Source organism: Salmo salar, chromosome ssa07, assembly GCF_905237065.1.
Source record: "Salmo salar chromosome ssa07, Ssal_v3.1, whole genome shotgun sequence".
NCBI classification, from domain to species: Eukaryota; Metazoa; Chordata; class Actinopteri; order Salmoniformes; family Salmonidae; genus Salmo; species Salmo salar.
In genome coordinates this window covers 25418049-25549164 of record NC_059448.1, presented here as the reverse complement: position 1 = coordinate 25549164, position 131116 = coordinate 25418049, and the positions used below count along the sequence as shown (strand labels likewise).

The 131116-nt window shown below is 43.0% G+C and overlaps 2 protein-coding genes, 14 non-coding genes and 1 pseudogene across 23 annotated transcripts; 14 read left to right on the top strand and 3 right to left on the bottom strand.

Annotated features, from left to right (window-relative positions):
• The first annotated feature begins 42217 nt into the window (after positions 1 to 42217).
• On the top strand, positions 42218 to 42293 carry trnan-guu (transfer RNA asparagine (anticodon GUU)). The gene has a single exon. It is a non-coding gene; the product is annotated as a tRNA-Asn (tRNA).
• A 5763-nt stretch (positions 42294 to 48056) lies between these two features.
• trnan-guu (transfer RNA asparagine (anticodon GUU)) lies at positions 48057 to 48130 on the top strand. Its single transcript has one exon. It is a non-coding gene; the product is annotated as a tRNA-Asn (tRNA).
• An 8103-nt stretch (positions 48131 to 56233) lies between these two features.
• Positions 56234 to 56309, top strand: trnan-guu (transfer RNA asparagine (anticodon GUU)). Its single transcript has one exon. It is a non-coding gene; the product is annotated as a tRNA-Asn (tRNA).
• Positions 56310 to 57422: 1113 nt separating this feature from the next.
• trnan-guu (transfer RNA asparagine (anticodon GUU)) lies at positions 57423 to 57501 on the top strand. Its single transcript has one exon. It is a non-coding gene; the product is annotated as a tRNA-Asn (tRNA).
• Positions 57502 to 58608: 1107 nt separating this feature from the next.
• Positions 58609 to 58682, top strand: trnan-guu (transfer RNA asparagine (anticodon GUU)). Its single transcript has one exon. It is a non-coding gene; the product is annotated as a tRNA-Asn (tRNA).
• Positions 58683 to 59795: 1113 nt separating this feature from the next.
• On the top strand, positions 59796 to 59869 carry trnan-guu (transfer RNA asparagine (anticodon GUU)). The gene has a single exon. It is a non-coding gene; the product is annotated as a tRNA-Asn (tRNA).
• A 1113-nt stretch (positions 59870 to 60982) lies between these two features.
• Positions 60983 to 61056, top strand: trnan-guu (transfer RNA asparagine (anticodon GUU)). Its single transcript has one exon. It is a non-coding gene; the product is annotated as a tRNA-Asn (tRNA).
• A 1113-nt stretch (positions 61057 to 62169) lies between these two features.
• On the top strand, positions 62170 to 62243 carry trnan-guu (transfer RNA asparagine (anticodon GUU)). Its single transcript has one exon. It is a non-coding gene; the product is annotated as a tRNA-Asn (tRNA).
• Positions 62244 to 63356: 1113 nt separating this feature from the next.
• trnan-guu (transfer RNA asparagine (anticodon GUU)) lies at positions 63357 to 63430 on the top strand. The gene has a single exon. It is a non-coding gene; the product is annotated as a tRNA-Asn (tRNA).
• A 1113-nt stretch (positions 63431 to 64543) lies between these two features.
• trnan-guu (transfer RNA asparagine (anticodon GUU)) lies at positions 64544 to 64617 on the top strand. The gene has a single exon. It is a non-coding gene; the product is annotated as a tRNA-Asn (tRNA).
• Positions 64618 to 65730: 1113 nt separating this feature from the next.
• On the top strand, positions 65731 to 65804 carry trnan-guu (transfer RNA asparagine (anticodon GUU)). Its single transcript has one exon. It is a non-coding gene; the product is annotated as a tRNA-Asn (tRNA).
• A 1112-nt stretch (positions 65805 to 66916) lies between these two features.
• On the top strand, positions 66917 to 66990 carry trnan-guu (transfer RNA asparagine (anticodon GUU)). The gene has a single exon. It is a non-coding gene; the product is annotated as a tRNA-Asn (tRNA).
• Positions 66991 to 68096: 1106 nt separating this feature from the next.
• On the top strand, positions 68097 to 68170 carry trnan-guu (transfer RNA asparagine (anticodon GUU)). The gene has a single exon. It is a non-coding gene; the product is annotated as a tRNA-Asn (tRNA).
• A 1104-nt stretch (positions 68171 to 69274) lies between these two features.
• Positions 69275 to 69348, top strand: trnan-guu (transfer RNA asparagine (anticodon GUU)). Its single transcript has one exon. It is a non-coding gene; the product is annotated as a tRNA-Asn (tRNA).
• A 1012-nt stretch (positions 69349 to 70360) lies between these two features.
• On the bottom strand, positions 70361 to 107995 carry LOC106608893 (alpha-actinin-3). Of its 2 annotated transcripts, XM_014207088.2 has the most exons (22): positions 107617 to 107995; positions 84131 to 84245; positions 83731 to 83850; positions 83152 to 83238; positions 82405 to 82492; positions 81824 to 81902; positions 81406 to 81487; positions 81179 to 81264; positions 80859 to 80951; positions 80332 to 80562; positions 79931 to 80078; positions 79499 to 79649; positions 79213 to 79321; positions 78781 to 78921; positions 78345 to 78527; positions 77222 to 77356; positions 75544 to 75723; positions 74456 to 74602; positions 74057 to 74122; positions 73341 to 73499; positions 73136 to 73212; positions 70361 to 72477 (listed from the first exon to the last, which is right to left on the bottom strand). In XM_014207088.2, exons 1-22 carry the CDS (start codon positions 107749 to 107751, stop codon positions 72396 to 72398), a joined length of 2694 nt encoding a protein of 897 aa, XP_014062563.1. In that variant the 5' UTR covers positions 107752 to 107995; the 3' UTR covers positions 70361 to 72395. The 2 variants fall into 2 exon arrangements, with proteins under 2 accessions (XP_014062563.1, XP_045577731.1); XM_045721775.1 differs by lacking the exons at positions 70361 to 72477; positions 73136 to 73212 and having other exon boundaries at positions 73460 to 73779.
• A 5322-nt stretch (positions 107996 to 113317) lies between these two features.
• LOC106608894 (RNA-binding protein 14) lies at positions 113318 to 122415 on the bottom strand. 7 transcript variants are annotated; one of them, XM_014207090.2, is made up of 8 exons: positions 122366 to 122415; positions 120710 to 120860; positions 120146 to 120350; positions 119572 to 119699; positions 118264 to 119237; positions 116218 to 116289; positions 115746 to 115817; positions 113318 to 115462 (listed from the first exon to the last, which is right to left on the bottom strand). In XM_014207090.2, exons 2-8 carry the CDS (start codon positions 120851 to 120853, stop codon positions 115135 to 115137), a joined length of 1923 nt encoding a protein of 640 aa, XP_014062565.1. In that variant the 5' UTR covers positions 120854 to 120860; positions 122366 to 122415; the 3' UTR covers positions 113318 to 115134. The 7 variants fall into 7 exon arrangements, with proteins under 7 accessions (XP_014062565.1, XP_014062566.1, XP_014062568.1 ...); XM_014207091.2 differs by having other exon boundaries at positions 119572 to 119678; XM_014207093.2 differs by lacking the exon at positions 115746 to 115817.
• Positions 122416 to 122964: 549 nt separating this feature from the next.
• LOC106608892 (copper chaperone for superoxide dismutase) lies at positions 122965 to 127061 on the bottom strand (annotated as a pseudogene).
• Positions 127062 to 131116: the final 4055 nt, after the last annotated feature.

Here is a 131116-nt window from a genome sequence, read left to right as displayed (position 1 = left end):
TGTCCTGCTGAGGTCAATGTACAAGCGCCTCTCTAGTGCAATCAGTTAGATGTGTTTGACAATCTATCCTAAAGATTGGTGCCAAGCCACCTGGATGACATTTTCAGATTATGTGATGTAGAAACTTCCTGACTGTAGAAAACTGTGAGACTTTTGGCCTGCTGAGGGTGAATATAATCACAAGTCTCTGTGGGCGCAATTGGTTAGTGTCTTAAACAAATCTAGTTTGAGTTGGTGATTTCGAGAGCCACAGAGATGCTATCATTCATTTATGCAGTCTTAGAAAGACTTCCTGGATTTACAGTAAGCACAAACTTTTGACCTACTTTGTTCCTATTGTCACATGTGATTGGTGTGTTGTTGAACATGAAAGATGACAAAAGTTCCTATATATGCTGCTTATACTATACCTAGAAAATGGCTGTCGGTCTCTGATCTTCTGTTACTCAATAGCTTGATCATTCTGTGGTCTCCATGGAACGCCATATCATTTATGCCATATTAATCAAACATGTATGACAATGTAAATGATGTCAATCAGCATGAAGGCCCTTAGCATTTAAATGTATTTATTGAGGACAATGTTGGTCGAGTAATATTGTGTTATTGTAGATAATGTGCCTATCGACATGAAAGTGACTGGCCGTACATCGTTCTTGGGGTGAAGTCCTAATTATTTTGAATAGACTGGCGATCATATATTACATTCGTGAAAGCGCGGTTGTTTAGATATATGGCTATCAAATTATCAGTATTTGTGGTTGTGGCCCAAATTCTGCTCTGCCAGATGCCTTTTTATATAGTGTTGTGCTGACGAACATTGTGCTACATATACAAGGCCATTCAAAAAGTAACAAAGCGTTGAAAACCTTCAGGGACTAACACCATGAAAATATTGCGGCACTTGGGATTGTACGTTGACCACAACCATTGGAACAAAGTGTTGTTGTTTGTAAACTCATGTACAGTTGGATGAGATCACGGATGGCCAGCGATCAGAGTGTCAGGGTCAGACACACAACTAAGTCTCTGTCGGCATGATTGGTTGTAATGGTAGTTAGACTGTTAATCTAAAGGTTGGTGGATTCGAGCCACCTTAGGACGAGAGTTTTCCTTTGTTGTGCTCCATGATGCGGATGTGACATCACTGGACCTGTAATAAATTCCTGTTGCTTTGTCCTGCTGAGGTCAATACCTTTAACAGCCTCTCTAGTACATCAGTTAGTGTGTTTGACTATCTATTTAAGATTGGTGGCAACTTTACCGCCGCAGATGACATTTTTCGAATTGGCGATATGAAACTTCACAACTTAGAAGCTTCCATGAGACTTTAATTATGCTGAAATTGAATATAATCACAGAATGCTCTGACAGGTAGCATGATTGATTGCTGGCTTATGAAATAGGTGGTTAAGGTTGTTGATTGGGCACCAGAATGTGCTCATTCCACATTTATGCTGATATTGGAAGAGCCTTCCTGTAGTTTACATTAAGCTACTTTTGACCTGCTGTTTCCTATTGTCACATGTGATTGGTGTGTTGGTGAACATGAAAGATGACGGTTCTATACCTGCTGCTATACTATACCTAAATGGCTGTCAATGGTCTCTGATCTTCTGTTGCTCAATAGCTTTATCATTCCTGTGGTCTCCTGGAACATATGATTTATTCATGATAATCGAAGCTTAAATATGATAATGTAAATGATGTCAATCTGGCATGAAAACCATGGCATTTAAATGTATTTCGCTTGAAGGACAATGTTAGGTCCAGTATGTGTGTTGTGTGAAGGAATATGTGTGCCTATACGACATGAAGAAGTGACTAACCGTTACGTCATTCTTCAGGGTTGATCCCCTAATTATTTTAGATAGGCTTGGCGATCATATATTAATTACACATTCGTGAAGCACTTTTAGTTGTTTAAGATATATATTTATCAAATTATATTTGTGATTGTGGCAAATTCACTCCCTGCCAGATGCGCTTTATATAATGTTGTGCTGACGAACATTGTGCTGCATTTTTGCGCCAAGGCCATTCCAGCAACAAACGTTGAAAACTGAGACGCTACTTTAGCCCGGAAAATGTTCTGCGGCACTGGAGTGCACGTTGACACAGCCATTGGAACAAAGTGTTGTTGTTTACGTATCCATATGTGATTGGATATGAGATCCGCGGATGGCCAGCGATCAAGTGTAGGTCAGACACACAACCGTCTCTATGGCGCAATTGGTTGGCGTTGGACTGATAATCAAGGTTCAGTGGTTGAGCCCGCGGGCGAAGTTTTCAGTTTGTTGACCAACTCCATGATCTGGTGCGACATCCTGGACCTGTAATAAATTCCCTGTTGCTTTGTCCTGCTGGTCATGCCTTTAAGCCTCTCTAGTGCAATCAGTTGAGTGTGTTTGACTGTCTATCCTAAGATTGGTGCTTTAAACACCACCCATAGATGTTTCAGAATTTAGCAACGATGTGAAACTTCCCTTTATTTGTATTAAACTATGAAGGACATTTTAATACCTGTACGAAGGTGAATAGAATCACAAGTCTCTGTGGCGCGGTGAATTCCAGCATGTGACAGTTAGTTTAAAAGTTTAATTGATTTGAGCCCCGCAGAATGCTATCATTCCATTTATACTGATATTGAAAGACTGATTCCCTCTGGATTTTACAGTAGCTAGCTTTTGTTCTTGTTCCTATTGTCACATGTGATTACAATTATTTGTTGGTATTGAAAGATGACTTAAGTTCTATACCTGCTGCTATACTATGCCTAAATTGGCTGTCAATGGTCTCTGATCTTCTGTTACTCAATAACTTTATCATTCTGGCGGTGCTCCATGAACATATAATTTATTCATATTAATCAAGCAAAGATGTAATAATGTAAATGATGTCAATCTGGCATGAAAACCCTTAGCATTTAAATGTATTTCGCTTGAAGGACAATGTTGGTCCAGTATGTGTGTATTTGTGAAATATATGTGGCCCACCACTCACGACATGAAAGTGACTATTGCAATGCATCGTTCTTCAAGGGTCAGTCCCCTAATTATTTTGAATGGAAGCAGCGTCATATATTACATTAAGGTAAGCGCAGTTGTTGAATATATGTTATCAAGTATATTTGTGGGGTTGGCGTAGAATTCACTCCTGCCGAATGCACTTTTTTTATATAATGTTGTGCTGGCGAACATGCTTACATTTTGCATACAAGAGCCATTCAAAAAGCTAACAACGTTATAAAAAACACAGGGCTACTTCATCGAAAATATTGCGACGCTTTCAATGCACATTGACACAACCATTGGAACAAAGTGTTGTTGTTCGTAAACTCCATGTACAGTTGGATGAGATCACGGATGGCCGGAAGTCAAGTGTCGGGGTCGGGCTTTAACAAAGTCTCTGTGCGCCAATTGGTTAGCGCGTTAGACTGTTAATCTCTAAGGTTAGTGATTCAAAACCACCCAGGGGCGAAGTTTTCAGTTTGTTATTGCTCCACCGTGCGGAGCGACATCCTGGACCTGTAATAGGAGTCCCTGTTACTTTGTCGCACGAAATTGACCATAGCAACCTCTCTAGTGCAATCAGTTAGTATGTTTGACTGTCTATCTAAGGTGGTGCTTGACTGCCATGGATGTATTTTCAGATTGTAGCGTGTATGGCTTGCTTACTTGTATTGAGCTTCACATGGAGACTTTTTTTGGCCTGCTGAGGGTGAATATAATCACAAGTCTCTGTGGGCGCAATTGGTTAGCGCCTTAGGCGTTAGTTTCAAGGTTGGTGATTTGAGGCCTCCAGGATGCTATCTGTTCCATTTATGCTGATCGTGGAAGACAGCTACAGATTACATTAGCTAAACTTTTGACTGCTTTGACCTGTTGTCACATGGAATTTGGTGTGTTCCAGTAGTTATGAAAGATAAGCAAGTTCCTATACCTGCTGCTATACGCCACAAATAGCTGTCAATGATGTCTGATGCTACTGTTACTCAATAGCTTTATCATTCTAACCAATTCTCCATAGGACATATCATTTATTCATATTAATCGGCAAAATGCCTTAATAATGTAAATGATGTCAATCTGGCATGAAAACCATAACATTTAAATGTATTTTGGCTTGAAGGACAATGTTGGTCCAGTATGTGTATTGTGTGAATATATGTTATTGCTATCACGACAAGTATTTCGCCATTACATCATTCTTCAGAAGTCAGTCCCTAATTATTTTGAATGGGCTTGGCGATCATATATTACGTTAAGTGACATGATTGTTTAGAATATATATTTATCAAATAATATTTGTGATTGTGGCTCAAATTTACTCGCAGATGCCTTTTATATAGTATTTGTGCTGACGAACATTGTACCACGTTTTGCAACACTAAGGCCATTCAAAAGCTAACAAGCGTTAAAACTACAGGACCCTACTCGCCGAAAATGTTACTGCTTTTCGATATACGTTGACACAACTTTCATTGGAACAAAGTGTTGTTCGTAAACTCCATGTACAGTTGGATAGAGATCACGGATGGCCAGCGATCAAGTGTCAGGGTCAGATACACAACAAAGTCTCTAATAGGCGCAATTGGTTAGCGCGTTAGACTGTAATCTAAAGAGTTTGGTGGTTACGAGCCCACGAGACGAAGTTTCAATTTGATGTGCTCATGATGCGGATGCTTCGACATCACTGGGCCTGTAATGAATTCCTGTTACTTTGTCCTGCTGAGGTCCAATACCCTTTACAGCCTCTCTGTTACAATCAGTTAGTGTGTTTGACTATCTATCTAAAGATTGGTGCTAAACCTTACCCATGAATCGACATTTTTTCAGATTGTGGCGATGTGAGGCTTCCTGACTTGTGGTGAGCTTCCACAGAACTTTGTACTGCTGAGGGTAGATATAATCACACACACAAGTCTCTGTGGCGCGAACAGTTAAGCCTTGAGCCGTTAGTTTAAGGTTGGTGATTTGAGCCCGCAGAGATACTATCATTCCATTTATACTGATGTGGAAAGACCTTCCTGGATTTAGTAGCTCGTTTTGACCTGCTTTGTTTCCTATTGTCACATGTGATTGGGGTGTTGTTGAGAACATGAAGGTATTAAGTTATATACTATACCTAATGGCTATCAATAGTCTCTGATCTTCTGTTATAATAGCTATCATTCTGTGGTCTCCATGGAACATATCATTTATTCATATTAATCCGGCAAGTATGACAATGTAAATGATGTCAATCTGGCATGAAAACCATAGCATTTAAATGTATTTACGGCAGGACAATGTTGGTCCCACAGTATGTAATAATATTTGTGTGAATATGTGTGCCTATCGACTGTAGAGAAATGTTCGCCATTACATCCCATTCTTCGGGTCAGTCCTAAAATTATTTTGAATGAGCTTGGCACGATCATATGTTACATTCATTAAGCATGATTGTTTAAAGATATATTATCAAATAATAATATTTGTGATTGTAGCCGTTACTCTGCCAGATATAGCACATATAATGTTGTGCTGACGAACATTGTGCTACATTTTTTGCCAGCACTAAGGGCCATTCAGCTAAGCGTTAAGCTACAGGCCATGTGGACTTGGTTTAACAATGGACGATTAAAGGATGAACATGGGTTGGTTGTGGCTGGTTGGTGGTGGGAGCTGTTAATCTAAGGTTGGTGGTTCCCAAGCCTTTTAAGATAAGAGATTTTCAGTTTGTTGTACTCCATGTCTGGATGGCTTGTCCTGGACCTGTAATAAAATTCCCTGTTAGCTTCAATCATGCTGAGGTCATCACTTCATCCTCTCTAGTGCAATCAGTTGGTGTGTTTGACAATCTATCTAAGATTGGGATGCTTCGACACCCATGGATGACATTTTCAGATTGTAGCGATGGCAAACTTCTACCTGACATAGAAGCTTCCATGAGACTTTGGCCTGGTGAATATAATCACAAAGTCTCTGTAGGCGCAGTTGGTTGTATACAGGCGTCGTTTGGGATTGGTGGTTTGAGCCCACTCTGGTCACTATCATTCCATTTATACTGATGTGGAAGAACCTTCCTGGATTTTCAGCGCTCGCTTTTGACCTGCTTTTGTTCCTGTGTCATGTGATTGGTTGTGTTGTTGAACATGAAGATGACAAGTTCCTACTTTGCTATATACTATACCAAATGGCTTATCAATGGTCTCTGATCTTCTGTTACTCAATAGCTTTATCATTCATGGTCTCCATGGAACATATCATTTTATTCATAATTAATCCGGCAAGTATGACAGTAAATGATGTCAGTCTGTATGAAAACCCTTAGCATTTAAATGTGTTTAAGCGAAGGACAATGTTGGTCAGTATGTGTATTTGTGTGAATATATTGTGCCTATCATTTAAGTATTTCATCTACATCATTCTTCCAGGGTCAGTCCCCTAATTATTTTGAATGAGCTTGGCGATCATATATTACACATTAGGTAAACTTGATTGTTTAAGATATATATTTATCAAATAATATTGTGATTGTGTTAATTGCGCTCTGCCAGATGCTATTTTTATATAATGTTGTGCTGTGAACATTGTGCTACATTTTGCCTTTTAAGGCCATTCAAAAAGCCTAACAAGGGTAGAAAACTACAGGACTACTTTCGCCCGAAAATATTGCGGCACTTTCGATGCCTTTGTTGACATGGACCCCACGGAACAAGTGTTGTTGTTTCATACTCCATGTACAGTTGGATGTAGAATCCGCGGATGACCCAGCGATCAAGTGTCGGGGTCAGACACACAACAAGTCTCTGGCGCCGGTGGTTAGCGCGTTGGAGCTGTTAATCTGGTTTGGTGGTTCCCGAGCCCACCCAGGGGCGAGTTTTCAGTTTGTTTATTATCCATGATCGCGGATGTGACATCCTGGACCTGTAATGAATTCCTGTTACTTTGTCCTGCTGAGGTCAAATATATACAAACCTCTCTAGTACAATCAGTTAGTGTTTGACTATCTATCTAAGATTGGTGTGACACCACCCATGGATGACATTTTCAGATTGCTAGCGTGTTAGAAACTTCCTGACATGTAGTGACTTCCATGAGACTTTAACCTGCTGAGGTAGGAGAAATATAATCTGCGTCTCTGGCGCGAACTGATTAGCGCCTTAGGCAGTTAGTTTAAAGGTTGGTGATTTGAGCCCACAGAGATGCTATCATTCCATTTATACTGATGTGGAAAGACCTTCCTGGATTTACAGTAAGCTCGTTTTGACCTGCTTTTGTTTCCTATTGTCACATGTGATTTAAAGTGGTTGAACATGAAGATGACAAGTTGCTATACCCCATACCTAAATGGCTGTCCAATGGTCTCTGATCTTCACCAAATTGCTCAGTGCTTTATCATTCTGTGGTCTCATGGAACATATCATTATTCATTAATCCGGCAAGTATGACAATGTAAGCGATGTCAATCCCACAGCATGAAAACCTTAGCATTTAAATGTATTTCGCTTGAAGGGACGAATATTGTCGGTAACTTCTTCTGTATTTGTGTTGAATATGTGTACCTATCGACATAGAAAGTATTCGCCATTCATCTTGATCTTCAGGTCAGTCCCCTAGTATTTTGAGATAGGCTTGGCGATCATATATTACAATTAAATGTAACATGATTGTTTAAGATATATATTTATCAAATAATATTTTGTGATTATTATGCAAATTTACTCCTGCCAAGATGCCTTTTTATTATTAATGTTGTATGTGAACATTGCTACATTTTGCCCTTTTAAGAATAAACAAAAGCTAACAAACGTTAAGCTTCTGGAACTATTCGCCTTGAAAATGTTGCGGCGATACTGGAACATTGACTGCAACCATTGGAACAAAGTGTTGTTGTTTTTCGTAAACTCCATGCTTGATTGGATGAGATCACGGATGTGTGATCAAGTGTCAGGGTCAGACACACAACAAGTCTGTGGCTGTGAGTGGTTGGCGTTAGACTATTAATCTAAGGTTAGTGGTTGAGCCACTAGGGCGGAAGTTTCAGTTTGTTATTACTCATGATGCGGATGTGACATCCTGGACCTATAATAAATTCCCTGTTACTTTGTCCTGCTGTGAAGGTCAATGTCTATACAAGCCTCTCTAGTGCAATCAGTTAGTTGTGTTTGATATGATCTATCTAAGATTGATTGTGGGAACACCCACATGGATGATGGCACCAGATTGTAGCGATGTGAAACTTCCTGACTTGTAGAGAGCTTCCATGAGGTTTTTGGCCTGCTGAGGTGATAATCACTGGGAGTCTCTGCAATGGCGCGGTGGTTGGCGCCTTGGGCACGTTGGTTTTAAAGGTTGATGATTTGGGCCACCCAGAGATGCTATCATTCCATTTATACTAGTGTGGAAAGACCTTCCTGGATTTACCGATAAGCTCCTTTTGACCTGCTTTGTTTCTATTGTCACATGTGATTGGTGTGTTGTTGAACATGAAAGATGACAAGTTCCTATGCCTGCTGCTATACTATACACTAAATAGCTGTCAATGGTCTCTGATCTTCTGTTGCTCAACAACGGTCGTTCTGGTCTCCATGGAACATATCATTTATACCGCCAATAATCCGGCATGTATGAGCAATGTAAATGATGTCAATCTGGCATGAAAACCATAGCAATTTTAAATGTATTACGGCAGAAGGACAATGTTGGTCAGTATGTGTATTGTGTGAATTATGTTTATTGCCTCTCGACTGTGAAAGTGGCTTCCGTATTATCATTTCTTCCAGGGTCAGTCCCTAATTATTTTGAATGGAAACGCGATCATATATTACGACCATTATTAACGCAGTTGACTTTAAGATATATATTATCAAAATTATATTTGTGATTGTGGCCAAATTTACTCTGCCGATCCCTTTTCGCATAATGTTGTACGACGAACGTGTGCTACATTTTGCCCTTTTAAGGCCATTCAAAAGCTAACAAGCGTTAGAAAACTACGGGACTACTGCCCGAAAAATGTTATGGCACTTTGGATGCGTTGACACAACCATTGGAACAAAGAGTGTTGTTGTTTCATGACTCCATGTACAGTTGGATGAGATCACGGATGGCCATGATCAAGTGTCAGGGTCAGACACACCCAACAAGTCTCTGTGGGCGCTGTTAGATTCCTTCGCGTTAGACTGTTAATCTAAAGGTTAGTGGTTCGAGCCCGCCCAGGGACGAGTTTTCAGTTTGTTATTGCTCCATGATGAGATGTGTTTGTCCTGGGCCTGTAATGAGATTCCTGTTACTTTGTCTGCTGAGGGTCGAAAAACCACTACAACACAAACACTCTCTAGTGCAATCAGTTAGTGTGTTTGACTATCTGTCAAGATTTGGTGTGACAACACCACCCATGGATGACATTTTCGGGTGTGGCGATTGTGAAACTTCCTTACTTGTAGTGAGCTTCCGCCAGAGACTTTACATGCACTGAGATGAATATAATCACAAGTCTCTGTGGCGCAATTGGTTGGCATATGAGGCATTGCCGTTAGTTAAGGTTGGTGATTTGAGCCCACCCAGGAATCGCTATTCTGTTCCATTTATACTGATGTGGAAAGGCTACGGTTTGATAGCTTTCGCTTTGACCTGCTTTAACCTATTGTACATGTGATTGGTGTGTTGTTGAACATGAAAGGAGGGAATGACAAAAGTTCCTATACCTGCTATACTATACCTAAATAGCAATCGGCCAATTCTCTGATCTTCTGTTTACTCAATAGCTTTATCATTCTGGTCTCCATAGGACATATCATTTATTCGCATATTAGTCGACAGTATGACAATGTAAATGATGTCAATCTGGCGTGAAAACCATAGCATTTTAAATGTATTTGTGAAGGACAATGTTGGTCCAGTATGTGTGTATTTGTGTTGAATATGTTGCCCCTATCGACATGAGTGTTCGCCATTATCATTCTTCGGTCAGTCCTAATTATTTGAATGAACTATGATCATAACTTTATTAAATGAAAAGCATAGTTGTTTTAAGTTATATTTTATCCAAATAATATTTGTGATTGTAATGCGGTACTCCTGCCAGATACCTTTTTTATAATGTTGTGCTGACGAACATTGTGCTGCATTTTTGCCTTTGGAAAGCCATTCAAAAGCTAACAAACGTTACTAGAAAACTGGGGCTACTTCATGAAAGTGTTCTTTTGGCACTTTCGATGCATGACTTCAAGCATTGGAACAAAGTATTTGTTTTCGTAAACTCCATATTACAGTTGGATGAGATCGCGGATAGTGTGATCAAGTGTCAGGTCAGACACACCCAATAAGTCTCTGTGGCGCAATTGCTTAGCGCGTTAGACTGTTAATCCTAAGGTTGGTGGTTAAAGGCCACTGCCCAGGGGCGAAGGATTTTCGGTTTGTTTGTGCTCCATGATGCGGATGTTGACATCCTGGACCGCAGCAATGAGATTCCTGTTACTTTGTCCTGCTGAGGTCAATACCAACTAAGCCTCTCTGTGCAATCGATTGGGCATGTTTGACTATCTATCTAAAGATTCGAGTGTGACACCACCCATGGATGACATTTTTCAGGTGTGGCGATGTCAAACTTCCTGACTTGTAGTGAGCTTCCCATGAGACTTTGGCCTGCTGAGGTGAATATAATACTGGAGTCTCTGACGGCGCAATTGGTTAGCGGCCTTGAAGCCGTTAGTTTTAAGAGTTGGTGATTTGAGCCCACCCAGAAGATGCTATCTTCCAGTACCCATACTGATGTGGAAGGAACCTTCCTGGATTACAATGGCGCTCGTTTTGACCTGCTGTTTCCTATTGTCACATGTGATTAGAAGGTGTTGTTTAATTTGTGAAAGATGACAAGTGCTATAGCTATACCTAAATGGCTGTCAATGGTACTCTGATCTTCTGTTCTCAATAGCTTTATCATTCTATGTGGTCTCCTGGAACATATCATTTATTCATATTAATCCAGCAAGTATGACAATAAATGATGTCAATCTGGCATGAAAACATAGCATTTAAGTATTATTTAAACACGAAGGACAATGTTGGTAGTATGTATGTATTTGTGTGAATATGTGCTATCTTGACCAACAAGTGACTGCCATTGCATCATTCTTCGAGGTCAGTCTAATTATTTTGAATGGAAGCAGGTATATATTACACGATAGGTAACGCAATTGTTTAGAATATATGTTATCGAATAATATTTGGCGATTGTGACAATTATACAGATGCCTTTTATATAATGTTGTGCAGCGAACATTGTGCATTTTTGCCTTTTAAGGCCATTCAAAACTAACAAACGTTAGAACTTGGGCTACTTCGGCAAAATATTGCGGCCTTTAGGTGCGCATTGACACAACCACGTTGAACAAAGTGTTGTTGTTCGTAACTCCATGTACAGTTGGATGAGATCACGCGGATATTGTGATCAAGTGTCAGGGTCGAACTACAACAAGGTCTCTGTGGCAATTGGTTAGCGTTGAACTATTAGTAATCCTGAGGTTGGTGGTCGAAGAGCCCACCTTGGGGCCGGATTTTCGATTTGTTGTGCTCCGTGATGCGGATGGCGACATCCTGGACCTGTAATGAGATTCCCTGTTACTTTGCAGGGTCAATGTAACAGTGCAATCTGATTAGTGTGTTTGACAATCTATCTGAATTGGTGCTTGACACCGCCTGGATGACATTTTCAGTTGTAGCGATGTAACTTCCTGAAACTTGTAGAGAAAGCTTCCATGAAACTTTGTATATGAGGTGAAATATAATCACAGGTCTCTGTGGCGCAATTGGTTGGCGCCTTGGGCCGGTCTAGTTTAAGGTTGATTTGAGCCCACTCAGAATCTATCATTCATTTATACTGAGCGGAAAGACCTTCCCCTGGATTTGTGAAAACAAGCTTTTATTCTGCTTTGTTTCCTATTGTCACATGTGATTGGTGTGTTGTTAGACATGTGGTGACAAGTTCCTATACCTGCTGCTATGCTATACCTAATGGCTGTCAATGGTCTCTGATCTTCTGTTACTCCAATAGCTTTATCATTCTGGTCTCATAGACATATCATTTATTCATATTAATCCGGCAAAATATGACAATGTAAATGTTCAAATAACCAAAACCATAGCATTTAAATGTATTTCGCTTGAAGAGGACAATGTTGGTCAATATGTGTGTATTTGTGTGAATATATGTGTGCCTATCGACATAGAAAATTATTTCATCATTCATCACATTCTTTAAGTCAGTCTAATTATTTGAATAGACTTGGCGATCATATATTACATTCGTAAGCAACGCAGTTGTTTAAGATATATATTTATCAAATAATATTTTGTGATTGTGGCCTAAATTTACTCCTGCCAGATATGGCACATATAATGTTGTGCTGACGAACATTATTACATTTGTTTTAGGCATTGAAAAGCATAAAGCGTTAAAACTACGGGCTACTTCCTTGAAATGTTTATGACACTTTGATCTTTGTGACACAACCATTGGAACAAAGTGTTGTTGTTTATTAGCTCCATGTACAGTTGGATGAGATCACTGGATGACCCAACGATCAGAAGTGTCCAGGGTCAGGCACACAACAAAGTCTCTGTGGCTGTAATTGTATGGTTAGCGCGTTGAGCCTGATGAAAATCTAAAGGTTGGTGGTTCCCGCCCACACCCAGGACGGAGTTTTCAGTTTGTTCAATGCTCCATAGTGCAATTCATGACATCCTGGACCTGTATTAAATTCCCTGTTACTTTTTGTCCTGCTGAGGGTCAATGTCTTCAAGCCTCTCTAGTGCAATCAGTTAGTGTGTTTGACAATCTATCTAAAGGGTGGTGTGATACACATGGATGACATTTTTTCAGATTGTAGCGATGTGAAACTTCCTGACAGAGGCTTCCATGAGACTTTGGCCATATTTGAAGGTGGAATATAATCCTCAAGTCTCTGGTGGCGCAGTGGTTTAAGCCTTGAGTAGATTAGTTTAAGGTTTGGTGATGATTTTGAGCCTGCAGAGATACTATCATTCATTTAACCACCAGTGTGGAAAGACCTTCCTGGATTTACAGTAGCTACTTTTGACCTGCTTTGTTTCCTATTGTCACATAGTGATTGGTGTGTTGTTGAACATGAAAGATGACAAATTTCACTATACCTGTAACATACCATACTATACCTAAATATTGTCAATGGTCTCTGAAGTCTTCTGTTATATGCTATCATTCTGTGTCTCCATGGAACATATCATTTATTCATATTAATCGGCAAATGTAAGCAATATAATGATGTCAATCAGCATAACCATAGCATTAAATATGTTTCGCAGAGACAATGTTGGTCAGTATGTGTGTATTTTGTGAATATGTGTACCTGTCGACATGAAATTATTTCGCCGTGCACATCATTCTTTAGAGTCAATCCCCTAATAATTATTTTGAATGAAGCTTGGCGATCATCATATTGCATTAAGTGAAAACGCAGTTGTTTGAATATATATTTATCAAATATTATTTTGTGGTGTGGCCAAAATTTACTCTGCCAGATGCCTTTTATATAATGTTGTGCTGACAGGCATTGTGCCTACATTTTTGCCTGTACAAGGCCATTCAAAAAAGCTAACAAAGCGTTAGAAAACTACAGGACTACTTCATGCTGAGAAATGTTGCGGCGCACACAGTGCGCGTTGACACAACCATTGGAACAAAGTGTTGTTGTTTTTATTAAACTCCATGTACGGTTGGATGAGATGCGGATGGCCAGCGATCAAGTGTCAGGGTCGAACACACAACAAGTCTCGTGGCGCGGTGGTTGGCGGTCAGACTGTTAATCCTAAAGGTTTGGTGGTTCCGAAAAGGCCACTGCCCAGGGCGAGGATTTTCAGTTTGTTGTGCTCCATGATGCGGATGTGTGACATCTGGACCTGTAATGAATTCACTGTTACTTTGTCCCTGCTGAGGTCGAAAATGCCAACACAAGCACTCTCTAGTGCAATCAGTTAGTGTGTTTGACTATCTATCTAAGGGTGGTGCTTGACACCACCCATGGATATTTATTTTCAGATTGTGGCGATGTGAAACTGTGACTTGTAGTGAGCTTCCATGAGACTTTGGCCTGTGAGGTGAATATGTCCACAAGTCTCTGTGGCGCAATTGGTTGGCGCCTTAGGCGTTGAATTTAAAGGTTGGTGATTTGAGCCCACCCGAAGATGCTATCATTTAAAACATACTGACAGAAAGGTGTCTTCTGGATTTGCAATGGCTCGTTTTTGACCTGCTTTGTTTCTATTGTCACATGTGATTGGGGTGTTGTTGAACATGAAAGATGACAGGTTGCTTTCTTATACCTAAAATGGCGCGATAAATGGTCTCTGATCTTCATTGCTCAATAGCTTTATCTCGTTCTGTGGTCTCCATGGAACATATCATTTATTCATGATAATCCAGCAAGTATGACAATGTAAATGATGTCAATCTGGCATAAACCCTTAACTTGATTTAAATGTATTTGCAACGAAGGACAATGTTGGTCAGTATGTGTGTATTTGTGTGAATATGTGCCTCGACGCAAAGAAGTGACTGCAGCATTGCACATCATTCTTCCAGGGTCAGTCCCCTATTCTTTTGAATGGGCAGCAGTCATATATTACATTCGTGAAAACGCAGTTGTTTAAGATATATAATACATCAAATAATATTGTGATTGTATTAAATTACTCTGCCAGATACCTTTTATATATGTTGTGCTGGCGAACATTGTGCTACATTTTAACACTAAGGCCGATACAAAAAAGCTAACGGCGTTAGAAAACACGGGCTACTTCCTTGAAATATTGCGGCACTTCGTGCAGCGCAACCATTGGAACAAAAGAGTGTTGTTGTTTAAATAAACTCATGTACCGGTTGGATAGAGATCACGGATGTGGCGATCAGTGGTCAGACACAACAAGTCTCTGTGGCGCAATTGGTTGGCATTGAGCATTAATCACAAGGATTGGTGGTTGAGCTTACCCAGGGACGAGGTTTCAGTTGTTGTGCCTGATGCGAGATGTGACATCTGGTTACCTGTAATGATTCCTGTTGCTGTTACGGCTCCCTGCTGGTCAATATCAACTAGCCTCTCTGAGCTGAAGTCAGTTAGTGTGACGACATTCTGTATCCTTTAAAGATTGGTGCCGACACCACCCATGGATGACGTGCTGGTTAATATGATTGTGAAACTTCCTGACTTGTGAAGAGCTTCCGCCCGGGGCATGGCCTGCTGGTGAATATCAATCACAGAATACTCTGTGGCGCCAATTGGTGGCGCCTTGGGCGTTAGTTTAAGGTTGGTATTTGAGCCGCAGAGATGCTGTCATTCATTTGTACTGATGACGGAAAGACAACTCCTGGATTTACAGAAAATAAATAAACTTTTGACCTGCTTTGTTTCTATTCACGTAGTTGGTGTGTTGACATTGCAAGGTAATAAGTTCCTGCTCATATACTATACCTAAGCTTGTCAATGGTCTCAATCTTTATTACTCAATAACTTGACCATTCTGTGGTCTACTGAACTATATATCATTTATACATATAATCCGCTATGTGACAATAATGATACTCAATCTGGCATGAAAGCCACTTAGCATTTAATGTATTTCTGCTTGAAGGACAATGTTGGTTAGTATGTGTGTATTGTGTGAATATGTGTGCCTATCGTTTGAAAATGACTATCATTGCATCATTCTTCCGGGGTCAATTTAATTATTTTTGAATGGGCTTGGTGATCATATATTACATTCGTGAAAACGCAGTTGTTTAAGATATATATTTATCAAATTATATTTGTGATTGTGTTAAATTTGCTGCTCACCAACAGATGCCTTTTTATATAATGTTAGCGACGAACGTTGTGCTACATTTTTGCCCGCTAAGGCCATTCAAAAAGCTAACAAACGTTAAGCAGGGCTACTTCAATGTTGCGGCACTTTAGTGCACATTGGCCTGGCTCATTAGACAAAGTGTTGTTGTTCGTAAACTCCATGCTGATTGGATGAGATCACGGATGGCAGCGATCAAGTGTCGAGGTCAGACACAACAAGTCTCTGTCAGCATTGGATTAAGTAGCGTTCGTTTATTCCATCTAAGACTGGTGATTGAAGAATACGCCCAGGGACGGGTTTTCCAGTTTGTTGTGCTCCATGATGCGGATGTGACATCCTGGACCCTTGTAATATGAAGATTCCTGATACTTTCTAATCATACTTTGAGGGTCAATGTCCTTTAAACCTCTCTAGTGCAATCCGGTTAGTGTTTGACAATCTATCTAAAGATTGAATTGCTTCGACTGCCACCATAGTTGACATTTGCTGAATTGGCGATAGTGGCTTCCTGACTTGTAGAAACTTCCATGAGACTTTGGCTGTTTTGGTGAATATAATCACAAATCTGCTGTGGCGCAATTGGTTGCCAGGCGGATCTAGTTTAAGGTTGGTGATTTGAGCCCACCTCCCGGGAATGCTATCATTCCATTTATACTGATGAAGACTATTATGGATTTTATTCAGCTCCTTTGACCTGCTTTGTTTCCTATTGTCACATGTGATTGGTGTGTTGTTGTTGCCAGAAAGATGACAAGTTCCCTGCCTGCTGCTATACTATACCTAAATAACGGTAATGGTCTCTGATCTTCTGTTACTCAATAGCTTTATCATTTCTGGTCTCCATGGAACATATCATTTATTCCACATATTAATCCGGCAAGTATGACAATGTAAGTAAAGTCCAATCTGGCATGAAAACCATAACATTTAAATGTATTTAACTTGGAAAAGGACAATGTTGGTCGATATGCGTGTATTTGTGTGAATATGTGTGCTTACCTCTGACTGAAAGTGACTGCCATTACATCATTCTTGGGGTCGTCACTAATTATTTTGAATGAACTTGGCGATGCTCTTCATTCGTGAAAACGCAGTTATTTAAGATATATGTTATCAAATAATATTTGTGATTGTGGCAAATTTACTCTGCCAGATGCTTTTATATAATGTTATTGCTGACATTGACTGCCATTTTACCCTTTGCAGGCCATTCAAGCTAACAAGCGTTAAACTACCAGGAAGGCTATCATTGAAAATGTTGACGCTGATGCACATTGACGCCATTGGAACAAAGTGTTGTTGTTTCGTAAACTCCATGTACAATTGGATGAGATCATTTTTGGATAAGCCCGGCGATCAAAGTGTCAGGGTCAGACACAACAGTCTCTGTCAAGCATTGGATTTAGCGCGTTAGACTGTTAATCTAAGGTTGGTGGTTCGACCACCCAGATGAGAGTTTTCAGTTTGTTGTGCTCCGTGATGCGGATGAGCATCCTGGATACCTTCATTGAAGATTCCTGTTACTTCCTTTGTCCTGCTGGTCAATGTCAACACAAGCCTCTCTAGTGCCAATCAGTTAGTGTGTTTGACCAATCTATCTAAGGGTGGTGCTGACACCCATGGATGACATTTTCAGATTACAGGCGATGTGAAACTTCCTGACTTGTAAGAAACTGCATGAGACTTTGGCCTGCTGAGGGTGAATATAATCACAAAAATTGTGGCGCAATTGGTTGGCATGTCAGGCGAATTAGTTTAAAGGTTGGTGATTGAAGCCCACAGAATGCCTCATTCCCATTTGCGATGTGAAAGACCTTCCTGGATTTGCATTAAGCCAAACATGACCTGCTTTGTTTCCTGTGTCACATGTAATTGGTGTGTTGTTGAACATGAAGATGACAAGTTCTACTCTGCTCTTGCTGCACTATACCTAAACTGGCTTTCAATAGTACTCTGATCTTTACATTACTCAATAGCTTTCATTCGCATTCTCCATGGAACATATGTCATTTATTCATATTAATCCGGCGTCATGACAATATAGCAGTACAATCTGGCATATGAAAACCCTTAACATTTAAATCTGTTTAAGCGAAGGACAATGTTGGTCAGTAGCCATGTATTGTGTGATATGTGTGCCTATACGACATGAAAGTGACTCGCATTACATCATTCTTCAGGGTCAGTCCCTAATTATTTTGAATGGGCTTGGCGATCATATATTACGATACGTGAAAACGCAGTTGTTTAAGATATATATTTATCAAATAATATTTGTGATTACAGTAAATTTACTCCTGCCAGATGCCTTTTATGTAATGTTGTGCTGGCCGAACATTGTGCTGTTTGCCCTTTAAGGCCATTCAAAAGCTAGCAACGTTATTATAGGACTTCTTCCTTGAAAATGTTGCGGCACTTTCGTGCGTTGACACAACCATTGGAACAGAGTGTTGTTGTTTACGTGAAACTCCATGTACAGTTGGATGTAGAGATCACGGACTAGCGAGTCAAGTGTCCAGGGTCAAACACACAACAAGTCTCTGTGTAAGCGCTGATTGGTTTAGCCTGATCAGACTGTTAATCCTAAAGGTTTGGTGATTCCCAGGCCCACCCAGGACAAGGGGATTTTCAGTTGTTGTGCTCCATGGTGCGGATCTTGGTATCCTGGACCTGTAATGAGATTCCCTGTTACTTTGTCTGCTGAGGTCAATGCCAACACAAGCACTCTCTAGATACCAATCCCAATTAGTGTGTTTGACTATCTATCAAGGTGGTGCTTCGACTTTACCCATGGATGACTGTTTTCAGGTGTAGCGATAAGAAACTTCCTGTTGTAGTGAGCTTCCATGAGACTTTGGCCTCTTGAGAAGGTGAATATAATCACAAGTCTCTGTGGCGCAGTCTGGTTTTAGCATGTAGGCCGTTAGTTTAAAGGTTGATGATTTGGCCCACCCAGAGATGCTATCATTCCATTTATGCTGATGGAAAGACCTTATAGTTTACAGTAGCTCGTTTTGGCCTGCTTTGTTTCCTATTGTCACATGTGATTGGGGTGTTGTTGAACATGAAAGATGACAGGATTGCTATACTATACCTAAGTAAGCTTATCAATGGTCTCTGGTCTTCTGTTACTCAGCGTGAACTATCATTTCTATTGAGTCTCGCCAGAACATATCATTTATTCTTTACATATTAATCGTAGAAGTGACAATGTAAATGATGTCCAATCTGGCACTTGAAAACCCTTAGCATTTAAATGTATTTCCGCGAAGGACAATGTTGGTCCGAGCATGTGTGTATTTGGCAGCAGATGTGCCTATACGACATATAGAAGTGACCTAACACATTACATCATTCTTCCAGAATTCAGATCCCCCTAATTATTTTGAATGAGCTTGGCGATCATATAGCCCACATTAAATGGCAGTTATTTAAAGATATATATTTATCAAATAATATTTGTGATTGTATCAAATTACTCTACCAGATGCCTTTTTATATAATGTTGTGCTGGCAGAACATTGTTTATACATTTGCCCTTTAAGGCCATTCAAAAGCAACAAGCGTTAAAACACAGGAACTTCCCGCTGCCGAAGTATTTATAACGACGCAACCGATGCATTGACGACCATTGAACAAAGTGTTTGTTGTTTCGTAAACTCCATGTACGGTTGGTCGCTGAGATCACGGATAGCCGGCGATCAAGTGTCGGGTCGAACACACAACAAGTCTCTGTGGCAATTAGTTGGCGCGTTGGGCGCGGCTAGTATCTAAGGTTGAGTGGTTTCGAGCCACCCAGGAGACAAAGTTTTCAGTTGTTGTGCTCCGTGTCGGATGTGACATCCTGGACCTGTAATAAAGTTCCTGTTGCTTTGTCTGCTGAGGGTCAGTAATAACAGCCTCTAGTGCAATCAGTTGATGTGTTTGACAGTCCTATCTGAATTGTTCTTGGCCTACCATGGATGACATTTTCAGATTGTATATTGTAAACTTCTGGCTTTATAGGAAACTTCCATGAGACTTTCTGGCCTGCTGAGGTGAATATATCCCTATAGAATCTCTGTAGCACTTAATTGATTATTGCCTTAGGCGATTAGTTTAAAGGTTGGATCTGATTTGAGCTACCCAGAGATGCTATCATTCAGTGTTTTATACTGATGTGGAAAAAGACCTTCCTGGGTTACAGTAAGCTGCAACTTGTGACCTGCTTTGTTTCCTGTTGTGCATGTGATTGGTGTGTTGTATTGAACATGAAAGATGACAGTTCCTATACCTGCTGCTATGCTATACCTAAATGACTGCTCAATGGTCTCTGATCTTCTGTTACTCCAATAACTTGATCATTCTGCGAGCTCCATGGATCATATCATTTATGCCGTAATCCGGCATGTATGACAATGTAAATGATGTCAATCTGGCATGAAAAACCGCAAGCATTTAAATGTATTTTAAACTTGAAGGACAATGTTGGTCCAGTATGTGTGTATTTGTGAATATATTGTTTTCTTGACATGAAAGTGACTCGCCATTACATGTCATTTCTTTGGGGTCAGTCCCTAATTGTTTTGAATGGGCTTGGCGATCGCCATAATATTACATTCGTTAAGCGCAGTTATTTCCAAATATATTTAACTCATTCCACATATTTGTGATTGTGTGCATTACTCCACTGCCGAATGCCTTTTATATAATGTTGTGCTGGCAGACATTGTGCTACATTTTGCCCACATACAAGAGCCATTCAAAAGCTAACAAAGCATTTAGAAAAAACTTCAGGACTACTTCAGAAAAGTATTCATGAAACCGCATTTGATGCGAATTGACTTCTTCATTAGAACAAAGTGTTGTTGTTATCAGACTCATGTACGTTGGATGAGATCGCGGTTGGCCCCAGCGATCAGGTGTCGGTCAGAGCTGCTCGTCTCTGTTGAAACAATTGGTTGGCGCGTTGAACTGTTAATCTAAAGGTTGGTGGATTGGCGAGAGCCCGCGAGGACGAGTTTTCAGTTTGTTGTGCTCCATGATCTTGGATATGACATCCTGGACCTGTAATGAGATTCCCTGTTACTTTGTCTTTGGGGTGCAAGAAGTGCTGCCAGCACAAGCCTCTCTAGTGCACAATCGATTCGGTATGTTTGACCTTCATCCTAACCCTAAAAGATTGGTGTGACACCACCCATGGATGACATTTTCGGTGTGGCGATGTAGAGAAACTACGCCGCGTAGTGACTTCCATGAGACTTTGGCCTGCTGGTGAAAATATGTCCCACCGTCTCTGTAAGTAGCGGTGGTTATGGCATATAGGCCGTTAAGTTTAAGGTTGGTGTTTGGAAGCCCCACCAGTGCTATCATTCATTTATACTGATGGCAGGAAAGACCTTCCTGGATTTAGTAGCTCGCTTTTACGACCTGCTTTGTTCCTATTGTCACATGTAGTTGGTGTGTTGTTGAACATGAAAGATGACAAGTTCCTATACTGCTATACACTATACCTAAATGGCTGTCAATGGTCTCTGATCTTCTGTTACTCAGCCAGCTTTATCATTCTGTGGTCTCCATGGAACATATCATTTATTCATATTAATCCATAGAAATGACAAGCTACAAACAGTGTCAATCTGTAAAAGCCATAGCATTTAAAATGCCTTACGGCGAAGGATAATGTTTGGTCGTATGTGTGTATTTGTGTGAATATTGCCTATACGACATGAAAGTGACTGTGACCACATCATTCTTTGAGGTCAAATTACTGTTATTTTTGAATGGGCTTGGCGATCACTTATATTACATTAGTAAGCATGATTGTTTAAGGATTATATTTATCAAATATGTTGTAGCCAGAAATTGCTCTGCAGATACCTTTTTATATAATGTTGTGCTGAGCGAACATTGTGCAAAGCATTTTTGCCCTTTAAGGCCACATTCAAAAAGCCCCATGGCGTTAGAAAACTGCAAGGGCTACTTCGCCAGAAAATGTTGCGGCACTTTGGTGCATTGGCGACACAACCATTGGAACAAGATATTTATTTGTTTACGTGTCCATGTACAGTTGGATGAGATCCGGATGTGGCGATCAAGTGTCAGGGTCGGAACACACAATAAGTCTCACTTGGTATGGTGTAGCCGTTAGACTGTTAATCTAAAGGTTGGTTCGAGCCCACCTTACCAGGGACAAGAATTTTCCAGTTTGTTGTGTTGTCCATGATGCGAAGATGTGACATCCTGGACCTGTAATGAGATTCCTGTTACTTTGGCTCTGCTGAGGTCAATGCCAACACAAGCCTCTAGTGCAATCAGTTAGTGTGTGTTTGAAGCTATCTATCTAGTTGGTGTGACACCACCCATGGATGACATTTTTTGGTGTGGCGATGTTGAAACTTCCTTACTTGTAGTGAGCTTCCACATGAGACTTTGGCTGCTGAGGGTGAATATAATCTAAGTCTCTGTGGTAGCAATTGGTTGGCATATCAAACACGTTAGTTTAAGGTTGGTGATTGGGCCCACACCCGAAGATGCTATTTTTCATTTACTTGATGTGAAAGACATTTTCTGGTTTACAGTAGCTCGCTTTTGACCTGCTTTGTTTCCTATTGTCATGTGATTGGTGTGTTGTTGAACGAAAAGTGACAAGTTCCTACTCCTATATGCTATCTACTATACCCGTGGCTGTCAATGGTCTCTGATCTTCTGTTACTCAATAACCCGATCATTCTGTGTTCTCATGGAACCATATCATTTGGCATGCATATTAATCCGACATGTGTGACAATGTAAATGATGTCAATCTGGCATGGCTATTAGCATTCAATGTATTTCGCTTGGGGAACAATGTTGGTCCGGTAACAATGTTTGTTGTGTGAGATATGTGTGCCTATCGACATAAAAGTGACTCGCCATTACATCATTCTTCAGGGTCAGTCCCTAATTATTTTTCCCCAGATAAAACTGGCGATCATATATTACATTAGATAGCATGATTCTTCGTTGCGCCTTTATCAAATAATATTTTGTGATTGTGGCCAAATTTACTCACATAGATGCCTTTTTAACCATAATGTTGTGCTGACGAACATTGTGCTACATTTTTGCCACTTTGGGCCATTCGAAAAGCTAATAAACGTTGAAAACTGGGAATACTTCCTTGAAAATGTTGCGGCACTTTAGTGCACGTGACACAACCATTGGAACAAAGTGTTGTTTTATTAAACTCCATGTACGGATAGACAGAATCCACGGATGGCCCAGGCGATCAGCATAAGGGTCAGGCCACAATGCGTCTCGCGACATGGTGAAAACCGCGGCGGTGGAATCTAAGGTTGGTGGTTGGCGAGAGCCTGCCAGGACAATTTCAGTTTGTTGTACTCCATGATGCCGGATGTGACATCCTGGACTATAGTAATGATTCCTGTTGCTTTGTCCTGCTGAGGTCAATGCCAACACAAGCACGTCTCTAGTGCAATCCCAGTTGGTGTGTTTGACTATCTATCAAAGATTGGTAACCCGACACCACCCATGGATGACATTTTTCAGATTGTAGCGATGGTAGGCTTCCTTTACTTGTATTGACTTCCAAACGAGACTTTGGCCTGCTGAGGTGGAATATAATCACAAGTCTGTGGCGCAGACGGTTGGCATGGGCACGTTAGTTTAAAGGTTGCAGGCCCCACCCAGAATGCTATCATTCATTTATCTTTGATAGCGGAAAGACCAGCTATAGTTTACGAAGAAAGTAGCTCGCTTTTGACCTGCTTCAGCTTTCTGTTGTCACGTAGTGGTTGGTGTGTTGCTGAACATGAAAGATGTGCAAGTTCCTATGCCTGCTGCTATGCTTATACCTAAATGGCGCGGCGGTCTAGATCTTCACGTGTTACTCAATAGCTTCGTCATTCTGTGGTCTCCATGGGTCATATCGTTCATTCCCATATTAATCCGGCAATGTGACATTAAATGATGTCAATCTGTCATGAAAACCCTTAGCATTTAAATGTATTTCGCTTGAAGGACAATGTTGGTCTGTACAGTATGTGTATTTGTGTGGAATATGTAGTGCCTATACGACATGAAAGTGACTCGCCATTACATCATTCTTCCAGGGACAGTCCCTAATTATTTTGAATGAGGCAAGCGATCATATATTACATTAGGTAAGCATGATTTATTTAAGATATATAGTTGTCAAATAATATTTGTGATTTGTGGCCAAATTTACTCTGCCACTGCCAGATGCCTTTTTATTTTAATGTTTGTGCTGACGTTGAAATTTGTGCTACATTTTTGCCCTAGTAAGATGCCTTCAAAAAAAAGCTCAACAAACGTTAGAAAAACTACAGGAAGCTACTTCATTGAAAATATTTAACGGCACTTCGATGCACATTAACACATCATTAGGAACAAAGATGTTGTTGCTGTCGTAGCCTCCATAACACAGTTGGATGAGATCTCGGATGGCCAGCGATGCGTGTCTGGGGTCCAGACACTCACAATAAGTCTCTGTGGCGCAATTGAGTTAGCGCGTTGGACTGTTTAATCTAAAGGTTGGTGGTTCGAAGCCCACCCAGGGGACGAAGGATTTTCGGTTTGTTGTGCTCCATGATCGGATGTGACATCCTGGGCCACTGTAATAAATTCCCATATTGCCTTTGCCCTGCTGGGGGTCAGTGTCGTTAAGCCCTCTCTAGTGCAATCAGTTGGTGTGTTTGACAAATCTATCTAAAGGTGGTGTGTTCGACACCTGTGGATGACATTTTCAGATTGTAGCGATGTGAAACTTCTGACTTGTAGAGGGCTTCCATGAGACTTTGGCCTGCTGGGGTGAACATAATCACAAGTCTCTGTGGCGCAATTGGTTTAGCGCCTTGGGACGATCGTTTAAGGTTGGTGATTTAAGCCCACCTAAATGCTATTTTCATTTATACAGTTGTGAAGAACCTTCCTGGATTTTGTTAAGCTCGCTTTTGGCCTGCTTTGTTTCCTATTGTCACATGCTTGATTGGTTTTTGTTGAACATGAAAGATGACAAGGTCCTATACCTGCTTTTTATACTATACCCAATTGGCTGTCAATGGTCTCCCTGATCTTCCTGTTACTCATAGCCCTAATCATCTCACCCTGTGGTCTCCATGGAACATATCATTCATTCAATTAATCCGCTGCTATGACAATATAAATGATGTCAATCTGGCATGTGAAAACCCTTAACATTTTAAATGTATTTCGCTTGAGGACAATGGTGGTCCAGTATGTGTTGTGTGTTTGTGGCCAATATATGTGTGCCTATCGACGTGAAAGTGACTCAGCCGTTACATCATTCTTCCGGGTCGATCCCCTAGTATTTGAATGGGCTTGGCGATATATTACCATTCAGTAAAAAACACCAGTTGTTTAAAATATATGTATTATCAAATAATATTGGCGATTAGTGGCAAAATTTACTCACTCCAGATGCCTTTTATTTAATGTTAGTGCTGTGACGAACATTGTGTACAATTTTGCCCTTTTACAGGCCATTCAAAAAAAAAAGAAACTAACAAGCGTTAGAAAAACTACCAGGGCTACTTCTTAAAGTATTGCGGCGCTAATCGATGACACAACCACATTGGAACAAAGAGTGTTTGCATTCGTAAACTCCATGTACAGTTGGATGAGATCACTGCGGATCGGCGATCAGAGTGTCAGGGTCAGACACACAACAGTCCTGTGGCGCAATTGGTTGGCGCGTTGGACTGTTAATCTAAGGTTTGGTGGTTCCGGCCGCACCCGGGTTCGAGTTTTCGGTTGGTTGTGCTCCGCGATGTACGGATGCTGACATGTCCTGGACCTGTAATGAGATTCCTGTTACTTTGCAATCACTAGCTTAGGGGTCAATATGCCTTTCAACAAAGCACTCTCTAGTGCAATCAGTTAGTGTGTTTGACAATCTATCCCTAAAGGTTCCAATGGTGCTTCGACACCACCCATAGATGACATTTTTCAGATCGTGGCGATGTCTTGAAACTTCTGCACTTGTAGGAAGCTTCCATGAGACTTTGTAAGCGGGTGAATATAATCACAAGTCTCTTTGTGGTGCATTGGTTGGTTTGGCATGGGCCGTTAGTTTAAAGGTTGGTGATTTGAGCCCACCCAGAGATGCCTATATTTGCATTTGTACTGATGTTGAAAGATATTCCTGGATTTACGAGTAAGCTCGCTTTTTGACCTGCTTTGTTTCCTATTGTCCGCATGTGATTGGTGTTGTTGAACATGAAGGTACAAGATTCCTATACCCTGCTATACTATACCTAAATAGCTGTCAATGGTCCTCTCGATCTTCTGTTTATCAATAGCTTGATCATTCTGTGGTCTCCATGGAAGACTATCATTGTTCATATTAATCAAAGCAAAGCCTTATGACAATATAAATGATGTCCAATCTGACAACATAAGCCTTAGCATTTAAATGTATTTCAGCGAAGGACAATGTTGGTCTAGTATGTGTGTATTTGTGTGAATATAGTGTGCCTGCTCCGACACTTAGAAAGTGACTCGCTTCATTACATCATTCTTCCAGGGTCAGTCCTAATTGTTGCGAATGGGCTAACGATCATATATTACACCGTTGACGTGAAAACAGCAGTTGTTTAAGATATATAGTTTATCAGAAATAATATTTGTGATTGTTGGTGGCAAAATTTATCTCCAGAATGCCTTTTTGTATAACGTTGTCGCTGGCGAACATTGTGCTACATTTTTAGCGCTTTTAAGGCCATTCAAAAGCTAACAAGCGTTCAAAGAAAACTACAGGGCTACTTCGCCTTAAAATGTTGCGGCACTTTCAGCATTGCCGCAACGTTATTGAACAAAGTAGTTGTTGTTTACGTCGACTCCGTGTACAGTTGGATTGGTCGCGGATTGGCCAGCGATCAAAGTGTCAGGTCGAACGCACAACAAGTCTGTATGAGCGCCAGGAGTGGATTTAGCGCGTTAGACTGGTAATCTAAACGTTGGTGGTTGAGCCCCTACCCCGGCGAGAGTTTTCGGTTTGTTGTGCTCCCATGATGGATGTGACATCCTGGACCTGTAATAGAGATTCACTGTTACTTTGTCTGCTGGGGTCAATATCAACTTTCACGCCTCTCCTAGTTCTGCAATCCCAGTTGGTGTGTTTGACAATCTATCCCTAAAGATTGGTGGCAGACACCACCACATGGATGATTTATGCAAGACTTGGCGGTGTGAAACTTCCTGACTTGTGAAGAAGCTTCCACTAGACTTTGGTCCTGCTGAGGGTGAAAATGTAATCCTACAAGTCTCTGGGCTTGCAATTGGTTGGCGTAAGGCGGTTCTAATTTTTAAGGTTGTTGATTTTGAGCTCACAAGAGATGCTATTTTCCATTTATAAAGGATGTGGAAAAGACCTTCTGGATTTACATGCAGCTACGCTTTTGTGCACCTACTTTTTTCGCCTCTCGTGCACATGGTTGGGGTGTGTTGTTCGGAACGCGAAAGGTGATAGGTTCCTATACCTGCTTTATCTTTACTATACCTAATGGTCTCACAGTCTTCTCTTACTCAGCAGCTTGGTCATTCTACGTGTCCATGAGCATATCATTCATTCATATTAATCGGCATGTGCTGTAACAATGTAAATGATGTCAATCAGCGCGAAAACCCTTAGCATTTAAATGTATTTGGCGCATTGAAGGACAGTGTTGGATCCCAGTATGTGTGTATTTGTGTGAATATGTGTAGCTGTACAACAGCATGAAAGTGATTCCGCCATTACATCATTCTTCAAGTCTCCTAATTATTTTTCGAATATGACTTTGGCGATCCCTTATATTACATTCGAAAACGCGGTTGTTTAAGATATATATTTATCAAAGTATATTTGTGATTATTAGTGGCCAGAATTTACTCCTGCCAGATGCCTTTGTCTTTAATGTTGTGCTGAAACGAAACATTGTGCTGTACATTTTGCCCTTTTAAGGCCATTCAAAAGAAACTAAGCGATTGGAAAGCTACAGAGCTACTTCGCTTTGAAAATGTTGGCGACCTGGTACGTGCGTCGGCACCTCGCGTTGGAACAAGAGTAGTTGTTGTTTCCGTAAACTCCGTGACACAGTTGGATGAGATCACGGATAGCCAGCGATCAAGTGTCAGGTCAGAGACACAACAAGTCTCTGTGCAAGCACGCAATTGGTTGAGCGCGTTAGACTGTTAATCTAAAGGTTGGTGAGTTCAAGGCCTTGCAGGGTGTCGAAGTTTTTCAAGTTTGTTGGCTGCTCCATGGTCTGGATGCGGCATCCTGCTGGACCTGTAATGGGATTCCCTGTTGCACTTTGTCCTGCTGAGGGTCAGTGTCAGCTCTAAGCCTCTCTGAGTGCAATCAGTTACAGTGTGTTTGACAATCTGTCCTAAAGTTGGTGCTTACGACACCACCCATGGATGACTTTTTCAGTTGTGGCGATGTGAAACTTCCACAGAAGCTTGTGAAGAAGCTTCCATGAGACTTCAAGGCATAACAGGGTGAACATAATCACAGAATCTCTTGGCATGTTGGTTAGCTTGCCTGCCGTTAGGATTAAGGTTGGTGATTTGAAACCCACACCCAGAGATGCTATTTTTTCATTTATACTGACGTGGAAAGACCTTCCTGGATTTACAGTAAGCTCGCTTTTGACCCTGCTTTGTTTCCTATTGTCATCATGTGATTGGTGTGTTGTTGAACATGAAAGGGCGACAAGTTCCTATACCTGCTGCTATGCTATACACTAAATGGCTGTCCAATGGTCTCTGATCTTTCTTTTACTCAATAGCGCTGATCATTCTGTACGGTCTCCATAGAACCTATATTCATTCCCGATATTAATCCGGCATGTATAACAACTGGTTAAAATAATGTGCTCAATCTGGCATGAAAACCCTTAGCATTTTAAATGTATTTACATTGAAGGACAATGGTGGTCCGGTATGGATGTGTATTTGTGTGAATATCCCGTGTTGCCTGCTCGACATGAAAAGTACTTCGCCATTAATCTGCCATTCTTCCGGGGTCAGTCCCCTAATTATTTTGGATGGGCTTGGCTGATCATATATTACATTAAGTAAAAAACGCAGTTGTTTAAGATATATATTTATCAAATTTTATTTGTGGTTTGTGGCAGAATTTACTCACCTCCAGATGGTCTATATAACGTTGTGCTGTGTTGTTATGCTACATTTTTGCCCTTTAAAGGCATTAAAACGTTAAAACTACAGGGCTGCTTTCATGTGAAAATATTCGCGGCACTTTTATGCATACGTTGACACACCATTGGAACAAAGTGTTGTTGTTTCGTAAACTCCATGTACAGTTGGATTAGGATCACGGATATCGGCGAGCATAGTCAAGTCAGATTCTCTGTGCGCAATTGTTTAGACTGTTATCGAAGGTTGGTGGTTCGAACCGCCCAGGGACGAGAGTTTTCAAGTTTGTTTGTGCTCACACATGATCGCGGATGTGACATCCCGGACCTGCTAAGTGATTCCCTGTTACTTTGTCTGCTCAAGGGTCAATGCCATCTTTAAGCCTCTCTAGTGCAATCAGTTAGTGTGTTTGACTATCTATCTAGGGTGGTGCTTCGACAGCTTCCCTTGGATGGTTCTTTTCAGATTGTAGCGATGTAAGAAACTTGCCTGACTTGTAAAGCTTCCGCTGAGACTTTACTGGCTGCTGCTGAGGTGAATAATCACAAGTCTCTGTGGCGCAATTGGTTGGCGCTTGTAGATGCCGTTTGTTTAAAGTTTGGTGATTTGGTCGTACCCTTTAGAGATGCTATCATTCTCATTTATACTGATGTGGAAAGACAGCTTCCTGGATTTACAGTAGCTAAAGCTTTTGACCTGCTTTGTTTCCCCTATTGTCACATGTGATTTGGTGTGTTGTTGAACATGAAGATAACAAGTTTCCTATACCTGCTGCTTATACTATACCTAAATGGCTGTCAATGGTCTCTGATCTTCTGGTATCAATAAGCTTGATATCATTCTGTGGTCTCCATGGAACATATCATGCATTCACATATTAATCCGGCTGTATGACAATGTAAGTATGTCAACTCTGGCACCAAAGCCTTAGATTTTGTATTTCGCTTCGGGACAATGTTTCGGTTATTGTGCGTGTATTTGTGTGAATATGTTTGTGCCTGTCGACATGAAAGTGACTTTCGCCATTACATCATTCTTAGGGGTCAGTCCTAATTATTTTGAATGGGCTTGGCGATCATATATTCACATTGCGATGAACGCAAGTTGTTTAAGTTATACTTATCCAAATATTATATTTGTGATTGTGGTCGGTTGCTCCTGCCAGATGCCTTTTTATATAATGTTGTGCTGGCCCGAACATTGTACATGTTTGCCTTTAAGGCCATTCAAAAGCTAACAAGCGTTGAAAGTGGGCTCTTCCTTGCCAAAATGTTTGCGCACTTTAATGCACATTGACACCATTTGCAACAGAGGTTGTTGTTTTGAGTAAACTCCATGTACCCAGTTGGATGGGATCCGGTGCGGGCGATAATGTGGTCCAGACACACAATCTAGTCTCTTGCGCACCATTGGTTGGCGCGTCTGAACATTAATCTAGTTGGTGGTTTATAGTCACCCAGGGGCGAGTTTTCAGTTGTTGTTGTGCTCCATGTCATGCGGATGTGACATCCTGGACCTGTAACGAATTCCCTGTTACTTTGTCCCGCTGAGGTCAGTGTCAACACAACCTGTCTCGCCCATTGCAATCAGTTGGTGTGTTTGACAATCTATCTAAAGATTGGTGGCCAGGCACCACCCATGGATGACATTTTCAGATATGTGTGTGGGCTTCCTGACTTGCACTTCGCATAGTTTTGGCTGCTGAGGGTGAATATAATCACAGAATCTCTGTTGGCGCTATTGGTTTGCGTATGACGCGTTAGTTTAAAGGTTGGTAATTTGAGCCCATGCTATCATTTATACTGAGTGGAAAGACCTTCCTGGATTTACAGTAAGCTACGCTTTTGACCTGCTTTGTTTCCTATTGTCACACTGTGATTGGGTTTGTTGTTTGAACATGAAGGTAACAAGTTCTATACCTGCTGCTATACTACACCTAAATGGCTTAATGGTCTCTGATCTTCTTTTTACTCAATAGCTCGATCATTCTGTGGTCTCCATGACATATCATTTCATTCATATTAATCCGGCATGTATGACAATGTAAATGATGTCAATCTGGCATGAAAACCTCAGCATTTAAATGTATTTCGCTTGAAGGACAATGTTGGTCCCGATATGTGTGTATTTGTGCGAACCTTATTGCCTATACACATGAAAGTATATCCATTGACATCATTCTTCCAGGGTCAGTCCCCTAATTCTTTTGAAAATGGGCTTGGCGATCATATGTACATTACATAAAGACGCAGTTGTTTAAGATATATATTTATCAAATTATATTTGAGATTGTTTGGATTCACTCTGCCAGATGCTTCTATATAATGTTGTGCTACGTGCGAACATTGTGCTTTACATTTTTGCCCTTTTAAGACCATTCAAAAAGCTAACAAGCGTTAGAAAACTACAGGGCTACTTCTTCGAAAATATTTGCGGCACTTTCGGTGCACGTTGACACAACCATTGGAACAAAGGTGTTGTTGTTTCGTAAACTCCATGTACAGTTGGATGAGATCACCCGGATGGCCGATCATGTCGGGTTCAACACACAGTCTAATTCTCTGTGGCGCAATTGGTTAGCGCGTTGGACTTTTAATCTAGGTTGGTGGTTGAGGCTCCAGGGGCGAGGATTTTTCGGTTTGTTAGTGCTCCTTGATGCGGATGTGACATCTCCTGGACCTGTAATGGGATTCCCTGTTACTTTGTCCTGCTGGGTCGAAGTGTCATCGCTTTAAGCCTCTCTAGTGCAATCAGTTGGTGTGTTAGACTATCTATCCTAAGATTGGTGCTTAACACCACCCATGGATGACATTTTTCCGATTGTAAGCGATGTGAAACTTCCTGACTTGTGGAGAGCTTCCATGAGCTTTACGGCCTGCTGAGGTGAATATAATCACAAAGTCTCTGTGGCGCAATTAACGTTAGCCCCGCCGTGATTGCCGTTCGGTTACAAAGGGTGGTGATTTGGAAGCCCGTATCATTCCATTTACTTGACGGAAAGACCTTCCTGGATTTTCGAGTAAGCTCGCTTTTGACCTGCTTTGTTTCCTATTGTCACATGTGATTGGTGTGTTGTTGAACGCTGGAAGATGAGAGAAGTTCCTATACCTGCTGCTATACTATACCTAAATGGCTGTCCAATGGTCTCTGATCTTCTGTTACTCCAATAGCTTGATCATTCTGGGATGTCTCCATGGAACCATATCATTCATTCATATTAATCCGGCATGTGACAGTGTAAATGATGTCAATCTAGCACTTGAAAACCCTTAGCATTTAAAATGTATTTAAACGCTTAAAGGACAATGTTGGTCATGTGTGTGTGTTTGTGTGAATATGTGGTTGCCTATACGACATGAGTGTCGCCGTAGTACATCATTCTTCCGGGGTCAGTCCCCTATTTCTTTGAATGGGCTTGGCGATCATATATTACATTCGTAAGCGCAGGTGTTTAAGATATATATTTATCAAAATTATATTTGTGATTGTGGCCAAATTCTACTCATACTGCCGTTGCCTTTTTATATAATGTTGTGCTGGCGAACAGTTTCTACATTTTGCCCTTTTTAGGCCATTCAAAAAAGCTAACAAGCGTTAAAAGCTTACAGGAGCTACTTCCTTGAAAATGTTCTGCCGCTCTTTGATCGTTGACACAACCATTGGAACAAAAAGTAGTTGTTGTTTAAGTAAACTCCATGCGCAGTTGGACTGAGATCACGGATGGCCCAGCGATCAAGTGTCGGGGTCGGACACACAACAAGTCTCTGTGTTCGTGGTGGTTGCGCGTTAGACTCGGTTTAATCTTAGGTTGGTGGTTTCGAGCTTCCCACCGGGCGGCGAAGTTTTCAGTTTGTTGTGCTCCATGATGCTCGGATGTAACATCTGGACCATATAATGAGATTCCCTGTTACTTTGTCCTGCTGAGGTCAATGTCTGCTCAAGCCTCTCTGGTGCAATCAGTTAGTGTGTTTGACCCTATCTATCTAAATTGGTGGTTACGACACCACCCATGGATGACATTTTTCGGTTGTGGCGTGTAGAAACTTCTGACCTTGTAGAGAGCTTCCGCTGAGACTTTGGCCTGCTGAGGGGTGAATATAATCTCAAGTCTCTGTGGCGCAATTGGTTAGCGCCTTGGGCCGTTGGATTTAAAGGTTGGTTTGATTTTAGGCCACCCAGAATGCTATCATTCATTTATGCTGATGTGGAAAGACCTTCCTGGATTTACGATAGCTCTCGACCTGCTTTGTTTCCTGTTGTCACACATGAGTTGGTGTGTTGTTAATAATAATGACAATTCCTCGTGCTATACTATGCCTAATGTGTCAGTCTCTGATCTTCTTTACTCAGCGCTTGATCGTGGGCAGTGCTCCATGGAACATATCATATTCATATTAATCCGGCAGACAATGTAAATGATGTCAATCGCGTGAAAACTTACAGTTAAAAATGTATTTCGCTTGAAGGACAATGTTGGTGTATTCTGAGTCATTACACATGTCAAATTATTTTGTGGCGATCTGAAACGCAGCTATTGTTTTAAGTTATACTCTTATCAAGACTAATATTTGTGTGTGGCCTTCTGCCAGATGCTTTTTCTACTATTTGTGGTGTGTACATTTAGCCCCTTGGCCATCAAAAAGCTTTCTGCGTTAAAAATACAGGACTTCACTTCCTTGAATCACTTTGTGCGTGACACAATTCCCATTCCAGAACAAAGTTTGTTGTTTCTAATGACTCCATGTACGGTTTGGATGGGATCACGGATGGCCGGCGTTCAAGTGTCAGGGTAAGACCACTATCAATCTCTTGTGGCCGCAATTGGTTGTGACGCGTTGAATATTAATCTACGGTTGGTGGTTGAGCCCACGCAGGGGCGACGAGTTTTCAGTTTGTGTGTGCTATGGTGCGGGATGCCGACATCCTGGACCCCTGTAATGGATTCCCTGTTGCCTTTGTCCTGCTGGTCAATGCCTTAACATCTCTCTAGTGCAATCCAGTTAGGTGTTTGACATCTATCTAGGGTGGTGCTCGACACCACCTGCATGTGACATTTTTTCAGTTGTGTGGTGTGAAACTTCCTGAAAACTTGTAGAGAGCTTCCATGGGAGCTTTGGCCTGCTGAGGTGAATATAATCACAAGTCTCTGTGGCGCAGTTGGTTCTAGCGCCTTAGGCCGTTCAGTTTAAAGGTGGTGATTTGAGGGCCAGCAGAGATGCTATCTTTCCATTTATACTGATGTGGAAAGACCTTCACCTGGATTTACAGTAAGCTCTGCTTTTGACCTGCTTTGTTTCCCTATTGTCCACATGTGATTGGGGTGTTTGTTGAACATAGAAAGATATGACAACTGCTATACTATACCTAAATGGCTGATCAGTAAGTCTCTGATCTTCTGTTACTCAATAGCTTGTCATTCTGTGGTGCTCCATGGAACATATCATTCATTCATATTAATCCGGCATGTATGACATTGTAAGCCAGTGTCAATCTGGCATGAAAACCCTTAGCATTTTAATGTATTTGCTTCGGAAGGACAATGTTGGTCCAGTGTGTGTGTATTTGTGTGAATATATATGTAGTGCCTATACACATAAGTGACTCGCCATTACACATCATTCTTTCCGGGTCAGTCCCTAATTATTTTTGAATGGAGCTTTGGCGATCATATATTACGTTCGTGAAAGAGCGGTTGTTTAAGATATATATTTATCAAAAGTATGACTTTATGATTGTTGGCCAAATTCACTCTCCCAGATGCCTTTTTATATAATGTTGTGCTGACGAACAGTTGTGCTACATTTTTGCCCTTTAGCCATTTAAAAAACGGTCGCCGTTAGAAAACTACAGGACTACTTCGCTGAAAATGTTGCGGCACTTTTCGATGCACATTGACACAACCATTGGTGAACAAAGTGTTGTTGTTTACGGTAAACTCCATGTACAGTTGGATGAGATCATCGGATGGCCAGCGAAAGTGTCAGCAGGTCGACACACGACAAGTCTCTGTAGGCGCGGTGGTTTCGGCGTTGAGCTTTGTTAATCTAAAGGTTGGTGGTTCCAGAGTCCCACCAGGGGCCAGAGTTTTCGGTTTAGTTGTGCTCACGCCTGATGCACGGATGCGGCATCCTGGGCCTGTAATGAGATTCCCTGTTACTTGTTGTCCTGCTGAGGTTCAGTGTCAGCACTGAAGCCTCTCTATGTGCAATCAGTTAGTGTGTTTGACTATCTATCTAAAGATTGGTGCTTGTGACACACCCATGGATGACATTTTTTCGGTTGTGGCGATGTGAAAGCTTCCGGACTTGTAGTGAGCTTCCATGAGACTTTGGCCTGCTGAGGGTGAATATAATCACAAGTCTCTGTGGCGAATTGGTTTAGCGCATTAGGCGCGTTAGTTTTAAGGTTGGTGATTTGGGCCCTTAAAAGGATGCTATCTTTCCATTTATACTGATGTGGAAGACTTCTTCCTGGATTTACGTGATAGCTAGCTTTTGACCTGCTTTGTTTTCCCTGTTGTCACTTTGTGATTGGTGTGTTGTTGAACATGAAAGATGACAGGTTCCTATACCTGCTGCTATACTCTATAACAAATGGCTGTCAATGGTCTCTGATCTTCTGTTGCTCAATAGCTCGAAAGTCATTCTGTTGGTCTCCATGGAACATATCATTTATTCATATTAATCCAGCGAGTGCATGACAATGGTGTGTCAATCTGGCATAGCAAAACCCTTAGCATTTTAAATGTATTTCGCGTAGACAATGTTGGTCCAGTATGTTTGTGTATTTGTGTGTGAAATATGTGTGCCCCTGATACGACATGAAAGTGACTCGCCATTACATCTCCTTCCAGGCGAATTTCGGTATGGCGGCGATCTTTACATTCGGTGCGTTAAGCGCGGTTGTTTAATATATATTTATCATATAATATTTGTGATTGTGGCCAAATTTACTCCTGCCGGTGCCTTTTTTGTATATTTGTTGTTGACTGGCGAACATTGTGCTACATTTTAGGCCTCTTTAAGGCCATTCAAAGCTAACAAACGTTAGAAAACTACGGGGCTACTTCCTTGAAAATGTTGCGGACTCTGGGTGCACGTTGAGCACAGCCATTGGAACAAAGTGTTTGTTGTTTCGTAAACTCCATGTACAGTTGGATGAGATCACGGATGTTGGCGATCAAGTGTGTCAGGGTCAGACACACAACAGGTCTCTGTGGGCGCAATTGGTTGGCGCGTTAGACTGTTAATTCCTAGGGTTGGTGGTTGGTAAGTCGGCGAAGTTTTCAGTTTGTTGTGCTCCATGATGCGGATGTGACATCCTGGACCTGTAATAGAATTCCCTGAATTACTTTGTCCTGTGGGGTCGGTGTAAACACAAGTCTCTCTAGTGCAATCCCAGTTGAGTGTGTTTGACAATCTATCTAAGATTGGTGGTTCGACACCACCCATGGATAACATTTTCCAGATTGTGGCGATGTGAAAGCTCCTGACTTGTAGAGCTTCCATGAGACTTTGGCCTGCTGAGGTGAATATAATCACAAAACTCTGTGGCAATTGGTTTGCGCCTTGCGTTAGTTTAAGGTTGGTGAAGAGATTTGAGCCCACGCAGAGATGCTATTTTTCATTTATACTTTGGGGAAACCTTCCTGGATTTACATTTTTTCGACCTGCTTTGTTTCCTATTGTCACATGTGATTGGTGTGTTGTTGAACATGAAAGATGACAAGTTCCCCCTATACCTGCTTGCTATTATACCTAAATGGCTGTCTAATGGTCTCCAATCTTCTGTTACTCAATAGCTTGATCATTCCTGTGGATCTCCATGGAACATATCATTCACCATATTAATCCGGCATATGACAATGTAAATAATGTCCAATCTGGCATGAAAACCCTTAGCATTTAAATGTATTTAAAGCTTGGGACAATGTTGAGTCCAGTATGAGTGTATTTGTGTGAATATGTGTGACACCTCTATACAACATGAAAGTGACTGCATTATCCATTCTTTCGGGTCAGTCCCTAGGTATTTTGGATGGGCTTGGCGATCATATAGTATTTCCATTAAGCCTTTGTTGTTTAAGATATATCGTTTATCGAATTATATTTGTGATTGTGGCCTAATTCACTCCCTGCAGATGCCTTTTTATTTAATGTTGTGCTGGCACGAACATTGTGCTACACATTTTGCCCTTTTAAGGCCAGATTCAAAAAAGCTAACAAGCGTTAGAAAACTACAGGGCTATGCTTCCTTGAAAATGTTTAGCGGCGCTTTCGATGCACGTTGGCACACAACCATTGGAGCTCAAAGTGTTGTTTGTTTACATTAAACTCCGTGTACCAGTTGAATTGCGAGATCCCACGGATGGCCCAGCGATCAAGTGTTCGGGTCAGACACACAACAAGTCCTCTGTGGCGCCGTTAACAATTGGTTAGTAGCGTTTGGCTGGTAATCCTAAGGTTGGTGGTTCGGGAGCCCACCAGGCCGAGAGTTTTTCGGTTTGTTGTGCTCCCATAATCACGGATGCTGACATCTCTGGACCTGTAGTAAATTCCCTGTTACTTTGTCCTGCTGTGGGTCAATGTCAACTTAACCTCTCTAGTGCAATCAGTTAGTGTGTTTGACCTATCCTATCCCTAAGATTGGTGTCTTGAAGCACCACCCATGGATGACATTTTTTCAGATTGTAGCGTGTGAAACTTCCTGACTTGTGAGAAGCTTCAAGACGACCTTGCGGTTGAATATAGTCAACCAAGTCTCTGTTGGCGCAATTAGTTAAGCGCCTTGGGTTAGTTTTAAGGTTGGTGATTTGGGCCACCAATGCCCTATTTTTCATTTATACCGTGTTGGAAAGAACCTTCCTGGATTTGATCAGTAGCTACGCTTCTGACCTGCTTTGTTTCCTATTGTCACATGTGATTGGTGTGTTGTTGAACATGAAAGATGACAGAAGTTCCCTATACCTTTTGCTATATCTATACCTAAATGGCTTATCAATGGTCTCGGATCTTCTGTTACTCAATAGCTTGATCATTCTGGTGGTCTCCATGGAACATATCATTCATTCACATTAATCCGGCTTATGTATGACAATGTAAATGATGTCAATCTCTGGCATGAAAACCCTATAGCATTTAAATATGTATTTAAGCGTTGGAGGACAATGTTGGTCCAGTATGTGTGTATTTGTGTGAATATAGTGTTGCCTATACGACGCGAAAGTGACTACCATTACATCATTCTTTCGGGTCAGTCCCCTAATTATTTTGAATGGGCTTGGCGATCACCATATTACATTACGTGAGAAGCCTTGGTTGTTTAAGATATATATTTATCAAATTATATTTTGTGATTTGTGATTGGCCAAATTTACTCCTGCTGCCAGATGCACTTGGACTATATAACGTTGTGCGTGAAGCGAACATTGTGCTACAGTTTGCCTTCAAGGCCATTCAAAAAAGCTAACAAACGTTAAAAACTACAGGGCTACTTCCTGCAAAATGTTGCGGCGCTTTTATGAGTTCACAACCTTATTAGAACAAAGTGTTGTTGTTTCGTAAACTCCGTCACAGGATTGGATGAGATCACGGCTGGTGGCGCGATCAAGTGTCAGGGTCAGACACACAACAAGTCTCTGTGGCGCCAAAACAATTGGTTAGTCGCGTTGGACTCAATCTAAAGGTTGGTGGTTCGAGATCCCCCCGGCGGCGAAGTTTTCAGTTTGTTGTGCTCCTGATACGGATGTGACATCCTGGACCTGTAGAGATCCCTGTTGCACTTTGTCCTGCTGAGGTCAGTGTCAACACAAGCCTCTCTCGACACAATCCCAGTTAGTGTGTTTGACAATCTATCTACAAAGATTGGTGCTTCACGACTCCACCCATGGATGACATTTTTCCAGATTGTGGCGATGGTGAAAACTTCTACCTGGCTTGTAGAAGAGCTTCCATGAGACTTTGGCCTGCTGAGGGTGTGAATATAATCTCACAAGTCTTTCTGTTGGCGCAGTTGGTTTAGCGCTGGCCGTTAGTTTAAGGGTTTGGTGATTTGAGCCCACCCAGAGATCGCTATTTTTTCATTTATACTGATGTGGAAAGACCTTCCTGGATTTACAGTAAGCTCGCTTTTGACCTGCTTTGTTTCCTATTGTCACCTGTGATTGGTGTGTTGTTGAACATGAAAGATGACAAAGTTCCTATACTCTGCTGCTATACTATACCTAAATGGCTGTCACCATGGTGCTCTGATCTTCTGTTACTCAATAGCCTGATCAGTCTGCGATGGATATCCATGGAACATATCTTCATTCATATTAATCCGGCATGTACTGACAATGTAAATGATGTCAATCTGGCATGAAAGCCCTTAGCATTTAAATGTATTTAAGCGAAGGACAATGTTGGTCCAGTTGTGTGTGTATTTGTGTGAATATGTTGTGCCTATCACGACTTAAAAGTGACTTCGCCATTACATCATTCTTCCAGGGTCAGTCCCTAATTATTTTTGAATGGGCTTGCGATCACATATTCCACATTGGCTTGAAACGCAGTTGTTTTAAGATATATATTTATCAAATATATATTTGTGATTGTGGACCTAATTCACTCACTGCCAGATGGCTTTTTTATTTCGCGTTGTGCTTGGCGAACATTGTGCTACATTTTTGCCCCGAGGCCATTCTAAAACAAAAACGTTGAAAACCACAGGGCTACTTCGCCTTGAAAATTTCGGCGCTTTCGAGTGCCATTGACCACAACCATTGGAACAGAGTGTTGTTGTTTCTAGACTCCATGCTTACAGTTGGATTGAGATCACGGATGGCCGCGATCAAGTGTAGGGTCAGACACTCAACAAGTCTCTGTGGCGTGGTGGTTGTCGCGTTAGGACTGATATGTAAGGTTGGTGGTTGAAGGCCACCCAGGGCGCGGGTTTTCGGTTTGTTGTGGTCCATGATGCGGATGTGACATCCTGGACCCTGTAATGAGATTCCCTGTTTACTTTGTCCTGCTGAGGTCAGTGCCAGCCCGACAAGCCTCTCTAGTGCAATCCAGTTGGTGTGTTTGTCTATTATCTAAAGATTGGTGCTTGACACCCCCCGTGGATGTTTTTGTTGTAGCGATGTGAAACTTCCTGACGCTGAGTAAGCTTCCATGAGACTTTGGCCTGCTGAGGGGAGAATCTCGAATCCACAAGTCTCTGGAGCGCAATTGGATTTGGCGCCTTGGGCGATTATTTGTTTGGCGTTGAGGCCACCCAGAGATGCTATTTCATTCCATTTATGCTGATGTGGAAAGACCTTCCTGGATCTTACAGAAAGCTGGCTTTTGACCTGCTTTGTTTCCTATTGTCACATGTGATTGGTGTGTTGTTGAACATGAAAGATGACAAGTTCTATACCTGCTATACATATACCCTAAGTGGCTGTCAATGGTCTCTGATCTTCTGTTACTCAATAGCTTGAATATTCTGTGGTCTCCTTGCGTCTATCATTCATTCATATTAATCCGGCAGGTATGACAGTGTAAATGATGTCAATCTGGCATGAAAACCCTTAGCAATTTAAATGTATTTAGCTGCCTGAAGGACAATGTTGGTCCTAGTATGTGTGTATTTGTGTGAAAATATGTGTGCCTATACGACATAAAGAAATGACTACGCTCGTTCTATCATTCTTCCAGGGTCAGTCCCCTAATTATTTTGAATGGGCTTGGCGGATATATTACATTAAGTGGTGAGCCAGTTATTTAAGATATATATTTATCAAATTATATTTGTGATTGTGGCCAAATTTACTCCTGCCAGATGCGCTTTTTATATAATGTTGTGCTGACGAACATTTGTGCTAACATTTTGCCCTTTTAAGGACCATTCAAAAAGCTAACAAAGCGTTGAAAACTACAGGGGCTAACTTCCTGCGAAAATGTTGCGGCGCTTTCGTACACGTTGACGTTCATTGGAACAAAGTGTTTGTAATGTTTAACTTAAGCTCCATGTACAGTTGGATGAGATCACGGATGGGCTTAGCGATCAAGTGTCAGGGTCCAGACACACAACAAGTCTCTGTCGCGCAATTGGTTAGCGCGTTGGAGCTGTTAATCTAAAGGTTGGTGGTTCGACGAGGCCACCCAGGGGCGAGTTTTCGGTTTTGTTGTGCTCCATGATGCGGATGTGGCATCCTGGACCTTAACAAGCCCTGTTGCTTTGTCCTGCTGAGGGTCAATGCCAACACAAGCCTCTCTAGTGCAATCAGTTAGTGTGTTTGACAATCTATCTAAGGTTGGTGCTTGACACCACCATGGATGACATTTTTCAGATTGTGGCGATGTGAACCTGACTTGTAGGAGCTTCCCATGAGATTTGCCGGTATACAATCTCTGTGGCGCGGTGGTTAGGCGCGGTTGTTTAGTTGGTGATTTGAGCCCACCCAGAGATGCTATCATTCCCATTTATAGTGATGTTGGAAAGACCTTCCTGGATTTACAGTAAGCTCGCTTTTGACCTGCTTTGTTTCCTATTGTCACATGTGATTGGTGTGTTGTTGAACGCGCATAAAGATGACAAGTTCCTATACCTGCTGCTATACTATACCTAAATGGCTGTCAATGGTCTCTGATCTTCTGTTACTCAATAGCTTGATCATTCTGTGGTCTCCATTGGAACATATCATGCATTCATATTAATCCGGCATGTATGGCAATTAAATGATGTCAATCTGGCATGAAAACCCTTAGCATTTAAATGTATTTAACGAAGGACAATGTTGGTCGTATGTGTGTATTTTGTGAATATGTGTTGCCTATACGACATGAAAGTGACTGTGCCATTACATCATTCTTCCGGTCAGTCCCTAATTACTTTGAATGGGCTTGGTCATATATTTACATTGTTAAAACGCAGTTGTTTAAGATATATATTTATCAAATTATATTTGTGATTGTGGCCAAATTCACTCCCTGCCAGATGCCTTTTTATATAATGTTGTGCTGGCGAGACATTGTGCTACATTTTTGCCCTTTTAGCCATTTAAAAGCTAACAAGCGTTAGAAAACTACAGGGCTACTTCCTTGAAAATATTGCGGGCGCATTGACACAACCATTGGAACAAAGTGTTGTTGTTTCGTAAACTCCACGTACAGTTGGATGGATCACGGGGCCAGGATCAAGTGTCGGGGTCAGACACACAAGTCTCTGTGGCGCAATTGGTTGTGCGCGTTGGGCTGTTAATCTAAAAGGTTGGTGGTTCGAGCCCACCCAGGGACGAGTTTTCAGTTTGTTGTGCTCCACTGATGCGGATGTGACATCCTGGACCTGTAATGGATTCCCTGTTACTTTGTCCTGCTGAGGGTCAATGTCGCACAACCTCTCTAGTGCAATCAGTTAGTGTGTTTGACAACCTATCTAAAGATTGGTGCTTGACGCCACCATGGATGATTTTTTCAGATTGTGGCGATGTGAAACTTCCTGACTTGTAGAGAGAGCTTCCATGACTTTGGCCTGCTGGGGTGAGTATAATCACAAGTCTCTGTGGCGCAATTGGTTAGCGCTTGCAGTTAGTTTAAAGGTTGGTGATTTGAGCCCACCCAGAGATGCTATTTTTCGTTTATACTGATGTGGAAAGACCTTCCTGGATTTACAATAAGCTCGCTTTTGACCTGCTTTGTTTCCTATTGTCACATGTGATTGGTGTGTTGTTGAACATGAAAGATGAACAAGTTCCTATACCTGCTGCTATACTCATACCTAAACGGCTGATCAATGGTCTCTGATCTTCTGTTACTCAATAATCATTCTGTGGTCTCCATGGAACATATCATTTATACATATTAATCCGGCATGTATGACAATGTAAATGATGTCAATCTGGCATGAAAACCCTTAGATTTAAATGTATTTCGCTGAGACAATGTTGGTAGTATTGTGTATTTGTGTGAATATGTGTGCCTATACGACGTGAAAGTGATTGCATCATTCTTCCAGGGTCAGCCCCTAATTATTTTGAATAGGGCTTGGCGATCATATATTATTACATTAGTGATAACGCAGTTGTTTGATATATATTTATCAAATTATATTTGTGATTGTGAGCCAAATTCACTCTGCCAGATGCCTTTTTATATAGCGTTGTGCTGGCGAACATTTTGCTACGTTTTTGCCCTTTTAAGGCCATTCAAAAAAGCTAACAAGCGTTGACCTACAGGGCTACTTCCTTGAAAATGTTGCGAGCGCTTCGATTGCCGCGTTGACACAACCATTGGAACAAAGTGTTGTTGTTTAAGTAAACTCCATGTACAGTTGGATGAGGTCACGGATGGCCAGCGATCAAGTGTCGGGGTCAGACACACAACAAGTCTCTGTGGCGCAATTGGTTAGCTTCAGCGTTAACTGTTAATCTAAAGGTTGGTGGTCGAGCCCCCCCAGGGACGAAGTTTTCCGTTTTGTTGTGCTCCCTGATGCGGATGTGACATCCTGGACCTGTAATGAGATTCCCTGTTACTTTGTCCTGCTGAGGTCGATGTCCTCACAAGCCTCTCTAGTGCCAATCAGTTAGTGTGTTTGACAATCTATCTAAGGTTTGGTGCTTCGACACCACCCTGGATGACTTTTTCAGATTGTGGCGATGTGAAACTTCCTGACTTGTGAAGAAGCTTCCGCGGGACTTTGGCCTGCTGGGTGAATATAATCACAAGTCTCTGTGGCGCAATTGGTTAGCGTTAGGGCGTTGGTTTAAAGGTTGGTGATTTGAGCCCACCCAGAGAGCTATTTTTCAATTTATACTGATGTGGAAAGACCTTCCTGGATTTACGGTAAGCTCGCTTTGTGACCTGCTTTGTTTCCTATTGTCACATGTGATTGGTGTGTTGTTGACTAAAGATGACAAGTTCTATCTGCTATACTATACCCTAAATGGCTGTCAATGGTCTCTGATCTTCTGTTGCTCAATAAGCTTGTCATTCTGTGGTCTCCATGGAACATATCATTCATTCATATTAATCGGAAGTATGACAGTGTAAATGATGTCAATCTGGCATGAAAACCCTTAGCATTTAAATGTATTTATTAGAAGGACAATGTTGGTCCAGTATGTGTGTATTTGTGCGAATATGTGTGCCTCCGACATGAAAGTGACTACGCCATTACATCATTCTTCCAGGGTCGTCCCTAATTATTTTGAATGGGCTTGTCATATATTTTCGTGAAAACGGTTATTTAGAATATATTTATCAAATTATATTTGTGATTGTGGCCAAATTTACTCCCTGCCAGATGCCTTTTTATATAATGTTGTGCTGACGAACATTGTAGCTACATTTTTGCCCTTGTAAGCCATTCAAAAGCCAACAAGCGAAACTACATACTTCCTTGAAAATGTTGCGGCACTTTCGGTGCACGTTGGCACAACCATTGGGAACAAAGTGTTGTTGTTTAGTAAACTCCATGTACAGTTGGATGAGATCACGGATGGCCGGCGATCAAGTGTCCAGGGTCAGACACACAACAAGTCTCTGTGGGCGCAATTGGTTTGCGTTAGACTGTTAATCTAAGGTTGGTGGTTCGAGGCACGCAGGGACGAGGGTTTTCAGTTTTGTTGTGCTCCATGATGCGGATGTGACATCCTGGACCTGTAACGAGATTCCCTGTTTACTTTGTCCTGCTGAGGTCAATGCCAGCACAGAGCACTCTCTAGAGCAATCAGTTAGTGTGTTTGACAATCTATCTAAAGGTTGGTGCTCGACACCACCCATGGATGACATTTTTTCAGATTGTAGCGATGTGAAACTTCCCGACTTGTAGTGAGCTTCACATGAGACTTTGGCCTGCTGAGGGTGAATATAATCACAAGTCTCTGTGGCGCAAGTGGTTAGCGCCTTAGTTAGTTTTAAGGTTGGTGTTTTGAGCCCCCCCCAGAGATGCACTATCATTCCATTTATACTGATGTGGAAAGACCTTCCTGGATTTACATAAGCTCGCGACCTGCTTTTTTCCTATTGTCACATGTGATTGGTGTTTGTTCTAAATGACGATTCTATACCTGTGATACTATACCTAAATGCTGCATCAATGGTCTCTGATCTTCTCTTACTCAATAGCTTGATCATTCTGTGGTCTCCATACATATCGTTCATTCATATTAATCCGGCATGTATGACGAATGTAAATGATGTCAATCTAGCATGAAAACCCTTAACATTTAACTGTATTTCGCTTGAAGGACAATGTTGGTCCAGTATGTGTGTATTTGTGTGAATATGTGTGCCTATCCGACATGAAAGTGACTCGCCATTACATCATTCTTCCCGGGTCAGTCCCTAATTATTTTTGAATGGGCTTGGCGATCAATATTACATTCGTGAAAGCATGTTGTTTAAGATATATATTTTATCAAATTATATTTGTGATTGTGGCCAAATTCACTCCTGCCAGATGCCTTTTTATATAATGTTTGTGCCGCGAGCATTGTGCTACATTTTTGCCCTTTTAAGGCCATTCAAAAAGCTAACAAACGTTAGAAAGCTACAGGAGCTACTTCCTTGAAAATGTTGCTTGGCGCTTTTGGTGCGCTTTGACACAACCATTAGAACAAAGTGTTGTTGTTTCGTAAACTCCATGTACAGTTGGATGAGATCGCGGATGTGCCAGCGATCAAAGTGTCCCAGGGTCCGACGCACAACAAGTCTCTGTGGCGCAAGTGGTTGGCGCGCGTTGGACTGTTAATCTAAAGGTTGGTGGTTCGAAAGAGCTTTCAGTTTGTTGTGCTCCATGATGCGGATGTGACATCCTGGACCTGTACTGAGATTCCCTGTTACTTTGTTTCTGCTGGGGTTCAATGCCAACACAAGCCTCTCTAGTGCAATCAGTTAGTGTGTTTGACAATCTATCTTAAGATTGGTGCTTGACACCACCCATGGATGACATTTTTTCAGATTGTGGCGATGTGAAACTTCCCCCTGACTTGTAGAGAGCTTCCATGAGACTTTGGCCTGCTGAGGGTGAATATAATCACAAGTCTCTGTGGGCGCAATTGGTTAGCGCCTTAGGCCGTTGGTTTGAAAGTTGTGATTTGCCCACCCACAGAATGCTATCATTCCATTTATAGTGATGTGGAAGCCTTCCTGGATTTACAGCTAAGCTACGCTTTTGACCTGCTTTGTTTCCTATTGTCACATGTGATTGGTGTGTTGTTGAACATGAAGATGACAAAAGTTCTATACCCTGCTATACTATACCTAAATGGCTGTCAATGGTCTCCGATCTTCTGTTTACTCAATAGCTTGATCATTCTGTGGTCTCCATGGAACATATCGTTTATTCATATTAATCACGGCATGTATGACAATGTAAATGATGTCAATCTGGTTGAAAACCCTTAGCATTTAAATGTATTTCGCTTGGGACAATGTTGGTCCAGTATGTGTGTGTTTGTGTGAATATGTTGTGCCTATCACGACATGAAAGTGACTCGCCATTACATCATTCTTCCGGGTCGGTCCCCTAATTATTTTTGAATGGGCTTGGCGATCATATATTACATTCGGTGAAGCATCGATTGTTTAAGATATATATTTATCAAATTATATTTGTGATTGTGGCCAAATTTACTCCTGCCAGATGCCTTTTTATATAATGTTGTGCTGGCGAACATTGTGCTACATTTTTGCCCTTTTTAAGGCCATTCAAAAAGCTAACAAGCGTTAGAAAACTACAGCGACTACTTCCGCTCGAAAATGTTGCGGCACTTTCGATGCCACGTTACACAACCATTGGAACAAAGTGTTGTTGTTTCGTAAACTCCATGTACAGTTGGATGAGATCACGTGGCCGCGGTCAAGTGTCCAGGGTCAGGCGCACAACAAGTCTCTGTGGCGCAATTGGTTGGCGCGTTACTGTTTCTAAAGGTTGGTGGTTTCGAGCCCACCAAACGTTTTCAGTTTGTTGTGGTCCATGATGCGGATGTGACATCCTGGACCTGTAATGAATTCCCTGTTACTTTGTCCTGCTGAGGTCAATGCCAACACAAGCCTCTCTAGTGCAATCAGTTAGTGTGTTTGACTATCTATCTATTGGTGCTTCGACACACCCATGGACGACATTTTTCAATTGAGCGATGTGAAACTTCCTGATTGTAGTGGCTTCCACGAGACTTTGGCTCTGCTTGAGGTGAATATAATCACAAGTCTCTGTGGCGCATATTGGTTAGGTGGTGCGTTAGTTTAAAGGTTGGTGATTTGAGGCCCACCCAGAGATGCTATCTTTCCATTTATACTGATGTGGAAAGACCTTCCTGGATTTACAATGAAAGCTCGCTTTTGACCTGCTTTGTTTCCTATTGTCACATGTGATTGGTGTGTTGTTGAACATGATAGATGACAAGTTCCTATACCTGCTGCTATACTATACCTACGTGGCTGTCAATGGTCTCTGATCTTCTGTTACTCAATAGCTTTATCATTCTGTGGTCTCCATGGAACATATCATTCATTCATATTAATCCGGCCATGTATGACAATGTAAATGATGTCAATCTGGCATCGAAAACCCTTAGCATTTAAATGTATTTCGCTTGAAGGACAATGTTGGTCCAGTATGTGTGTATTTGTGCGAATATGTGTGCCTATACGGCATGAAAGCGACTCGCCATTACATCATTCTTCCAGGTCAGTCCCCTAATTATTTTGAACGGGCTTGGCGATCATATATTACATTGATGTAAGCGCGGTTGTTTAAGATATTATTTATCAAATTATATTTGTGATTGTGGCCAAATTCACTCCCTGCCAGATGCCTTTTTTTATATAATGTTGTGCTGGGAACGAACATTTGTGCTACATTTTGCCCTTTTAAGGCCATTCAAAAAGCTAACAAGCGTTGAAAACGGCTACTTCGCCCGAAAATGTTGCGGCACTTTCGATTGCGTTGTTTATTTAACCATTGGAACAAAGTGTTGTTGTTTCGTAAACTCCATGTACAGTTGGATGAGATCACGGATGGCCCAGCGATCAAGTGTCGGGGTCAGACACACAACAAGTCTCTGTGGGCGCAATTGGTTAGCGCGTTAGACTGTTAATCTAAGGTTGGTGGTTAGAGCCCACCCAGGGACGAGGGTTTTCAGTTTGTTGTGCTGGCCATGATGCGGATGTGACATCCTGGACCTGTAATGAGATTCCCTGTTACTTTGTCCTGCTGAGGTAATGCCAACACAAGCCTCTCTAGTGCAATCAGTTAGTGTGTTTGATATCTATCTAAAGATTGGTGCTTGACACCACCTATGGATGACATTTTTCAGATTGTAGCGATGCGAAACTTCCTGACTTGTAGTGAGCTTCCATGAGGCTTTGGTCCTGCTGAGGGTGAATATAATCACAAGTCTCTGTGGCGCAAGTGTTGGCGCCTTAGGCCGTTAGTTTTTGGTTGGTGATTTGAGCCCACCCAGAGATGCTATCATTCCATTTATACTGATGTGGAAAGACCTCTGGATTTACAGTAAGCTCGCTTTTGACCTGCTTTGTTTCCTATTGTCACATGTGATTGGTGTGTTGTTGAACATGAAAGATGACAAGTTCCTATACCTGCTGCTATACTATACCTAAATGGCTGTCAATGGTCTCTGATCTTCTCTTACTCAATAGCTTTATCATTCTGTGGTCTCCATGGACATATCATTTATTCATATTAATCCGGCAAGTATGACAATGTAAATGATGTCAATCTGCATGAAAACCCTTAGCATTTAAATGTATTTTCGCTTGGAGGACAATGTGTGGTCCAGTATGTGTGTATTTGTGTGAATATGTGTGCCTATACGACATGTAAGTGACTCGCCATTACATCATTCTTCCAGGGTCAGTCCCCTAATTATTTTGAATGGGCTTGGCGATCATATATTACATTCGTGAAAGCGCGGTTGTTTCCAAGATATATATTTATCAAATAATATTTGTGATTGTGGCCAAATTCACTCCCTGCCAGATGCCTTTTTATATAATGTTGTGCTGGCGAACATTGTGCTACATTTTTGCCCTTTTAAGGCCATTCAAAAAAGCTAACGTTGAAAACCACGGGCTACTTCCTTCGAAAATGTTGCGGCGCTTTCAATGCGCATTGACACAACCATTGGAACAAAGGTTGTTGTTTCGTAAACTCCATGTAAAGTTGGATGAGATCCGGATGGCCGGCGATCAAGTGTCGGGGTCAGACACACAACAAGTCTCTGTGGGCAATTGGTTGGCGCGTTGAACTGTTAATCTAAGGTTGGTGGGCCCACCCAGGGACGCGAGCTTTCAGTTTGTTGTGCTCCATGATGCGATGTGACATCCTGGACCTGTAATGAGATTCCCTGTTACTTTGTCCTGCTGGGGTCAGTCTTCAACTACAAGCCTCTCTAGTGCAATCAGTTAGTGTGTTTGACAATCTATCTAAGATTGGTGCTTCTTGACACCACCCATGGATGACATTCTTCAGATTGTAGCGATGTGAAACTTCCTGACTTGTACTTCCATGAGACTTTGGCCTGCTGAGGTGAGTGTAATCACAAGTCTCTGTGGCGGTTGGTTGGCGCCTTGGGCCGATTAGTTTAAGGTTGGTGATTTGAGTCCCACCCAGAGATGCTATCATTCCCATTTTATAGTGATGTGGAAAGACCTTCCTGGATTTACAGTAAGCTAGCTTTTGACCTGCTTTGTTTCCTATTGTCACATGTGATTGGTGTGTTGTTGAACATGAAAGATGACAGGTTCCTATACCTGCTGCTATACTATACCTAAATGGCTGTCAATCGGTCTCTGATCTTCTGTTACTCAATAGCTTGATCATTCTGTGGTCTCCACTTGGAACATATCATTTATGCATATTAATCCGGCATGTACGGCAATGTAAATGATGTCAATCTGGCATGAAAACCCTTAGCATTTAAATGTATTTACGCTTGAAGGACAATGTTGGTCCAGTATGTGTGTATTTGTGTGAATATGTGTGCCTATCACGACATGAAAGTGACCTGCCTTACATCATTCTTCCAGGGTCAGTCCCTAATTATTTTGGATGGGCTTGGCGATCATATATTACATTCGATGAGCGCAGTTGTTTAAGATATATATTTATCAAATTATATTTGTGATTGTGGCCAAATTCACTCCTGCCAGATGCCTTTTTTATATAATGTTGTGCTGGCGAACATTGTGCTACATTTTTGCCCTTTTTAGGCCATTCAAAAAGCTAACAAGCGTTGAAAACTACAGGACTACTTCCTTGAAATGTTGCGGCACTTTCCGGTGCGTTGACACAACCATTGGAACAAAGTGTTGTTGTTTCGTAAACTCCATGTACAGTTGGATGAGATCGCGGATGGCCCGCGATCAAGTGTCAGGGTCAGACGCACAACAAGTCTCTGTGGGCGCAGTGGTTAACGCGTTAGACTGTTATTCTAAAGGTTGGTGGTTAGCCACCCAGGGAGAGTTTTCAGTTTGTTGTGGTCCATGATGCGTGTGACATCCTGGACCTGTAATGAATTCCCTGTTTACTTTGTCCTGCTGGGTCAATGCCCAACTCAAGCCTCTCTAGTGCAATCAGTTAGTGTGTTTGACTATCATCTAAAGTTGGTGCTTGACACCACCACCATGGATGACATTTTCAGATTGTAGCGATGTGAAACTTCCGACTTGTAGGGGCTTCCATGAGACTTTGGCCTGCTGAGGGAATATAATCACAAGTCTCTGTGGCGCAATTGGTTGCGCCTTAGGCCGTTAGTTTGTTGGTGTTTGAGGCCCACCCAGAGATGCTTTATCTTTCCATTTATACTGATGTGGAAAGACCTTCCTGGATTTACAGTAAGCTAAGCTTTTGACCTGCTTTGTTTCCTATTGTCACATGTGATTGGGGTGTTGTTGAACATGATGACCAAGTTGCTATACTATCCTAAATGGCTGTCAATGGTCTCTGATCTTCTGTTACTCAATAGCTTGTCATTCTGTGGTCTCCATGGAACATATCATTTATGCATATTAATCCGGCATGTATGACAATGTAAATGATGTCAATCTGGCATGAAAACCCTTAGCATTTAAATGTATTTCGCTTGAGGACAATGTTGGTCCAGTATGTGTGTATTTTGTGGATATGTGTGCCTATACGACATGAAAAGTGACTCGCCATTACATCATTCTTCCAGGGTCAGTCCCCTAATTATTTTGAATGGGCTTGGCGATCATATATTACATTCGTGAAAAGCGCGGTTGTTTAAATATATATTTATCAAATTATATTTGTGATTGTGGCCAAATTCACTCCTGCCAGATACCTTTTCATATAATGTTGTGCTGGCGAACATTGTGCTACATTTTGCCCTTTTAAGGCCATTCAAAAAGCTAACAAACGTTAGAAAACTACCGGACTACTTCCTTGAAAATGTTGCGGCATTTCGATGCGTGACACAACCATTGGAAAAAGTGTTGTTGTTTCGTAAACTCCATTACAGTTGGATGAGATCGCGGATGCCAGCGATCAAGTGTCGGGTCAGACACACAACAAGTCTCTGCGGCGCAGTTGGTTAGGGCGTTAGACTGTTATCTAAAGGTTGGTGGTTTTGAGCCCGCCCAGGGGCGAGAGTTTTCAGTTTGTTGTGCTCTGTGCGGATGTGACATCCTGGACCTGTATGAGATTCCTGTTACTTTGTCACTGCTGAGGGTCAATGCCAACACAAAGCCTCTCTAGTGCAATCGGTTAGTGTGTTTGACTATCTATCTAAGATTGGTGCTTCGACACCACCTATGGATGACATTTTTCCGATTGTGGCGATGTGAAACTTCCTGACTTGTGTGAGCTTCCATGAGACTTTGGCCTGCTGAGGTGAATATAATCACAAGTCTCTGTGGCGCAGTGGGTTAGCCTAGGCCGTTAGTTTAAAGTTGGTGATTTGAGCCCACCCAGAGATGCTATCTTTCCATTTATACTGATGTGGAAAGACCTTCCTGGATTTACGTAAGCTCGCTTTTGACCTGCTTTGTTTCCTATTGTCACATGTGATTGGTGTGTTGTTGAACATGAAAGATGACAAGTTCCTATACCTGCTGCTATACTATACCTAAATGGCTGTCAATGGTCTCTGATCTTCTGTTACTCAATAGCTTTATCATTTCTGTGGTCTCCCTGGAACATATCATTTATTCATATTAATCCGGCAAGTATGACAATGTAAACGATGTCAATCTGGCATGAAAACCTTAGCATTTAAATGTATTTAACTAGGACAATGTTGGTGCAGTATGTGTGTATTTGGGAATATTGTGCCTGTACGACATGAAAGTGACTTCGCCATTACATCATTCTTCCGGGTCAGTCCCCTATTTTTTTGAATGGGCTTGGCGATCATATATTGCGTTGGGAGCATGTTGTTTAAGATATATATTTATCAAATAATATTTGTGATTGTGGCCAGAATTTACTCTGCCAGATGCCTTTTGCTATAATGTTGTGCCTTGGCGACATTGTGCTACATTTTTGCCCTTTTAAGGCCATTCAAAAAGCTAACAAACGTTAGAAAACTACAGGGCTACTTCCTTGAAAATGTTGCGGCGCTTTACGATGCACGTTGACACAACCATTGGAACAAAGTGTTGTTGTTTCGTAAACTCCATGTACAGTTGGATGAGATCACCGGATGGGCGGCGATCAAGTGTCAGGGTCAGACACACAACAAGTCTCTGTGGCGCAATTGGTTGGCGCGTTGGACTGTTAATCTAAAGGTTGGTGGTTGGAACCACCCGGGGACGAGAGTTTTCAGTTTGTTGTGCTCCATGATGCGGATGTGACATCCTGCTGTAATGAATTCCCTGTTACTTTGTCCTGTGGGCTTTAAACCTCTCTAGTGCAATCAGTTAGTGTGTTTGACAATCTATCTAAAGGTTGGTGCTTGACACCACCATGGATGACATTTTTCAGATTGTAGCGATGTGAAACTTCCTGACTTGTAGAGAGCTTCCATGAGGCTTTGGCCTGCTGAGGGTGAATATAATCACAAGTCTCTGTGGCGCAGTTGGTTAGCGCCTTGGGGCGTTAGTTTAAAGGTTGGTGATTTGAGCCCACCCAGAGATGCTATATTCCATTTATACTGATGTGGAAAGACCTTCCTGGATTTACAGTAAGCTCGCTTTTGACCTGCTTTGTTTCCTATTGTAACATGTGATTGGTGTGTTGTTGAACATGAAAGATGACAAGTTCCTATACCTGCTGCTATACTATACCTAAATGGCTGTCAATGGTCTCTATCTTCTGTTACTCAATAGCTATCATTCTGTGGTCTCCATGGAACATATCATTTATGCATATTAATCCGGCATGTATGACAATGTAAATGATGTCAATCTGGCATGAAAACCTTAACATTTAAATGTATTTCGCTTGAAGGACAATGTTGGTCCAGTATGTGTGTATTTGTGTGAATATGTTTGCCTATACGACATGAAAGTGACTCGCCATTACATCATTCTTCCAGGGTCAGTCCCCTAAGTATTTTGAATGGGCTTGGCGATCATATATTACATTCGTGAAACGCAGGTTGTTTTAAGATATATATTTATCAAATTATATTTGTGATTGTGGCCAAATTCACTCCTGCCAGATGCCTTTTTATATAATGTTGTGCTGGCGAACATTGTGCTACATTTTTGCCCTTAAGGCCATTCAAAAAGCTAACAAGCGTTAGAAAACTACAGGGCTGCTTCCTTGAAAATGTTGCGGCGCTTTCGGTGCGCGTTGAAACCATTGGAACAAAGTGTTGTTGTTTACGTAAACTCCATGTACAGTTGGATGAGATCACGGATGGCCAGCGATCAAGTGTCAGGGTCAGACACACAACAAGTCTCTGTGGCGCAATTGGTTGGCGTTAGACTGTTAATCTAAGGTTGGTGGTTCGAGCCCGCCCAGGCGACGAGAGTTTTCAGTTTGTTGTGGTCATGATCGCGGATGTGACATCCTGGACCTGTAATGAGATTCCCTGTTACTTTGTCCTGCTGAGGGTCAATGCCAACACAAGCCTCTCTAGTGCAATCAGTTGGTGTGTTTGACAATCTATCTAAAGATTGGTGCTTCGAACCACCCGGATGACATTTTTCAGATTGTGGCGATGTGAAAACTTCCTGACTTGTAGTGGCTTCATGAGATTTGGCCTGCTGGGTGAATATAATCACAAGTCTCTGTGGCGCAATTGGGGGGCGGCGTAGGGCCGTTGGTTTAAAGGTTGGTGATTTGAGCCCACCCAGATGCTATCTTTCCATTTATACTGATGTGGAAAACCTTCCTGGATTTCGGTAAGCTCGCTTTTGACCTGCTTTGTTTCCTATTGTCACATGTGATTGGTGTGTTTGTTGAACATGAAAGATGACAAGTTCCTATCCTGCTGCTATACTATACCTAAATGGCTGTCAATGGTCTCTGATCTTCTGTTACTCAATAAGCTTGATCATTCTGTGGTCTCCATGGACATATCATTTATTCATATTAATCCGGAGTATGACAATGTAAATGATGTCAATCTGGCATGAAAACCCTAGCATTTAAATGTATTTCGCTTGAAGGACAATGTTGGTCAGTATGTGTGTGTTTGTGTGAATATGTGTGCCTATACGACATGAAAGTGACCGCCATTACATCATTCTTCCAGGGTCAGTCCCCTAATTATTTTGAATGGGCTTGGCGATCATATATTACATTACGTGAAAGCGCAGTTGTTTAAGATATATATTTATCAAATTATATTTGTGATTGTGGCCAAATTTACTCCTGCCAGATGCCTTTTTATATAATGTTGTGCTGGCGAACATTGTGCTACATTTTTGCCCTTTTAAGGCCATTCAAAAAGCTAACAAGCGTTAGAAAACTACAGCGATACTTCTTGAAAATGTTGCGGCACTTTCGATGCACGTTGACACAACCATTGGAACAAAGTGTTGTTGTTTCGTAAACTCCATGTACAGTTGGATGAGATCACGGATGGCCAGCGATCAAGTGTCAGGGTCAGGCGCACAACAAGTCTCTGTGGCGCAATTGGTTGCGCAGTTTGACTGTTAATCTAACGGTTGGTGCCTGAGCCCACCCAGGAGAAGTTTTCAGCTTGTTGTGCTCCATGATGCGGATGTGACATCCTGGACCTGTAATGAGATTCCCTGTTACTTTGTCCTGCCGAGGGTCAATGCCAACACAAGCCTCTCTAGTGCAATCAGTTAGTGTGTTTGACAATCTATCTAAGATTGGTGCTTCGACACCACCCATGGATGACATTTTCAGATTGTAGCGATGTGAAACTTCCTGACTTGTGGTGAGCTTCCATGAGACTTTGGCCCTGCTGAGGGTGAATATAATCACAAGTCTCTGTGGCGCAATTGGTTAGCGCCTTGGGCCGTTGGTTTAGGTTGGTTATTTGAGCCCACCCAGAGATGCTATCTTTCCATTTATAGTGATGTGGAAAGACTTCCTGGACTTTACAGTAAGCTGCTTTTGACCTGCTTTGTTTCCTATTGTCACATGTGATTGGTGTGTTTGTTGAACATGAAAGATGACAAGTTCCTATACCTGCTGCTATACTATACCTAAATGGCTGTCAGTGGTCTCTGATCTTCTCTTACTCAATAGCTTGATCATTCTGTGGTCTCCATGGAACATATCATTCATTCATATTAATCCGGCATGTATGACAATGTAAATGATGTCAATCTGGCATGAAAACCCTTAGCATTTAAATGTATTTCGCTTGAAGGACAATGTTGGTCCAGTATGTGTGTGTTTGTGTGAATATGTGTGCCTATCCGACATGAAAGTGACTCGCCATTACATCATTCTTCCAGGGTCAGTCCCCTAATTATTTTGAATGGGCTTGGCGTCTTATATTACATTCGTGAAAACGCAGTTGTTTAAGATATATATTTATCAAATTATATTTGTGATTGTGGCCAAATTCACTCCTGCCAGATGCCTTTTTATATAATGTTGTGCTGACGAACATTGTGCTACATTTTTGCCCTTTTAAGGCCATTCAAAAAAGCTAACAAACGTTAGAAAACTACAGGACTACTTCCTTGAAAATGTTGCGGCACTTTCGATGCCGCGTTGACACAACCATTGAAACAAAGTGTTGTTGTTTCGTAAACTCCATGTACAGTTGGATGAGATCACGGATGGCCGGCGATCAAGTGTCAGGGTCAGACACACAACAAGTCTCTGTGGCGCAATTGGTTTAGCGCGTTAGACTGTTAATCTAAAGGTTGGTGGTTCGAGCCCACCCAGGGAACGACAGTTTTCAGTTTGTTGTGCTCCATGATGCGGATGTGACATCCTGGACCTGTAATGAGATTCCCTGTTACTTTGTCCAGCTGAGGGTCAATGCCAACACAAGCCTCTCTAGTGCAATCAGTTATTGTGTTTGACAATCTATCTAAAGATTGGTGCTTCGACACCACCCATGGATGACATTTTTCAGATTGTAGCGATGTGAAACTTCCTGACTTGTAGTGAGCTTCCATGAGACTTTGGCCTGCTGAGGGTGAATATAATCACAAGTCTCTGTGGCGCAATTGGTTAGCGCCTTAGGCCGTTAGTTTAAAGGTTGGTTGTTTGAGCCCACCCAGAGATGCTATTTTTCCATTTATAGTGATGTGGAAAGACCTTCCTGGATTTACAGTAAGCTCGCTTTTGACCTGCTTTGTTTCCTATTGTAACATGTGATTGGTGTGTTGTTGAACATGAAAGATGACAAGTTCCTATACCTGCTGCTATACTATACCTAAATTGCTGTCAATGGTCTCTGATATTATGTTACTCAATAGCTTGATCATTCTGTGGTCTCCATGGAACATATCATTTATTCATATTAATCCGGCAAGTATGACAATGTAAATGATGTCAATCTGGCATGAAAACCCTTAGCATTTAAATGTATTTCGCTTGAAGGACAATGTTGGTCCAGTATGTGTGTATTTGTGTGAATATGTGTGCCTATACGACATGAAAGTGACTCGCCATTACATCATTCTTCCAGGGTCAGTCCCATAATTATTTTGAATGGGCTTGGCGATCATATATTACATTCGTGAAAACGCAGTTGTTTAAGATATATATTTATCAAATTATATTTGTGATTGTGGCCAAATTCACTCCTGCCAGATGCCTTTTTATATAATGTTGTGCTGACGAACATTGTGCTACATTTTTGCCCTTTTAAGGCCATTCAAAAAGCTAACAAACGTTAGAAAACTACAGGACTACTTCCTTGAAAATGTTCGCGGCACTTTCGATGACGTTGACACAACCATTGGAACAAAGTGTTGTTGTTTCGTAAACTCCATGTACAGTTGGATGAGATCACGGATGGCCAGCGATCAAGTGTCAGGGTCAGACACACAACAAGTCTCTGTGGCGCAATTGGTTAGCGCGTTAGACTGTTAATCTAAAGGTTGGTGGTTCGAGCCCACCCAGGGCTGAGACTTTTCAGTTTGTTGTGCTCCATGATGCGGATGTGACATCCTGGACCTGTAATGAGATTCCCTGTTACTTTGTCCTGCTGAGGGTCAATGCCAACACAAGCCTCTCAAGTGCAATCAGTTAGTGTGTTTGACAATCTATCTAAAGATTGGTGCTTGACACCACCCATGGATGACATTCTTCAGATTGAAGCGATGTGAAACTTCCTGACTTGTAGTGAGCTTCCATGAGACTTTGGCCTGCTGAGGGTGAATATAATCACAAGTCTCTGTGGCGCAATTGGTTAGCGCCTTAGGCCGTTAGTTTAAAGGTTGGTTATTTGAGCCCACCCAGAGATGCTATCTTTCCATTTATAGTGATGTGGAAAGACCTTCCTGGATTTACAGTAAGCTCGCTTTTGACCTGCTTTGTTTCCTATTGTCACATGTGATTGGTGTGTTGTTGAACATGAAAGATGACAAGTTCCTATACCTGCTGCTATACTATACCTAAATGGCTGTCAATGGTCTCTGATCTTCTGTTACTCAATAGCTTGATCATTCTGTGGTCTCCATGGAACATATCATTTATTCATATTAATCCGGCAAGTATGACAATGTAAATGATGTCAATCTGGCATGAAAACCCTTAGCATTTAAATGTATTTCGCTTGAAGGACAATGTTGGTCCAGTATGTGTGTGTTTGTGTGAATATGTGTGCCTATACGCCATGAAAGTGACTCGCCATTACATCATTCTTCCAGGGTCAGTCCCCTAATTATTTTGAATGGGCTTGGCGATCATATATTACATTCGTGAAAACGCAGTTGTTTAAGATATATATTTATCAAATTATATTTGTGATTGTGGCCAAATTTACTCCTGCCAGATGCCTTTTTATATAATGTTGTGCTGACGAACATTGTGCTACATTTTTGCCCTTTTAAGGCCATTCAAAAAGCTAACAAACGTTAGAAAACTACAGGGATACTTCCTTGAAAATGTTGCGGCACTTTCGATGCACATTGACACAACCATTGGAACAAAGTGTTGTTGTTTCGTAAACTCCAAGTACAGTTGGATGAGATCACGGATGGCCAGCGATCAAGTGTCAGGGTCAGACGCACAACAAGTCTCTGTGGCGCAATTGGTTAGCGCGTTTGACTGTTATTCTAAAGGTTGGTGGTTCGAGCCCACCCAGGGACGAGAGTTTTCAGTTTGTTGTGCTCCATGATGCGGATGTGACATCCTGGACCTGTAATGAGATTCTCTGTTACTTTGTCCTGCTGAGGGTCAATGCCAACACAAGCCTCTTTAGTGCAATCAGATAGTGTGTTTGACAATCTATCTAAAGATTGGTGCTTCAACACCACCCATGGATGACATTTTTCAGATTGAAGCGATGTGAAACTTCCTGACTTGTAGTAAGCTTCCATGAGACTTTGGCCTGCTGAGGGTGAATATAATCACAAGTCTCTGTGGCGCAATTGGTTAGCGCCTTAGGCCGTTAGTTTAATGGTTGGTGATTTCAGCCCACCCAGAGATGCTATCTTTCCATTTATAGTGATGTGGAAAGACCTTCCTGGATTTACAGTAAGCTCGCTTTTGACCTGCTTTGTTTCCTATTGTCACATGTGATTGGTGTGTTGTTGAACATGAAAGATGACAAGTTCCTATACCTGCTGCTATACTATACCTAAATGGCTGTCAATGGTCTCTGATATTATGTTACTCAATAGCTTGATCATTCTGTGGTCTCCATGGAACATATCATTTATTCATATTAATCCGGCAAGTATGACAATGTAAATGATGTCAATCTGGCATGAAAACCCTTAGCATTTAAATGTATTTCGCTTGAAGGACAATGTTGGTCCAGTATGTGTGTATTTGTGTGAATATGTGTGCCTATACGACATGAAAGTGACTCGCCATTACATCATTCTTCCAGGGTCAGTCCCATAATTATTTTGAATGGGCTTGGCGATCATATATTACATTCGTGAAAACGCAGTTGTTTAAGATATATATTTATCAAATTATATTTGTGATTGTGGCCAAATTCACTCCTGCCAGATGCCTTTTTATATAATGTTGTGCTGACGAACATTGTGCTACATTTTTGCCCTTTTAAGGCCATTCAAAAAGCTAACAAACGTTAGAAAACTACAGGACTACTTCCTTGAAAATGTTGCGGCACTTTCGATGCACGTTGACACAACCATTGGAACAAAGTGTTGTTGTTTCGTAAACTCCATGTACAGTTGGATGAGATCACGGATGGCCAGCGATCAAGTGTCAGGGTCAGACACACAACAAGTCTCTGTGGCGCAATTGGTTAGCGCGTTAGACTGTTAATCTAAAGGTTGGTGGTTCGAGCCCACCCAGCGCCGAGACTTTTCAGTTTGTTGTGCTCCATGATGCGGATGTGACATCCTGGACCTGTAATGAGATTCCCTGTTACTTTGTCCTGCTGAGGGTCAATGCCAACACAAGCCTCTCAAGTGCAATCAGTTAGTGTGTTTGACAATCTATCTAAAGATTGGTGCTTCGACACCACCCATGGATGACATTCTTCAGATTGAAGCGATGTGAAACTTCCTGACTTGTAGTGAGCTTCCATGAGACTTTGGCCTGCTGAGGGTGAATATAATCACAAGTCTCTGTGGCGCAATTGGTTAGCGCCTTAGGCCGTTAGTTTAAAGGTTAGTTATTTGAGCCCACCCAGAGATGCTATCTTTCCATTTATAGTGATGTGGAAAGACCTTCCTGGATTTACAGTAAGCTCGCTTTTGACCTGCTTTGTTTCCTATTGTCACATGTGATTGGTGTGTTGTTGAACATGAAAGATGACAAGTTCCTATACCTGCTGCTATACTATACCTAAATGGCTGTCAATGGTCTCTGATATTCTGTTACTCAATAGGTTGATCATTCTGTGGTCTCCATGGAACATATCATTTATTCATATTAATCCGGCAAGTATGACAATGTAAATGATGTCAATCTGGCATGAAAACCCTTAGCATTTAAATGTATTTCGCTTGAAGTACAATGTTGGTCCAGTATGTGTGTGTTTGTGTGAATATGTGTGCCTATACGACATGAAAGTGACTCGCCATTACATCATTCTTCCAGGGTCAGTCCCCTAATTATTTTGAATGGGCTTGGCGATCATATATTACATTCGTGAAAACGCAGTTGTTTAAGATATATATTTATCAAATTATATTTGTGATTGTGGCCAAATTTACTCCTGCCAGATGCCTTTTTATATAATGTTGCACTGACGAACATTGTGCTACATTTTTGCCCTTTTAAGGCCATTCAAAAAGCTAACAAACGTTAGAAAACTACAGGACTACTTCCTTGAAAATGTTGCGGCACTTTCGATGCACGTTGACACAACCATTGGAACAAAGTGTTGTTGTTTCGTAAACTCCAAGTACAGTTGGATGAGATCACGGATGGCCAGCGATCAAGTGTCAGGGTCAGACGCACAACAAGTCTCTGTGGCGCAATTGGTTAGCGCGTTTGACTGTTATTCTAAAGGTTGGTGGTTCGAGCCCACCCAGGGACGAGAGTTTTCAGTTTGTTGTGCTCCATGATGCGGATGTGACATCCTGGACCTGTAATGAGATTCTCTGTTACTTTGTCCTGCTGAGGGTCAATGCCAACACAAGCCTCTTTAGTGCAATCAGATAGTGTGTTTGACAATCTATCTAAAGATTGGTGCTTCGACACCACCCATGGATGACATTTTTCAGATTGTAGCGATGTGAAACTTCCTGACTTGTAGTGAGCTTCCATGAGACTTTGGCCTGCTGAGGGTGAATATAATCACAAGTCTCTGTGGCGCAATTGGTTAGCGCCTTAGGCCGTTAGTTTAATGGTTGGTGATTTGAGCCCACCCAGAGATGCTATCTTTCCATTTATAGTGATGTGGAAAGACCTTCCTGGATTTACAGTAAGCTCGCTTTTGACCTGCTTTGTTTCCTATTGTCACATGTGATTGGTGTGTTGTTGAACATGAAAGATGACAAGTTCCTATACCTGCTGCTATACTATACCTAAATGGCTGTCAATGGTCTCTGATATTATGTTACTCAATAGCTTGATCATTCTGTGGTCTCCATGGAACATATCATTTATTCATATTAATCCGGCAAGTATGACAATGTAAATGATGTCAATCTGGCATGAAAACCCTTAGCATTTAAATGTATTTCGCTTGAAGGACAATGTTGGTCCAGTATGTGTGTATTTGTGTGAATATGTGTGCCTATACGACATGAAAGTGACTCGCCATTACATCATTCTTCCAGGGTCAGTCCCCTAATTATTTTGAATGGGCTTGGCGATCATATATTACATTCGTGAAAACGCAGTTGTTTAAGATATATATTTATCAAATTATATTTGTGATTGTGGCCAAATTCACTCCTGCCAGATGCCTTTTTATATAATGTTGTGCTGACGAACATTGTGCTACATTTTTGCCCTTTTAAGGCCATTCAAAAAGCTAACAAACGTTAGAAAACTACAGGACTACTTCCTTGAAAATGTTGCGGCACTTTCGATGCACGTTGACACAACCATTGGAACAAAGTGTTGTTGTTTCGTAAACTCCATGTACAGTTGGATGAGATCACGGATGGCCAGCGATCAAGTGTCAGGGTCAGACACACAACAAGTCTCTGTGGCGCAATTGGTTAGCGCGTTAGACTGTTAATCTAAAGGTTGGTGGTTCGAGCCCACCCAGGGACGACAGTTTTCAGTTTGTTGTGCTCCATGATGCGGATGTGACATCCTGGACCTGTAATGAGATTCCCTGTTACTTTGTCCTGCTGAGGGTCAATGCCAACACAAGCCTCTCTAGTGCAATCAGTTAGTGTGTTTGACAATCTATCTAAAGATTGGTGCTTCGACACCACCCATGGATGACATTTTTCAGATTGTAGCGATGTGAAACTTCCTGACTTGTAGTGAGCTTCCATGAGACTTTGGCCTGCTGAGGGTGAATATAATCACAAGTCTCTGTGGCGCAATTGGTTAGCGCCTTAGGCCGTTAGTTTAAAGGTTGGTGATTTCAGCCCACCCAGAGATGCTATCTTTCCATTTATAGTGATGTGGAAAGACCTTCCTGGATTTACCGTAAGCTCGCTTTTGACCTGCTTTGTTTCCTATTGTCACATGTGATTGGTGTGTTGTTGAACATGAAAGATGACAAGTTCCTATACCTGCTGCTATACTATACCTAAATGGCTGTCAATGGTCTCTGATATTATGTTACTCAATAGCTTGATCATTCTGTGGTCTCCATGGAACATATCATTTATTCATATTAATCCGGCAAGTATGACAATGTAAATGATGTCAATCTGGCATGAAAACCCTTAGCATTTAAATGTATTTCGCTTGAAGGACAATGTTGGTCCAGTATGTGTGTATTTGTGTGAATATGTGTGCCTATACGACATGAAAGTGACTCGCCATTACATCATTCTTCCAGGGTCAGTCCCCTAATTATTTTGAATGGGCTTGGCGATCATATATTACATTCGTGAAAACGCAGTTGTTTAAGATATATATTTATCAAATTATATTTGTGATTGTGGCCAAATTTACTCCTGCCAGATGCCTTTTTATATAATGTTGTGCTGACGAACATTGTGCTACATTTTTGCCCTTTTAAGGCCATTCAAAAAGCTAACAAACGTTAGAAAACTACAGGACTACTTCCTTGAAAATGTTGCGGCACTTTCGATGCACGTTGACACAACCATTGGAACAAAGTGTTGTTGTTTCGTAAACTCCATGTACAGTTGGATGAGATCACGGATGGCCAGCGATCAAGTGTCAGGGTCAGACGCACAACAAGTCTCTGTGGCGCAATTGGTTAGCGCGTTAGACTGTTAATCTAAAGGTTGGTGGTTCGAGCCCACCCAGGGACGACAGTTTTCAGTTTGTTGTGCTCCATGATGCGGATGTGACATCCTGGACCTGTAATGAGATTCCCTGTTACTTTGTCCAGCTGAGGGTCAATGCCAACACAAGCCTCTCTAGTGCAATCAGTTAGTGTGTTTGACAATCTATCTAAAGATTGGTGCTTCGACACCACCCATGGATGACATTTTTCAGATTGTAGCGATGTGAAACTTCCTGACTTGTAGTGAGCTTCCATGAGACTTTGGCCTGCTGAGGGTGAATATAATCACAAGTCTCTGTGGCGCAATTGGTTAGCGCCTTAGGCCGTTAGTTTAAAGGTTGGTTATTTGAGCCCACCCAGAGATGCTATTTTTCCATTTATAGTGATGTGGAAAGACCTTCCTGGATTTACAGTAAGCTCGCTTTTGACCTGCTTTGTTTCCTATTGTCACATGTGATTGGTGTGTTGTTGAACATGAAAGATGACAAGTTCCTATACCTGCTGCTATACTATACCTAAATGGCTGTCAATGGTCTCTGATATTCTGTTACTCAATAGCTTGATCATTCTGTGGTCTCCATGGAACATATCATTTATTCATATTAATCCGGCAAGTATGACAATGTAAATTATGTCAATCTGGCATGAAAACCCTTAGCATTTAAATGTATTTCGCTTGAAGGACAATGTTGGTCCAGTATGTGTGTGTTTGTGTGAATATGTGTGCCTATACGCCATGAAAGTGACTCGCCATTACATCATTCTTCCAGGGTCAGTCCCCTAATTATTTTGAATGGGCTTGGCGATCATATATTACATTCGTGAAAACGCAGTTGTTTAAGATATATATTTATCAAATTATATTTGTGATTGTGGCCAAATTCACTCCTGCCAGATGCCTTTTTATATAATGTTGTGCTGACGAACATTGTGCTACATTTTTGCCCTTTTAAGGCCATTCAAAAAGCTAACAAACGTTAGAAAACTACAGGGCTACTTCCTTGAAAATGTTGCGGCACTTTCGATGCACGTTGACACAACCATTGGAACAAAGTGTTGTTGTTTCGTAAACTCCATGTACAGTTGGATGAGATCACGGATGGCCAGCGATCAAGTGTCAGGGTCAGACACACAACAAGTCTCTGTGGCGCAATTGGTTAGCGCGTTAGACTGTTAATCTAAAGGTTGGTGGTTCGAGCCCACCCAGGGACGAGAGTTTTCAGTTTGTTGTGCTCCATGATGCGGATGTGACATCCTGGACCTGTAATGAGATTCCCTGTTACTTTGTCCCGCTGAGGGTCAATGCCAACACAAGCCTCTCTAGTGCAATCAGTTAGTGTGTTTGACAATCTATCTAAAGATTGGTGCTTCGACACCACCCATGGATGACATTTTTCAGATTGTAGCGATGTGAAACTTCCTGACTTGTAGTGAGCTTCCATGAGACTTTGGCCCGCTGAGGGTCAATATAATCACAAGTCTCTGTGGCGCAATTGGTTAGCGCCTTAGGCCGTTAGTTTAAAGGTTAGTTATTTGAGCCCACCCAGAGATGCTATATTTCCATTTATAGTGATGTGGAAAGACCTTCCTGGATTTACAGTAAGCTCGCTTTTGACCTGCTTTTTTTCCTATTGTCACATGTGATTGGTGTGTTGTTGAACATGAAAGATGACAAGTTCCTATACCTGCTGCTATACTATACCTAAATGGCTGTCAATGGTCTCTGATCTTTTGTTACTCAATAGCTTGATCATTCTGTGGTCTCCATGGAACATATCATTTATTCATATTAATCCGGCAAGTATGACAATGTAAATGATGTCAATCTGGCATGAAAACCCTTAGCATTTAAATGTATTTCGCTTGAAGTACAATGTTGGTCCAGTATGTGTGTATTTGTGTGAATATGTGTGCCTATAGGACATGAAAGTGACTCGCCATTACATCATTCTTCCAGGGTCAGTCCCCTAATTATTTTGAATGGGCTTGGCGATCATATATTACATTCGTGAAAACGCAGTTGTTTAAGATATATATTTATCAAATTATATTTGTGATTGTGGCTGAATTTACTCCTGCCAGATGCCTTTTTATATAATGTTGTGCTGACGAACATTGTGCTACATTTTTGCCCTTTTAAGGCCATTCAAAAAGCTAACAAACGTTAGAAAACTACAGGGATACTTCCTTGAAAATGTTGCGGCACTTTCGATGCACGTTGACACAACCATTGGAACAAAGTGTTGTTGTTTCGTAAACTCCAAGTACAGTTGGATGAGATCACGGATGGCCAGCGATCAAGTGTCAGGGTCAGACGCACAACAAGTCTCTGTGGTGCAATTGGTTAGCGCGTTAGACTGTTATTCTAAAGGTTGGTGGTTCGAGCCCACCCAGGGACGAGAGTTTTCAGTTTGTTGTGCTCCATGATGCGGATGTGACATCCTGGACCTGTAATGAGATTCCCTGTTACTTTGTCCTGCTGAGGGTCAATGCCAACAGAAGCCTCTCTAGTGCAATCAGTTAGTGTGTTTGACAATCTATCTAAAGATTGGTGCTTCGACACCACCCATGGATGACATTTTTCAGATTGTAGCGATGTGAAACTTCCTGACTTGTAGTGAGCTTCCATGAGACTTTGGCCCGCTGAGGGTCAATATAATCACAAGTCTCCGTGGCGCAATTGTATAGCGTCTTAGGCCGTTAGTTTAAAGGTTGGTGATTTAGCCCACCCAGAGATGCTATTTTTTCATTTATAGTGATGTGGAAAGACCTTCCTGGATTTACCGTAAGCTCGCTTTTGACCTGATTTGTTTGCTATTGTCACATGTGATTGGTGTGTTGTTGAACATGAAAGATGACAAGTTCCTATACCTGCCGCTATACTATACCTAAATGGCTGTCAATGGTCTCTGATCTTCTGTTACTCAATAGCTTGATCATTCTGTCGTCTCCATAGAACATATCATTTATTCATATTAATCCGGCAAGTATGACAATGTAAATTATGTCAATCTGGCATGAAAACCCTTAGCATTTAAATGTATCTCGCTTGAAGGACAATGTTGGTCCAGTATGTGTGTGTTTGTGTGACTGTGTGTGCCTATACGCCATGAAAGTGACTCGCCATTACATCATTCTTCCGGGGTCAGTCCCCTAATTATTTTGAATGGGCTTGGTGATCATATATTACATTCGTGAAAACGCAGTTGTTTAAGATATATATTTATCAAATTATATTTGTGATTGTGGCTGAATTTACTCCTGCCAGATGCCTTTTTATATAATGTTGCGCTGACGAACATTGTGCTACATTTTTGCCCTTTTAAGGCCATTCAAAAAGCTAACAAACGTTAGAAAACTACAGGGCTACTTCCTCGAAAATGTTGCGGCACTTTCGATGCACGTTGACACAACCATTGGAACAAAGTGTTGTTGTTTCGTAAACTCCATGTACAGTTGGATGAGATCACGGATGGCCAGCGATCAAGTGTCAGGGTCAGACACACAACAAGTCTCTCTGGCGCAATTGGTTAGCGCGTTAGACTGTTAATCTAAAGGTTGGTGGTTCGAGCCCACCAAGGGACGAGAGTTTTCAGTTTGTTGTGCTCCATGATGCGGATGTGACATCCTGGACCTGTAATGAGATTCCCTGTTACTTTGTCCTGCTGAGGGTCAATGCCAACACAAGCCTCTCTAGTGCAATCAGTTAGTGTGTTTGACAAAAGATTGGTGCTTCGACACCACCCATGGATGACATTTTTCAGATTGTAGCGATGTGAAACTTCCTGACTTGTAGTGAGCTTCCATGAGACTTTGTCCTGCTGAGGGTCAATATAATCACAAGTCTCTGTGGCACAATTGTATAGCGCCTTAGGCCGTTAGTTTAAAGGTTGGTGATTTCAGCCCACCCAGAGATGCTATCTTTCCATTTGTAGTGATGTGGAAAGACCTTCCTGGATTTACAGTAAGCTCGCTTTTGACCTGCTTTGTTTCCTATTGTCACATGTGATTGGTGTGTTGTTGAACATGAAAGATGACAAGTTCCTATACCTGCTACTATACTATACCTAAATGGCTTTCAATGGTCTCTGATATTATGTTACTCAATAGCTTGATCATTCTGTCGTCTCCATAGAACATATCATTTATTCATATTAATCCGGCGAAGTATGACAATGTAAATTATGTCAATCTGGCATGAAAACCCTTAGCATTTAAATGTATCTCGCTTGAAGGACAATGTTGGTCCAGTATGTGTGTGTTTGTGTGACTGTGTGTGCCTATACGCCATGAAAGTGACTCGCCATTACATCATTCTTCCGGGGTCAGTCCCCTAATTATTTTGAATGGGCTTGGTGATCATATATTACATTCGTGAAAACGCAGTTGTTTAAGATATATATTTATCAAATTATATTTGTGATTGTGGCTGAATTTACTCCTGCCAGATGCCTTTTTATATAATGTTGTGCTGACGAACATTGTTCTACATTTTTGCCCTTTTAAGGCCATTCAAAAAGCTAACAAACGTTAGAAAACTACAGTGCTACTTCCTCGAAAATGTTGCGGCACTTTCGATGCACGTTGACACAAACATTGGAACAAAGTGTTGTTGTTTCGTAAACTCCATGTACAGTTGGATGAGATCACGGATGGCCAGCGATCAAGTGTCAGGATCAGACACACAACAAGTCTCTGTGGCGCAATTGGTTAGCGCGTTAGACTGTTAATCTAAAGGTTGGTGGTTCGAGCCCACCCAGGGACGAGAGTTTTCAGTTTGTAGTGCTCCATGATGCGGATGTGACATCCTGGACCTGTAATGAGATTCCCTGTTACTTTGTCCTGCTGAGGGTCAATGCCAACACAAGCCTCTCTAGTGCAATCAGTTAGTGTGTTTGACAAAAGATTGGTGCTTCGACACCACCCATGGATGACATTTTTCAGATTGTAGCGATGTGAAACTTCCTGACTTGTAGTGAGCTTCCATGAGACTTTGGCCCGCTGAGGGTCAATATAATCACAAGTCTCTGTGGCGCAATTGTATAGCGCCTTAGGCCGTTAGTTTAAAGGTTGGTGATTTAGCCCACCCAGAGATGCTATTTTTTCATTTATAGTGATGTGGGAAGACCTTCCTGGATTTACAGTAAGCTCGCTTTTGACCTGATTTGTTTCCTATTGTCACATGTGATTGGTGTGTTGTTGAACATGAAAGATGACAATTTCCTATACCTGCTGCTATACTATACCTAAATGGCTGTCAATGGTCTCTGATCTTCTGTTACTCAATAGCTTGATCATTCTGTGGTCTCCATGGAACATATCATTTATTCATATTAATCCGGCAAGTATGACAATGTAAATTATGTCAATCTGGCATGAAAACCCTTAGCATTTAAATGTATCTCGCTTGAAGGACAATGTTGGTCCAGTATGTGTGTGTTTGTGTGAATATGTGTGCCTATACGCCATGAAAGTGACTCGCCATTACATCATTCTTCCGGGGTCAGTCCCCTAATTATTTTGAATGGGCTTGGCGATCATATATTACATTTGTGAAAACGCAGTTGTTTAAGATATATGTTTTTTAAATTATGTTTGTGATTGTGGCTGAATTTACTCCTGCCAGATGCCTTTTTATATAATGTTGTGCTGACGAACATTGTGCTACATTTTTGCCCTTTTAAGGCCATTCAAAAAGCTAACAAACGTTAGAAAACTACAGGGCTACTTCCTTGAAAATGTTGCGGCACTTTCGATGCACGTTGACACAACCATTGGAACAAAGTGTTGTTGTTTCGTAAACTCCATGTACAGTTGGATGAGATCACGGATGGCCAGCGATCAAGTGTCAGGGTTAGACACACAAAAAGTCTCTGTGGCGCAATTGGTTAGCGCGTTAGACTGTTAATCTAAAGGTTGGTGGTTCGAGCCCACCCAGGGACGAGAGTTTTCAGTTTGTTGTGCTCCATGATGCGGATGTGACATCCTGGACCTGTAATGAGATTGCCTGTTACTTTGTCCTGCTGAGGGTCAATGCCAACACAAGCCTCTCTAGTGCAATCAGTTAGTGTGTTTGACAATCTATCTAAAGATTGGTGCTTCGACACCACCCATGGATGACATTTTTCAGATTGTAGCGATGTGAAACTTCCTGACTTGTAGTGGGCTTCCATGAGACTTTGTCCTGCTGAGGGTCAATATAATCACAAGTCTCTGTGGCACAATTGTATAGCGCCTTAGGCCGTTAGTTTAAAGGTTGGTGATTTGAGCCCACCCAGAGATGCTATTTTTTCATTTATAGTGATGTGGAAAGACCTTCCTGGATTTACAGTAAGCTCGCTTTTGACCTGCTTTGTTTCCTATTGTCACATGTGATTGGTGTGTTGTTGAACATGAAAGATGACAAGTTCCTATACCTGCTGCTATACTATACCTAAATGGCTGTCAATGGTCTCTGATCTTCTGCGCCACAGAGACTTGTGATTATATTGACCCTCAGCAGGCCAAAGTCTCATGGAAGCTCACTACAAGTCAGGAAGTTTCACATTGCTACAATCTGAAAAATGTCATCCATGGGTGGTGTCGAAGCACCAATCTTTAGATAGATTGTCAAACACGCTAACTGACTGCTCTAGAGAGGCTTGTGTTGGCATTGACCCTCTGCTAATATGCACTGTGAATGTATTTTGTTAATATATCCAATTAACTCAGTTTCATATTATGTTTTCATTCTTGAATGTTTATGCTATATAAAGTCTGTAAGTCTTAGTGACATTACGGTGTTTACATTTAAATAAGTCTTACAGTTCTTTCTTGTATTTATGTAATATTTAATGAACTAGGAACTGCCTTGGACATTTTGCTTTACTTCTGAACAGTTGCAACTGATGTTACTTCAACAGTATCGCCACTCCCTTTATGGTGATCGATGGGAAATAAAAACACAACACAAAACTTCATATAGTAATATAGTTTTCCTTTTTGATTTATTCCAAGGTGTGACTTTAACTTTGAAGGACTGTGTGGAAGCAAGCTCTTGTAGCGGGTGATAGAATAGAGGGAAAACAGGAGGAAGGGATAATAGAGAAGACAGAAGAGAAAGAATCCACGCAAAAGGGAGTTACTGGCTCTGGCTTTGTCCTAAATGACACCCTATTCCCTCCGTAGTGCACTTGGCTACTTCGGATCAGGTCAAAACTAGTGCACGACATAGGGAATTGGGTGTAGATTTGAGAATTGCACACTGTCATTAGAATACCCTTGCTCACTTCACGGCTGACATTCTCAGGTTCTGTTTTAAACACGTCATGTTCCAGGCCAATTACATTGCAAATGGTTGAGTGCCACCTCATCAACTGTGCAGTCAGGCATCAGATTGCTATATCGTATGATGTGGTTAACTGCTTTGTTTAACACGTATCCGGGCGTTGGTGAGATCTGGCAGCCGTCTGCGGTGTAGTCAGCCTGGAACGCAGCCATCCTCTTATTGAACTGGACCACAACCTAAAAGCTTCCTTGCATAGATAGTTAGGCTACACTGGGTCTGAGTCCAAAATGACACCCTATAACCTATGTAGTGCACTACTTTTGACTAGAGCCTATGGGGAATAGGGTGCCATTTTGGATGAAGCCTGGGCCTAACTTTGTTTCACCATACCTGGACTCAGGGTTCCTGAGTCCATATTCCTTTATCTCCAGAACTTTACCTGATTTCCTCTCTCTCGCTCTCTCTCTCGCTCTTTTTCACTACTCAACACCTCTACCTGTCTCTCGCTCCTCTCAAAATGCACAGCAAGCAGACAACCTCAATATGGTTTCATAGGATATGAAATAGTATATGTAAAATATTACATATTATATCATTCTATTGGTGTAGTCATATCCCTGGTACAGATGATGGAGTGATGATAGAGGGATGAGACAGAGGAGAGAGGTGACCGACACGCTTCTTTCTGGCAATAACAGTTATTATACTCCTTTATCTTTGTATCCTCCAATCAAAATGAGCCTTCCTGTCAGCATCCTCACCCTATCCTCCAATCAAAATAATTATTCCTGTCAGTGTCTTCACCCCTCTAAACAAGTTGATCAGAGATCAGTTGTTAACTACCTTTTACCCACAATTCACTGCTCTCTTCTGATGGCACCCTATACTCTCTGAAATACCAAATTACAACATTATGAAAGCATTGGGACAACATTACACGTTTCTGTGGAAAGAGAGGGGTGTTTGTATGGGGATGGGGAGCTGCTATAAAGGATTTGTGTGTTGGGGGGAGATTCAACCATTCAACATGGACAGCATTTCTACTATAAACAGAGCATGCATCTGCATCAATACACAACCAACCAAACAATATTTCATTGTTTTCTTTTAAACCCTTCCAAATAATAGGAACTGTAATATTATTTGAGGAGGTGAGGTATAGGGCTGGGGGCTCTGCTCAGAAACTCTGCTAGTGTGAAACTATTTTTATTTTGTCCCTCCTTTGTTTTTTCCCCCATGACTCCACTCTGTCTGGTCGATCGTACTGAAAGGCAGTTAATGTGAAACGGATCATCGTGTGACACCAGGTATTCTGGCTCATCAGGCACTTGGTGCAGTACAGATGACAGTATGGACGAGAGAGGGATGAGAGTTAAACATTAGAAATCCAGCCAGACCTTAACAGGACATGGGTCTCGGAGATTTGATCTGAGCAAAGCCTCCCGCTCTCTTTTCCTCTCTGGGCAGTGTGGACAGCACGGGGGTGGATGGAGGGAGGAGTGGGGAAGGGGAAAAGAGGAGAGGAGAAGGGGTATCTAAACCTCTCTCTGTACAGGAGGGAGAGGATGGTGGGAAGAAAGAACAGGAGGAGGAGGAGGAGGAATAGGAGGAGAGGAGTTTTACAAGTCGCTCTCTCCATAGAGGAGAGGGGGAAGATGAAGGGAAGACAAGAGGAGGGGGAAAGGGGGTTTACAAGTCGCTCTCTCCATACAGGAGAGGGGGTTTACAAGTCGCTCTCTCCATAGAGTGCGCTGGAGAAAGAGATGTAGTCGAGGGCTCCGGCTGGGCCGTCGGCTCCAATGTACCTGGTCACAGAGATACATTATATTACCAGAGAGGTCTAATGGGCCTGGTAATAGAGATACATTATATTACTAGAGAGGTCTAATGTACCTGGTCACAGAGATACATTATATTACCAGAGAGGTCTAATGTACCTGGTCATAGAGATACATTATATTACCAGAGAGGTCTAATGTACCTGGTTATAGAGATTCATTATATTACTAGAGAGGTCTAATGTACCTGGTCATAGAGATACATTATATTACTAGAGAGGTCTAATGTACCTGGTCATAGAGATACATTATATTACTAGAGAGCTCTAATGTACCTGGTCATCGAGATACATTATATTACTAGAGAGATCTAATGTACCTGGTCATAGAGATACATTATATTACTAGAGAGGTCTAATGTACCTGGTAATAGATATACATTATATTACTAGAGTGGCCTGTGTCCCTGGTCATAGAGTTACATTATATTACTAGAGTGGCCTGTGTCCCTGGTCATAGAGTTACATTATATTACTAGTGGCCGGTGTCCCTGGTCATAGAGATACATTATATTACTAAAGTGGCCTGTGTCATAGCCACACACTTGTATAGGTTACACAGTTGTACACGTGTGAAACCGGACAAATATAAGCACCCCCTATTTGACCTTTGTAATTCTGTGTACCTGGTCATGCGGCTGATGCAGTACTCAGCCTGCTCTGCGGGCAGCTCTCTGCGCAGCTCGTCAACCGTGATGTAGGCCTGGGAGAGAGGAGGTATATATTTATTTCATTTCTATGTATTTATTTAATTGTATTTACCAGGTTGTCCCACAGATGTGAAAATATTTTTCAAGGGAGATCTGGCCATATTAAAATGTTCTAGCTCACCTTGTCGGAGGCCAGGATCTTAAAGGAAGCCATGACCTGGTCAGCGGTGTCTGTCTCGGCCGTCTCACGGGTCATGAAGTCGATGAAGGCCTGGAAGGTGACCACGCCTGTGTTGTTTGAATCCACCAAGGTCATGATGCGGGCAAACTCCACCTCACCCTATTGGACAACAAGTTACAGTAGATTAGAACACCTCACCCTATTGGACAACATGTTACAGTAGATTAGAACACCTCACCCTATTGGACAACATGTTACAGTAGATTAGAACACCTCACCCTATTGGACAACATGTTACAGTAGATTAGAACATCTCACCCTATTGGACAACATGTTACAGTAGATTAGAACATCTCACCCTATTGGACAACATGTTACAGTAGATTAAAACACCTCACCCTATTGGACAACATGTTACAGTAGATTAGAACACCTCACCCTATTGGACAACATGTTACAGTAGATTAGAACATCTCACCCTATTGGACAACATGTTACAGTAGATTAGAACATCTCACCCTATTGGACAACACATTAGAGTAGATTATTAGCATATCATTGTTGAGGAGAACATGTTTTTGAAACCTTTAGTATAAAAACGGATGCCATTTATACTATAACTGTATACAACCAGATAGAGCGCCGTCATTTTGTATAAAGGGGACTGAGAAGAAATGAAGGTGAGGTCACTTCCTGTTGGTAGCTAGGCTACTCACCAGATCGTAACCCATGGAGATGAGACAGGCACGGAAGTCGTCGGGGTCCATCATGCCGTTTCTCTTCTGCAAAAGAGAGAGGGAGAACACAAGCATCAGTTTTTATGATTGGACATATGATCAATGAACGATGGAATGATCAACGATTATGTGAACGTAACACGCTGGAGACACTATCCCTCAGTGTGGAGGAACAACTACGGTGGCAAGAAATCACTGACTATTCAAAATTCACACTTACAGTCAGTGTATTCAACTATGGTAGGTAAAAATAATCACATATCACTGTCATTGCAAGTAAAACCTTCTTCAAAATAGCCGCTATCTGTAAAATCTGAGCCAGGAAGTGAAAAGACAAGTACAATAATATAGTGACATATAGTGATATATTTTTTTTACCCTGTCGAAGTGATTGAAGGAGGCTCTGAATTCGTTGAGCTGCTCCTGGCTGATACCCTTGGCGTCGCGGGTCAGAATCTGGTTCTCCACCTCGTTGATGGTGCGGGCGATGGTGGTCAGCAGCTGCTCCCAGCCCACACGGATATGCTGCAGAGGGAGAGAGGGAACGACAGAGCGGAGAGAGACAGAGAGACAGATAGAGAGAGCAAGAGAAACAGAGGAGTCACTTTTAGAGTAATTAAGAACGGAATATGTTTCTGAACACTTCTATATTAATGTGGATGCTACCAGGATTACGGATAATCATGAATGAATTGTGAATAATGAGGAGTGAGAAAGTTACAGACGCATAAATATTTTTTTTTAAATGTTAACCTTCCCTGTTATTGGTCTATGGTGAGAGGTTAGCATGTTATTACCATTCATTTCTATTGAGCACAACATAATCAGAAACACAACCTAAACAAACGGACGTAATAATTGCGTGCTCGGAATTTGGGACCAAATACTAAACTTTTGACTACTTTAATACACTATAAGTGACACCTTATGACACCTTCAAATGGGGAACTAGATACATAAAGTGCACTAACTTCTAAACGGTAAAACTGATATGTATGAAAATCCCCCAAACTAAAAGGCGACCTTCTGCACTGGCGCCTCATATGAAACATTTTATCTCAAATCCAATATGCTGGAGTATAGAGCAAAATTAAACGTTTTAGCTTCACTGTCCAAATAGGGGAGTATATGATACTTAACCTAGGTCTAGGATATAAGATACTTTACTTCCATGGTGTAGATGTGTGTTTGTTGTGTAGTTAGTGTTTGTTGTGTAGTTGTGTGTTGTGTAGTTAGTGTTTGTTGTGTAGTTATGTGTTGTGCAGTTGTGTTTTTTGTAGTTGTGTGTTGTCCAGTTGTGAGTTGTATTACCTCCATGGTGTAGTTGGTGTGTTTGTTGTGTAGTTGTGTGTTGTGTAGTTAGTGTTTGTTGTGTAGTTGTGTGTTGTCCAGTTGTGAGTTGTATTTCCCCCAATGGTGTAGTTGGTGTGTTTGTTGTGTAGTTATGTGTTGTCCAGTTGTATTACCTCCATGGTGTAGTTGGTGTGTTTGTTGTCAAAGATGAGGGACTCCTGGCTGAGCTGGTGGTCTCCCTCCAGTTTGTCGATGTTACACTTGTAGTTGATAATGTTTTGTTCATACTGCTTGAGATTGTTCATCTGTTCCTCTAGAGAACCGGCGATGTCCACAGACACATGACCAATCTCCTGTAGAGGGAGAGGGGGAGAGAGAGGGGGAGAAAAAGGAGGTAGTAAGAACTGAGAAGTGTGAATGGATGACAGTTCATGCTTCCGTATTCATAAAGCGTCAAAGAGTGCCGATCTAGGATCAGGTATAGAATCTAGGATTAGGTCCATTAATTATAATCTAAAAGGCAAAAGTGATCCTAGATCAGCTCGCCTACTCTGACCCATAAGTGTAGGCACAGTAGATGTTGCGAACCTCCTCGTGTTTGGGGTTCGGAGACCCTGTTAGCAGCTTAGCCTGGGTACCAGTCTGTTTGTGCTAGCATTTCACTTCTTGCCATACCAAACATGGCATAATGACATAGGAGTACAATGAGCGGAATGAGGAGTTCACAAAAGAGGATTTCAAACTCGTAGGACCGTGTAGCTCTAGCTCAGTGGTCACCAACCAGTCGAACACAACGATAAAGCCTTGCATTCCTATTATTTGTATTTGTTTTGTGCTGTTGTCGGTAGGTGCACTTCATTCAGCAGCCCTTGCACCGGGAAGACAAAGTGTTCCCATTTTATGTATCTGAAGGTAGAACCCGGCAGGCCCAAAGATCAAATCAAGTGCACCTACAGGCCTACATCTGGCCAATCAGATAGCTCAGATCACCCGTGTCTGCACAGTTTCCTCGAGCCATAGACTGTAAAAAGAAGCCTCGAATGCACAATCAAGTTGACACAGTGAGATTTAAAAACGTTTAAAACCATGACTAGAGCGACTCAACGAATACAGCAAAGAGATACTGCTTTTATGAATAACTTCATGTCTAAGTTGTTATTCGGCACTGTCGACAGTTTTGTTCAACACTTCCATAAGCCATAAAAAGCACATTCTCCCTACTTCCACTCATGCTACAACCAGCACTGCAGCTGCAACGAATGAGTACAGCAAAGTGTTCAGCTAAGCTTGCGTTGTTATCATTAGCGGCTTTTGTCTTTTCTAATATCGAGGAATATTTCACTTTCTCTGGTCATAGGAGTAGCAACATGAATTGGCGCACGAGGCAGAAATAATGCAGTGCGACTTGAGTTTCGCCATCAGCTGGAAGACTGTGTCCCCTCTTCTCAGCGGAGGGAGAGCTGAGGGACGGATGAGTCCAGTAAAAAAAATATATATATTATTACTATCCTCAATTAGTTGTGCCTCACCAGTAATACAACAAATTATATATGACGAGTGTGATCATATACCTACATTTTACATTTCAAAATGGTCTGAGAAAAACAACATTGGCAGGGTAATTCTGGCATAGCCAATCTGCAGTGATAATGTATTGGGCCCGTAGCCTACTGCACAAACCTCATTGCTACAGAACTGTTTTTAATTGGTTAATGTTGCATAGGCTTACGTTTTTTAATTCATGTTTTTTTTTTTAATCTGAGCGGTAGATCTCCGCTTGAATTTTGACTCAGAAAGTGATCTTGACTCAGAAAAGGTTGGTGACCACTGCTCTAGCTGAAGTAACTGTACCTCCATCTTGGTCTGGATCCAGGGTCCGATGATGTTGGCCTGGGCAGCGAACTGGCGCCTCAGCCTCTCGTTAGCCTGCTGCCTGGCCACCTCCTCCTGCAGCATCTGGTCCCTGAGAGGAACAAGGTGCTTCACCTATGGAGGGAGACGGGGACATTGGTCGTCAACACACTGGTAGAGATGACGTTGCGTTACTCTGTTACTCGAGAGCAGAGCCCTATACTACGTACCGGATTTGAGGAGTTTGTGAGGTAACTTTGGTCAACCTTGAGTTCAAACTCAGATAACCGGTACCACGAAAGTGGCTCACCTTTTTTTGCCAGGTACATTTCTATGGCGACGAATCCTTCAGAACTAATCTGCTCCGGGGCAGACTAACTCAGAGCTAACCGTGTCTGAGCCGTGAGATGAGGACCAATTAAACCAAATTCCCTCCCTCTCGCAAAGATTGTGTCATCATCCCCTTCATTTGAGGAAGACGACTGATTAAATATTTGATTAATGAAATGTTTTTTTGTGTGTTCAAAAATTGTAATGTCAAAATACCGATCACGTTACACATTTCGTAATGGTAGAATGCATTTGAAACTTCACGCAGCGTAAAACTTTTGTATGACTTATTTTATCAATTGGAGAGGGATAAAAGGTGCTTGTTCATTAATAAACACACCAAAGACGACCAAAGTTGTCAAATAAAAACGGCACTTCTAAAAGCCTATTTCACACCATAACCTGCTGAATTTGCAAGATAACTTTTCTTTCAATTAGATTTCGGCCCAAATGAAAATGTGTCACCGACTCGCCCATGGATTGATGTTTCAGCATTGTCTCAATGAAGTCAGTTACAACTTGGGTTGGAGCGAAATACCTACATGGGGGTACAAGGAGCTCTCCAGGAACAGGGTCGGAAAGCCCTGCTCTAGGGTGTAACCCTTTGACATTAAGCAACTTACAACTAGAGCGTGTAAGAAGAAATACAAACTACAGAAAAAAATGATTGTCACGGGAAATGTGTCTCTTGACTACAATTTAGAGTGTAGAAACCTAGCCAGGGAAGGGAATACAATTAAATAGGAAACCATTTCAGCTTCTCTGTTGGCTTCCCAGAGTGTGTTGTACTCACCGCCTCCCATTTGTTAGTGATATCCTGGGGGGAGAGGTTGGTGTAGGGGTTGACTCCTGACAGCTTGATGCCATAAGTCTGAGCGATCTTCACAATCTCGCTCTGGATGCCCATGGTGGCCATGCGTTCCTTATCAGCCTCTGGTAGGGTGGCCTTGAACTGGTCATGGGCTGTAATCAGAGACTGGAGAGGAGAGGAGGAGGAGTGAGAATGGAGGGATACAGTGGGAAGGAGCGATTGAGAGAGAGAGAGAGAGAGAGAGGATCAAAGGGTGTGGTGTGTGTCACATAACGAGGAGGGGGGAAATAAGGAGTGAGAATGGAGTGATATGGGAAATAACGAGAGAGAGAGCGAGGGAATGCAGAGAGAAACGAGAGTCCATCAGACCGTTAATGTTACGTATTGTACACACACGCTCACACACATTCACACGTACATGGATCTCCTCGGTGCTGTGGACAATGAACATGTCCTGCAGATCCTCCATGGCTCCGTCCATCCAGTTGTTGAAGGGCGCCGCCCTCTTGGCGAACTCCAGGTACAGCTGGTCAATGGTCTCCCACAGTTTCTCCACGCGCTAGGAAAGACCAGGACAAGATGTAACATCCATATACTGTATGAAGCCATCCCTGCTAAGTAGTCACAGTAACACATGTAATGGCTTGATATGACCACCACTAGTTGTTATTGGAAGGGACAGGAGTTTTTCCAGAGACAGGTGACCTGGTCAGGAACATCTCCTGGCTCGTGGTGGATCAGTTGGTAAGAGGTTGTGTGCTCAGTTCCTGCAGGGATCACATTCTCCAACCAAAAGCGTCTGCTTAAGTGGCGTATACAATATGATTATATTAGGTGCGTAGTTCAGTACCTCCAGGGAGTCCCTCCTCTTCTGCGTCAGCGTACCCAGGTTGTCCCACTGGTCACAGATGCCCTGGCAGCGGGCGTTCACAGAGGACGCGTCATGGTAGTCCAGCTCACTGAGAGAGAGAAACAGGCAAACACACTGATCGGTATCACGTGTTCTATTACACACTGTACGTCAATCCCTTTTTTTTCGTAGAACTTTACTACGTTTATCCTTTCTACCGCCACTCCCTCCTTCCACCGGTCCTCCACACCTCCCTCTCATCATCCCTCCCTCCACCCCTCCTTACTTGAGCTCCTGTGCGATGGCAGCGATCTGCTCCACTCTGTCCTGGTGGGCGGCCAGGTCAGACTCAAAGGCCTCGTGTTTCCTCATCAGAGCCCTGATCTCCATCAGAGAGGCCGACTCGTAGTCCTTCATGGACAGCAGCTCTTCTTTACCTGGGGGAGAGACACAGTTAATACTCAGTCGTTATCGCTCTCTCTCTCCCTCCCCCCTTCTATCCCTCTATCCCCTTTACCTCTCCTCTCCGTTATATCTCTCTAACCCCATCCACCCATGAGCGCTGTGGCGCATGACGTCTGAGGGTTGAAAGTTGATGTACTGTAGGGGCTTCACTCAATAAAGTGGATTTTACAATTCAAAATTGATATCCCCTTTACCGCGCCTCTCGCCCCTCTCTCTCTACCCCCCTCCCCTCTCTCACCCGCTCTGTTATTACCTGAGGTCCAGGACTGGTGCAGGGAGCACTTCTGCTTGAACTTCTCAGCCAGGTGGTCCAGTCTCTCCAGACGTCTGATCTCAGTAAGAAGCCACTCCTCATATCCCTTCTCCACCTGCTCCAGACCCTTCCATGCATTGGCTATGTCCTGGGTGAGGAGAGAGATGGAGATGCGATATAACATGGGTAGTATTATAGATGGAAGCCAGTTAGTTGGTTGACTATACTGGGTATTGTAATGTTGGTGGAACAGTCAGGTATCCAGGAGGTTATTCTCAAAACTCTTTCGAACCACCACAGTAAATTAGCTGTGGTTTTAATGAAGAACCCGGGGTATGAAGTCGAGAGGGCTGCCAGGACAGTGTCACTCCCTGAGACGTGGTGCGTGTGACGTCACCTACCGAGACCATCTTTCCCTCGGAGGGCATGAAGGCGGGCCGGTTGCTCAGCCTCAGCTTGGTCTGCAGGGTGTTGAAGTTGATCTCCAGCTGACACTTCTCCTGGACGCGGGGCGGCTTGTGGATGCGGCGGTAGTCCCTGAAGTCCTCCAGCTTCTGCTGCATGGCCCTCATCTGCTGCTCCGCCATGCGGTTCTCCAGCCACGGGATGGTCTTGCGGATCCACTCTAGCAACTAGGGAGAGGTAAGAGGTCAGGGGTTAGAGGTCAGGGGGAGAAGAGTTGGTTGGGTGGTTACTTCAATTAAAAAAACACACAGGTCCCGTTCAGGGCCAGTTTCCCAAACACAAAAAGCATGCTCAATGGAGAATCTCCAATGAAATTACTTTTTAGTCCAAGACTAGGTTTAATCTGTGTCCAGGAAACTGCCCCATACAGTATATAACCTCTCATACATCATTGCATTAGCGCAATGGCTAGAAGTCTACAGGAACAGTTAGCAGGCTAGTATGATATCCCTTTAACACTCACCTCACTGGCCAGCTTCTCATACTCCTCCATGAGTTTCTCATTCTCCTGGTTCACAGCCAGCACTTTACAGATCCTGTTAGCTGCTGTCTCAGCCTGGGTGAGTAAGAGAGAGAGGGGGGAGAGAGAGAGAAAGAGAGAGAAAGAGAGAGGGGAGGACAAAACAAAAGTGAGTGAGAGAAAGAGAGAGAGATATTAACAACAAACGTTAAGACAGAGACAGTGGACCTTAGAAAGATGGCCGACTTGTATTGTTTTCCATTGCATTGTATTCAATGTTTTTGCGGCAGTGTGGAGCAGAGACAGTGGAGGGAGTGAGTTACCTGCTCAGCCCCAGCGAAGGCGTGGTAGAAGCAGGACACGTAGGTCATGATGGCCTTCTCATCAGGCTTGGGGGTGTTCACAATGTCTGACGGAGAGACCAGGGAGGTGAGCTCAGGGACAATACAACCCCAGTGAAATCACTGGAGAGAGTCGTCAGAGACGAACGGTAGGGTTGTAAAATTGCCTGGTTTTACGTAAATCCTGATTGAAAAAAATGTGGACTCACCTTCAGCGTCGAGCATCTTGGGGATGTCCAGGTACTTCTCAGCCACCTCGAAGGCAGTGTTGAGGTTACCGATGGGGTCATCCTGTTAGGGACACACAGACAGAGAAAGAGATTTACATGAACACATAGAGAGAAGACACAGGCCAAGGGTTGTGGGTTCAATTCCCACCAATACAAAACATGTATGCACGCATGACTGTAAGTCGCTTTGGATAAAAACGTCCGCTAAGTGGCACATATTATTATTTTTTAAATATATATATATAATTTATACAACAGAGTTCTAGAGAGAAAAAATAGGAAATAGAGGTATAGAGAAATGAAAGAAAATAGTAAGGGGCTACGACAGGTGTTGACCCTTGTGGACTCTAAGAGGGGATGGGGGATGAGAGGAGAGTGAAGGGAGGAGGGGGGGCACCTTTCTCAGTTTGGAGTAGTCAATGAGGTCAGGTCTGTGTCTGTGGATGAGGGCACACAGTGCCAGGCCATCCTTCCAACTGAATCGGTCACCCACAGGAGAGGAGAGGAGAGGAGAGGAGAGGAGAGGAGAGGAGAGGAGAGGAGAGGAGAGGAGAGGAGAGGAGAGGAGAGGAGAGGATAGGAGAGGATAGGAGAGGATGATACAAAGATAAGATAGGAGGAAAAACAGGATTATGAAGAGAAAGTAAAAGAGAAAGAAAGTAAAGAGAAAGTCAAATAATAAAGTAAATAATACCCCAAACAATCTCAAAAGAAAGAGAGATGTAGCCTGGTCGCCAGTCTGTTTCTGGTCTCTTGCCAACTCCTTATGGAATTGTCATGCCAAATGTGACAGTGAGTGACAAGGAGTTGGCATGATAGCACAAACAGACAGGCACTCAGGCTAAGAGAGGTGCGAGCAACAGCCATAACTATGAATTAGAGTTCCCAATTAATCTCTTCTCAACATGACTCTGTGAATCCGCATGCAGAATGGATGTAGTTTCCCATCCTGGCCACAGGGTGGCGCGCTGTGCACACCTGATGTGGAAGTTCTGCACGTTAACGTTCCTGTAGGGGGCAGTCTTCCTCTGGCACCACAGAAGAAGACCCTCCTTAGCAGAGGTCTCTACACAGGGAGGAGGCGGGGGGAGAGGGGGAGACAGAGGGGAGGCAGAGAGGAGGCAGGGGGAGAGGGGGAGACAGAGGGGAGGCAGAGAGGAGGCAGGGGAACGGCAGTGTTATCCTAAAGGACTAGGCTAAATATGCTCCAATAACCCTGCGGTGTTAAGGTGCCGAGCTTAGTGTGTGTGTGTGGGTGTGTGTGTGTGTGTGTGTGTGTTGAACTGACTGCATACAGTAGCCTACTGTGTCAAATGTATCATGATTGTTTTGAGTGTGGCAGATGCAGAGCGTGTCTAAACAGTGATCCTACGACGCGTTTGCGACTATGGCCGTTAATTCTATTCGTGTGTTAACGCTTTAATGGCAGGCGTATGTATAGTGTTGTATAGTGACTGATAATGTATAGACAGTGTTGCTGGGAGTCCGATAGCCGGGTAAGTAGGTCGAATTTGTTCTCATGTGACTTAATGCATGTACAGTTCGAATGTGTTTATGGCGGGTGAAACCCGAGGGGAAATGCAGAAGAACAACGTTGTAAACGGGGAAACATAAGATGAACTCTTCGCTCGTGTCATATCCAAGAGCGAAGAGGGAACTTCTTCCAATTCCACCCCTGCGCACACACACACACACACACACACACACACACACACACACACTGACCCTCCACGGAGATGTCCTGAATGGCGAAACGCAGGATGATGGTCCAGATCATTCCCAGGGTCATCTTCGTATTACCGTCGACGATCTCTGCAAGCCAATCACAGAGTTCGGTCAGAAACCATGGCAACATGGAGCACATGCCAAAACTCAGTCTATGCTGGCTTGCTGAGAGTTGTCTCAGATATAATACCGCACTCTATCTTTCAACAAGTATCTAAAGTAACAGTATTTCACTTGAGTACCTCCATTAATTTATTTGTACCTTTATTTAACTAGGCAAGTCAGTTAAGAACAAATTCTTACTTTCAATGACGGCCTAGGAAGAGTGGGTTATCTGCCTTGTTCAGGGGCAGAACGACAGATTTTTACCTTGTCAGCTCGGGGATCCAATCTTGCAACCTTTCGGTTACTAGTCCAACGCTCTAACCAATAGGCTACCTGCCGCCCCTCTAAGTCAGAACTGTTTTGTAAAATGGGACTCTAGAACTACAAATAAAGGATAATCACAATGTTACTGTTTTTTGAACCTGTATAACAACATATTAGCAAACAACAAGGACAACAGAACCAAAGTCTCACCCTCAGCGCCGATGGACACCAGCTTGACTCCCTTGCTGCAGATGAAATCCAGGGCCTTGTTCACGTTTGCAATCTTGTGGAAACGCATCTTGCCTTTGTCGGGTTTGGGCAGTCTCTCACCTGTATACAATAAAAACATTCCATTTAGTCTCCTCTCCGCAACACAAAATGATTGGTGAAATTTTACTCAATCAAGAAAGTTCTGTGCCATTCTCCATTCATTTCAGCTCAGATGCTGCTGTATTGACCGCATACCATCGAATTTGAGTGTCCTTTTCCACTAACGTATGCTGTAGATGGAGAGGTAAACCTTTCTGATGTAACAGTATGTAAGAGTGACTTAGCAGTGACTTAACACCGACTTAGCGGTGACTTAAAGCGACTTAAGAGTCGGACCCACCTGAGATGACCTCCAGCAGCAGCATGAGTTTGAGGCCATTCCTGAAGTCGTCCTCGATGTTCTCGATCTGTGTCCCTGCCTTCCTCAAGTGGGAGTTACACCAGGCTGTGAAAGTCTGGGAGAGAATCGGGTTGAGATAGGGGGAGAAATAGATAAAAAGAGAGAGTGAGAGAAGGGGAGACAAAGGGAAAAGGGAGGAGGGAAAAAAATGGGATTAGAGTTGGCAATAAATAAGTGAATCTTCTCCCTCAAACATACAGAAAGAGACTGAGCCTCACTGACAATGACCGGACGAGACCAACAGACCCCAAATGGAACCCTGGGCCCACACCGATAAACAACCCCTTAGTAAACGGAAATAAACAAACATAAACAGACAAACGCTCTAATCTAAAGTGAAGCCTGAAGCAGTTTGCTTTCTCCTGGCCGCTCTGACAGGCCCAGAGTGCTTGGCAATGCCCCATTACATCTTTAACCTTGTTAGAGCATCACGACGCTGCTCTGTGTGTCTGTCGGCTAGCACATCCATCCTGACCTCAGATAGTCATTATTCTGCCTTGACAGCTTTGAATGATTGATTGATTGTTTGATTGATTGATTGATTGATCGATCGATTGATCTGATTCAAGGACAAGGGAGGTGTTGTGTCATTTCAATACGAGGTTGAGGTGTGTGTGTGTGTGTGTGTGTGTGTGTGTGTGTGTGTGTGTGTGTGTGTGTGTGTGTGTGTGTGTGTGTGTGTGTGTGTGTGTGTGTGTAGGTGGGGCGTAGAAGGTCACAGCAAACATAGGCGTCTGTCCGCGGTGAGGGGTTGGAGAAAACAAATACCTGCAGAAGCGGAACAACTGACTACAGAGGAGTGTAGAGAGAGAGGGAGAGAGACAGAGAACGATTACATTAATCAGTAATGAAGAGAGAAGACAAAGTCACAGGTCAGAGTTCTCCATTAATGCAGTCGCTCTGTGTGTGGATGTGTGTGTGATTGCGATTCTGTGTGGGTGGGCACTAGGCAGAGTTGTGAGCCATTTCGCTATGACAGAGAGGGAGAGAGAGCTAGAGGAAGAAAGACACCGAGAAAAAAAAGAGAAAGTGTGTGAGAGAAAGAACTCTTGAGAGAGCGATAAAGAGTGCTTAAGAGAGGGTGGTGAGAGAAATAGAGAGAAAGAGAGAGGGCGAGAGAAAGAAAGAAAGAGAACGAGAGAAAACGAGCTAGGGCGCGAGACGGTGGGGGCAAGAGAGAGACAGTGCTTGCCAGGGAGCGAAGGAAGGGAGGAAGGCAGAACAGACAGACAGCCAGAGGGAGGGAGGCAGGAAGGCCCTGACCTGTGTCCAAAATTACCTCCTACTCCCTGCATAGTGCACAACTGTTGACCAGATGGGTCCTGGTAAAAAGTAGTGCACTATATAGGGAACAGGGTGACATTTGGGATGCATCCCTGGAAGGGAAGGAGAGCCACAATCCCATCCCAGCAGGTGTCCCCCAGTCCCTACAGACCCAAACCCACACAAACCCCCACCCTACAGCTACGCATGACCCAATTTAGACAGGCCCCCTATACAGACCACACAGACCGCTAGGTTAACTAGACCACCAAACCAAACTTCTGGAGAACAGGGGAGGAGAAGAAGGAGAAGGAGAGGAGGAAAAGGGGAGGGAGGGATGAAGAGAGAAAATAAGGGGTGAAGGAGGGGGAAAGTAGAGAAGAAGGGAGGGGAAGAAAGGAGGAGGGGGAAGGAAGGAAGGAGTGGAGGTGAGGGGGGTGAAGGAGGCTAAATCGGGTAGCTATGAGACACCATTAGGGACAGCTGAGAAGGCAGGATTCCTAAGGCTAACTGTCAGAGTCAAAGAGGGATAGAAGGAAGGAAGGAAGGAAGGAAGGAAGGAAGGAAGGAAGGAAGGAAGGAAGGAAGGAAGGAAGGAAGGAAGGAAGGAAGGAAGGAAGGAAGGAAGGAAGGAAGGAAGGAAGGAAGGAAGGAAGGAAGGAAGGAAGGAAGGAAGGAAGGAAGGAAGGAAGGAAGGACAAATTGTAAGAGAGAGGATAAAAGAAAGTGGAAACAAGTGCAGTTTGAAACAGAAACAGGTTTTTGTTGACGTCAGTTGAACTTTCAGATGCATGTTCTGTGGGGCTTCACCTAAAATGGTGTGAGGTGACAAAATATGAGACATTGGGATATCCTGTCTTTCAAGTACTACATATGAGGAGGAAAATATCCAACCCAAAACACAAATAAGCCCTATTTGTATCATCAAGTACAACACCCTATTCATTGGACTCAAAAGGCCATTGGCCTCAAGAGCCCATAGTCACACCATTATCCATAATAACCCATTATCTCATAGGTTACATGTCTTTGCAGGGGATGCCTATGGTCAACTATAGAGCGCTAGTATGACTATGAAGTCACTGCTCTTCTCCTCTATCTCCCCCCTTCTCCCCCTTCTCCCCTTGTGCGACTGCCCCTCCTTCTTCCCCTTCTCTTCTTCTGTGTCCCCCCTTCTCCCTGTGTCCTCCCCTTCTCTTCTGCCTCTCTCGTCTCCAACTGTTGAGCTGCCCCTCTGTGCCTGTGTTGGTCTGGTCTGGACACAAACACACACAGACACAGACACACAGTCATTCTGCTGGATGCCTGTCATAACTCAGGGAGAGGGGACAGTGGGAGGGCCTGATGACCCTCAGCACAGCTGGGTGGACACACACACACACACACACACACACACACACACACACACACACACACACACACACCCTCCTCCCATCCCAGACACCACCTGTCCATCAAGAATGTGATGCAACCACTGTTACCATTGTTACCATCCCTGCAGCTACCACTAACATCCTGCAGCTACCACTAACATCCTGCAGGTACCACTAACATCCTCAGATTGGCAGCAATGAGTGCTGAAGCTAAGTCATGTGACAAGAATATACTACTGTGGACAATGAGTTCAATTCAAACAACACCAGCATGACAGGGTTCACTTTGTTGACACAAGGCGAAAGTACATACAGCCTGTGAGGTGTGTTGTGTTCATCCATGATGTCGCTGATGTGTAGAAAATGGCTGCTAAGGCTGCGTTGTACTCGTGGATCTCTGTGTAACAGAAACGTGTTTTCATGTCTGAAATGGAATTACTTTTAAATGATTTGTTTGGAATTAATTTCAGAAGGCTTTTCAGGTTCACAAAAAATCCATACTCAATCCAACTATGAGTCTTCAGTGAATTTCATTTGACGTGACTCTGCATGCGTCCAAAATGGCACCCTACTCCCTATGACGCGCACTACTTTGGACCAGGCCCATAGAAGTGGGAACCTCGTACCGAATCAAACTGCCAGGAGTGTTAGGGGTTTCCTTGTATTAGCATGACTCTGTGGGACTCTACACAGAGAACTAATTCATCACAGCCTACATGCTGCCACGTCAACGTCTGACCTGACAATTAGCTTAGCATGAGTGTTACTTCAGCACAGTCACCATGGCGATGCCCTCTGCAGTGTGTGTGTGTGTGTGTGTGTGTGTCTAAGATCGAAGGGGTTAGAAGTCAGAAGGAACTTTCACAAGAGAAAGAATAGAAAGGGAAGGAATTTGTTTTTCTCCTCCAACACTGTGGAAATCTCTCTACACACAGACAACGCTACTATCTAGACATGTCTACAAGGTACCATTATAGTCAGTCCAAGGTACACACAGACTGACAGACTGACTATTTTCTACCTCTAAGAAAGGATAGCCTACATTTTCAGTCTTTATTTTCAGTTGTTTATTTCAGAAACAATTGTGACCTGTGAGACTAAAGAAAGGAGGGGGATTCAGGACTTTAAAGGCCCAATGCAGTCAAAAATGTGAATTTCCTGTGTTGAATATATATTTCCACACTGTGAGGTTGGAATAATACTCTGAAATTGTGAAAATTGTGATAATGCCCTTTTAGTGTAAGAGCTGTTAGAATTTTTTTTTTGCCTGTTTTGGTGGGATGGGGTTTTGGCCTGCTTGGTGACATCACTGAAAATACGCCCCCTCTGGCTTGTGCGGTGGAGGAGATCTTCGTGGGCTATACTCAGCCTTGTCTCAGGGTAGTAAGTTGGTGGTCGGTTGATATCCCTCTAGTGGTGTGGGGGCTGTGCTTTGGCAAAGTGGGTGGGGTTATATCCTGCCTGGTTGGCCCTGTCCGGGGGTATCGTCGGACGGGGCCACAGTGTCCCGACACACCCCTGTCTCAGTCTCCAGTATCTATGCTGCAATAGTCTATGTGCCGGGGGGCTAGTAATTATCTTGTCTTATCTGGTGTCCTGTGTGAATTTAAGTATGCTCCCTCTAATTCTCTCCCTCTCCCCTCCCTCAGGACTACCTGGCCTGATGACTCCTGGCTGTCCCCAGTCCACCTGGTCATGCTGCCGCTCCAGTTTCAACTGTTCTGCCTCTGGCTATGGAACCCTGACCTGTTCACCGGACGTGCTACCTTGTACCGGACCTGCTGTTTTCGACTCTCTCTACCACACCTGCTGTCTCGACCTCTGAATGCTCGGCTATGAAAAGCCAACTGACATTTACTCCTGAGGTACTGACCTGTTGCACCCTCTGTGACCACTGTGATTATTATTTAACCCTGCTGGTCATCTATGAACGTTTGAACATCTTGAAGAACAATCTGGCCTTAATGGCCATGTACTCTTATTATCTCCCCCGGCACAGCCAGAAGAGGACTGGCCACCCCTCAGAGCCTGGTTCCTCTCTAGGTTTCTTCCTAGGTTCCTGCCTTTCTAGGGAGTTTTTCCTAGCCACCGTGCTTCTATTATTTATTTATTTTATTTTATTGAACCCTTATTTAACGAGGCAAGTCAGTTAAGAAAAATGACGGCCTACCCCGGCCAAACCCTGACGACATTTGGCCAATTGTGTCCAACCCTATGGGACTCCCAAACACGGCCAGTTGTGATACAGCCTTCTACACCTGTATTGCTTGCTGTTTGGGGTTTTAGGCTGGGTTTCTGTATAGCACTTTGTGACATCTGCTGATATAAAAAGGGCTTTATAAATACATTTCATTGATCACCATGCAGTAAATTAGTTAATAGACCAATAAGAAAGAGAGTTCCAAACCTCTCTGACAATAACAGCTGGTTTTACCTTTCCCACTCAGACCACTCCCAGACAGTCCTGGCAAAATTCTTGCTTAGAAATTTCTATTAGCTAAAAAGCAATTTTTTTAATTTTTTACCATTTAAATTGAAAACAATCACAGTAAGGTACTTCATTTTTATCCAGAAATGATTTGATATTGAGATTAAAACGGGTGCATTGGGACCTTTAACAAAGAAACAGAATAGAGAAGAGGGTAGAAGCTTCAGGTAGAAGTTGCCTACAAGTACAGACATAGGATCAGCAATGCCATGACAGTCTTAAAAGGACAGTTCAAACCAGTTTCTCAGACTTTTTCATCAATAGTGGACATGGACTCAGCTCAACATGACATGTCTGGCTAACTTTACTTTTGGTGGTGAACTATCCCTTTAAGACTGACACACCTCTGTGTGAACATATTAGGTGGAATCCCAACCATCAAAAATTGGCTTGTGTTGACAAAGAATTATGAACTATCCCTTTATGACATAGCTAGATGTAAATCCAAAACAAACTCACCCTGATCCACATGATTGCTAATGCAAACATCACATCCTAGACTCCATGGTTGTGTCCCACTACCAGTCCTATAGGCCCAAGTGCAATAATAAGGGAGTAGGTTGCCATTAGGGACGCATCCCCTTCCCCTATCCTTTTATTATTATAAACTGGGTGGTTCGAACCCTGAATGCTGATTGGCTGACAGCCGTGGTATATCAGACCGTATACCAGGGGTATGACAAAACGTAGCTTATAATAGCAATACGGCACCTCTGGGGTTTGTGGTATATGGTCAATATACCACGGCTTAGGGCTGTATCCAGAACAGCCCTTGGCCGTGGTACAGTGCCTTGCGAAAGTATTCGGCCCCCTTGAACTTTTCGACCTTTTGCCACATTTCAGGCTTCAAACATAAAGATATAAAACTATAATTTTTTGTGAAGAATCAACAACAAGTGGGACACAATCATGAAGTGGAATGAAATTTATTGGATATTTCAAACTTTTTTAACAAATAAAAAACTGAAAAATTGGGCGTGTAAAATTATTCAGCCCCTTTACTTTCAGTGCAGCAAACTCTCTCCAGAAGTTCAGTGAGGATCTCTGAATGATCCAATGTTGACCTAAATGACTAATGATGATAAATAGAATCCACCTGTGTGTAATCAAGTCTCCGTATAAATGCACCTGCTCTGTGATAGTCTCAGAGGTCCGTTTAAAGCGCAGAGAGCATCATGAAGAACAAGGAACACACCAGGCAGGTCCGAGATACTGTTGTGGAGAAGTTTAAAGCCGGATTTGGATACAAAAAGATTTCCCAAGCTTTAACCTGTTAGGGCTAGGGGGCAGTATTGACACGGCTGGATAAAAAACATACCCGATTTAATCTGGTTACCACTCCTACCCAGTAACTAGAATATGCATATACCTATTACATATGGATAGAAAACACCCTACATTTTCTAAAACTGTTTGAATGGTGTCTGTGAGTATAACAGAACTCAAATGGCAGGTCAAAACCTGAGAGATTCCTTTACAGGAAGTGGCCTGTCTGACCATTTCTTGAACTTCTTTTCCATCTCTATCATTTACTAAGGATCTCTGCTCTAACGTGACACTTCCCACGTCGTCCATAGGCGCTCAGAGCCCGGGAAAAAACAGAATGTCGTCATTCCAGCCCCAGGCTGAAACACATTATCGCCTTTCTCAAGTGGCCGATCAAGGGACACTGGGCTTAGGCGCGTGACCCGACCGCCCCGCCTTTGGGATTTTTTCCTCTGTTTGCCGAAAAGGAGATTCCCTGTCGGAATATTATCGCTTTTCTACGAGAAAAATGTCGTAAAAATTGATTTTAAACAGCGGTTGACATGCTTCGAAGTACGGTAATGGAATATTTAGAATTTTATTGTCACGAATTGCGCCATGCGCGCGACACTTCTTTACTATTTCGGATAGTGTCTGGAACGTACGAACAAAACGCCGCTATTCGGATATAACGATGGATTATTTTGGACCAAACCAACATTTGTTATTGAAGTAGCAGTCCTGGGTGTGCATTCTGACGAAGACAACAAAAGGTAATCAAACTTTTATAATAGTAAATATGATTATGGTGAGTGCTAAACTTGCCGGGTGTCTAAATAGCGAGCCCGTGATGCCTGGGCTATGTACTTAGAATATTGCAAAATGTGCTTTCACCAAAAAGCTATTTTAAAATCGGACATATCGAGTGCATAGAGGAGGTCTGTATCTATAATTCTTAAAATAATTGTTATGCTTTTTGTGAACGTTTATCGTGAGTAATTTAGTAAAATGTTAGCGAATTCCCGGAAGTTTGCGGGGGTATGCTAGTTCTGAACGTCACATGCTAATGTAAAAAGCTGGTTTTTGATATAAATATTAACTTGATTGAACAAAACATGCATGTATTGTATAACATATTGTCCTAGGGTTGTCATCTGATGAAGATCATCAAAGGTGAGTGCTGCATTTAGCTGTCTTCTGGGTTTTGGTGACATTATATGCTGGCTTGAAAAATGGGTGTCTGATTATTTCTGGCTTGGTACTCTGCTGACATAATCTAATGTTTTGCTTTCATTGTAAAGCCTTTTTGAAATCGGACAGTGTGGTTAGATTAACGAGAGTCTTGTCTTTAAATAGCTGTAAAATAGTCATATGTTTGAGAAATTGAAGTAATAGGATTTTTAACGTTTTGAAAATCGCGCCACAGGCTGCCAGTGGCTGTTACGTAGGTGGGACGCAAGCGTCCCACCTAGCCCATAGAGGTTAAACATCCCAAGGAGCACTGTGCAAGCGATAATATTGAAATGGAAGGAGTATCAGACCACTGCAAATCTAAGAAGACCCGGCTGTCCCTCTAAACTTTCAGCTCATACAAGGAGAAGACTGATCAGAGATGCAGCCAAGAGGCCCATGATCACTCTGGATGAACTGCAGAGATCTACAGCTGAGGTGGGAGACTCTGTCCATAGGACAACAATCAGTCGTATAGTGCACAAATCTGGCCTTTATGGAAGAGTGGCAAGAAGAAAGCCATTTCTTAAAGATATCCATAAAAAGTGTTGTTTAAAGTTTGCCACTAGCCACCTGGGAGACACACCAAACATGTGGAAGAAGGTGCTCTGGTCAGATGAAACCAAAATCGAACTTTTTGGCAACAATGCAAAATGTTATGTTTGGTGTAAAAGCAACACAGCTCATCACCCTGAACACACCATCCCCACTGTCAAACATGGTGGTGGCAGCATCATGGTTTGGGCCTGCTTTTCTTCAGCAGGGGCAGGGAAGATGGTTAAAATTGATGGGAAGATGGATGGAGCCAAATACAGGACCATTCTGGAAGAAAACCTGATGGAGTCTGCAAAAGACCTGAGACTGGGACGGAGATTTGTCTTCCAACAAGACAATGATCCAAAACATAAAGCAAAATCTACAATGGAATGGTTCACAAATAAACATATCCAGGTGTTAGAATGGCCAAGTCAAAGTCCAGACCTGAATCCAATCGAGAATCTGTGGAAAGAACTGAAAACTGCTGTTCACAAACGCTCTCCATCCAACCTCACTGAGCTCGAGCTGTTTTGCAAGGAGGAATGGGCAAAAATGTCAGTCTCTCGATGTGCAAAACTGATAGAGACATACCCCAAGCGACTTACAGCTGTAATCCCAGCAAAAGGTGGCGCTACAAAGTATTAACTTAAGGGGGCTGAATAATTTAGCACGGCCAATTTTTCAGTTTTTTATTTGTTAAAAAAGTTTGAAATATCCAATAACTTTCGTTCCACTTCATAATTGTGTCCCACTTGTTGTTGATTCTTCACAAAAAATTACAGTTTTATATCTTTATGTTTGAAGCCTGAAATGTGGCAAAAGGTCGAAAAGTTCAAGGGGGCCGAATACTTTCGCAAGGCACTGTATATTGGCCATATACCACAACCGCTCATGCCTTAATTCCTTAAATATAACAGGACAGGAGTATTCCTGTATCAGCGCTCAACAGCAGTGTAAAATAAATCTGGTAACAATGTCTGCAGGGCTGGCCGCACTGTGTGTGTGTGTGTGTGTGTGTGTGTGTGTGTGTGTGTGTGTGTGTGTGTGTGTGTGTGTGTGTGTGTGTGTGTGTGTGTGTGTGTGTGTGTGTGTGTGTGTGTGTGTGTGTGTGTGTCCACCCAGTGTGAGCACACTGACCGTATATATAAATACAGCCTCTGTCCAGTCCAGGCCAACACATGACTATAGAACAGGTGGGATAGGCCAGGGAGAGACAGACCTGGACAGACAGGTGTCTGTGGTATGAATCACACAGACGCAGGTACACACACACACACACACACGCTCGGACACACGCAGTACCATCCTGATGAGGTATGATGCCGTGTATAAAAACAGAAACAGCAGTCTTTATAATTATAAATAGTCCCATCAGTCTGGAGAGAAGCCACACTTGGCAAAGCCATACATAGCTGCTTTACCAAACTCACCGGTGTGGGGACAATGGAAGAGAACATTCACACACACACATACGTACACATGCGCACCACACACACCCGCGCACCCTTACGCACATTTACAATGCTATGTTATACGTCCCACCTAACTCTTAGTACATCCTAAATAATGTACTGTAGCTCAACCCGTAAACAACCAAAGTGTAAACAACCAACCTGTAAACAACCAAAGTGTAACAAAGTCTAAATAACCTAACAACCAAACCGACCGACAGATTGTCATGGCAACTACATCCATCATGAAAGCCATACCTTAGCTTCACACCAGGTCCATGCCAACTACACCTATCGCTAACAACTACACCCATCCCTAACAACGACACTTATCAATATTAAGCATGATTTGTCAGAATAAATGAAAAGGACATCTGTGACCTTTTCTCTGCCCTGCTAGAGCTGCCCCAGTCACTGTAAGTGTTGTTATTGTTAAGCGGAAACGTCTAGGAGCAACAAAGGCTCAGCTGTGAAGTGGTAGGCCACACAAGCTCACAGAACGGGACCGCCGAGTGCTGAAGCTCGTAAAAATCATCTGTCCTCGGTTGCCACAGTTCCAAACTGCCTCTGGAAGCAACGTCAGCACAAGAACTGCTCATCAGGAACTTCATGAAATGGGTCTCCGTGGCCAAGCAGCTGCACACAAGCCTAAGATCACCATGCGCAATGCCAAGTGTCGGCTAGGGTGGTGTAAAGCTCACTGCCATTGGACTCTGGAGCAATGGAAACGCGTTCTCTGGAGTGATGAATCACGCTTCACCATCTGGCAGTCCGACGGACGAATCTGAGTTTGGCGGATGCCAGGAGAATGTTACCTGCCCGAATGCATAGTGCCAACTGTAAAGTTTGGTGGAGGAGGAATAATGGTCTGGGGGCTGTTTTTCATGGTTCGAGCTAGGCCCCTTAGTTCCAGTGAAGGGACATGTTAAAGCTACAGCATACAATGACATTCTAGACGATTCTGTGCTTCCAACTTTGTGGCAAAAGTTTGGGGAAGGACCTTTCTTGTTTCAGCATGGCAATGTCCCCGTGCACAAAGCGAGGTCCATACAGAAAGGGTTTGTCGATATAGGTGTGGAAGAACTGGACTGGCCTGCACAGAGCCATGACCTCAACCCCATCAAAAACCTTTGGGATGAACTGGAACACCAACTGTGAGTCAAGCCTAATCGCACAACATCAGTGCCCGACCTCACTAATGCTCTTGTGTCTGAATGGAAGCAAGTCCCCGCAGCAATGTTCCAACATCTAGTGGAAAGCCTTCCTAGAAGAGTGGAGGCTGTTATAGCAGCAAAGGGGGGACCAAGTCCATATGAATTAGAGGTCGACCGGTTATGATTTTTCAACGCTGATACCGACACCAATTATTGTAGGACCAAAAAAAGCCGATACCGATTAATCAGACGAATTTTATACATTTTGTGGGGTACAGCAGGTCAGCCACCAGGGGGAGACTCGTCGAGGCCTGGTGACAGACGGAGTCTACATCACGAGGCGATGGCTCCCTCTGCTGGACGTGCCAGGTCTCGATGGGCTCTCCGGCCGGGACTAATTTGGGCTTATTGTGGTTGGTGAGTAACCAAGGGCTGATTGCTCACCAGCTGGACGAGTCCCATAAAGCTGCCAGAAGGGCAGCACACGGGAGAAGGGACTGGGGGAAGAAAGGTTACTCCTGTATAGTTGGAGACAGTTCCAGAGATAAAAGGAGGGAGCTCAGTTTTTGTTCCCCGCAGGCTACAGCAAGACCCGGAGCCCAGAAGACGGTATCCCGGAGAGGGTCTCATGGGGAGATCTATTATTTTCTATTGGATGTTCTGATAGGCACTTTAGTATAGCCAGCCTAATCTCGGGAATTGATAGACTTGAAGTCATAAACAGCGCTGTGCTCAAGCATTGCTCAGAGCTGCTGGCAAACACAGTAAAGTGCTGTTTGAATGAATGCTTACGGGCCTGCTGCTGCCTACCACCACTCAGTCAGACTGCTCTATCAAATATCAAATCATAGACTTAATTATAATATAATAAACACACAAATACAAGCCTTTGGTCAAATCCAGAACCTATCATTTCGAAAACAAAATGAAATACAGAACCGTTACGTATTTTATGGCATCCCTAAGTCTAAATATTGCTGTTACGTTGCACAACCTTCAATGTTATGTCATAATTATTTGTGTAAAATTCTGGCACATTAATTACGGTCTTTGTTAGGAAGAAATGGTCTTCACACAGTTCGCAACGAGCCAGGCGGCCCAAACTGCTGCATATACTCTGACTCTGCTTGCACTGAACGCAAGAGAAGTGACACAATTCCCCTATTTATTATTGCCTGCTATATGAATTTCTTTTAACTAAATATGCAGGTTTAAAAAAAATGTACTTCTGTGTTTTGATTTTAAGAAAGGCATTGATGTTTGGCGAAGTTGAAGTAGGCTGTGATTCGGTGATAAATTAACAGGCACCGCATTGATTATATGCAACGCAGGACAAGCTAGTTAACCTAGGAATATCATCAACCATGTGTAGTTAACTAGTGATTATGTGAAGATAAGTTTAATGCTAGCTAGCAACTTCCCTTGGCTCCTTGCAGCCACAAGGTCCTTTTGATGCTGCACTCGCGTAACAGGTGGTCAGCCTGCCACGCAGTCCCCTCATGGATTGCAATGTAATCGGCATCCAAAAAGGCAGATTACCGATTGTTATGAAAACTTGAAATTGACCCTAATTAAATCGGCCATGCCGATTAATCGGTCGACCTCTAATATGAATGCCCATGATTTTGGAATGAGATGTTCGACGAGCATGTAGTGTATTTTATAGCCTATGATTGACAAGCCCTTAAAACCCCTCATTATCATCATCACCAAATGCTATACTTGGCTTCTTTTCTTTGTCCTCCACATGTAAGTACATAGCCAAAACAAAACACACTGTCCCAATACTTTGAGCTCACTGTATCTCTGCTAGAGCTGACCTTATCTGCTATTGTCCCTTCTCAGTGTACAGGGCTTGAGAGGGATGCCTAAGGTAAAGCCAAACATGTTTAATGTTAAAATCTGCTACACTTTTGGAACGCAGTATTGTCAAGATAACTACTTTTTACCGTGTGTAAAATTGCTTGTTTCATTTGAAAGCTTTTTATAAAAATACAAAAAATGCATGAAATGAAATGTATGCATTCACTACTGTAAGTCGCTCTGGATAAGAGCGTCTGCTAAATGACAAATGTAAATGTAAATGTAAATGTAAGCTATGTGTATGTCATTCACATGAAAGCTATGTGCATGTCATTCACACATAAGCTATGTGCATGTCATTCACACATTCATGGGTTTAACTACTGAGAAAATACTTTGTACTGTAAAAACCGTACGGGTGGATAAGTTTACTTTATTACATTTTTTACAGCTGACAGAAAGAGTCAGTGGTTGCCAGTTGTCAGTGGTTACTTGTAATGTATTTATGTGGAATGTCAACTATTTTTCCTTTGAGTTTCATTAGACAGTGTTAGGTAGTGGAGGGGAGGGGAGGGGAGGCTTGGCCATACAACAGGTGTGACAGCTTTTGGAGTGACACCCCACCACCCTCACCACATCCCTCCATCCCCGTCTTCCCCTCATGAGGGTTTTAAATATCCGCCTAACGGAGACCTAAGGCTTGAACTTGGTTGCCGCTGCCACCGGGACGCTTTGGGACGATGACATAAGAGTAGAACTGAGCCCCCTGCAAGTAAGCATTTTGTTGGGCGATGTATACCTTGCGTATCCCGTACATACAACTATTAAAACTTGAAACCTAGCCCGACCTTCCCACCCCACCTTCAACCTCCAATTCCAGCAATTCCATGAATCCCGAACAACCATTACGTCAGACATAATGGGAAGGCAATAACACACACTGTCAAATGTCTTATTTTCAAGATACTGTAGATCTTCAAAATAGTTTTCGATTTCAAATACATTATTTTACTTTACCTTATTTTAAGAAAGAGTCCCATTGACAGCTCTTTTGCAAGGGAGCCCTGCATCTTAGAATTACACAACAAATGACACAAAAATACACAATAAGAAATATAATAATACAAAAGAATTAAGTACAAAAAGAGACAAACTCATGAAAAACAATCCCATTCCTCAAAAATATGTCTTCAATCAACACTCTGAACTGCCCGAAAGGCACCAATACATCAATTTGTAGGGAACTCTGAAGATTGTTCCATACATGGGGTGCCAAAAAACTAAAAGCTCTTTTTCATAAGTCTGTAGCAACTGATGGAATTTCCAGAGTTAGCCATCCCTGTGATTGGGTATGGTAACTCATACTACTATGGCTACTGTAAGTAAAGATGTCAGGATGTTCAGTGTCCCAAATGGCACCCTATTCCCTACCTAGTGCATTACTTTTGACCCAAAAGTAATGGGCCCCGGGGGTCTGGTCAAAAGTAGTGCGCTATAAAGGGAATGGGGTCCCATTTGGGACGCATCCAGAGACACTGAGGGCCAGCATTCTAAACACCAGGCCTAATATTTCTACATTTAGAGGATCAAGGGCTTTGACTAGCCTCGCGTTGGCAGGCTGAGTGTAGCGGCTAGCGGGCACTCCTCTTCTGCCAACCCAGCTCTGTCCCAGCTGCCAGCCACCCCCTGGGCACAAGGGCAGCCAGCTCCAAGCAACAGGTGGCACACCTGATGACAGCGTGGAGCGAATTGAAGCCCCCCCCACACTCTCACGTCTAAGAGATGGCCCGTTGCTAATTATTCTGTATTTAACGCTTATTTCAGCAGTTACAGCATCGAGTGAAGCTCCTCTCATTGACCCACATCTGAGAGAATGCCCATCCTTAATTTGCATTCATTTAACCAGAGAGGTTGACTGAGAACATATTCTCATTGACAGCAACAGCCATGCAGGAACTGAATACTGAAGGATACTGAAGAAAACAGAGATAGAGGCCTATTTCTACACACTCAACTTGACTTGTGCATCAGGATGAACAATGCTGCCCTTTTTCTTTAACTCTGTTCTGAAAACAATTTTTAGACAGGAAATCTGAAATAGACCAAATGCCACAGGTTTACAATGAGTTCTCTATAATATGGTGTTTGTGTGTTGCTTATTTATGAGGTTGACCGTTCCAAGCTTTAGTACTTGACTGGTATTAACAATCAAAGTGACAATATGTACGACTATGACCAACACAACACTTGGACCCGCACCTGCAGAGAGTCATACCAACAGTTACACATCTGACATATTAATCATAATGTATTTCCATCTGTTTGCATCAATGGTTTTATTAAAGGGCAAGAGATGAAATAAATTCCATTCCATTGTTCCATTCCATTCTACTAAACATCATCATTCCATCATATATCGTTCCGTTCCATTCCATTCCAGTGTTTATCTGTTCTATTCTCCCTCCTGCAGCTTGACTGAGTGACTCTAAGGTTAAATGTCAAACACACTGGGCCTTCTAGTGGTCACAGGAGCATACGGTATGGGAACGTAGAGCGGAGCATGGTACAACCGTCCCATTGCTTCACAGTGTGTGTGTGTGTGTGTGTGTGTGTGTGTGTGTGTGTGTGTGTGTGTGTGTGTGTGTGTGTGTGTGTGTGTGTGTGTGTGTGTGTGTGTGTTTTTTTTAATGTGCCCTGGGCACTGTGATTGATGATTGCAGAGGGGATAAATTGGTTAAAGTGGGGAGTAGGATTTACAGCTGACCATCTGTCTTATATGAGTGTGGGGGGGGGAGGGGGTCTAATTTCAGCAGGCGTATCAGTTCTGTTCTGACTTCTGCCTCTTTAAACAGGATTCTGATATCATATTAGATACTCTCACACACACACGCACGCACACGCACACACACACACACACACAGCTGCTATGACAGGCTTCCATCTTCAGTGCCAACGGCGGCATCCGATACAATGGAGAGATACCAGGGATTATCATCCAAAATGAACAAGTAATAAGACCATTGAACGACTTAATTTGTGGATTTTTGCCTCAGATACAGAGTAAACCATGACAAAACTCTTCCATCCCTCCCTCCATCCCTCGCTCCATCCATCCCTCCATCCCTCCCCCCCATCATATCTTCTTTCTCCCTGTGGATTGTGGCGCCTCGGTGTCCCTTTACCGTTACCACACCATGGAATACCTGTGACCTCACGTCTTAGCGCCCCCAACAACACACACACACTTGGAGGAGGCATCACAGAACACACTCACTCCTCAGCCCTTCCTGTGGCCTCCCAGGGCTCCTAGCTCCACTAAGGCAGTTTATAGAAGCCTCCCTACATGGACACAGCTTCTGGAATAGCAACTGCCATCTGATCTCACTACAAGCTCTCTCTCTTTCTCTCTCTCTCTTACCTCGCCTTTTCCCTACACACACAAGGTTCTCTTGGCCAGTTCAGTTCTGTCTTGCATTCACTTGCAGGATGAACTTTGTTTCAAAATGTTTGTAATTATTGTAAGGAAGGAGAAAAGATAGAACAATAAAAACAAATTACTTAGAAAGGCTTGTCGATTCCGGTAGACTTCTTATAAAAATATGCCGAAGTAAATACAGTCAGGTCCAAAACTATTGACATCCTTGATAAAGAGGAGCAAAATGACTGCATAAAATAAATAATACAAATACTAATCTATATCGTACGCTCAAATAAAATAATTTTATACAAATACAATTTCTCAGAGAAAGATTTTGTTTAACAAGTAATAAAAAATATATATAAGAAAAATAGGAGTCAAAATTATTGGTACCCCTGTTTTCAATACCTTTAAATACCTCACCTTGCGAGGATAATGGCACTGAGCCTTTTCTAAAATGTTTTATGAGAATGGAGAACATATTGGGAGGGATCTTAGACCATTCCTCCATACAGAATATTTCAAGATCCTTGATATAGACTGCCCTCTTAAATTCAAACGATAGGTTTTCAATAAGTTTGGGGACTGTGATGCCAATAGCAAAATGTTGATTTTGTGCTCAATTAACAATTTATTTTGGGATTTTGATGTGTGCTTGGGGTCATTGTCTTGCTGGAAGATTCACTTGCGGCCAAGTTTCAGTCTCCTAGCAGAGAGACTGGTTTTTAGATAAAATGTTCTGGTACTGAGTAAAGTTCATGATGCTGTTTATCTTAACGAGGGCCCCAAGACCAGTGGAAGCAAAATAGCCCCATAACATCAAAGATCCACCACCATATTTTATGAGTTTCTTTTCTGCATATGCCTCCTTTTTTCAACACCAAACCCACCACTGGTGTGCGTGGCCTACGAGCTCTATTTTCATGTCATCTGACCATGGCACCATTTCCAATCTAAGTGCCAATGCCGTTTAGCAAACTCCAAGTGTTTACATTTGTTGGATGACAGGAAAAAAGAGCACTTGCCCTGGTCCTGGGGCCCCTTGTTAATAAGGACAATGGCATCATGAACTTTACCCAGCTATGTGGGTGAGACCTATGAGATAGATGAGATATTCATCAAACAAACGTCGGTGAGTTTCACTGGCTAGAACTAATGACAGAATAAACAACAGTTTTTGGAGAGCAGATTGTTAAAAGGGACTTAATAATATCATCCAGACCATGAATATCTGAGAAAACACATTGCATAGGCTAAGCTTGTCACTGTGCTTGTCACCAGAGATTGATGAGAATGTGAGGTGAAACAACCTGGTCTCGGAGCATTACTTATTATTCTGTACGTAAATCCGAGACATTCCATTTAGTATGATATGTTACGTTTCATATGGTATGTATTAACGTGTGGATGTCCATCACCCATTTTGTATGATAGGTTACGAATTACAATTTGTATGATATGTTACGAATGTACAAAACATACAATACATTATGAATTTGCAAAATGTACAATATGTTACGCATTTGCAAAACGTATGCTATGTTACGAATTCTAGCTAGGTGGCTAATGTTAGCTAGCTGGCTAATGTTAGCTAGGCTAGGGGTTAGTTAGGGGTTAGGGTTAAGTTCAGGAGTTAGGTTAATGGATAAGGGTTTGGGGAAGGGTCGCTAAAAGGGTTAAGGTTAGGGGAAGGGTTAACTAACATGCTAAGTAGCAAAAAAGTAGTAAGTAGTTGAAAAGTTGCAAATTAGCTAAAATGCTAAAGTTGTCCCTGATAAGATTCGAACTCGCAACCCACCCATCCACCCCGACCAACCACCCTACTTTCGTTTTTGCTTTAAGTGACCATCTGTCTTATGTAAACATACCAAACATAACATATCATACTAATTTGAGTGTCCCGGACTTATGTTTACTATGTTACGTCTAGTCTATGAGACCAGGCTGGGTGAAAGGGACACATCCTAATCAGTTTCAAAATCCTTTGGATGAGATTTACAAGTAAATTACAGTACTACTGTATTCCATCAAAACCCTTAATCTGATTTGTAGCAAAACTTCCATTGGATGAATTTTTTTAAGTCAAAGTGTGATAGGGATTAAACATTCTAAATAACTATACATACAATATCACATAAATAGAGAGTAGTAAATAGACGTTGAGATGAAAAAAATATATTTTCCCTTAATCTCTGCTAGATCCTGTGTTGGTCCGTTTCCATGGAAATTCATTCTGTCAATTCAGTAACACATTTTGGGAACTAGAGATGAGGGAAATGGAAGAAAAATGAATTGTGAAGTGTTAGTTGTTACTACTGCATTAAAATAAGACACAGAGACATAAGAGGAAAATGGATTTACCATGAGAGCTCAAGAGGCAGTGTTTGTTTCCCACACATACAAGCACACACACACACAAACTCCATCAAAGCCTACTGCCTTGAGCTCCCTGATCAGCTTACAGGCCTTATAAAGAGAGTATCCACCACAACAATCATTGATCGTTGTCTTGCTGGATCAATATCCACTACCCAAATATGAGCTCTCAAGTGTCCATGCCAAGCCCTTGAACACTGACTGAGGTTTTGCATACCAAATGGCACGCTATTCCCTGCATAGTGCACTAGTGCAGCACTACAGGCTCACAGGGCTCTAGTCCAAAGTAGATTGCAATATAGGGAAGGTGCCACTTGCGAAGCAACATGAGAGAGTGAGCCTCTTCCTATGGGGAATAAGTTCACTGCCGAGTGAATCACATCACATACTCCGGGTTTTCAGCTGCTAACTAACTGGCTAGATAGCTGAGTAATTGTCTGGCATATGCTAACCTATATATAACCTATATATATTGCATTCGGAAAGTATTCAGACCCCTTCACTTTGCCCACATTGTGTTATGTTACAGCCTTACTTAAAAATTGATTACATTTAAAAAATAATCCCATCAATCTATACTCAATATCCCATAATGACAAAGCGGAAATAGGTTTTTAGACATTTTAGCAACAAAAAAAACCTAATACCTAATTTACATTAGTATTCAGACCCTTTGCTATGAGACTCGAAATTGAGCTCAGTTGCATCCTGTTTCATGCATGTCAGAGCAAAAACCAAAGCCATGAGGTCCAAGGAATTGTCCTTAGAACTCAGAGACAGGACTGTGTCGAGGCAGAGATCTGGGAAAGGGTACCAAAAAAATTCTGCAGCATTGAAGGTCCCCAAGAACACAGTGGCCTCCATCTTTCTTAAATGGAAGAAGTTCGGAACCACCAAGAATCTTACTAGAGCTGGCCGCCCAACCAAACTGAACAATCGGGGAATAAGGCCCTTGGTCAGGGACGTGACCAAGAACCTGATGGTCACTGACAGAGCTCCAGAGTTCCTCTGCGGAGATGGGAGAACCTTCCAGAAAGACAACCATCTCTGCAGCACTCCACCAATCAGGCCTTTATGGTAGAGTGGCCAGATGGAAGCCACTCCTGAGTAAAAGGCACATGACAGAGTTTGCCAAAAGGCACCTAAAGGACTCTCAGACCATGAAAAACAAGATTATCTAGTCTGATGAAACCAAGATTGAACTCTTTGGCCTGAGTGCTAAGTGTCACGTCTGGAGGAAACCTGGCACCATCCCGACAGTGAAGCATGGTGGTGGCAGCATGATGCTGTTGTGATGTTTTTCTGCGGCAGGGACTGGGAGACTAGTCAGGATCGAGGGAAAGATCAACGGATCAAAGTACAGAGAGATCCTTGATGAAAACCTGCTCCAGAGCACTCAGGACATAAGACTGGGGCTTAGGTTCACCTTCCAACAGGACAAGAACCCTAAGAACACAGTCAAGACAACGCAGGAGTGGCTTCGGGACAAGTCTCTGAATGTTCTTGAGTGGCCCAGCCAGAGCCCGGACTCCCCATCCATACTGACAAAGCTTGAGAGGATCTGCAGAGAAGAATGGGAGAAACACCCCACATACAGGTGTGCCAAGCTTGTAGCGTCATACCCAAGACTGTAATCGTTGCCAAAGGTGCTTCAATAAAGTACTGAGTAAAGGGTCTGAATACTTACGTAAATGTAATATTTCAGTATTTCTTTTTGGCAAAAATGTATAAAAAAAACGTTTTTTCTTTGTCATAATGGGGTATTGTGTGTAGATTGATGAGGGGGAAAAAAAACAATTTAATCAATTTTAGAATAAGGCTGTAACGTAACATAATGTGGAAAAAGTCAAGGGGTCTGAATACTTTCAGAATACACTGTATATAGCAGCAGTCTCACAGGCTGGAAGGTGCAGGTCTACCAGCCACAGGGGAATGGTCATCCCTGATCATATTAAGTTGGCATCTGTTGAGTGTGAATAGTCCACATCCTGTCCTCACTGCAGTGATGGGGCCCTCCTTGGCCAATTTAACACTATGTGGTGTAAATTAAAGTTTATTTTTGTAATGTTAGGGAGTAACTTCTTAATAAAGTGTTCATTAGACTAATATGTTTTTCAACTTAAAGCTGAAGTGTTGCTCTGTAAACTTCATCTATTTTCTGTTTCGCCTTAGGGCTTTAGTGTAGATGCCAAATATCATTATAATATCCTTTTTTGGTACACACAGAGCTAACCGAAATACACAATCCCTTTATAGGCTTACTGCAGTTGACATTATCTTTAGTTCCATGAAAGCCGACCTGACTAAATCATTTTCCATGTTAGTAGATAAATAAAACTACTGTATCGTATCACAGGAAATAGCTTCATAGCTCTCTATTTGCAGAAAAGGATTGTTATGACTGAGCTATAGCCAGAGACAGGACGGGTGGTGTGAATAAGAATCATTCATACCTTCCTCTCATTCATCATCCTTTCATTCTGAACTCCTTAGGCGGTCCATGTTCAGATATAGTTTGTAACACCACTGTAAGATGTTAACTACCGTAACTGTAACGGAGGTGGCTCGGTAAACCATGCTCGAGTAATGAGAAACCTTGCCTTGAGACTAGAAGACCTGCGTTAGCTCCCCGAGACTGTGTTAGCCTGCATTAGCTCAGCAGGCTAACACAGTCTTGCAGTCTAAACCTTGATTGGCCATACTACTTCACCTCTTAGGACCAAGTGAAATATACAAATTCAACCCTCTCAAAGTGAAAGGAGTGCCGTGTAATATTTCTAATGCTGTATCATATTCAACAGAGTCACAGTGTGTTGACAAACACTTTATTACTGCGCCTGCCTGCAGTCGGGTGTTTTTCCACAGAAATTTGGAACATGGGGTTAGAACAGGTGGTGAGGTCCTCTCAGATTCATTTCACCTCAAAATGATGCCGCTTTCTATATTGATGATATGACATCAGCTTCTTAAGCTTCTTTCGTATGTGTGTGTGTGTGCTGTTCTTTACGTGCTAAAGTGACCCAATCACCCAGGCCAGTCATAGAGTTGAACTCACACAGCCTTTCTGGGGTGTGTGGATCAAATATTTGTGTATTCCTCTCATAAAAATGACCTATCATCTTACCTAAACAACAACAAAACAGAAAGTGACATTGCACCACCTCAACAACTTCTTGGGACACAGAGAAGGTGTGAGAGAGACTGTTGGTGAGGGAACTGGCCAGGAGGCTTACTATATTGTTGGGAAAAATGGGGGGGGTGTAGGAGAGAGAGAGAGAGAGAGAGAGAGAGAGAGAGAGAGAGAGAGAGAGAGAGAGAGAGAGAGAGAGAGAGAGAGAGAGAGAGAACAAGAGGGAGAAGCAGGGAGAAAGAGAGGAGGGAGGGGAGGAACAGAAAGAGTTCAGGCGTATTTTTAGGACAGGTTTATTTGTAGGCCTGAAACTAACCCTGTCGGTGTACTTCTATACGAGTCGTCTCTCCCCTTCTCCGCCTCTCTGTTCTCTCACTCATCCTCTCTGGCCGCTGCCTGACTGGCCATCTGTTGACGTCTCTCACCCTTAAGGCCATGTGAGCTCCAGTACAGTCACTGTGCGAAGGAAACTTTTGCATCAAAGAGACAGGGGAGTTCCATAGAAAAAGAACAGATTCCATTTTCTATGTGTTTCCTAATTAATGTTTGTATGTATGTTATGTACAGTATCCACCTTCTCCCAAGATGCCAATCAACCCAAGTAGGCTAGTTATGTATAAATATAAATAGGCCAAAGATATTTTCAGACAGAGAGTCAGACCTGTATGCAAGGACTACAATCCCCCAACTTCAGACCACTCTTTTAAAGGTGTACATGAACATTCTACAAAATCTTGTCAGAAGCAGAAAATGTCTTCTGATAAATCAATGGTAATAGAATATACATATCAGAAATGAATGCCTATGACAGCTGAGGTGACGAACGTGTATTTATTAGCGGTTTAGTCATTATGCTCAATGAATTCACTATTGAGGTATGGTTGTCCCATTCCAAGTTTAGGCCAGGCCATAGAGCACAGGCAGGCGAGGCATACATCATAACTGTCACATCAGCCCATTGACTTTTAGGTTTGACAGCTCTGGCTCATTAAATGCACCTGTCATCCATGTCCGCGAGCACAACGAGGCCGGCTGATCGCCAAGACAACGGGCGGGCCCAAGTCCCCTCGCGACTCTCTAGGCCTATTTGACATTTTATTCATTTAGCAGACGCTCTCATCCAGGCTACATGACACTTCCAGACACTAAAATGTTGCCACCTCAAGCACAGAAAAATAAGCGGCACTCCCAAAATAAAAAAACGAACTCAGAGAGACAACTTGGAGTAGTTTTGAGCGAGAGTTTTAAAAGCACTCAACTTTTAATATATCAACATATTTCTCTACAGGTATTTAGGCCTACTTTTATTGTGTGGGCCTAACTTTTGACTGGTAGGTCTAAGCATAGTTTAGAGCAGCGTTTCCCTATCTTGGTCCTGGGGACCCTAAGGGCTGCATCATCATCATCAAGCTTTGATTATTAAAAATATCAGCTGTGTAGTGCTAGGGCAAAAAACAAAACGCGCAACCCTTGGGGTCTCCATGACCGAGTTTGGGAAACGCTGGTTTAGAGATTCTGCAAATGGTTTGAGTTGGGCCTGCCTATTGCGCATGGTGACTTCTTGAAAGTCCCTATTTGTTCTATCGCTTAGTTTAAATGTGTGAGGGGTATATATATTTATTTTGAGACTGTCTTCGTGTGCCTGTTGGGGGTAAGTGAAAGATAACCCTGAGAACGTTACGCGTCTGAAATATCTAACCGCTCTGCTCATAGCTTCCAGAACTGAAAAGGAGCAGGTGCGTGCGCCAACTCCTTATCTCCCCCTGTTTCACTTGACAACTTTAATACGTTTTACAGGGATTTTTGTAACTGTCAACCATTTGATTCTGGGCACTCATAAAACATACACAACGGGATGTCTGGACTCAAGCCAGACGCACAAATGCCCGTGGTGCACAACGAGCCGCTCTAGCCAACATTTAACCGTTGACTTACTCACAGCCCGGCACCGAACGTACCTTTCTCTGCTGTTTCTCCCAGGCGGGGTCCAGCAGTAGGTCCCTGTCCCACTCATCCTCCGGAGACATATACTGATGCTCCTCGCTCATCATATACGAGGTGTTATATTGCGCTTGGGTTTCGACAGCCATCATAATGCCGTCTAGGGTTTCTAGTACCCCCTCTGATTATATAGAACAGAAACGAGGTTTTTGCGCACTCTAAGCCTTGTAGATACCAGATGAAACCCTCCTTGGGCTTGAGGTTTCACTGTCTGTCAGGTGTGCTGGTCAGCAGAAACAAGAGACGCGGCGACAGAGTACAGACTGCGGCAGAGGTGCAGCTCCCACTACCAGAAACTCTGCTTGGTCGGTGCTACTTTCCTGGTCAAAAGTAGCACACGTGACCGCACCCCAATAAGTATGAGAACCCGGGCGGGCGGGTGTCAGGGTCTGACCCTAAAAAGGTGCGATGGGTGGGGTTGTGGTTGGAGAGTTGACCTATCCCGGGGCAGGGAGGCTTGAGAGAGGAGGATGGAGAAGTCAATCACACCCCTTACTGAAGAAGATTGTAAACTACAGCTTGTGGACCGCACCTGTTGCCTCTGGTGCGCCTCTATTCTCAGGCTGTAGTCTGTATACCGCTATACCCCTCACACTGGCTACAATGATAAACAATACAGACCTCGGATAACTTGAATGTCCTTACAACGACATCTTATTCCAAGATGCATGTGTCATTAAGGATTATACTGACACAGCACATTTTAGGATAATTGTCGGGAAGATGACAGTACGAATCCTGGAAACTCACAGGGATAGGCTTTCTCCCATCCTTTCTCAAACCTCTCCTCTTGGAACCCCAGCTTTTCCATGCATTTGAACTATTCCAGATCTAGCACACCTGATTTAAAGTGTCAACTAATCATCAAGCCCTAGACCATTTGAGTCAAGTGTGTTAGTTCAGGGCTACAACTAAATTATGAAACATCTCTGGGGTTCCCTGAGGTGAGGTTTGAAAAAGGCTAGCCTAGCCTCTAGTATTGTGAAGGTCACATATCCAGATGGCACATTGACATGACAAGGCCTATATAAAGTGCTGTGACTCGGAGGTAGAAATCAAAGAACAGCTGACGGCAGTTGACTTCTCAATATTTGGCTGATACACCAGTGACAGCTCAGCTGTAAAATGTCAGTAGGCTAAACAGCATAATACTGTCAAACAAAGTGATCTAGGCCTACAGTATTACATCAAAAATATCACAAAAAAATAACATAAAAAGGTGTATAGCACTGCTTTATTACCATATTTTTGCTATAAGCTTTTAAAATTAGCCTATTTATGTTTAAAGAGAAAATGAAAAAGTTTATTTTAAAATTGTTCATTTATTTGGTACAACCATGCAGACGGTACAGTGCCTCAAGACATAAGCAATGCAAGGAGTATACATAATTCTATGAAATTTGGTTATTCATTGTCATTAAACATTTAAGGCTACATTTTCATGGTGCGAAGTAGTTTAAAGCTGTGCAAAAACACAGTAAAACTCAATCTGGCATTGTGATGAAATTAGACTTCTCAAGCATTGTGTGTTATAAAAAGGACACTATTCATGCATTGCTCCTTGTACTAAACTCTAGTTAAATAAATCGCTTTTATAATGCACATTGTTGAAGAAATGTATAACACTGCTGGATTATGAGTTTTACAATATTTTCTTGCATCTTTGAACAATTTTGCACCATTAAAATGTCCCCCGTCATCTCCTTCAAGCATGCTGATTCTTTGCACTTGTTTTTTCCTGTAAATGCACTTGAAGTACCAAATTACTCAACATTGATATTTGCAAAAACATCACCTTAACAATCCAGTTTGGCATACAAAAATGTCTCCTCCAATAACAAGAGAAACTAGATCACTCAGACTATAAGAACATAGCTATTAGATAACAATTGAGGTAACAGTTTACATTAGGTTGCCTTTATATCGTAGTAGGACTATAAATAGTATCTTCTTTAACCAGATGAAATCGCACACCATTACACTGTAACTACACTTGACTTGCCCCAGATTCTTAATTAAGTCAACTTAGTTACAGCGTAGTTACAAGTTCTTGCATGTGAGAATATAATATTTGATGTGACTAGGTATTATTTGGGCAGCAATGTTAAGTGTGACTGACAGTGGACTGGCGACTACCATGGGGGCAAAACTGTGGCCCAATTCCAATTCTCCCCGCTCTCCTTGAAGTGTGCACTCGTTCACTCCTTGAAGATGTAAAATATAGAGATTGGTATTAGATATACGGTATACTCTTGTCTAGAACAATCCAATGCTTCCCCCCCCTTCCTTGAAGGGGAGTGGACAAGCGCACATTTCAGGAAAGAGGGGCGAAATTCGGAATTGAGATTCTATTGGTAAGGCAGCATTTCTGGCTTCCCTGTCCTGTGTTGTGCAGCGCGAGGTAGAGCAGGACAGGAGCAGTGATTAAACGCTGCAGCCATATGGTTGCCAGTCAGTGTGAGCTAATAGGGAGCAGGCCAGGGGGAATTCAGCAATACAAGGCTGACTGCATTTGCTCAAGCACTAGAGTCAGACTCCACACGTCCATGTCTGAGAGGAAAAGGGGACTATGTGGGGGGGAAATCCCCACATCCTGATTAGTTATTTTAGTTAGTCCATTTTGTGCAGAAGCAATACTGTAGTTTGAATGCTCAGAGAAGCGAGTACTGGTGAACCTTTTAACATTTTAGTCAATCCTATTCAGAGCGACTTACAGGAGCAATTAGAGTTAAGTGCCTTGCTCAAGGGCATAGACACATTTTTCACCTAGTCAGCTTGGGGGTTTTGAACCACAGACCTTCCGGTTACTGGCGAAACTCTCTTAACCCACCCCCTCTTTCCACGAGCCACCATTTTGAAAACATCTAGATTACTTTTCTCCTCTAAGATCAGGACAGAATGGGTTTAAGGGAACAGGCAGGGATCAGAGCTGGAGATCCCTACATTACCAACGCAGCTTCCTCCCATCCATCCATCCTTCATCCTTTTCAGTGGTAAAGCAGACAGAGACAGGAAGACCACGCCCTCTCCCTGTCAAGTCTCTGCCCGCCGCCAGCAACGCACCTCTCAGCTGCTCAGTGAACATGTCGGACAAGTGTGTGTGTGTTCAGCCATCCTAACAGAGGGAGATTCTTAACAGATACACACACACATATATACAGAACAACAAACAAGTACAGCCGGTTGAAGTGAAGAGAAATAGTCCCCGTACCAAAGAAATCCTATAGGAGTCCTGAGATTGCAGTGAATCTGCAGGTAGTTAACCCTTACTGGGCTCGTCTGTCTTATAGGACATTTTGGATAGGGCCATAGGGAGCTGTGTTAAAAAAAAAAACATGAATGTTATTCTTCAGAGGGAGGTAAATTTATTGGCTTTATTAGTCTTGAATTGATTGATTAAACTGGAAGGAGCTGGTGGTGTTGGTAGTGAACAGTGATTAACCCCCATAGTCATGGCAAACCCAGCATCACAGTTCTTGCAAAGCAAAAACTCTCCCTACAAAGTCTGTTTTATGAATACCAAAGATGGTGGATAAATAAGAGTTTACTCTGGCCGTTAACCATTTTACAATAATGGTCAAGGGTTCCTGTTTGAGTGTGATTTTTCATCTCTCGCGTGAGCATGCTTTTCCCGCGCGAGCTCAGTTCCTCCATATAGGTTGCATTCCCTTGCATGCATCAACCAATGTTTACGTGCCACGTCATCGACTGACTGCTATAACATAATTCAAGTATCAGCTAATCACATTACCTATCCAGGCGTTGTAGGATAAGGTATGCATCAGCAATGCCTGGGCAGAGGAAGGCGGCCAATGTCTGGCATGTGAGAAAGGGAACATCTGGCTTTAGTCTATTTATTGTCCCCATCTCGCTTGCCCCGACCAACCAGAAAAAAAATGAGCCAGTGAGATTTCTCGGCCTGGGTCACCCCCTCCGCAGGGGCAATCAGTAGACCAGAGTGGGCCTGCCCCGATCAGAAAATAAAAATAGGGAGTGGGGTGTCTCGCTTTCTCTACCGTCGCGGGTAATACTCTTACCAGCCAAGCGACCCCACTAGGCCACCATACACTGTGTCCATTGTCATTCACTAGGTCTCTATAGCTACAGCCATAGCCAGGGGTGGGTGTGGCCAGTTGGGGGCAGCTGATCCGCAGCCAGAGCCACAGAACACAGCCTAGATCCAAGATGGCAGCGGTGGAGGCGGCAAGCATTGTGTACGGCGGACAGGCACAGAGGGGGATGGGTTGGGAGGAGGGGTGGCGAATACGGCGGTGTAGGAGTCACTAGCGGGAGCAGGAGATCCATATGTGCCAAGCCTCAACACATCAAAGACATCACACACTGGCTCACTCTATTAAACATGTAGTCACACACAAAAAGTAAAGCACAAGCACACAATCTCTCGCTCTAACACACACACACATCAGCACGACAGAGAGAGACTGACGGAACAGTCCACTGTAGGTGCTGCATGGCGAGAGACGGGAAAATTCACTGGAAGTCTGGTAGGAGACATCGCAGCAGCAGTGACCCCCCCCACCCCCAAGAGAAGCCCTCCAGCTTTGGCAATGTCAACGCAGGTGAGTGGGGAGCTACGGAGGGGTGGTGGTGATGGCGGTGGGAGTTTGGTCAAAGCACAGTCAGAGGGGGACGGGAACGGTGCTTTGTTTCATTACCTTGGTGGAGTAGATTGAGTTCCCACTTCCCCTTTGCCTGCGCGACGTTTATTGTCTTCCCCCTCTCACCTCACACGCTTGGCTGTGTCTGGACGGCCGGGGACCTATTTCAGTTGACATAGTCAGTCAGTATGTACAGGGCTTTGGATATAGAGCACAGTGATGCATGCACGTCTAAAACAGTAGTCACTGGAGACAGACACGTTGTTGGGTGTTGTGGTTGGGTAGGAGGAAGCCCTACAGATCAAAATGCCACAGATGGAGCCATTCTATCGGCGTGCCTCTCCCCAGCTCTCAGATGCTGTGTGTGTCCGCCATTGGTAAACAAGGAATCATCTGCAAACGAGTAATGCGCGCCACTCGGCTCAACATTGAATCTGCAATTAAAATGTTATGAAATCGACACCAGCTTGGCACAAAGTGGAAATCAAAAAGATCAGAGGTCATGGAAATGGTTTTCAGACATGAGAGCATGGTAACATTAGAAGCCTTGTTGGGATACCAGTGAGGGGTTATGTCCCAATTATCTCTTTCTTCCTGATGTGTACAGTCGTTCACTACTTCTCACACATCTATATCGCATTGGATTAGTAGAGGCATGGGCTAGAGGGTGTTACCATTATATTTATTATACCAGTCATTTCCTCTCAAATTAGTGAAGGGAAATAAAAAATGAGTGAAGTGCACAAGTGAGAAGAAAATAGATATTATTGGGACACACCCTGAGCCTGTCTGTGCTGTAGTCCTACAGAGTTCGAGTGAGGCTGGAAAGAGAGGCCGACCCCAGACTAGACTTACCCCATCCACCGAGGCAGACTAGGGGGGAGCCCACACTGACGCTACTCCTCATTTTCTCTGCCACCCTGGTGCCCAGTCACATGGGTCTGGTCATTACAACAAGGAGAAACAGGAAGGAGTGAAAAATACAAAAAAAACAAGGAGAAGTACATCTGAAACGCTCAGGTTCTCCCCCCCACCGCAGTAGTCAGAAACATTCTTTATTTTAAAAATGGTGGGCATGTATAGTGTACATATTAAAAAGCATGCCGGTTTAATTGTTTATTTGAAAAAGGCAAAATAAAAAATATGGTCAGACACAAGGCAAGCAATAAGAATAAAAATACTTTTTTTGTGACCATCGAGATTTCACAGGAGATGCAACCGTGTGTGTGTGTATATATGAGAGACGGAGAGAGAATATGCAATATAAAAAGCTATATCACTACAACCACAAGGAGAAAGGACAGCGGGGGAACGGGGGTAGTGCGTCGTCTTACAACGGGGTGCAAGGACACGTCGGGGGCGGGCGACTGAAAGATACTGCTCCATCTGTCGTCATACCGTCGGTGCGAACGTCACCGCACCGCTAAAAAAAAAAAGATCACGTCACATTATCTTAAACCCTTTACCCTCCACCTCAGATTTTTTTTAAAAAAGAAGAAGACTGCCATTAGAAAAAAAGCACTTCAAAAAAAGGAGCTATTCCCTCCACTAAATGCACTTCACGCAACGCTTAGGCACAACGTTAAGCTCATCGAAACTCATGGTTCTCTAGCTAAAAAGTCTAAAAAGTCGACTTGCTTATAAATCCATCAAACAGCTCATACATACATGATCTGAGGGGTTAGAATGTACTCGTTGACCCCACAACCACTTACAGAAAAACTAAAACATACTTCAAAAGGCCTCAAAATACACTGATGCAGCAAGACACTAAAATGGGGCATTCTCCAAACTCCTGACCAGGGTTGGGGTCCATTCCATTTCAGGAAATAAACTGACTTGAATTCAAATGGAATGGATCCCAACCCTGCAACTGACACCAATTGATATAACTGGATGGATAGAAGGCAGACAATTCATATTCTAACCAGCTAATCTCAATCCTATCTCATTGTCAGAGTTAGGTATAGATAGCCTGGTGAAACCTGACAATGTTGAATCCTCCATTGTTTCAGTGGCGAGCACAGCATTGAATCTGGTTTAACCAGGCTAAGACCTAGATAGAGTAAAAGAGGGCAGAAATGCAGCAGTGTCTTTCAGTGTTCTGGTTGCAGCGGGGTGGGGTGGGGGGGGGGTGAGGCTGGGTAGGTAGAGTAGTTCTTAAATAATAGTGTGGCTGTGGTCTGCGCCCTCGAGTCCCCCAGGACTGCGCTAGTGAGGGAACCGGACAGTGTGAATTACATTGAAACAGAAAGCCAACATCTCTCTCTCTCTCACACCACAGTCCCGACGCATGCAACACACAGACCCCTCCAACCCTGGACCTTCACAACAAACCACAGTGCAGTTTCAATACATTCATATAGTTCAAATAAAAGCTAGAAATATTTCTGTTGAACTAGTGGAGAGATTAGCTAATTCATTGAATCCTCGAGAACCAATCATATTTTGGCCTTTACACTGTAAATCACTCTTGAAGGCAATGAAAATGTATGACGGTTCTCAGTCTATTTCTTACACTTTAAAAAGCAATAGAAATCCCTAACAAAAAAAGCCAACGGTATGTGGCGGATAAGAGCAACTTTCCCCCCTCTTTCACTGCACTGTGTGTGTGGTATCAGGACCACAGTTGGGGTTTAGATGCTTGGGTGTTTATCCATTGACTACAGTAAAAACTAATACCAAACCAACTCCACACACAAAACACTAATTCTCACACAGATACACATCCAGAGACACACACAGATATATATACCCCCACACACAGATACACACAGCCGCTGAGAGAAAGGGAGGGTACGAGGGTGGTATACGGGTTGTGTGCGGTGGGGTGCGGGGGGGCAGAGGAGGTATGGACTATCGGAAGGGGGGCTCAGGCGTGTGAAGGGAGAGTTCGGGGGCTCGGCGGAGGACGGCCTCCTTGCGGTTCGGTGGCGGCGGCAGCGGCGACTCATACACTCTGGGCACTGCCACCATAGCGGAGGCGGGCACCACTGGCCTGAGGGCGGCGTCCAGCGCCGTGACGTGACCGGGCTGGCCGTGGTGGTGGGCGTGGCCCGCAATGGCGTGGGCAGGGATGGCGTGGTGGCTGGGAGGCGGGTAGGCGTACTGGAGCTGTTGTAGTTGCTGGTACTGTTGGAGTTGCTGGTACTGTTGGTACTGCTGGTAATACTCTGCATAGTACCTGGGGGAGAAGAGAGAGAAAGGTGGAGAGAGGGAGGAGGACGGGGAATGGAGTGGGGGGGTAGAGGGGAGAAAGGGACAGAGAGGGAAGGAGAAAAAGGAGTAAAGAGGGAGAGAAGTAAGGAGCGGGAGAGGGACAAAGAGGAAAGGAGAGGGGGGGAGGGAGACAGACAAGAGGGTTTTGGATTATCTACTAGGAATCGTATATTCGTCTTTTACACACAAGGTTTCAAGTGGGGGTACAGAGTCTTTTCGGGGGGCGGTAGGTAGGGTAGGTAGCGTACTGTAACTGCTGGAGCTGCTGGTACTGTTGGTGCTGTTGTTGGTAGTACTCAGCATACTGTTGGTACTGCTCTCTAAGATACACACGAAGGGAGGGAGGGGGGACAGATTTTAGATCATGTACCAGTAGGGAACAGGTTTTCAGAGAATGTGCAAGGGGTTGGTTAAATTAAAACAAGCCTCTGATGGCAATGAAGGATAACGTATTGAGCAATTTGGCTAAGTGCATGTCCACTACCACTCCTGAAGTCTGAACATCAGAGGGGTCATGTAGTGGAAAAGGAGAGTGTGCAGTACACTGGGAAATGTCAGAGAGGATTCAATAAGGAGAGAGATGAGTTAAGTGCTCCTAAAACCATTGGGGCGAACCCTAACTTCCACTGAAGTCAAATTTCACTGAGCCACGCATTGATGTAAATGTGAGACTAAGTGAAAATTTGACATAAAAATGGAAATTAGGATGCGCCTAATTACTGTAACTGCTGGAGCTGCTGGTACTGTTGGTGCTGTTGTTGGTAGTACTCAGCGTACTGTTGACACTGGTCTCTAAGATACACACGGAGGGAGGGAGGGAGACAGAGAGCGTTTCAGATCATCTACTAGCAGGGAATAGTAGTATTTTCACACAAAAAGAACAGGCTTTCAGAAAATGCACAAGGGGTAAAGCGAGTCTTTGATTGCAATGAAGGCTAATGTATTGAGCAATTCTGGTACAGTACGTACAGGACCAGTCAAAAGTTTGGACACATACTCATTTCAGGGTTTTTCTTTATTTTTGACTAATTTCTACATTGTAGACATCAAAACTATGAAATAACACACATGGAATCATGTAGTAACCAAAGAAGTGTTAAACAAATAAAATATATTTTATATTTGAGATTCTTCAAAGTAGCCACCCTTTGCCTTGATGACAGCTTGGACACTCTTGGTATTCTCCCAACCAGCTTCATGAGGATGTCACCTGGAATGCATTCTAACCAACAGGTGTGCCTTTCTTTCCTTCTTAATGTGTTTGAGCCAATCAGTTGTTGTGACATGGTAGGGGTGGTATACAGAAGATAGCCATATTATGCCAAGAACAGCTCAAATAAGCAAAGAGAAAAGACAGTCCATCACTACTTTAAGACATGATGGTCAGTCAATACAGAAAATGTCAAGAACTTTTAAAGTTTCTTCAAGCGCAGTCGCAAAAAACATCAAGCGCTTTGATGAAACTGACTCTCATGACGACCGCCACAGGAAAGGAAGACCCAGAGTTTCCTCTGCAGAGGATAAGTTCATTAGAGTTACCAGCCTCAGAAATTGCAGCCCATATAAAATGCTTCAGAGTTCAAGTAACAGACATCTCAACATCAACTGTTCAGAGGAGACTGTGTGAATCAGGCCTTTCATGGTCGAATTGTTGCAAAGAAACCACTACTAAAAGGACACCAACAAGAAGAAGAGACTTGCTTGGGCCAAGAAACACGAGCAATGGACAATAGACCGGTGGAAATCTGTCCTTTGGTCTAATGAGTCCAAATTTGAGATTTTTGGTTCCAACCGCCGTATATCTTTGTGAGACGCAGAGTAGGTAAACGGATGATTTCAGCATGTGTGCTTCCACCGTGAAGCATGGAGGAGGAGGTGGGATGGTGCTGTCTGTGATTTATTTAGAATTCAAGGCACACTTAACCAGCATGGCTACCACAGCATTCTGCAGCGATACGCCATCCCATCTGGTTTGAGCTTCGTAGGACTATCATTTGTTTTTCAACAGGACAATGACCTAAAACACACCTCCAGGCTGTGTAAGGGCTATTTGACCAAGAAGGAGAGTGATGGAGTGCTGCATCAGATGACCTGGCCTCCACAATCACCCGACCTCAACTCAATTGAGATGGTTTAGACCGCAGAGTGAAGGAAAAGCAGCCAACAAGTGCTCAGGATATGTGGGAACTCCTTCAAGACTGTTGGAAAAGCATTCCCTATGAAGCTGGTTGAGAGAATGCCAAGAGTGTACAAAGCTGCCATCAAGGCAAATGGTGGCTACTTTGAATAATCGCAAATATAAAATATATTTTGATTTGTTTCACACTTTTTTGGTTACTACCTGATTCCATATGTGTTATTTCATAGTTGAGGTCTTCACTGTTATTCTACAATGTTGAAAATACTAAAGAAAAACCCTTGAATGACGAAGTGTGTCCAAACATTTGCCTAGTTCTGCATGTCCACTACCACTCCTGAAGCCTGAAAACAGACGAAGGTTTGTAGTGAGAGGGTAATGTAGTGAGAAAGTAGTGTTTATGGTGTAGGGTGCAATGCATTGGGGAGGATCAGAGAGGATTAAACATTCCTACAACCATTGGGGAGAATACAAAATCTCTACTGAAGTCAAATTTCACTCAGTCCTGCACTGATGTCAAAGGAAAACTACAATTTGAGTGGAAATCTGGATACGCCCCATAGAGCGTAAAGTCAACTAAATTGTGAATGAGGGTCAAAGAGGATTTGATAAGGAGAAAGTGCTAGTACCTAGTCATGGTGTCCTCCGCAGCTTCCGCTTCCTCCTCTGCAGCTCGCCCAGCGGGGGTGGGGAGCAGTGGCCGGCGTTGCTTGGGCGCTCTCTGGTACATGAAGGGCTTCATGACAGGGTCGGGCAGCAGGGACCCCGCCGAGCGCCTCAGGGGACTCCGGTCCCTTTCCCCGGACTTTGCCGCTTGGGCCGCCGCCGCATTCTGCTGCTCGGCCAGAACCTGCTGTCCCTGGGCGAAGTAGTGCTGCACCCTCGCTGCCTCAAAAATGGCTACCGACGGGTCCGCCGACACGCTCATGGCGGCGCCCATGGCTCCCATCCCCATGTGACCGTAGGCATGCTGGGCGCCCCCATAGAGCGCCGGTGCCAAGGCGTAGGCCTGGTTGATGGCAGCAGCTGCCGTAGGCATCTCAACGCCAGGGGCTGCCAGGTAGACGGCCCCTGGGTGGTGGTGGTGGTTGGCCATGGCATGCGCGTAGACGGGTGTGGAGTAGGCAGCGGCGGGGCTGGCAGCGATCTGACTGAGCTGACTGTAGAGGGCGGCGTGGCTGGGGTTCATGGACCTGGCGTACACCTGCGTGGCACCCGCCTGCGTCAATGCTGCCGCCTGATTTGCTGCCTGGACTCCGTAGAGCTGATTGGCCACGTTGGCGCCGTAGACCTGCGTCGCCAGGGCACCGTACACTGCCTGGTTGACGGGGTTGCCGTCCGTCCTCGTGCCGGTGGTGTGGCCCGTCAGCGCCGCGTACGTGGGGTCAAAGGTCGAGGTGTTGTAAACTGAGTTGTGGACACTCTGCTGGACCTGGAGGGGGAGGCCGGCTGCGGCGGCGGCGGCAGCAGCTAACACAGCTGCCTGGCTTTGGTACTGTTCCAGAGAGGGCTTCCCTACAGGGCACTCCCCAGCGTAGTGGCCCTGCTTCCCACAGCTCACACAAGGGATCTTCCCGGTGGGGGTTTGCTTAGAGGGCTGTACCTGTAAGGATAAATAGACAAGACACAATCATGTTAGCTTCAGGGACATCTTTACTAAAGAGACAACCAGACATACAACACAGAGCATTATGGGTACCGTAGTACATAATTCTACAACCTTCAGGAACGTCTTTACTGAGATAAAACCAGATATACAACGCAGAGCATTATGGGTACTGTAGTACACATAGAAATACAATCACTAGAACGGAAATAACCCTTCAGACCACAGCAATTTGGCCGCACCCTCACGGGTCCACTCAAAATGGCCACCGGTCCACCCATCAATCCCTTTCCCCATTCTATTTCTATGTCAGGGCGTCGTGCTACAGCACCTTGGAGAGCTCCACGGAGAGCGGGCGTCCCTTGAAGGAGGTGCCGTGGAGAGCCTCGATGGCCTGTAGAGCCTCCTCCTTATTCTCCATGTGCACAAAGGCGTATCCTGCAGAAGAGGAGAGCCTGGCTGTCATTGAGCGCAGGGACACCAGTTAGAACCACACCGGGCATGCCACACACACCTTAGCGCTCTATACACACACATTTCTTATTGCTCTATACAATTATACACAGACCTTACCTGACTAATTCACATTGCATAATGAAGAAGCCCTAAACAGCTAAGAATACCTTGGATCTTAACTAGCCATCAATGGTACGCAGTGCTTGAAGTGCACTGAAATAGGTGCCGGTACTCTTTATGTTTAGTTGCTAGTACACATATTACAGCCAATATTCTATAAGTGATACAGTACTTCCTTCAGCAGTAGAACTTTTGAGGTGCAAGTTCTTCGTACCGGACAGCACCATCCGGCCCACTTCAGGCACTGGTGGACCATAATGTACTGCATTTTAGTCATACTGCACAATCTCCCTTCTGAGTACTCCTCCATGAGAAGTGACGAGACTCACCTTTGACCTTGTCGCACTCCAGTACTTTGCCGAATGTCTGGAAGAGCTCCTGGAGATCCTCAGTGGTGCACATGCCCGACAGGTTGCCCACAAACACCTTGGTGGAGTGGAGCGGTCTGCCCCGGGACTCCTCCACCACCAGGTTCCTCCCCCGGAACTCCCTGCCGTTCAGCTCACTGATGGCCCGCTCTGCAGCCCCCTCGCCCTGGGGAGTACATTACATTAGATTACATTTCAAAATGTTAACTAAATAATGGGATCCTTTTAGATCTTTAGATTTGAATGTTACATTAGAAAACCATATGAGAAACATCCAATAAGGAAATTAATGTTGTACCATATGGACTCAGTGTAGCCTACGTACACACCAAGTAACAACCAACACACAGTTCTGGAGTTACCTCCCCATCATGGATTTAAAAGCATAGGATTGTTTGGTGTAAACTTTGCCTAGATGGAGTTAAGACCATTGTTAGCCATAAAGAACACTGTACGCAACCAAATATACACTTAAGGAGAATTGGGACATGCCTTAGTCCTCCCTATGGGATATCTATAACCTACCTGTAGGTGTACGAAGGCGAACTGTCGGAGAACGCTGCAGCTGACCACCTGGCCATACGACTCAAAGATGGCCGACAGCTCCTCCTGGGTGGTGTCCAGAGCCAGGTTGCCCACGAAGAGCTTCACCGTGTTGCTCTTGTCCATTGTGGCGCTGGGGACACACCGATGCAGGCAGGCGCGTGCACACACACACACACACAAGGGAGGGAGAGAGTAGACAAGTGAACATACTGAAGACAACTTTCCGGAACTTCAACTTGTTGCACTTGTCCACGGCGGTCGCTGGAGAAACCAAATTACAACCATTCAGAGGGAGAAAGCAAGAGATGAGTAAACGAATGAAACCACAGGAGAAGAGGGGAAGGAAATGTGTCAAGAAGAGATTTGACAGTTGACCACCATGCACAATAACTACAAAGGTATGAATGTCAGATTGAAGACACCATATCGAGTTATAATATGTTATTCTATGGATGACACCATAGAACCGTGGTTATGTTGCCTATTCTAGTCGCAAGCAACAAGTTGACCTCATTTCCTACAGGTCAAGAAGCACTAAGCTACCCTATAGGTTTGTCGACAGCTTAGCCTGGGCCTGTTGCTATGCTAGCTGTAGATCAAATCAAATTGTATTGGTCACATACACATATTTAGAGGATGTTATTGCGGGTGTAGCGAAATGCTTGTGTTCCTAGCTCCAACACTGCAGTAGTATCTAACAATTCACACAAATCTAAAAGTAAAATAATGGAATTAAGAAATATTAGGAAGAGCCATGTCGGAGTGGCATTGACTAAAATACAGTAGAAACATTAAAATAGTAAAGTAGTACATAAACATTAAAGTGACTAGTGTTCCATTATTAAAGTGATCGAAGAGCAACAACAAAAAATAAGGAACTTGACACCACCAGAGTGACGTTTCTGTTCTCTGTACATACCAAGCACAACATGTATATAATACTGAACATGCTAACGTTGTACATAGTAGCCTATCCGCTGAGATCACCTATATTTACAGTAACGTTAGTTTAAAAAGTTCAGATGAGGGATCACCGCGTATGGAAACGATTTTGTTTTTCTGATGACGCAGCAAGAGAAAGTAAAAAATGTTTTGTTAGAAACATTAGGAATCTCCCGATCGATCACGATGTTACAGACATTTTACAAAAATGTGGTGCGGGTTTACATGATTTCGAAAGTCGCAGTTAAGACTGAGCAACCCGTTTTATTTAAAACTAGTAGCCCGATGGTGATATTTCATGTTTTGCTTGGTGTGACCGAAACTGAACAAACCTCGCGGCGAAAATGTGATCAAACAATTTCGATGCCATTTATCATCAACCCAATCTACACAATTACACAAACAATACGCAAATTGTATCGAGTGAATGGTGTTGGATTGGAGACATTACAAAACGCTCTTATTGTAACATTGAAACGTTACAATAAGAGCATTTTTTCCGCACTGGAATGGACATTCCGCGAGAGCGAAAAATGTATTAAATGGTACGACAACCCGCTTTCCCTCTTTTGTGTCGTTGATGGTTCCGCTCTCCGCTGATAACACCTCATATTTGTACGCATCGTCGTTTGGTGTATTTTTCATCGTTTGTAAAGAAATAAAATGAAAGAGATGGACAGACATCTTACTTACCTAAGCAGTGTCGTGTTTCAAAATGGTAGCGCCTGCTTCCGTTTTTTTAGAATGACGCGCATTTCCACCAATGGGGAAGCTCGGGGCTGGCACACTAGAACGCCGATTCTTCACAATAACGTTTGAACAGATAGGCTATTTAAAAAATGGCTTTATTACATGTTTCGACGTAGCAAAAGTCAGTAATTTATCAATTCATATACAGGTTTCACTCAGTCCAAAGGGCAACTGGTGCCTTTTATTACAAGTCTGACTGAGAAAAGCAACCACAAAAACAAATCTCTACAACACTGGTTACAAATATTTTGATAAAATCATTGTGATATAAATCATACTACATTTCTGAGGTAAACCACAATCTCCCTTGGAGGTACTGATATTTACACAGTAGAGCACTTGAGATAAGTATCAAAATTGTAATCAAACATAGAACTACAACATCCACATTGATATTACAAAACTATTCAAATTAGTCAACTACAACAGAATAGTCAGCATGGGATGTTTTGGCTTGAAATAAGAACATACATCCTATTCCTGTTGTGTTTCTTTAGTCTGTCATGAAAGGTTCCGGTCTCGGAAGAATTCGATATGGCATCTCAATAAAAAGGAAGATTACTGCTGAACAGACAATTCTTTGATCTCTCCTCCTCCTCCTCACTCTCCTATTTAACCTCTCTCCCACTCTCCCTGTCTCTCAGTTTCAGTCAGTGTGCGACATCATCAGCGACAGCCAGTGATGTTCACCATTCAGGGTAATTTTCACTAGGCAAAAAACAGAACACATGAACGGCTAACCTGGACTTGTCCAATGAGATCTCATTTTCAGTTATTGTCGCAAAAACGTTTTGCTACATTGTGCATTAATGAATATGACCCAGGCGTCTGGCATCACAGGTGAGCGGCAGGTGTCTCTGTGATGGTCTTGCTGCGTGCGGCCCGTTCCGGCCAGCGGTTGGTCCCTCTCCTCCCATAGCGTCACCCCGTCACACGCATAGTTCTGCTTGGCATCTGGAACAGGCCAGCGGAGTGAGCGAATTATCCCACAGGCCAGTCTGTACCCAATGACCACAGAGCAATAGATACACATACATTGACAGGGTCAGCACCTGCAGAGTCTAGACAATGAAGGCAACATGACACGAGTCACACAGCAATATACACAGAATACTGTCACTAAGAGAAATTCCAAGAACCTATAGAATTATATTTTTAAATGGTCAAATACAATTCATTAACTCCAACTCTGACTTACAGTTAGTCCACCTAACCGCTATCCTCATTTCTCCTCTACCATGAGCTCACCTCTGTCCGGAGTTCCCGGTCAGTTTGGAGAGGGGGTGACCACCCCTTCCTAGGTCATCCTCCCCAGCATCCACCACCAGAGAACGACCAATCACGTCCCACACCTGCAGGAAGTGACAGAGGAGGGGCCAGTGTGGCCACTGTCAATGCCTGCATCCCAAATTGCACCGTATTCCCCATTTAGTGCACAACCTTTTCCCTGGTCAAAAGTAGTGCACTAAATGGGGAATAGGGTGCCAATTAGGACACATTCAATGTTGTTGGTACAACTGACCAGTGTGCTGTGCTCAGTATTTAATTGTGGCTAAACCTGCCCTCACTCTTGAATTAACGTTCTAGATTACTAATTTACCTCCATAGTGAGTCTAGTGGTAAATTCTTTAAATTGCGCATGCCTCAAACACCATGTACTAAATGTCTACACTCTAATTACACTGTACTTGCCTGTGTAAGTACCATGTAAATAAATAGATTTTAGATCAGAAGGAGTAGGTGTGTGCATGTGTGTTACCTTTTGCTGAGGGTCCTCTAGTCTGAATGAGGCTTGGCCGTCTGGTCCGCCACAATATTCCCCAGATCACCTACATGCTGGAAGAAAACACATTTACATGGATATCACAGCCATGAATAGCATTTGACCAGTTAGAAAAGGTGAAAGGCAATAAAACATATTTTTTTTTACCAATATCTGTCTAATCAATATCAGTCAATACCAATCCTATCATCTCTTTGAGACAGTAAAAAGTTACTTCCTGGGAGCATAACATCTCAGAAAGTACCCCAGTTTCACAAGGTAATGAAGTAGGACTATACAGTGTAGCCTACTCTGAGTGAAGGCAAGGAAACTGTACCCTGTCTGGGTCCTGCGAGGAGCCATGTTGTCTCCCATAGGGGTTATAGTGTTCTCCACAGCTGTTTGAACACACACAGAGAGAGAAACATGAGTTATCAGCTCCCATGATCCTCTGGGGCAAGCAGGTGCAACTGTGATATCATGAGCTGCAGGGATGCAATCATAAAGCGACAGATCTAGCCAATGGTTCCTTTAATTGACTTTGAGGAAACTCTGAAGAATGTAAAAAATTGGGGCAAAAGCAATGTATACAGTATAATATACTATGCTAAATAAAACCCTTTGAACAACTGCAAAATCCTCAAATAATGCATTTTGGGTGGTAATATAACATTTGTGTGTGTGTGTGTGTGTGTGTGTGTGTGTGTGTGTGTGTGTGTGTGTGTGTGTGTGTGTGTGTGTGTGTGTGTGTGTGAAGCACACGCACGTAACCGATGTGAAATGGCTAGTTAGTTAGCGGTGGTGCGCGCTAATAGCGTTTCAATCAGTGACGTCACTCGCTCTGAGACTTGAAGTAGGGTTTCCCCTTGCGTTGCAAGGGCCGCGGCTTTTGTGGCGCGATGGGTAACAATGCTTCGTGGGTGTCAGTTGTTGATGTGTGCAAGGGTCCCTGGTTCGAGCCCGGGTTGGGGCAAAGAGAGGGACGGAACCTACACTGTTACACATACACACACACACACGTTACCTCTGGCAGTCCTGTCCTGGGAGATCTCCTAGCGTGTGGACGTGGAGGCCGTGGGCACCAGGTTCCAGACCATCAATGGTCCCGTCGATCAAACAGCGCTCCTCAGACAGCTGCAGGAACCGCACCACCCCCTGAACAGGACCACTACCAACGATCATGGCTACCGCTGCACCCAAGTCTGATACACACAGACACACAAACATTTGCATAGAGTACAGACTCACACACACACACACACATACATAAAGAGTAGACACACATTACACATATAGTAGAATATACAAATACAGATGCACATAGGCTGCCCCATACACCTGTGATTTAGGCATACTAATAACTTAAATATTGGACATTAGTCTGTTAATGTGTTCAGGCATTCTGAATTCACCAAGTAATTCATACACTCTCAGGCTGATGGCTCCCGCCATAGGCCGTGGACACATTGGGATTTTGTATTCCGAGTATTTCGGATAGAGGTAACGCTTTTTCAATGAGAGTCATCCTTTGAGGGGTGAATGACAACGGAGATTGCTGTCCAACAAAAAACGCACAAATTGTTCGTCTTTTTGCGTATACAAAAAAAGGGATGTATTTTTTGACGGGCAATGAATGCAAGTAATATACAATTTCATCCGTGTTCACATGTCCGAAAGTATGTCTACAGCCTGCGTCCTGTGGTCTCTATGAGATCCTGCACCTCACGGGATGTCAGAGATGCTACCACCAGAACCTCCTCCTTCCCCAAGTCTATCCTCACCGACCACACTCCTGTACTCAGGAATAAAGGAGAGGTGAGAAAGAGGGCATGAGGATCAGAAAAAAAAAGAGAGAAAGAAAAGGGTGAGGAACCAAAACAGTGAGAGCGGAAAGCAATGAGAACACACAGAGATGAGGAATGAAGGAAAAGAAAAGAGAGATTACTGCTGCCATGTGACCGGCTATGCTTTAGATGGCTTTTAGTGGATGAATCTTGGAATGCATGGCGGGGCCCTGTGGTTTCGTTCCAGTGTTAAGTATTTGAGCAAAAGCAAGAGCAGCCCCTGTACTGCTAACTAAATTGCAATGCACTGCACTAGGATGTAGCAGTAATAGCTAAGTAAATAATAACAACATTCATAATTTGTTCTACTGTATTACTATTGGTATGCAGCCTAGGGGCAATGCCCCTAGTTCACATTGAGTTGTGCACACTGTAGAATAAGTGTAGTTAGTAGCCTACTACACTAATCAATTATTTGAGTGGTGGAATGGACAGGTAAAAATGCACCTACCTGGCTTTCCCTCCAGTGCAGCTTGGATTGTCTCTGCACAAATATCACATGTCATCTGCACTGCAAACTCCAGCTGTACAGAACAGAGGGATTAGATACAGTACGCAGTGAACTAGGTCCTCAAAGTACAGTACAGTCTGTATGGCTATATCTCTAAATGTGAAATTAAGCTACTTTAGTTTTCCACCAATGCTGCGTTCCATATCAATTATTGACGATAGCTAAAGTAGGCCTACCATGTACGATTTATGAAGTCAAATGACTGATAGCTAGCTATTGCAAACAGTCCTGTTATTCATTTGTATAAGCGGTCTTGACTCTTTAATATAGTCATTGAATCTTAGGGCTGGTCAATAAGCAATTGTTTACATTCAGTAGCCTGACACTCAGGATCACAAAATTGACAATTTGTCGTTTGAAGAAAGCATATTAACATCCGATTGTTCAAACCTTCGTATTTCTATCTGTGTCCATGTTTGTGCTACACGCAGTTGTCTGACCTATGATAACAAAATGTAATAGATAAACTCCTACTTTCCTCCAAACACAAAAGGGGTGAAGGGCGCTGCCATCTTTACGAGGTCGGTAAACGGTATTTTGACCGTCACCGCCACCTAGTGTTAATTACAGTCACTGCATAAATTTGGTGTTTAAATGTATAACTTTTTATAATGTGAACGTGACAAGACAAGTAAATGTAATATGATGAGGGGAGTGGACTGAGAATAGGAATGTGTCCCAAATGGCACCCTATTCCCTATATACTGAAAGTAGTGCAATATATACAGTACCAGTCAAAATTTTGGACACACCTAGTCATTTAAGGGTTTTTCTTTATTTGAACTATTTTCTATATTGTAGAAGAATAGTGAAGACGGCAGAACTATGAAATAACACATATGGAATCATGTAGTAACCAAAAAAGTGTTAAACAAATCAAAATATATTTTATATTTGAGATTCTTCAAAGTAGGCCTTCCCTGTGGCTCAGTTGGTAGAGCATAGTATTTGCAACGCCAGCATGGTGTGTGCAACGCCAGGGTTGTGGGTTCACTTCCCACAGGGGGGCCAGTACAAAAAAAAAATGCATGAAATCTATGCGTTCACTACTGTAAGTTGCTCTGGATAAGAGCATCTGCCGAATGACAAAAATGTAGCCATCATTTGCCTTGATGACAGCTTTGCACACTCTTGGCATTCTCTCAACCAGCTTCATGAGGTAGTCACCTGGAATCCATTTCACTTTACAGGTGTGCCTTGTTAAAAGCTAATTTGTGGAATTTCTTAGTTTTTACATTTTTTAGAGCCAATCAGTTGTGTTTTTACATGGTAGGGGTGGTATACAGAAGATAGCCCTATTTGGTAAAAGACCAAGTCCATATAATGGCAAGAACAGCTCAAATAAGCAAAGAGAAACAACAGTCCATCATTACTTAAAGACATGACATTTTCCAGATTGACTGACCTTCAATAACTTTGAAAGTTTCTTCAAGTGCAGTCGCAAAAACCATCAAGCGCTTTGATGAAACTGTCTCTCATGAGGATAAACCAAAAATTTGACATTGTTTTTCCATTGGAATTTGGTTGTGCTTTTAGATGGTTGAAAGCATAGTGATAACACATTGGGAATTCAACAAACTTCTGGCTGTCTTTTTGAGTGGGTGAATAAAGGTTGAAATCGCATTGATCAATGTCTCAACCAATTATTACCCAAATTTCCACGTTGAAATTACGTTCTTTGTCCTGTGGGGAGGGGATCAATAAACCCATCAACTTTGGGACACACGTGACTTTAATGATGCTTTTCATGTTCCAGTTTTAATATGATCGACAGCAGAGTAGAACACACAATATAAACACAAAGGTTGCGATTGAGAGTATGTTGTACTGTACTGTCTGATGATGCAGTGACCTACCTACCTTAGTCAGATGTGCAGTGGATCTAGGGCACCCTATTCCCGATGTAGTGCACTACTTTTGACCGGGGCCCATAGGGTTCTGGTCAAAAGAAGTGCACTATTTAAGGAATAGGGAGCCAATTGGGAAGCAGCCCATAGAAGAGGATCACTTAGAAGATTGAGGTTGAGTTATTAATGATGATTGCTTTTCCTACACTGCACGTGTGGTGTATAGATGGTTGCGTCCTATGGGCCCTGGACAATAGTAGTGCACTATATAGTGAATAGGGTGCTATTTGGGACGCAAGCCATAGACCCAGGTCACCCATCTCAATCTGTGGTAGATTATTAGATTATTGTTACCCATTTCATCCTGCAGATTACAGGCCGTTAGATTCCCGGTATGTGGACTGCACCACTAAGCTGATCACTAGTGAGATTTCAGAACACCCAGGGGTCAGAGGGGATCTGGTTTGATATAGTGTCTGTGGGTTGGGGGGGGGGGGGCTGGATTGGAACCAGTGCTTTGATCAGATGACATGAAAATAGAGCTTCTTGGCCATGTACACCAGCGGTGCGTTTGGCGTCGAAATGAGAACGCATGAGCAGAAAATAACCTCATGCCTACTGTAAAATATCTTTGATGTTATGAGGCTATTTTGCTTCCACTGGTCCTGGGGCCCTTGTTAAGGTGAACGGCATCATGAACTTTACCCAGAACCAGGGCATTTTAGCCAAAACCCTGGTTGCTTCTGCCAGGAGGTTGAAACTTGGCTGTAAGCGCACATCAAAATCCACAAAGAAATGGTTAAAAGACCCAAAAAAATCAACATTTAGCAATGGCCATCTCAGTCTCTAGACTTGAAACCCTTTGAAAACCTGTGATTTCAATTCAAGAGGGCAGTCCATAAGCACAGATGAAGGATTTCAAGGATCTGAAAATAATCTGGATGAAGGAATGGTGTAAGATCCCTCCCAATGTGTTCTCCAATTCATAAAACATTTTAGAAAAAGGCTCAGTGCCGTTATCCTCGCAAGTTGAGGTATTGAACGGTATTGATAACAGGGGTGTCAATTATTTCTGACCAAAAAAGACAGATTGTTCTTCACTATACATGGTACTGTAGACCTGTCCTCAGCCAAATTTCTACTCAACTCAACATACACTAGGTTAAGTGCTCCAACACTAATACTATGTTTATGACACATATGATACCAATACACCCTCGTTATACAGAGAAAGTGAACACTCTGAAAACTCCTGTTAACACATAGGCTCTCCCAAATGCCACTCTATTCTCTATATAGTGCACTACTTTTGACCAGGACCCATAGAGCTCTGGTCAAAAGTAGTGCACTATATAGGGATAGGGTGCGATTTGGGACGCAGGCATATCCACATTTCCTTTTCGGCTCTTCTGTTTTTTACCTTTGACCCCATTCACAGTTAATGGCTACTTCCTGGTGGAGGTTCTAAGGGTGTATTGTGTGCGTGTGTGTGTGTGTCACTTTAACAGGCAACGCTAGCACTCCCTCAGCCTTGCCTGGTGAACTGCTCCAGTTACTGACTGGACACCAACACACACACAGTTGATGAGAGGACGGAGAGTTGAGCTCCCTCTGTAGTGTAATCAGAGAGAGGGAAATGATGAAGGAGCAGCTTTACCATAGAAAATATGCAGGGAGTGCAAAAGGCCATAACATGCAAATTAAATCATCACAGAAGATTAAGCCCCCCCCCCACACACACACACACAGCGCAAGTGCATGCACGTATGCACACACAAACACACACACACACACACACACACACACACACACACAGAGCACCCATTAATCCGCCCAGGACTGAGCTAAGCAGAGAGAGAGATGGGGAGAGAGGGAGAGAGCGAGAGAGAGAGGCCTGGCTGTACGGGATACCTGATCCTGGAGAAGTGGGGTTTCTCCTCCCTCCGAGAGTCAAGCTAACAGAGACAAACACACACTCTCTCTCTCTCTGGAGTTGAAATCCAAGCAGCACTACACTAGCCCCGGCCGTAACAAGGGAGCAGCGGAGCAGGGGATGAGGGAGGAGTGGAGGAGGGGGGTGGTGGGGGGGCCAAGGAAGGCATTGTGGTGATCGATGGTGATGACAAGCCTTGTAGGAGGGAAGGAGGGAGCAGCAGGGGGCTTATCTATCCTAGATGGTGTGTGTGTGTGTGTGTGTGTGTGTGTGTGTGTGTGTGTGTGTGTGTGTGTGTGTGTGTGTGTGTGTGTGTGTGTGTGTGTGTGTGTGTGTGTGTGTGTGTGGGTGTGTGTGGGTGTGTGTGTGTATGGCGAGTGTGTGTGTGTGTGTGTGTGTGTGTGTGTGTGTGTGTGTGTGTGTGTGTGTGTGTGTGTGTGTGTGTGTGTGTTCGTGCATGTGTGTGTGTGCATGTGTGTGTGTTCGTGCATGTGTGTGTGTGTGGCGAGTGTGTGTGTGTGTGTGTTCGTGCTTGTGTGTGCGTGCGTGCGTGCGTGCGTAAGGTGAATTATTTAACTCTTCCATAGGAAGATAAGAGGGCTTTCAGTGACAGAGGGTCCCCTTGGAGGTCGCAACAATGTCACAGGACAGGGCCACACGCTGTCATTTCTTCACACTTCACAAGGTAAACATATAGAACATGTTTGCATTTGGTTCATATGTTGTTTGTCATATTCCGTAAAGTACATGGACAATGAAGGTGAAATGCTGAAGCAATTATATAAGTAGCTAGGCCA

Bases quoted from the DNA above. Each gene is read 5' to 3' on its own strand.
- LOC106608893 (XM_014207088.2), bottom strand. From the start codon at position 107,751: ATGATGGCTGTCGAAACCCAAGCGCAATATAACACCTCGTATATGATG. The intron at 80,079-80,331 runs GTAGGTGACGTC...CTCCTCACCCAG, and splicing joins CCGAGGGAAAGATGGTCTCG to GACATAGCCAATGCATGGAA. The intron at 73,500-74,056 runs GTGAGTAGCCTA...GTTGTCCAATAG, and splicing joins TCTCCATGGGTTACGATCTG to GGTGAGGTGGAGTTTGCCCG.
- LOC106608894 (XM_014207090.2), bottom strand. From the start codon at position 120,853: ATGGACAAGAGCAACACGGTGAAGCTCTTCGTGGGCAACCTGGCTCTG. The intron at 119,238-119,571 runs GTGCTGTAGCAC...TTATCCTTACAG, and splicing joins TCTCCGTGGAGCTCTCCAAG to GTACAGCCCTCTAAGCAAAC. The intron at 116,290-118,263 runs GTACTAGCACTT...TGTGTATCTTAG, and splicing joins GCGGAGGACACCATGACTAG to AGACCAGTGTCAACAGTACG.